The sequence below is a fragment of the Epinephelus fuscoguttatus genome, linkage group LG12 (assembly GCF_011397635.1).
Source record: "Epinephelus fuscoguttatus linkage group LG12, E.fuscoguttatus.final_Chr_v1".
In the NCBI taxonomy this organism is placed as follows: Eukaryota; Metazoa; Chordata; class Actinopteri; order Perciformes; family Serranidae; genus Epinephelus; species Epinephelus fuscoguttatus.
The window spans coordinates 3700903-3818834 of record NC_064763.1 but is presented as its reverse complement, the minus strand read 5'-3'; the positions used below and the strand labels follow the sequence as shown (position 1 = coordinate 3818834).

General features: G+C 42.2%; 2 protein-coding genes across 2 annotated transcripts; both read right to left on the bottom strand.

The window, feature by feature from the left end:
* Nucleotides 1-5981: 5981 nt before the first annotated feature.
* On the bottom strand, nt 5982-43189 carry LOC125897956 (spectrin beta chain, non-erythrocytic 4-like). Its single transcript, XM_049591499.1, has 10 exons — nt 42859-43189; nt 30085-30223; nt 29880-29964; nt 29377-29588; nt 27699-29014; nt 27487-27550; nt 27122-27390; nt 25853-26023; nt 25616-25658; nt 5982-7813 (listed from the first exon to the last, which is right to left on the bottom strand). Exons 1-10 carry the CDS (start codon nt 43056-43058, stop codon nt 7514-7516), a joined length of 2799 nt encoding a protein of 932 aa, XP_049447456.1. The 5' UTR covers nt 43059-43189; the 3' UTR covers nt 5982-7513.
* Nucleotides 43190-44129: 940 nt separating this feature from the next.
* On the bottom strand, nt 44130-107881 carry LOC125897965 (spectrin beta chain, non-erythrocytic 4-like). The gene is made up of 10 exons (XM_049591528.1): nt 107533-107881; nt 81618-81881; nt 49887-50120; nt 49584-49673; nt 49214-49492; nt 49000-49130; nt 48612-48816; nt 44941-45186; nt 44672-44806; nt 44130-44375 (listed from the first exon to the last, which is right to left on the bottom strand). The coding sequence occupies exons 1-10, from the start codon at nt 107653-107655 to the stop codon at nt 44130-44132; spliced, it is 1953 nt and encodes a 650-aa protein (XP_049447485.1). The 5' UTR covers nt 107656-107881.
* Nucleotides 107882-117932: the final 10051 nt, after the last annotated feature.

Below are 117932 nucleotides of genomic sequence, written 5' to 3'. Positions count from 1 at the left end.
GCTCTCTAGCGCCACCTAGACACACTAAAATGGCCACTACAGCCCGTAGGGATGTCGTATCAAGATCAAACCAAAACTGGTGTGTTTGACTTACAAATCACGCATTGACACCCATGACCTGATTCCAACAGGAAGTGAGCTGTTTGACCTTTCAAAGTAAGATTTCGCCTCAAACGTGGTCTCAAGAAAACACATCTCCTCCTACACTGTTTATTTTATCAGTTTTAAAGATGCACACATGCCACCTCAACTGCTACTAAAGAGATCTTCTGTATAACTTTATCTCTCTCATCATCACATTATTTTCATGATTGGACCAACAGTTTGGACCAACATTTACACAGTAGATTTATTTTGTTTTGTGTTGTTTTTGTCATGTCTTCCTCAAAATGAAGGAAGAGGAATCTGATGGGAAGAAATTCGCCCATCTAATTTGCATAATGTGACATCACTTGTACAGACCTACAGCGACAGAAAGCATTCAAACATCAAAACGTTCAGCTCTGTAAGGATTTTCTGATGTTTGTGGCAATATGTTTGATATTTCTAAATAATTCACAGTGACGACATAAGCTGGGGGCGGAAACGGGCGCGAGTGCGAGGTCCCGCCAAACGCTGCTTGCAGCTTTAATTATATTTATTATTTGTGCACAAGGATCAGACTGTCAGTCTGTCAGAGCAGCTCCATAATGTTTATTGCACATAATGTGTAGGTCTAATTCTTTAAATTTTAAAAATCGGTATGAAGCTTTAGACATGCAGTATCAATGACTAATGATCTCTATCACTGATGTCATTGGTCGCACTGATGGAACATAATTCCTATAGCCTAATATTGGGGATTATATGTTCATATTTCTGAGTGAGCAATGGTGCAGCGTTTCACTGTCTTTAAATTTACTACATTTGTAGCTGAAATTAAGTCACTGAATGCTGTTGAGTCAAGATACAAATAGATGTCCAACATTTTAAAATCTACTGTATTTCAACCTCAACGTCTTTTCAAGTGCAAATCACCAAACACATTATTACTGGGTCAGACTGTGAGTTTACAGTCATGTCTTTATGTCTTTGATCTATAGCCTAGCCTATGTTTTAAATCTTCCTATTTTTCAGTTGCTGCCTCCTGTGTTTTTCCCCATCAGATTAAATCTGAACAAATATAGTTATATTATTAATATAATGTAATGTATTGACAGCCTGATACACAGTCAGATTCCACCGCTTTATTTTCATTAAGGAAATGTAAGCCTGATAAATGATGAATAAACAGACAACTCTGAATAAAACTTTTTTATTAACTTTATGGTTAACTTATTTACACTTTCCTCGCTCTGACTCAGGCTCTTCTTTTAAAGATAAACGTGCACCGTCTGCTACACATGCACTGATATTTCTACATCCACTGGATTAAAATGGAGATGCTGTCTTTTATTTACCTGTTGCCATGGTGAATCGTGGAGTCGGAGCTCCATTGATGATAGCTTTTTATTGTCGTCTTAACTCAGAGTGAACATAGGTCTATTCAGAGTTGACTGAACTAACTCAAATCAGCTGTTCTGGAACTGGTAACTCAGAGTTTCCCATCTCAGGGTAAATCAACTCAGAGTTCAAGGTTAGACTCAGAGTTTGTTGAACCTCCTATCTGGAATAGCTACCCCTCTGCTCATGGAGGTATTTTGCATCTGTGTCTCTGCTCCTAGACAATTTCAACTACGGGATCAATAAGGGTAAGGCACGTATAGTTACACACAGGGTATGATAATCTAGCTATATGTTTTCGACTGCATCCTTCTAGTGTAGGCCTATTGCTCAATGTAACAGGCTAGGTTAGTAACAGGTTGTAACGTTAGCTGACAAATGTGTATGGGCATGATTTCAGTTGTCAGGTAACGTTAAGCTAACAGTTTTTTTCCATCATGCTGGACATTGTTACTCATCACAAATTTGTCAGATAATTTTCCCAACATGGTCAATCACCTTGTTAAAAATTATTTAGAATGACATCCAGACTACCCCTTTTCTCTCATCAACAAATCTTGAATCTATCAATATCCAAGTATTTTTCGCTGTCAAAAATTGAAGTGCTGGACACATGATGCCTCCTACTTCACTGTTCAGTCCATTCTCAGTGCATGTGCACTGGAGGCCTCAAGTCTCCACATCACATTTGTGTAAGTTTCAAACTGGACCACAGCTGGCTCCAAAGTAATTGTGATCTCATAAATCCTGCTAGTCCGTCCAGGTGTTAAACTGAGATTTAAGGTGAGTACAGAGAAAATTTGCTTCTTCAGCACACGAATGTTCCAGTGTTGACTCACTTTCTGCATTACAAATAAGAAGAATAGAAATAGAAAATGAAATGTATTGTTTGCAGGAGAAGGAAAACATTGTTCATGAATAGATGGGACCCCTGAAACGAACCATCTTCAGCTCAGCCATGCATCGTTATAGTCTGTAGTGGGCCGGTGACAAAGACTACACTCTTGAACAGACAGCTCCTCAGAATTGCAGTCTCTTGTAATATTAATAATTAATTAAAAGAAATCAATAATTGGCACTGTGTGACAATATGATATTGCCACATGAAAATATCCTCCACCCCTAGAAGCCAAATGCTTCCATACTGAGGAGTACCAGGTGGATTGTATCCATCTGTGGCTACTGACACTAATCCACTGTGTGATATTTATGCCGGCATATTGTCCAGTGTTTGCATACTGTGATATTTTGCCGGAAATAGTATTCAATTCATGTTGAATAATAAATGGTCTGTAGCTTTTTATATTTTAAAAATAAAATGTATGCATTCATTTATTATGGAAGCACCTTACAGTCTCCTGCCTGTATGAACATATCAAAATGAGGGGAAGGCGGAGTGCCCTTCTCTGTTGTTCAAATAGACTTGTCTTCAGCAACGGAGCAGCAAGGCTCTCTCTCTGTGAGTGCTGGGGAAAGCCAATATGCTGAGTGGGCAAAAGATTTTTGAGGTGAAATAGACTGAGCAGAGTTATTTTCTTCACCACAGAGCTGGTTTAAGTTGTTCAGTGCTGCAGCGTGTTGGTCAGCCAGTCTTGTTTGTTAACATTACCGCTCCACTCTGGTAACCTCAGTGTCTGGATGATGGCGAAAGAAGTATTTACAACATACATCACATTTGACCTGCAAATGCAATTATTGCGATATTAAATTAAAACAAGCTTGCAATAGTTGCCTTTTGTAAACATGATTGCAAGTTAACTCTAGCATGTACTGTCCAGGAGCTGCACTGCCCTTCTAGTTGAGGTCTGCCTCTTTCATCCTAGTCTTGCCACCAGACAATCAGAGATCTCCGCCTTCTGATAGTCTGGGGACACTCCTTTCTAAAGTGTGTTTAACACACCGGAGAAAACGGCCGGCAACAAAGCAACCCTTCTTGCATTTTTGAAAAGGACACACCCTCCCAGAAATGTGTGCTCCCCCTTTTCTCGTCCGCAAGGAAACAAACACACAGACAGCTTGAAAATGGATGCCAAGAGATTTAACTCTGTTTTATCAAACGTGTGCTCAGTCCACAAGATTGTGGAAATGAAGGACTTACAGCGACTTTGTTTAAACTTTTAACGCAGTCGGACTATGTTTACGAGCACAAGAGTTAAGTGAGCCACCAAAGGACCGCCCTGCAGATTTACTATTGGTTCTGCAACGTAGGGAGTTTTTTTAAAGTCTGAAATTGTATCCGCCCATCTAAACACAAAATCAGGGAGAAAGACATCAGTCTTTAGTTAAGCAAAGCGTCTAAAGACTGACTTGTGAGTCTACTTTCGTCCCGTCAACATCACGTTATTACATTGAGATAATCGATTATTGGCATTTGTAAATCAATGCCAAATCGTCCACATCCGCCTCACGATTCATCTAAGAACTGATTATATCCCCCACCCCTACTGCCCATGCTACAAACCTACAGAGGGGAAAAAAGACAATGGCAAAATGAAGAGATGAACAGATTTTATGAGACAATACCATCTTTCATTTTCATTTTTCCACAGACAGATATTGGCAGATGTTATTCAATTTAATAAACACATCATATTTAAAATGTACATTCTTAAAACATACATCAAGTTGTGCAGAATTTGTGCAATACTGTATTCATGTATGTATGTTTTGTGTTTTATTACAGAATAGACCTTGCATCACTACCACTGTCATACACTGTGCATGGGGCTTCACTTTCGTGCAGCACAAAAGTTGCATGAACCTTTATTTTACTCTGCTAAATTATTCATGTCCACTCACATTTGATTTCAAACTGCATGTATGTATCTTGGATGAGATTTAGCATTTTCACTGACTGCTATAGGAAAGCCATAAATACAGCATAAAAATGTTAGCGTTGTTGTAGCAGTTACTGTATGTACAGAAGCAAGTGGGATGGATGTGAAGCATTTAGAGAACCCGTTGACATGAGCACAATTTGGAAAACACCAGCCCTTCAGTTGATTTCCAGCAGTCAGTCCTGAAGTGGTGTCAGTATGAAGGCAAGTTCAACTCTTAATCCGGGCGGGGGGGGGGGGCGGGCGTTTCAGTAAACGGTGATTATCAGTTTCAAGAATGTGCATTTGAGTACAGAACCACTCAGCTTGTAGTAGAAACTGTTTCCGTCAGGTGTGTGTGTGTGTGTGTGTGTGTGTGTGTGTGTGTGTGCGTGCGTGCGTGTTTGTGACCAGCATGTGTGTCCACATCAATTGCACGTCAAGTTTGCATCAGCAGGTTTGGAGGTTTATTTAATGTCATAGCAGCAACTTGTTATGTAAAGTAACAACAACATACACACTTGTAAGACCATCAATGAAGGAAACAAAGTTTGCACAATATATTTTTTTCCTCAGTTACAGTTTATGCTGCCTATTTAAGTTCTGTTACTGTTATAACATAGTGGAAAAAAATCCCCCCTGTGTTTCATAAAAGTGATGGGAAGCAAACACTTAAAACGCATATGGTGATGCGGGCTAAATATCTGCCATGAGCGATTAATCAGAACAGTTACAGCCACATGAAAATACTCTAGCTCCTATTTCAATGATAAAAATATGTATTGCAATGACAGGCTCACTGCTGTTATTTATGTTTCAATAACCAGGCGTTTTCTCTTCTGAAGCACTGTGTCATCAAACTGCATGACATGGCACTTATGTAAAAACAAACAGTGACTGACAAATTAAATGAACATTCACACCATAAAATAGCTTATCTATTCTCATTCAACTCATTTGAAGGCTGCAGTGATACAGACAGATACAGCACACCGTCACTACAATCCTCAACTCAGTGAATTCAAATACTGTTGCATCTAAAATATACTTTTGGTGTTTTTATAGAAAGGAAGACTGTTAAGAAGTCATTTTATAACATATCTGAGGTGCAGTCTGAGAGGATCTTTAATGTGAGTATAATGTGGCTACATTTTACTGACATTAGGGAAATTTTGATTGTATATGTAAAAATAATTGACATACATGACAAACAAACAATAAGTGGACTAATATCTGTTCATGTCTGTGATCACAGCATACTGTACTTCAGTTTAGTCACCAATAATTCAATTATGGAGGGGAGCATGTACTGAACTGTCCAGGCTAGTTGATTTTTTCTTGGTGGTAATATATAATTTTACCACACCTCTCACAGACACACTGACTACTGACTAATCAGTTATTAGTACAAGTTGTTACTGGGGCTGCGGGGCAACTCCTGGATCTGATATGAATGAATATAGGCATATAAAAATACAACAAGCATACTTACAGTATGTCCTGCTGCTCTTTCCTGGTAAAAGGTGTTTCATACAACTAGATACTGGTGTACTTATATACCCTATGATATTTTATAGTGGCCCCTAATTTGCATATTTTTCATTTAAATTTAATAAACATTTATATATCTGAGTGATGACTGTTTTTATTTGTGGATTAATACAAATGTTTTAGTTTTACCCATTTCGGTTCAGAGTATTGTTTTATTAGAGCACAGGATTTATTGGTATACATACAAAGATAGGTATATACAATTCATGACTTGGATCATGACAGTTTTACATTTAACTTGCCTTTGATGGAGAGATTCCAATTAATTTCAACTTCAAATTAAAGACACAGGGTACAGAGAGGCTTAACTCTCGCTGAACTGCTTCAGGGTTTTACAGTTTTGGGCACCACAGACTTGGTGGTGATTGAACATTTCACAGTTGAAATCAATACATTCTGTGGAAAATACATTGCAGTAATACAGTACAAACAGCAGAGGGGCCATCTGGCTTCTTAATTCACGTTACAGCTCAAGGACGAGTCACTTCTCTAGGTTTCACCCTCACCCCCCAAAGAAACATCCCTTTTGTCACATGTGTACAGCGGTTAGAAGACAACCCTACATTGCCAGACTTACCTCTTGATTTTCAGATGTGGACCAAGATAGTAAACTACAGTTTTCCCCCTCACATTAAACTATTGCAATTCCAATACTGCCTAACTTATATCATGAACATAAAAAAAAAGGCAACTTTAACAAGTGCACTAATAGACTTTGTCATGCAATGTTTAGATTTTTGTCATGTATACAAAGCATTGTGTCACATAGGCTTAGTATTAATTTGAGCATTGCCACTTTGAACACACCTTGGATTAGAATTTGATGGAAGCTCTTTTCTTGACATGGATCATTGTGGACAAATAATAATAACAATAATAATAATAATAATGATAATGATAATAAAAACAGAAAATAAACTGTATAGAACTGTGTATTCATTGACACCAATGAAGTCAGGTGGGTAACACCAGCATTCCATTATATTAACATGATTCAAAGCTAGCCATGTGATGGGATTAAATGTCACTATGATTAGTATACAGATGTGTCAAGTGTCTAAAGGTGCACAACTGCCTGGAGTAAGCTTACGTGGATGTGACAAATCACAGTTCACATTTGCAATTATTTCATGTTTCCTTTTCCCCTTTTCTCTCTTTAACAAGGAGAAGAAATAAAAAAGTATATTGCTTCAAAAAACTTTTTTTTTCTTTTTTTGATATTGTGAAACATTTCATTCCCCACTTCTCAGGTTTGTCTAGCTAGACAGAGCATTACATTATCAGTCAAAGATACATACAGAAAGATGCTGTGAATCCAAGAGATTAAACGATCAAGGATGGGACGTGACAGTGACTAATTCCTGGGACCACTTGTTGGAGTCTGTCTGTCTGTCTGTCTGTCTGTCGGTCTGTCTGAGCCAACCTCCTATCTACCAGCAGGTGGCACAATGCAAGCACTGATGTATTGCCTGGGTGAAGGGGAGGGGCTGAGAGATTAGTCTGTCACAGTAACAATAGTCAGTCCAAAGACCATGGCCTCAGTGTATTCCAGCTGTGTGACTGAGGATCTGAAAACCTAGCTGCACATGCTCTCCATCCATCCCTCCCACCCACTGCCTCCTATGCCTTTTGTCAGTGAGTAATGTTAAAACACAAAGTGTTCCTCATTTGCTTTTTCCAGACGTGCTGGAGCCCCCTGCCCCGCCCTCCATTTTGTCGGCAATCTCTGATGTGTCTAACTTCTCAGAGCCATCCCCTTTCTCTGACCTCTCCTTCTCAGACCTCTCCTCTCCTTCAGCCAGCTCAGACCTCTCTGACCTGGCATCTGCATCCCCCTCTGACTTCTCCTTCCTCTCCGAGTGGTCGGGGTCCATGGATGATGTGCCTGGCTTGTCCCACTTGGCAATGGCCTCATGCTCAGCTATACAGGTGGTGATATTTGAAGTCCAGGCTTTCAGGTCCTCCTACAGAAACCAGTAAATGACACATCTTATACAAGTAGTCTCTTTCTCATGGAGCTAATAGCTTTCTAGTTTTCATATTACATTGTGTGATGTTAATTTTCAGTCCATGTTGGACTTCCTCAGTGCAGAATCTGCACACCGTCTGAAAAATTTGCACTTTTTGCTCTCTATGCACATTTGCACATTTTTTCACTGTCTGTGATGCCCTGCAACATGTCAAATGGAGATTTTTGAAATACAGGCTTCAGTCTGAATCTTTTTTTGTTCTGTGTGCAAGTCTTCCTTTGCTACATTGTGACATTTCTTTGACTCCCGCACCAGAAAAGTCTAAGTCTAACGTAGGACAGTTTTTAAGGTGCAGCTCATCTCATGTCTACCATAAATCAGCCCCACCCACCAGAGGATTTCTCAACCAAGGGATCAGGAAACACTGGTGACCTCCAAAGGGTCACCAGATAAAACTGAGATATGGTAAGATGTGTAATGGTGCAGGAACAAAGAAAAACAAAGTTCAGCAACACAAATTTGTTATCTTTTTTGACTTTAAACTTTTTTGGGGCAAATACTGGATCTATATGGCACAGTAATGGATTTACTCCACTGACCTCTTAATGTGATATTCCACTGACCCATTTCTTTTGTTATTTACAAATTGGAAATTTCATGCATAGTAGATATTCCCTGTTCCACAATTTACTAGCTGAAACAACCTTTGATAGAAGTTTTGACATAAAAGTGCAAATTCGAGTAATCATAGTGATATATGATGTACTGTAGTGAACTGTACATTCTCATTTTCTTTTCACTGAATAAATGAATAAATACATTTTTATTATTGTCACGTGTGATACATGTGTCATACAAGCAGTTATGTCCAGCCCCCATGGGCTTACAAGACACCATAAATTCAGAGCAAGCCAAGGTCAGAGACCAGCAAACATAAATTCAAATTCATTTTTGGAAGACCAAGTTCATGGATCACTCACAATGGCATTTATTGTGTAAAACTAAAAAAATAAATCAAAATAAATACCAATAAAACAAACTTTCTCGCCCTCTCTTCCAGGTTTTAGCAACGAATTTGCAAACTTAAACACATCAAAACTGAACAACCATTTTAGCTTTTGGTCATCTGAGCACCAGAAAATGTCAGGGTGAAGACAAGCTATTTCATAAAACATTAACTCTTTTAAAGCTACTCTTACCTTTCTTGCATTTCACACAGCGCTTAGAAAAAACTCCCGCCTCCCTCCAAAGTCCCGTCCCCCTCCTCCTGCAACTCCACCTCCCTCCAAAGGCCTACTCCCCCCTCCTCCATTACATGCTCATTACGTCTATGATAGATGTAGGCATTGGCAAGGTAACATTAGATTGACTGAAGAGGAGAGCGAGTGTAACTTTATAACAAGACAGTCAAACGCAATCCTCGAGTTTTAAAACTCAACCCGAGTCAGTGATGACTGATGAGTTTTAGAATAAGGTTACAGTGCTTACATTAGATAGTAGTGTTAACCAGAGGTGGAAAAAGTACTGAAAAATTCTACTCAAGTAAAAGTACCTTTGAAATTCTACTTAAGTACAAGTAAAGCTACCCATCTAACAATCTACTCAAGTAAAAGTAAAAAGTAGTTTGTTTAAAATGTACTTAAAGTAGAAGTTACTTAGTTACTTCCAACAACTTGATGGGGGTCACTCCTATGCAGTGCAAAAATGGCACAGGGGTCATACTGTAAATCCAATCTGAAAACTGGTTAATTTTTCTATGATGAACCATAGAATTCAATTCAATTTAGGGCTGCACAATATCATTAGAGCATCACCATCGCAATGTGTTCTTGTGCAATAGTCACATTGTGAAACTTGCAGTATAAGTTCATCATATCACTATAATATTAGTCAAAGGCAATATGCCATACTTATTTTGCTGGTTAATACTTTAGGTTGTGAAGTTCTCAATTTCCATGACAGGTTGATTGTAAAATGTGTATTTCACGCAAATACAGCCTTTCCAAAGCCCAAATGAAGACTTCTTTCCAAATAGAGTTACTCAAGTTATTGCAATACACTGTATATTGCAGTACATATCGCAGTATACAAAGTCGTTGCATTGTCCGTTTTATCTGAAATTGCACAGCCCTCATTCATTTTGACTCACCAACACAACTGTTGGACTGATGATACAGAGAGCAACTTTTTGAGCAATGTTGTTGGGCATTATTCTCAGGGATTAATATTAAGGAACATATCTGTTGCACGAACATTGAACTGTTTGCTGTTGGACTCAGGCTGTATTATTTGCCCAGGGAGTTTTCACATGCCATTATTGTAACCGTTTACATCCCCCCATCTGCCAACCGAATGTCGGCATGTGACGTCATTCACTCTGCCATAGCCCGCCTGCAGACTAAACACCCGAGTGCCTTCATAGCTATCTCGGGTGACTTCAACCATGTCACCGTGGCAACAACACTGCCCACCTTGACACTTGAAAAAAACGAATTTTTGCCTTAATCCGCCTATAACTGGACAACTGAAGTGCATGTGAACGTGTTACTCCAACTAATATCGGAGTTCTCCAACTCCAATTAAGACACCCAGATAATGCGATTGGAATTTGATTTTCTCCGGCACGTATACACCGTAATCGGAGTTAAACTAGACAATCGGCATGCATTCGAAAATGCCGGTCTGCCGCCTGACTCCAGTTGTTTATTATTAAGTGACGTAATAGGTCAACCGGAAAGGGGGCCGTATTAACCCGCTGAAACAACACCTAGTGTTGAGGTGGAGGACATGTTCCCATCAGTAATTCAATTTTCTCAGTTGCATGAAAATTGGGACAAGGACAGAAGTCTGATTAGACGCCAAAATCGAATTTTGAGCATAGCTCGATTAAGCTGTGCATGTAAATGTACTGAGTATGTGAGCTGTCCTACCAGAGAAGAAAGAACACTGGACTTGCTGTATGCAAACGCCAAGGATGCATACAGCTGCTCCCCCCTACCCCCTCTGGATAGGTCAGACCACAACCTGGTGCACCTCAACCCCTGCTATGTACCACTAGTCAGGAGCCTGTCTGTGACCATGCAGAGCTGTTTTGGTGTGACAGACTGGCAGGCACTCTGTGAGCCAGATGGGGAGGACGTGGACGTGCTGACGTATTGCGGTAAGTGAGTTGTGTCATTTCCGGTGTTTCTGTGACAGCGTCTCTGTACTGCTCTGGTGAATTCTAGTAGCCTGTTTTCTCACTTCAGTTGCTTTAACGCCTACTTACAGTCTTAACCCACACTGGTTCTGTTTGAGCACTTATAGCTCTCCTCCTTCCTACGACTTTCTCGCTAAGCTCTTAGCTGTTGTTTGCACATTACTAGCCTTGGTAGCTACATTAGCTTTACAGCTAGCGATGGCTTCTCCCTCTGCTCTTTGCCCTCTGCCAAATGTTCAGTTATGCCTCTGCCTCCTTTAGCGACAGTGGTAATTGTAATAAGTGTAGCTTATTTGCTGCGTTGGAGGCGAGGCTTAGTGAATTAGAAGCACGGCTCCGCACCATGGAAAACCATTCAGTAGCTGTGGTAGTTAGCCAGCCCCCTGTAGCCCGTGCGGAGCCACATAGCATAGCCTTAGCCTCTGCTAACTGTCCTCCGGTAACTCCCGTTCAGCCGGGAGGTTGGGTTACGGTTCACCAGAAGCACAGCTCCAAGCCGAAGCCCCCGGCTCACCACCAGCCTGTTCATGTTTCCAACCGCTTCTCCCCACTTGGCGACACACCCGTTGAGGATAAAACTCTGGTTATTGGCAGCTCTATTCTGAGGAACGTGAAGTTAGCAACACCAGCGGCCATAGTCAAATGTATCCCTGGGGCCAGAGCGGGCGACATTGAATCTAATTTAAAACTGCTGGCTAAAGCTAAACGTGGATTTGGGTAAGATTGTTATTCATGTCGGCGTCAATGACATCCGGTTACGCCAATTGGAGGTCACTAAAATTAATATTGCCTCGGTGTGTGAATATGCCAAAACGATGTCGGACTCCGTAGTTTTCTCTGGACCCCTCCCAAATCTGACCAGTGATGACATGTTTAGCCGCATGTCATCATTTAATCGCTGGCTGTCCAGGTGGTGTCCAGCAAACAATGTGGGTTTCGTTAATAATTGGCAAACTTTCTGGGGAAAACCTGGTCTTGTTAGGAGAGACGGCATTCATCCCACTTTGGATGGAGCTGCTCTCATTTCTAGGAACCTGGCAAACTTTATTAGTAATTTAAATCCCTGACAACCCAGAGTTGAGACCAGGACTCAGAGTTGCAGTCCTATACACCTCTCTGAGCTTCTAGTTCAGTTACCCAGCCATAGTTTTCATAGTTTTATACGAACGGTGTCTGTCCCCCGACCACCTAAATTATTTAAATCTAAAATTAAACAAAGAGGAGTTGTGCATAACAACCTCATAAAAATTAAAACGTCTTCTGTGACAGAAAGACAAAACAGGAGAATTAAATGCGGACTGTTAAATATCAGGTCTCTATCGTCTAAAGCAGTGTTAGTAAAAGAATTAATATCAGATAATCATATTGATTTACTCAGTCTCACTGAAACCTGGCTGTGTCCAGATGAATATGTTAGTTTAAATGAATCCACTCCTCCCAGTCATAGTAATACCCACATTCCTCGAGGCAGCGGCCGAGGAGGGGGAGTTGCAGCCATTTTTAACTCTAGACTGTTAATCAGCCCATAACCTAAAGTAGATTTTAATTCATTTGAAAGCCTCGTTCTTAGTCTTTTACATCCGACCTGGAAAACCTCGCAGCCACTTTTATTTGTTATAGTGTACCGTGCTCCTGGCCCGTATTCTGAATTTGTATCTGAATTCTCAGAGTTTTTATCCAGTTTAGTTCTTAAATCAGATAAAGTTATTATTGTAGGCGATTTTAACATTCATGTTGACGCGTTGATAATGACTCCCTGGCTACCGCGTTTATCTCATTATTAGACTCCATTGGCTTCAGTCAGGGTGTACATGAACCTACTCATTGTTTTAACCATACCCTCGATCTAGTTCTCACGTATGGAATTGAAATTGATAACCTAAAAGTCTTTCCACAGAATCCCTCGCTATCGGATCATTATCTGATTACTTTTGATTTCTTTTTACTCGATTACATGCCACTCAGCAACAGTTATTATACTAGATGTTTATCAGATAGTGCTGTCGCAAAATTTAAGGAATAGATTACTCCGTCGTTAAATTCAATACCAAGTCCCTTAGTAACAGAGGTTTCCCATACCGACTTTGATCATTTTGTCGATAGCGCCGTAGGCTCGCTGCGAACAACACTTGACTCTGTAGCACCTCTTAAAAAGAAGTTAAAAAAGCAAAGAAAGTTCGCTCCTTGGTATAACTCTCAAACCCGTAAGTTAAAACAAATATCGCGAAAATTTGAAAGGAATTGGCGATTAACCAAACTGGACAAATCTCTTTTAATCTGGACAGACAGTCTCAAAACTTATAAGAGGGGCCTCCGCAATGCCAGAGCAAACTATTACTCAGCATTAATAGAAGACAATAAGAACAACCCCAGGTTTCTTTTCAGCACTGTAGCCAGGCTGACTGAGAGTCAAAACTCTATTGAGCCTTGTATTCTTATAGCCCTTAGCAGTAATGATTTAATGAGCTTTTTTAATGACAAAATTCTAACTATTAGAGGCAAAATTCATGACCTCCTGTCCTCAGATAGTACCTATCTAACCTCAAACACAGCTGTAAAACCTAATATATATTTAGATTGCTTCTCCCCAATTTCTCTTCAAGAATTGACTGCAGTGATTTCTTCATCTAAATCATCAACGTGTCTCTTAGACCCCATCCCAACTAACCTCTACTAAAAAAGCCCACCCTGGATCCAGAGGTATTAGCCAACTATAGACCAATATCTAATCTTCCCTTTATGTCAAAGATCCTTGAGAAAGTAGTCGCAGACCAGCTGTGTGATTTTCTCCATGATAATAATTTATTTGAGGAATTTCAGTCAGGATTTAGAGTGCATCATAGCACTGAGACAGCACTAGTCAAAATTACAAATGACCTTCTCATTGCTTCACACAAAGGACTTGTCACTGTACTTGTTTTATTAGATCTTAGTGCAGCGTTTGACACTATTGACCATCAAATTCTACTGCAGAGACTGGATCACTTAATTGGCCTAAAAGGTTCTGCACTGAGCTGGTTTAAATCTTATTTATCTGATCGTTTTCAGTTTGTTGACGTTCATGAATCATCCTCACGTACCAAAGTTTGTTTTGGAGTTCTGCAAGGTTCTGTGCTCGGACCAATCCTATTTACTCTATATATGCTTCCTTTAGGTAACATCATTAGAAATCACTCTATAAATTTCAATTGTTATGTGGATGATACTCAGTTGTATTTATCGATGAAGCCAGAAGAAAGTAATCAATTAACTAAACTCCATAACTGCCTTAAAGACATAAAAACTTGGATGAGCACCAATTTCCTGATGTTAAATTCAGACAAAACTGAAGTTATTGTTCTTGGCCCCAAACAACTCAGAGACTCTTTATCTGATGACATAGTTTCTCTAGATGGCATTGCTCTGGCCTCTAGCACTACCATAAGAAACCTCAGAGTGATATTTGATCAAGATTTGTCTTTTAATTCTCATTTAAAATAAACCTCATGGACTGCATTTTTTCATCTGTGTAATATTGTGAAAATTAGGCCTATCCTGACCTGAAAAGATGCAGAAAAATTGGTCCACGCTTTTGTTACCTCTAGGCTGGATTACTGTAACTCTCTATTATCAGGTAGCTCTAGTAAGTCCTTAAAAACTCTCCAGCTAATTCAGAATGCAGCAGCACGTGTACTAACAGGAACTAAGAAACGTGATCATATTTCTCCTGTTTTAGCTTCTCTGCACTGGCTCCCTGTAAAATCCAGAATTGAATTTAAAATCCTACTGTTAACTCTAAATGGTCAAGCTCCGTCATATCTTAGAGAGCTCATAGTGCCATATTATCCCACCAGAACACTGCGCTCTGAGAACGCAGGGTTACTCGTGGTCCCTGAAGTCTCCAAAAGTAGATCAGGAGCCAGAGCCTTCAGCTATCAGGCTCCTCTCCTGTGGAATCATCTTCCTGTTACGGTCCGAGAGGCAGACACCGTCTCCACATTTAAGACTAGACTTAAGACTTTCCTCTTTGATAAAGCTTATAGTTAGGGCTGGCTCAGGCTTGCCCTGTACCAGCCCCTAGTTAGGCTGACTTAGGCCTAGTCTGCTGGAGGACCCCCCTATAATACACCGGGCACCTTCTCTCCTTCTCTCTCTCTCTTGTGTATTCTATTACTGCATCTTGCTAACTCGGCCATTCTGGATGTCACTAACTCGGCTTCTTCTCCGGAGCCTTTATGCTCCACTGTCTCTCAGATTAACTCATATCGCAACGGTGCCTGGACAGCGTGACGTGTGTGGTTGTGCTGCTGCCGTGGTCCCGCCAGATGCCTCCTGCTGCTGCTGCCATCATTAGTCATTAGTCATACTTCTACTGTTATTATACACATATGATTATTGTCACACATGTATACTGCCAGATATTAATACATACTTTCAACATATTGTACCACAGTAGCCAGAACTATAACTATAATATTATTACTTTCAACAATGTTGTTGTAAGTTACTGTCATTACCTGCATCTCTCTCTCTCTCTCTCTCTCTCTCTCTCTCTCTCTCTCTGTCTCATTGTGTCATGTGGAATACTGTTAATTCGTTATGCTGATCTGTTCTGTACGACATCTATTGCACGTCTGGAAGAGGGATCCCTCCTCAGTTGCTCTTCCTGAGGTTTCTACCATTTTTTTCCCCATTAAAGGGTTTTTTTGGGGAGTTTTTCCTTATCCGCTGCGAGGGTCATAAGGACAGAGGGATGTCGTATGCTGTAAAGCCCTGTGAGGCAAATTGTGATTTGTGATATTGGGCTTTATAAATAAAATTGATTGATTGACATTGATGGGCTCACAGAATACATCACGGACTACATCAGTTTCTGTGTGGACTCCACTGTCCCAGCCAGGACTGTCCATTGTTATCCAAATAACAAATCATGGGTAACAAAGGACATCAAAGCCATCCTCAATGCAAAGAAGAGGGCCTTCAGAGCTGGTAACAGGGAGGAGGTGAGAACAATACAGGGGGAGCTGAAGATGAAGACCAGGGAGGCTAAGGAGAGGTACAGGAGGAAGCTGGAGTGGAAACTCCAGCAGAACAATATGAGAGAGGTCTGGAGTGGAATGAGGACCATCACTGGCTTCAGGACCAACAACAGAGGAGTTGAAGGCAGCGTTGTCCATGCTGCGTTCAACTCCTCTGTTGTTGGTCCTGAAGCCAGTGATGGTCCTCATTCCACTCCAGACCTCTCTCATATTGTTGGCCAATGAACTGAATCTGTTTTTTAACAGATTTGACACTGCTGGCCCTGCCCATCCCCCCTGACTCTTCTGCTGTCTGTCTGTCAACCATCACCCACTCCACCCTCGTCCCCCACTCCTCCCTCTCACACCCCAACAGCCTCCTGCCTGAGCCCTCCTCACACCTCCTCCCCCCGTGGCCAGACTGACTGCACTCTCCATCATGAGGACTCCCCCACGTGTCATCACCTCCACAGTGTGCTTCACTGCTGACCATGTGAGAAGACAGCTGATGAGACTCCACTCAAATAAGGCTGCAGGCCCTGATGGTGTCAGCCCCAGGGTGCTCAAAGCCTGTGCCCCCCAGCTATGTGGAGTACTTGAGCATGTCTTCAACATGAGACTGAGTCTCCAGAGGGTCCCCATGATGTGGAAGACATCCTGCCTCGTTCCTGTGCCTAAGACGTCGCGTCCCAGTGGCTCCAAGGACTACAGACCTAAGGCACTGACCTCCCACATCATGAAGACCCTGGAGAGACTCGTCTTGGAGCAGCTCCGGCCCACGGTCAAGCCACTTTTGGACCCCTTCCAGTTCGCCTATCAGCCCCGACTTGGAGTTGAGGACGCCATCATCTACCTGCTCAATCGCGTCTACGCCCACCTGGACAAGCCGGCGAGCACTGTGAGGGTCATGTTTTTTTGACTTCTCTAGTGCGTTCAACACCATCAGTCCAGCTCTACTGGGTGACAAGCTGACAGCAATGCAGGTGGATGCCCCCCTGGTGTCCTGGATTGTAGACTACTTGACTGGCAGACCACAGTATGTGCGCTTGCAACGCTGTGTGTCAGACAGAGTGGTCAGCAATACTGGGGCTCTGCAGGGGACTGTCCTCTCTCTCTTTCTCTTCACCCTCTACACCACGGACTTCAGCTATCGCACTGAGACCTGCCATCTTCAGAAGTTTTCTGATGACTCTGCTATAGTTGGATGTATCACCAAGGGTGATGAGGATGAGTACAAGGCTGTTTTGGATAACTTTGTCACACGGTGTGAGCAGAACCATCTGCAGCTCAATGTGGCAAAGACAAAGATACTGGCTGTGGATCTGAGGAGGACCAAGAAACTGGTGACCACTGTTTCCATCCAGGGGGTCAGTGTGGACATTGTGGAGAGCTATAAGTACCTGGGGGTGCATATGGACAATAAATTGGACTGGGCTAAGAACACTGACGCTCTCTACAGGAAGGGCCAGAGCCGTCTTTATTTTCTGAGGCGACTGAGGTCCTTCAACATCTGCCGGACTATGCTCAGGGTTTTCTGAGTCTGTGGTGGCCATTGCTATCCTCTATCCTGTTGTGTGCTGGGGCAGCAGGCTGAGGGTGGCGGACACTAACAGACTCATTCCTGCCTTTGGCCATCAAACTGTACAACTCCTCCCTCTGAGTGGCCCTGAGACTATTTCACCCACTGTCAACATGTGCAGTAATTTAATTTAATTTAATTTAATTTAACTTGTGCAATAACCCCATTTCACGTTGACTGTATATATTCTGTGTATTATCTATTTATACTATATATATATATGTATATATATATATATAGAGAGAGAGAGAGAGAGAGAGAGAGAGAAATAGATATATAATTTATTTTATCTTTTTTTACTTTTATTTTTTGTTAATAATCCTGTTTATTTATATTTGAACTATATATTTGAAATACATATTGTACATTATATACCCTAACACTAATTTGGAAAAATACTGTGTATTCCAAAACAGAACAAATCCATTAAGCAACAGTGTTTCTCCTATATGCAACTAGCAGCGGTGGTGCTCCACTGCTGAAATATGACCGCTGCTGCTGATTTCTTTTTAGTTTTTTTGTCTTAGCTCTTAAGAAACTACTGTTATATTATTTGGCGCTACAGACGCTTCATATCCAGGTCAATTCACAGACTTGTGAGTAAAGCATATAAGAGGAGAGGAGAGGGCTCCGTTTGATCTCTTCATAAACTGAAGTTAGACTATTTTGCGCGACGGACGCTTCATATAATAACATAACAATATACTATTTATCTGTTATACGGTCAATCGTTTCACCTTATAATGTGATGACTTATATTGTTTACATGACAGCATGTCATTTCTGTCTCTTTTTTTTTTAAAGATTTTTTTGGGCATTTTTAGCCTTTATTTGATAGGACAGACAAGCGTGAAAAGGGGGGGAGAGAGAGGGAGTGACATGCAGCAAAGGGCCACAGGCTGGAGTCGAACCCAGGCTGCTGCGGCAACAGCCTTGTACATGGGGCGCCTGCTCTACCACTAAACCACCGACGCCCGGTCATTTCTGTCTCTATGGTTGCCTGTTTACAAGTCTCCTCTGCTCTCTGTATCTCACACGGCGGAGTTCGGCCCCGGTGCGTACACACTCACACACAGACACAGGTGAGCACACACAAGCACGGCTCGGGCCACATTTTTCTGACCGACAATTATAAATGGCACTGTGCGCATGAGGTTTTCTTTCGCTTCGTTCGTTTCTTCATTCATTTCAACTGCTGCGTCTGCTTGTGCTTCTACCGAAGCACTCCCACCCTCCTCCATCTCTCTCTCCAGTAACTCGCCAGCACCCTGCTTGTTCTGGGTCAATTCCACGCGAGATTTCCGAGATTCACCCTTTTGATTTCTATTTAGCCGAGAATTTTTTTTTTTTTTTTTAACTTAGTAACAGATGTGATTTCAAATGTAGCAAAGTACAATACTTCAGTCAAAATTTACTTAAGTAAAAGTAAAAATAGGCCTACAGATTAAAAAAAAACTACTGAAAAAATTACAAATTACACAAAAAAAACCCTACTATATTACAGTCACGTGAGTAAATGTAATTAGTTACTTTCCACCTCTGATGTTAATGTTACTAGTAAGTGGAAACACACAAAGAAGATAGCGTTAATGTTTCAGAGGCTACGCTACAGTAGGCTAATGTTAGCCATTAGCAACTAGATGCTGTGTTGTCATTTAACGTTATATGTTATATTAGAAGCAATCTAAACATAACATTACCTGTCCTGCACAGTCAAACGCAACCCCAGAGTTTTGAAACTTATCCAGGGTCACTGATGACTGATGACTTTTATAATATAACGTAAATGCTAACGTTAGATAGTACTGGTGATTGGCAACAAACAAGGAAGATAATATTGAGACACAGGCTATGTTACGCCAGGGCCACACCGGACACGGAAGTGCTGCTAATAGCCGCGAAGCGCCGAGAAGCTAAGCCAGTTTCCTTTCGGCACCCATGTTAACTGATTGTGTCATCCACACCGGCCGTGCTGTGCAGCTCCGCGGCCGGCGCTGCAGTGATTGTTTCGGCGTCTGGTCTATTTTCTGCGCGAGTCGCGAGTGAATGCGTCAAGCCGGGCAGGAATAGGCTATACATATTAGTCAGTGGTATCTAAACAGAGCGCGAGAGAGATGAACACACACACACACACACACACACAAGAAAGAGAGAGAGAGAGAGAGAGAGAGAGAGAGAGAGTGGGCCGGCTATAGGGGGTGGGGGTTGGGGCACACACACGCAAACAGAGAGAGATACCCATGATGGAAAAACAGCCCCAAATGTGACGGAGACAACAGCTGGGAGCAGAAGCGCTTGTCTACCGGCGTGGAGAAATGCACGTCTGATGTGGGGGCTCACGCAAGAATTACGGGGCACTGCCCTTCGCAGCACTTCGTTGGCAGTATGGCCCTGGCTTTAGGCAACAGTAGGCTAACCGTTAGCAACTGGATGCTGTGTTGATATATATATATAACGTTATAGCCTAAGTTACATTAGAGGCAAACTAAAAATATCTGCAACCATCTCGTCCCTTTTGTGCATCAGTCTTCGCGATCGCTCGAAAGCAGAGCCGATGTTCTGGAGAGCTGGAGTTTTGGTTCTTGCAGCATTGAGTTCTCTCTTAGTGTTAGCTTTTTCTGCAATATTCTTTCTTTTGCCAACTGATTTCCCTGTTGGAGCGGCTGGAGGTGAAAGCAGTGGTCCGCATTTGTCTGCCATTGTTACGGAGAAAAGTTTATATCCACAAGCATATTTGTTGTCTCACAGACTCCATGGATGTTACCTGAGAGGTTACATCAGTCAGAGGCCTCCACGAGGGGAAGACAGACAGGATGCTCGTCCAATGCAATGATTGGTTGGAGTTTTCTTTGAACCATATGAGAAGGTGGTATGGTATAATTATGAGTTTTTATCTCTGGTGGAATTCACTTACATTTTATTGTGCCAGAAAAACATTTCCAGAAAGGTAAGTGTTGCTTTAAGTTATCATAGTTTGTACAGTATAACAGATAATGGGACTCTCCACTTCACCCAAATCACAAAACTCACATACTCCGTTTTCCTCCTGAATATTGTTAAATTGCCAGCTGTGCAACTAAAGATCTTTGGGTTTCGAGATAAATGGGATGTTACAGATGATTCAGGGCCAAACTTCTATTTGACAGTAAAACTTCAAAAGCCTATTCCCAATTACACGCCCATTCATTTTTACTAGTCGGGTATGGCTACACATTTTGACAAATAAAGGCCTGTCTCAATTAGACACCTGGTTTGTTTGCCAGGCAGTTCAGTTTTATAGAGGTTGTTTGGATGTGTAACCAGATTGTTGACTTTAAGCTTGTATTAGTTAGCTGTTTAGATCGCACAAGCAAATATAAATGTTTAAACTTATGTCAATATGGAGATGCTATACACTGTTAGCTTGGTTTTAACTGAAATTACCATTTTTTCTCCAGTTAAAGGGTTTTTCCTTATCCACTGTGAGGGTCCAAAAGACAGAGGGATGTCGTATGCTGTAAAGCCCTCTGAGGCAAATTGTGATATGTGATATTGGGCTTTATAAATAAAATTGGTAACGTGGGTACCGTGAAACAAGTGTCATAACATAACACATTATTGATATGTTATTCAAACCCTAATTTTTACGCAAGTAATATTCACGCTGGTTCAAATAAACAATTTCATAGTATTTCCCATCTTTGCTGAGCAACAGTTTTGTGTGACAGGAATTAAAGGCCTGTCCCTAGTATAAGTCGGTTAAGTTCAGTGATTCAAGCAAATAATAGCCCGGGCTATTAGGTTTTACAGTATATGCACATATGTCCATAATTTTAGGCATTTACAGAACGTTTTCTAACCATCTCCTTTAAATTTCATTAACAGCTTTTTCTTAATAGAGTCCTGTAAATATACACTATATCCACCTCCTCAAAGATTGAACAAAGCTATTTTGCCCATGGAGAACTGTGTAATCTACTCCACATAAACACCTTATTTATTCTGTCCTCTGACAATTTTATAGGGCGGTTCCACAATTGGGTTATTTAAAATTTTCGTTGCAGGGCTCCTGCTACCCAGCCCATGTCTCCCAGAACTGCTGGAATAGGAGCAAATCTATGAAACCCCAGAAAACACTGTATTGCTCTATTCTGTATAGTGTCAGCAATTTAGATTATTTTAAGCCCCATATCCCTGCAGAATAATTCATTATAGGGGAGACACATACATCATAGAGTTAATTATATGTAGAATAACAAAGATCATTACATATTTTCAGTTTGTTCATAATTGAACTTAAGGCTCTCCCAGCAGAATCAACTTGGAGGCCAACTCTGACCCCGTAGGTCATAAATTCATCAAGACCTAAACCTAACCTGAATATTTATATGAGCTGACATATTCTAAAGGGACTGAGTGAAAACTGAATCTCTGTGGACTACTCTTCATACCTTTCTGTCGGAAACACATTATACGTGTTTAATTCTGGTTTATTGCTAATCTCTATTTATAGCACCACACACTAAGTATATTTAACATGTTCAGTATGTCAGACTCAGACTCAGCCAGCAAAATTATATCATTGCGGTGCCTGGATCGTGTGACGTGGTTGTGCTGCTGCCGTGGTCCTGCCTGATGCCTCCTGCTGCTGCTGTTATCATTAGTCATACTTCTACTGTTATTATACACATGATTATTATTGTCACATATATGTACTATCATACATTAACACTTACAACATATGCTACCACAATTACTGTTGTTATTATTTTATTATTATTATTATTACTAAAATTAATGTTATTGTAGCTATTGTCATTACTGCCTGCCGTGCATCTCTCTCTGTCTCTGTCTCTCTTTATATATCATTTTGTCATATGGATTACTGCAAATTTATCATGTTGATGTGTTCTGTATGACATCTATTGCACGTCTGTCCATACTGGAAGAAGGATCCCTCCTCAGTTGCTCTTCCTGAGGTTTCTACCTTTTTTTTTCCTGTTAAAGAGTTTTTTGGGAAGTTTTTCTTTATCTGCTGTGAGAATTCAAAGGACAGGGATGTCCCTCTGAGGCAAATTATGATTGTGATATTGGACCTTATAAATAAAAGTGAATTGAATCGAACTGAATAAATGTTTTTTTGTTTTTTTTGGAACACAAGCCTTATGTTCTTATCTAGACTTCCTAAGGCTATTTTGTTAAATCAATTAATTTTATTTTATGAAAAAAATGCACCCTCAGCTATTTAAGTTCTCGTATCTATTGTTGTTTTAGAATTATGGACAGCATTGTTTACTCTTTGTAGAGGCTGGGGGCACATCTGTAGGTGTGGTGCTGTCCATACTACTGAAATGGAGCAGTACACAGATAGAAAGATAGACAGACTGATAGTTACTTAGCTTGTTTGTTTAGACAGAGGATCATTCATAAATTCAGAATAAATGTAACAGTGGTCTTTTGTACTTAGCTTTTCTGAGGCTATTGCATGGTTACATTAAAGAATCTCTGTCCCCCAGTTTTGAACAGCCCTATCAGTCACTACATTCTGGCACCTGTCTTGAGCTGACTCCCAGTGATAGGTACTTTGGTAGTTGTGAACTGCATCTATGGAGTCCTTAATGCACCTAAAGCTGATCAGTGAGACATGATCATTGAGAAATGGTGCTACCTCCAAAAGGTCAAACTCATTTTTCCTTCTGTACAGCCCCAGTGATTTAAAAATCCTTCTTAGTGTACACATATACCGATCAGCCAAAACATTAAATCACTGGTGATTGGGTCCCTGGTCTGTAACAGTGTTTGGGTGGATGGAGTGTGTCAGGTGGCATCCACATGAATGCCAGGACCCAAGGTTTCTCAATAGAGTAATTACAGAGTAATAAAATGGTCAGTGTTATTCACTTCACCAGCCAGTGGTTTTGTTTTGGCTGATCCGTGACTTATCACACTATCATCCACCATGCTCTGTAACAGCAGGATTTCACCATGTTTCAACCCAAGCATTAGGCAGAACTTAATCAAATTATAATTATAATACAATATAATTATTATATTCAAATAAATATTTGTAAACGAAAATGTATGCTTTGGTGTACTTTTACAGAGTTTTGCAATATGTATATAGGAGGTATTGCTTAACTTAAAGGCTTCAGAAAACATACAAGACACATTTTTAGTAAAAGTCATAGGAAGAGAAGCTTGTAGGTTTTATCTAAACAGAGTTATTTGCATGTCTTGGCGGCTCTAGGACAGGTGCACTTATATTGATCACTTCCATAAAATAAAACTATTAAACTGTTAAAATTAAATTAGGGAAGTGATCACAGATGCATTGTGTCTTTGTGTTTTTACATCTATTGTTGCTTTTAGTTTGCAGCTATACTTTTAATGAAGCTGACATGTCATGACAGTCAAGCACCCCCCCCAGGCTTCTGGGATTACGGCAGCCAATCAGCGTTGAGCTGCAAGCGACAGGACCCAGCGAAATACCGCTCCAGATGAGATTTCTCATCTCAAGCGACGAGCGAAAAATCGCTCTGTCGCTCGGAGCCCGAGCAATTCTTCTCCCAGGCAAATATATGCTCAATCACCCGTTTGCATTGACTTTGTATGTAAACTCGTCGCTAGGGAAAAAAAACAGGTCCGGTGTGAACACACCTTTAGAAATGGAAGACAAACTTAATTGTCGCCGCCTGTGAGCACCCAGAGCTCCACAGCTCAACTTCAGTAGCCTTTTTGTACAGAGAAAAAACAAAAAATAAGAGGGCTCGTAGAAAGTGAGTGAAGCCATAGGATTACATGGTAAGTTCTGAAAATATGTGACTTGTGTAAGCTATTCTGTTAAGTTACTCCTTAGCAAAATGCTCTGACTAATATAAGATGGCCTTTGGAGCCAATGGAGGGAAGTGACAATGTGCTGCAGTTGACAATAAAAAACATAAGAGAGTTCGCAGTGGTTCAGTGCACTGAGCCTCCATGTTCATCGTGTTCAAATCACTTTGCATTTTACCAGCCTTTAAAGGAAGCCCCTTTCTTCATGATACTACCACCTGTTACCAAACAGGTGTTTTGTCAACATGTGGGTTGTAGGCATCAAACTCATGTAGGCCTACGCATGTATATATATTTAAAACAAAAAAAAAAAGTTCATTAGTATGAACATTGAATATTTTCTCTTTGTAATAAATTAAATATAGGTCAAAAACAAGACAACTTTTTTGGAATCACGATTTTATCATTTCACCAGATCACACCAGGTTTATTCTAAATAGACATTCCTTTTCCAACCTCAGACATCTGTTTAATATTATCTAAAACCCCACCACCCTCATCACCGATGAAGCTTTGATATTATCAGATGCAGGAAAAGCTTTTGACAAAGTAAAGTGGGACTCCACTCAAGAGAAATTTCACTTTTTAGAAGACTCTTATTCTATCCATTGCTTCACTTTTCAGCTTGCTATATTTGCTTTTTTTTGTTTGTTTGTTTTTTGATGTGATTTTCATAGCTTTCTGTTAGATGCATGCTGCTTATGGTCTGGCACCTTGGCCCTACCTTTTTGTAAAGTCCAACCTCTCCTACGCGCTGTGGCCAGGAATGTTTCAAACTCAGCAAAACAAAATGAAAATCATTACAGATAAATACACTGCCACACTGTTCTAGTGAGTTGTAAATGAAAATCAAGACAGATTACTTTTAGCTGAGTCAATACATTGTTTTTAAGAAAATTCTGTGTAGTATAACTTTAAGTGAAAGGGAAATACTTCCCATCCATATAGTTGCAATAAACTATTCGTCCTATCCTATCCACTAAGGTTACCCAGCACAGCTTTACATATTTCAGAGTTCAGGTCTTTTAAACGCATGCAGACCTTATAAGTCTAATTTTGCTTCTCTTTTGTCCTGTACCCCAAAAGGCTGTGAATGTTTGTCTGTCTTGATTTTATCTCTAGTTCCATGAGTCAATTCGGTGAAAATTAATACCCCCATCCCATAGTTTTCAATGCATTCACGTAGAAGATCTAAAGGCAGGAAACCTTACCTCATCTTTTGCATGGAATGCAAAGTTGTTTCCATCGGTCATTCTGTTGCAGAAAAGAATCCACAGGAATTGTCAGTTTCTACTGCACTGCTTTGCCTTTTATATGTCTGATAAGTAATAATAATAATGCACTTGTCTAATAAAATCACAATTTCTGCCATTAAAATTTGCCACAATAGAAACCCACTGAGCAAGCAACGTCTGTGGACGTTGCTTGCTCAGTGGGAAAGCTCTTACTGAAGAATGAAGACGTTTTTCTTCTTTTTGTATCCCATTGAGGGATCAAATGAGCAGTTACTGAGATCTACAGGAGCCTCTTCATTGTATGTTGTGGTGTGGTTCCTGGCATCCTTGTAGAAGGTCAACTGTCCCTCTTTCAGCACACAGTATACGTTCACCCAGGACTTACTGTAAAATTCAAATGACACATTAAGCAGATCAGATCAGACTCATGTAGAGGACATGGGAATAAACAAACAGCTTTGCTTTTTGTTGTAGTTGTAGAGGAAGTTAGTCCTAGTATTACAAGTATCAAAAATAACACACATTGCATCCAAAATCATCAACCATCCCACACCCAACCTCACAGAGCTCAACCACTGATCTGTCACATGTCTCGCACGAACAATAACCAATGACTCGGATCACCCTCTCAACCCACACTTCACACTGCTGCTGTCTGGAAACAGATACAGGACCCTGAGATGGAGACGAGCATGCTTCAACAAGAGCTTTGTCCCGTCTGCTATACAGGCAGCGTCTTCCTTGGTCAAGACAAGGCAACAAGAGGCGATGTAGCAGGGGGCTTTTTTAGCTGCTACTTCTCCAACATCGGTTTGGTGTCTGTAGGCCTAAAGCTCAAATACTTTTCCAACAGTTAATTTTTTACTTTTTAATTTAAGAGAAAAAGATTTTAGTATGATGACCAGTCAATGTGTTTGCCTGAGAATGCTGGAGGGTAAACCTCCCAGAATCCAATAAAAATCAGGATAGAGTTACCTAAATTAGCCTTAACTCTCACATCATTCAGGATCAACTTCCACACACAAGAGAAATACAACACAGTGGATGTTCTGGTCATTACTGGGGCTTTTCTGAATGTGACGTAACCTCCCAAATTACTCTAGGTTGTTCATGATGCGCTCCTTGACCTTAGAATTAAGGTCGATAACTACTGTAGGTTGTAAGTGACTTAGCTGTACATGTTAACGTTTGCATCTTAAATACAAGGTTTCATTCTTTCATCACACTTTTACTCCTGTGTTTTTGGCTTTGGAAAGGTTTAAAATGACACCTCCCTCCAAACTCCTTAAATGACGTGTATTACTCTTGTTAGAGCCCCATGGACACTGCTGCAGCATAGAAATCCAAAGTTTGACAGGCGCTTTTGTGCCTGTTTACGGTTTCTAAGCTATGATTAATCAGTCACTGTTAGGATATAGGGTTTAGCATATGATGAATTGTAAACTATGTCTGTTGTATGATTTTTGACAGTAAAGGTTGTACCTATTTGGGCTTCTCTGCTGAGCTTCAAGGTCAGACGTGGTGGCCTTTTTGCGGTACAGGAAGCCTTCATTGTGGGCAGTGTGTGAAGGCGGCTGAGGTGTCGTTGGGGCACCAGTGGCTGGTGCTGAGCGAGAGCGTCGTGTTTCCTCAGGCTCTTTTGGGCGGGGCCTCCTCCTTGGTTTAGGGCGGTCTCTGGCACGAGGACGTCCGTCAAAACGAGTCACGGGTGCTGAGAGGCTGCTTGGAGGTCGATAAGGCTCTCCTCGTGCCTGAGAAAGTAGAAAAAAGAGAATGTGACCCCAAGACACGAAGAAAAATGAACATACACAACACTTTTGTTATAACCTGTATGTAAGCTAACTCACATGTGCTGCCTCTCTCTCCTGGACCTGTTCTACAATCTCTGCCATGGTCTGTTGTCTCTTGTCCCTGCAGTGACAACAGACATGAATCACCCAAACAGTAAACACAATCATCACGCGACTTTTGAAATCATTAGGATCAAGCTGGACAGGGCTGACTGGGCAATCTGTAAAGCCAGATTTTGTAAAGATAATTTGAATTTTCATTCACATACCCTGAGCGTTTGTCAGAGCCCTCCTTGACAGAGCCCTCCAAGTCACTTGAGTCCTGTCTCTGCAGCCTCTGCTTGCTGCTCCCTTCCTGTTCACTGGACGACTGCCTCTCCAGGCGCCTCCGGTAGCGCTCCTGACGCACAATCAATGGCAGCTCGTTCAGTCTAGCCTGGATCTCCTGTTCACTGGAAGTCTGTCTGCCCAGCTTGTACTCCCTCTCTCGCCTCAGATGGTCCATCTGAGGATCAGAGCGGCTGCCACGGGGATCCCTCTGGAGACGGCCGTGGAGAAGCTCCAGTCCTGACTCTGGCCCCACCATGTCTGCCATTGGAATGTCCCCAAACTGTTCCCGCTGCACTCTGCTAGCCTCTAGGAGAGGGTTTACAGCTTTGTGGATGTGGTTGATCCTGGGCTGCATGAAGTCAGCTTTCAGGTGCTGCCATGCATATGCCATTTTAGGGTCCATAATGCCACCACTCTGCGCCAGGTAACCAGAACTGCCCAGACTTCCACTGCTGTAATGATTTTGTGCCAGAAAGCCTGAGCTACCCAACCCCCCACTGCTCTGATAATTCTGTGCTAGGTATCCAGAACTCACCATACTAGGCTGCTGTGCCAAATACCCAGAGCTCCCCATATTAGGCTGTTGTGCCAAATATCCTGTACTACCTAAATTAGGCTGATGACCCAAGTATCCAGAACTTCCCATATTTTGTGGTTGGGCCAAATATCCAGAACTGCCAAAGTTTTGTTGAGGGAGAAAGCCAGGGCTTCCCATACCTCCACTACTTGGCTGCTGAGCTAGGTTACCTGAACTTCCTAGCCTGCTACTGCCTAGATGGTTTTGTGGAACACCCATACACCCAGTAGTCAGTCCAAAGTACCCAGAGCTCTCTGCACTGCCAGCAGTTTGATGGTTTATCCCAAGGTAAGTAGAAGTGTCTGCTCCACCACTCTGGGAGGTCAGCGCTGAGAAACCAGAGTCACTTCCACCTCCGGCCACCTGGTGGTTCATCCCGAGGTATGGGGAGCTCACCAACTTCCCACTGGGTTGCTGTTCCAGTCCATGGTAGCCGGATCCATTTATAACTGGATTGTAGCTGGCGAGAGTTGAGGACAGTCTCTGGGTTGTAGGGGAAGCACCCAGATCCAGACTGGTCTGTAAGGGTTTGGGTTCTATATGTGCCTGTACCGACTGCCTCAAGAAAGATGAGGTAGTACTGGTTGAGGGGACACTGGGAGTCAGACATGATAATGGGAACATCCTTCGGCTGGACAGTGGGGTTGTCTTTTTCTCCTCCTCTTTTTTCTTCTCAGCCTAAAGAGAGAGTTCACCATATAACTAACAGTACTACATCAACCAAATTTAAACCAGAAATCAAAGGCAGGATGGCCCAATAAAATAAAGATATTACAATTGATCTGGAATGATTTGCTCACTTTAAACAGTCTGGTTGACTAAAAAATGTAGCATTAAATGTGGAGGGGGTGCAGTGAGTAAAAGTACATCACATGCAGTAAATGTCATGAGACAATTTTAAGCCCATGACAATGTAAACTCATGGCATGCACCATGCCTGCTAAGCAAATACAACATCCCAAGGTCACATTTTTTCCTGTAGCAGCATTAAATTGTGACTCCACCAAACTGATTAAACATTTATCTATTGTCAAGCTTACTGCAGAAAGCTGGCGGAGAGAGCTGAAGCGTTCTTTCCAGGTTACAGCAGCCTTGCGGAAGGCCTCATGACGAAGGATGAGTTGCTCAACCTCATCTGTTTGGGCTGGGGCCTGTCCTCCTTCTGGCTCCTTGGAGGTGATCAGCGGTTCCTTGGCCTTCAGCCAGGCTTCCGCCTTCACTGTCTCCTGGGCAAACCGGAACCTTTCCTGCTCTGGAGTTGACAGCAGACCAACAACACGATTACCGTCACACCACATTTTAATGCACACTGCAGTAAAAATCAGTTTTTATTTAGACACTAGATCATAGTGGAAGTGTATTTTATCAATTGAGTTAGTTCAGAGTGAGTATGTAATGTTAGCACAAGCAAGAAGAACCATAAGATTGATACATAATCCGTAATAAAAGGACAAAGTGGAAAAAAGCATTCATAGTTTGAGCCTGTTTGACATTTAACATAATGTTGTGTTAGGAGGTGCTTCTGCTCTAGTGAGTTACTCACTGCACTGTAACTTCTCCTGGTGTTTGTCCCATTTGTCAATAAGATCTTTCTGCTTTGCCAGAAGACTGTCAAGCTTCTCTTTTATCTGTGGGGACAAACAAATTGCAGTCGTGACTACAACAACATATTGCTACATCTTAATCAAGTAATTGTATGGGTTTTATGTACTCTTTGTGACAGTCATTTAAATGTGTTGTAGTCTGACCTCCTCTGATGCAGGGTTTCCTGCAGCTATTAAGATCTTGCCCAGATCTGCACACTGCTGTATGGTCTTGCTGCGGCCGTCTACTTTGGCTTTCAGCTCCTGATGTTGTTTAATCATCCCCTCTAGAGCCGTGAGATCTCTGAGGAGGGATAGATCAGATTATTTAGATTAAATTAAACACCAAATACTATTAGAAATTCCTTATACCTGCAGAGTGTAAAATGTTAGCTGTATGCTCGTTTATGTAGTGTAATACAGTATTATTGCTAATACGATGAATAAGGATAAATAATAATGACTTTGGTTCTTCTAGCACCAGCTGCAGAACCAGCTTACACCATCCTCACATGAAGGCTATGTAACACTCCCATGCACACAACATCATAAACCTTTAGATTTTGCTGAGGACACCCACTGACCAGTTTTATGTTTACTTCACCATGACTGACAATGGCTGGGGTGGCAGTAGCTCAGTGCGTGGGGACTTGGCTAAGAAACCAGAGGGTTGCCAGTTCAAGTCTCTGTATGGAACAAGTATGGAGTGTGGATTGACAGCTGGAGCAAGGCACCGACCCCCAAACTGCTTTAGGGCCACTGTTAATGGCTGACCCCGTGCTACCCCCTTTTTGCATGTATGTAGGGTGGATTCACGAAAAGGCACATTTCAACTGCCTATTACCTAAAAAATTGTGTAGACTGACAAATAATCAAAGTTATCTAATTAAATTAATTTTCAAATACACATTTCTGCACAATGAGCATTATAGCCTCACAGAGCTGCTGGTGTGAATATCTCTCTCTCTGACCTGTCAGTGCTTGGGCCCTAATAATAATAATAAGTAATAAGTATTATTGTTACTATTATCATTATTATTATTATTATTATTATAACAACAACAATAATAAGATTAATAAAATTCCTAAATAATAAAAATTCCTTCAGTTTAAATTAGTTCCTAACACTGGTTGGTGCTTGGTCCTTAATAAACAACTACTAAACAACAACAACAACAACAATAATAATAATAATAATAATTATAGGGATGCAGCTCTTTTATTAAGACACAACCACAAACCCGAACCAACCCAATCCAACAAGTGCAAAAAGGACAACAAGATTAATCAACTGTCAATGATGAATAAAATACAAAAGTGAAGGTAAAAAGAACAGAGACCAGTAAAAGTAAAAGTTATTGAATTAATATATTAAAGTAATAAGACTAAAGCCAGAGTAAATAAAAAGGTTTTCAGCTGTTGTTTAAAATGTTAACTGAGCCAGCATCTTTTATGGGTTTTGGAAGATTATTCCATAATTTTGGAGCATAGTTTACAAAAGCTGTGCTGCATTCTTTTTTGTGCATGTAATTGTGTGTATTTAAAAACCCAGCTGTAGAGGATCTGAGAGCTCATGAGGGATTACAGAACAATTGAGCATCTTAAATGTAGGTCGGTCCTGAACCATTTAGAGCTTTAAAAGAAAGCAAAAGAACCTTAAAATCAATTCTAAAGCATACTGGGACCCAGAGGTGTAAAGCTTAGACTGGCGTGATATGCTCTACCTTCCATGATTTGGTGAAAGTCCAGCAGCACAACGCTGACATTTTTTAAACTGACTGTTTCAGAAGGTCACTAAAAAGAGCATTGCAATAATTGAATGGATTTGAAATAAAAGCATGAATAAGTTTTTCAGCATCTTTACAGGGTAGGAGCGGCTGTACCTTGGCAATGTTTCTTAAGTGATGAAAAGCTGTTTTGTTCAACATTCTTATATGTGAATTAAAATCTAAACGTGAATTTAAAACAATGGCCAGACATGTTACTTCAGCTTTAATCTCAGGAGCAAGATGCACAAGTTTGTAAGTAATGCTAATGGTTTTCATTATTGTTTAATCTCTCGAATATTATCTTAATTAGTGTTTATTTAATTGCAGAAAATATCATAAATTCCTGAAGCCCAAGGTGCCGTCCTTAAAGCAACCTCTTACCTTTCTTGCATTTCACACAGCACTTAGAAAAAAATTTGAACATCCACAACTTCCGCCTCCCTCCAAAGTCCTGACCCTCTCCTCCTGCAACTCCCCCTCCCTCCAAAGACCTACTCCCCCCTCCTCCATTACGTCCTCATTACGTCTATGATAGACGTAGGTGTTGGCAAGGTAACGTTAGATACACGGAAAGGAGAGCGAGCATAATGTTACAACCAAGACAGTCAAATGCATCAGTGATCACTGATGAGTTTTAGAATAAGGTTACAGTGCTAACATTAGATAGTAGCGTTAACGTAGGCTGACCAAACGTCCTCTTTTGCCCGGACATGTCCACTTTTCACGTCCCATCCGGGGGGGTTTTATAAATTGATGATTTCCGTGTGTGTGTGTGTGTGTGTGTGTGTGTGTGTGTTTGTGTGTGTTAGAGTGCGGCACGGGCCGTATATTTCTGTCCCGACCCGAGCCCGACATTATTTAATTACCAAAGCACTGAGTTTGTGTCACACAGTTGTTATGGTTACAGGCTATTTAACAGGCTGGGCGTGCTCAGCGGAGAGGGAGACCTTGAGACGGGAGCGGGAGGTCCGACGCTTCTAGCGAGGGATGAGGGAGAAATTAACAAAATAAGATAAAATAGGAAAAACCTGTCTCCCTCTTTTATTTTATTTTCAGCATTTAATCAAGGTGGAGGCGGGCGGCTGGAGGTCCGAGACTTCCAGCGAGGGGAGCGGTAGAAACAAACAGCCAATGTGTGTCTGTGTGTGTTATGTTCAGGTGTTGTCACGTAAATAACAGTACCCAAGCAATAAACAGGACAGACGATAGGATTTTATTTGTTTTTACACTACGTTTTCACTGAAAGCTGACCGAATCCGACCCGAGTCTGAATACAATTTTTATATTTTTGGCCAAACTCGGCCCGACCCGTCGGGACCCGTCGGGCTCGGATCACCATACTCTAGTGTGTGTATGTGTCCCCTATTGGGGCCTATCTGAATTTCTGTCTTTGAGAGATATTATTTTGTAATATAACTGAATTTTCTATCCATACATATAAACTTTAAATAGGCTATAGGCCTATTAAAATTATAAGACATCTTTGAGTAAACTACGAGCATCATTTAAGTAGGTTATGTCGTGGCCGGGCCGAGTGGCCTCTTTTTTGGAAATCAAAATATGGTCACCCTACGTTAACGTTACTAGTAAGTGGAAACACAAAAGGAAGATAACGTTAATGTTTCAGAGGCTATGCTACAGTAGGCTAATGTTAGCCATTAGCAACTGGATGCTGTGTTGTCATGTAACATTATGAACTGAACTGCACTTCTTTATTTGTCATTTTTATGCGCAGCAAAAAACGAAATGACATTTCACACACCCCAAGCAAAAAGAAACAAAACATTTAAAAAACAATTTGTGCAACATACAGTGTTCAACATAACATTTTTCCCCACTGGCCCCCTGGGCCAGTAGTTCAGAGTTGTTTTACGGCCCCTTGTATATTCTTACTGGCCCAAGTAAAAAAAAGTGAGAGAGAGAGAGAGAGAGAGAGAGAGAGAGAGAGAAAATGAATATAAAACTTCATTTAATTTAACTTCATTTCATTTAACTCCATTATACCTCATCGTAGCGTGTGATGGTATATACAGTAGTCCTTGCAGAAGCTGATGTATGATGTCACAGCCTCTATGTACTCATCCACTTCTTAGATGACCTCACAACAGGTTTACAGAGCTTTAATTTCTGCCTGTATGAAGGAATCAGGTGGACGGTGTTGTGGTCAGAGTAGCCCAGTGCAGCGTGGGGGACGGTGTGATAGGTGTTGTTAACAGTTGTGTAACAGTGATCCAGGATATTCTTCTCTCTGGTCAAACATTTTAGAAACTGTTTGGGCTCTAGTGTCCCAGCGCAGCGCAGGGTGGCGCAGGGTGGCGAACCCCGCGCAGAGCTAGTTTCGAGCAGTGCAACCCGAGGTGCGCTCAGTTTGGTAGTTTGGCAGACTGAGGTGCGCTAAGATGGGTGTGGCGGCGCAGCAGGGGGAGGTGTCGACAGATCCAGCTTGGCGCAGTGACAGTTTAGTGCCAAAAGGCTTCGCCGAAGGTGCGCTATAAGATCGCCAGCTGAAACCACGTCTACTGTCAGCGCAGGCGGAGCGCAGCCGGTGTAGCGGAAGTTTGGCTGACTGGCGGACAGTGCGCACACGTCACCAAAACCTCACAGGCAGGTTTCCAGAATATCAGGCACATTAACAATGTGCGCAATAAATACCCGAAAAAACACTATTCAATGCAACTATCTGCAATCAGCACATAAATGTATCTCTATATCGACTGTCCCGTCACATCTGATGTCAGATCAAAGGGGATTGGCACCATTTGGCACGTTTGGCACACGTAATGGAAACCCAACCTGATTTGATTAACACAGCCTGCAAACTAATGAGTTCACATCCCTCTCAGCCAACCACAAACAGCCAGATAGGGAGTATATATTCAGCATCTGTCATCTTAGAAAAGTCAAAAGAAAAGAAACAGAGTGAGACTGCGAGTGGAAGTCTGTTCGCAGTTCCGTATATTTGGACACTGCGAGCTTGGACCTCCCAGACCAAAACATCAGTTTCCTCCTGGGAGAAGTTTGGCCGTCTGACGCTGCTGCTCTTTTCTGCCATGGCGAATTGAGTAAACTCTCATTACGCCTTCACACGGCGCATTTAAGTGCGAGGAGAGGGGCTCATTTGATTGGTGTGATGTGTGTAAAACCCACTCCACGCCTTCTCTCCTCCCTCTTTCCGACTTGCGCAGGTAGGAGGGACGGAGGTGGGAAAGAGGAGTAGCTGCGCCAGGCGCACAGTGTGCCAAACTTGCAAAATCCGCCTGGCCACACCCAGTTGGCGAAGTGCAGATGCGCTGCGCCTCCACCTCGCCCGGTCTGCGAAACTAGAGCCCACTGTATTTGGGGAGTTCATGGGTGAGGTTACCTTTGTTAAAGTCGCCAAGGACAATAACTAAGGAGTCTGCTCCACACACAGTACCCTATCTGGTCGGCGAGCATGCACTGTAGCCTACCTCCTGCACGTTGGCCTGCGGTGGGATGTAAACACCAACCCGAATGAATGAAGCAAACTCACGGGGGGAGTAAAAAGGTTTGCAGTTGATGAAAAAAAGATTCCAGATCAGGAGAGCAGTGCTGCTGGATCACTGTCACGTCATTACACCAGCGACTGTTAGTGTAAAAACAGATACCGCCACCTTTAGTTTTGCCAGAGAGTTCCATGTTACGATCCGCTCTAAAGACTTGGAAGCCTGCCAGCTGGAGCGCAGAGTCGAGTATCGATCCACACAGCCACGTCTCCGTGAAGCACAAAACTGCAGATGTAGAAAAGTATCCGTTTTTCACCATCAGTAGCTGAAGTTCATCCAGTTTACTGGCCAGCAAACGCATGTTGGAGAGAAATATACCTGCATGGCAGCGGTGTGCGGTGTCCGCGTTGGCGGAGCCGCCCAAGCGCACCGGCACATTTCCCCCTCCTCCGGTGTTTCATTGCACAAAGGTGAGGGCACCTTTGGCCAAAAAGCCCAATAAATCCACTAAAGGCTCAAGAAAAGTGAGATAAAAATCCACTGGCATTGTTCCCCTGACAAAAAAGCCTTACAGCGTCACTGGCCCGAGCAGGCCTGTGACCTGTCAGTCAACTTGCCTGACATACTTTTTGATTGGCCTCGGGCCATTGGGCCATCGGGCCATCGGGCCATGGGTTATGTCGAACCCTGATATATAAGAAAGAACATATAGTGCAATAGTAAGATGAAAAGGGTCGACATTTCACAATCAAAAACTCCACTACGCCACTAGGGAGCTTACCAGATGACGCCGCCTCCCTGTCTGCTCTATGTAGTGTTAGCCCCATTAGCTCAACACCGAAGTCTTAAATGTCCCCATTCATCCATGTCTCAGTGAACAAAAGGACGCAGCAGTCCCTCACTCCTCGGTGAGTGGATCTCCACAGTCGGTTGTAATCCATTTTCGCGTCCAGCGAGCGGATGTTCGCCAGAAGGATGCTGGGAACAGCTGGTTTGATGGGGTTAGCTCTAGAGCTCTGGAGCTAGAGCTTCCCGCTTCCCCTTCCTGTCACAGCGCTGCTGGCGTCTCCCCATCGGGACAGCTCCAGGCGAAACCATAGTCATCTCAGGGCTAGTCATCCTGAGCTCTCTCGGTTGTAGCGTTAGATCTCTGCAGCGGTTTCTAATGTCTGTTAGAAACTTGCAACTGTATTGCACTGAAGAATTTACTTCTTGCTGCACCGTGTTTACTTCGCTGGTGTACACAGAGGCTGCCGCAAGCATTGGTCGCGCCGCCATGTTGATTAAAACTTAGAGGCAAACTAAAAATACCTGTCCAGCAGAAACTCTGTGATCATCTCGTCCCTTTTTAGCTCAGGATGAAGCTCCATCAGTCTTCGCCATCGCTTGAAAGCAGAGCTGATGTTGACCCGAGTTTTGGCTCTTGCAGCATCGAGCTCTCTCTTCTCTTAGTGTTAGCTTTTTCTGCTGTATACTTTCTTGTGCCAACTGATTTCCCTGTTGGAGCAGCTGGAGGTGAAAGCGGTGGTCCGCATTTGTCTGCCATTGTTACGGAGAAAAGTTTATGTCCACAAGCGTCCCTGTCACTAGTTTATACCCACAAGCGTCCCTGTTACTAGCGTATTTGTTGTCTCACAGACTCTGGGCCGGGGGTGGGGTGTTATGCAAGTGGTTACGTCAGTCGGAAGCCTCCACGTGGGGAAGACAGAGGCCCTGTTTAGACGACAACGGTTTCTCTAAAAATGGAAAAGTCTGTCCTTTGCGTTTTAAAAAACTTCTGTGTTTATATGACAAGGTTATTGCAACGATCCCCGTTCACACAGAGCCGCAAAATCTACTGGAAACTCTGTAGTATGCACGCCAGGCCAATGGGTGGCACTGTAAATTTGCAATGCAACACCACGGCATGACGCCCTGCACCTGCGCTGAAGCGCCTTCCTCTACAACAAGGTGATTACAAACCAAAACAAAGAAGACACAATGGCGAAAGCATGCACAGATAACTTTGTCTGGATGGACGACGAGGTGGAGTTGCTACAGTAACAGATCTACACTTCACTTCAAATTAACAGGGTGAGCAGCACAAACAGAGCTCAGCATTGTTGTTGTGACGGTCGGCATGCCTAGTGACTGGAACCGTAATGCGCATGTGCGAAAAGTCTCCGTTTTCAGAGGAACTGTGCACAATGCATGCCAGTTAGTTTTGTGTCTGACTTCATCCCGACTTGCTCTGACGTATTACAAAAGTGGACAGCAATAAAACCGCGAGAGCGAGGCGGCCACAGTTTTTAGAGCCAGGTGCTGCAGTTGGTCTCCACCGACTGTACCGCCTGGCCCTCACCTGATCTAACAGCTGATTGGTTTAGATGTCAACTCAACAAGATGACGTTTTAGATAAACTTTTCATTTTCGTTGAATTTTAGAGAATCAGATTGTATTTGTCTCATCTGAAGGTTTATTCTGTGAACAGAAACATGTTGTGTGACTGATGGAGAAGTTTAGTTGTCAGAGACTGAATAAATTCATCATAAACTATACAGAATCTACTGTATATTAACACTGGATTTTTTAAATTATTGAAGTATTAAGCAACACAGAGACTTGTAGTCAATGGGATGTGAGGATTCTCAAAATAACATCTGTACAGATGTGAAGCCCTGACTGTATCTGACTGAGTCTTAATAAAAGCTGTTGTCTTGTATTTTTTTCCCCTGAAAATATGAACCTTATAGTCAAACACAGTTTATGTAGCCTGTGTAGTTGAGGGGACAAGTCAAACTGATATGATGCTGATTTACAGGAGAGTTCATGTCAAATGGAGGATAAACCATGAACATAAACTACAGATCACCTGTAAAGCATTTTAATAAATTAATCTATCATAATTAAAACAACTGGAGACTGAGAACAAACTGATATATGGGTCTGATCACTTTTTTAATGAATTGACATCATTCCAGACAGGATGTTAGTGTGTCTGTGACTTCCTGTACGGGCTGAAGGCTGCTGGAAACTGTCGGGAAACTGTCTGACTTCACCGCGGCTTTTTGTCACCGCCCCCTGCTGTGGCCGCCTGCTCTCATCTACTTTCCAGGCGAGGCGCAAATCATCTCGAACGAGCCTAATGGTATAATTATGAGTTTTTATCTCTGGTGGAATTCACTTACACTTTAGTGTGCCATCAGCTTATTAATAGCATTTTAACCTAAACAAAGAAAAGTGTAAAATTTCCAGAAAGGTAAGTGTTGCTTTAAATGTCTTGTTTTGTTCAACCATCAACCAAAAACACAAAGATTTTCAGTTTGCAGTCACATCAAAGTACAGCTGAATTTTTGGCATTTTCCTGGAAAAAAATGACTGAAATGATTAACCAGTTATCAAAATGTAAGCTTTTTTTCTGTTGATTGATCTATCATTCCATAAACTAAACTATTCAGCTCTAAATGAAAAACTAGAATTATTGCCCTATGGTTGTATGTCTCCATGCACCAGTCAAGTTTGTCTTACAGTTTACATCCATGTCTGTGAAAAAATGAATGCTTCACACACATCTTCCCCGACAGCACAGAAGATCTATATAATCAGTGCACTTTCAAGTTGGATCCAAGATTGGTGTCACCATTTCAGTAGTCTCGCTCACCAGACCTTTCTCAAGAAAAGAAAGGTCTGGCTGGGCCGACTCTCACTTTGAGATTGGAGAAAAAAACGCCCCGGCTGCTTGTACTTCTTTCAACCAATCACAATCGGTGATTGGTTGAAAGGGCGGTGCCACAGCAACGGTGCGCTTACAAAAATATTGCCGGGGGTAAACAGGTTTTGGTGTAACACGCCCACAAAAATATCACCTACAGGACGCGAACCATGGCAGAAAAATGGCGACATCCCCGCAAGGTCAAACACTCCAAAAGTTAGTAAAGGACGTGTTGAAAACAGTTGAAAACTGCTACAGAACCGGAGGTGGTAGGGCGGGACTTCAGCGGGTGGCTCGTTCCGCCCAATGAGAGGCTGATCTCTGCAGCGAACTTCCGCCCACTCAGACTACCATTTCAGTATCTGACCAAATGTCTCCCCTTCTGTTCCTGAGATATGAAGTTGAATAATGGCCAGAAATGTGTTTTTACAGATTATTATGATGTCATGGTGAAGCTGACCTTTGATCTTTTGGATGTAAAATGTCATCACTGTATCAACTTAAAGCAGCTGTGCGGAACTTTTCGTTTTTGTTGATTACAGCGCCCATTTGGTCGAAGCGGTATGACACCCACAGCCTGGTGTCATAAAATTCTGACTGCAGCTGGCAGTTACCACATGCATTTGTTTTGGAGAGTGAGAGATTTAACTAACGTCAGGTCAGTCCAAGTAATTAGTGGAAACAGCAAAATGACTCAGTAAATTCTCCTGTCGTGTTTATGTTCTGATCTAATCCTAACTCAGCAAAGCTGTTACCTGCAGCCTTCGACTGAGGTCAAGCCAGCCCTCACATTGTTTTGCGGTGCACGCATATACTACACATTACGGCAAGAGCGAGAAAGGACTGATTTCAAAGTAAAAGCAAGCTTCCTAAACGACCTCAGGGTGCAGTAAAAGCAAGCTTCCAAAACGACCTCAGGGTGTCACCCAGAAAACATCACATCAATCTCATGTAGCATTTCAAAATACAAGCCCTCTGAACTGTCATATTTCCCTGTGCTCCATCTACAGTAAGATTTATATATTTTTTTTAAAAACAACCTGTTATTACTCAACCATTCCACGTCAGACTGATAGTACTTGACCTCAGGGTGTCACCCAGAAAATATAGGGTCAATCTGATGTAGCATTTCAGAATAAAAGCCCTCTGAACTGTCATATTTTACTGTACTCTTTGTACATTAAGAATAACATAAAAAAAACCCTACCTGTTATTACTCAACCGTTCCACGCCAGACTGATAGTACTCGACCTCAGGGTGTCACCAAGAAAAAAATCAGGTCAATCTAATGTAGCATTTCAGAATAAAAGCCCTCTGAACTGTTATATTTTACTGTGCATCATGTACATAGGATTAATATTTTTTTTTTAAAACTACCCATTATGACTTAACTGTTCCTCGCCAGACTGATAGTACTCGACCTCAGGGTGTCACCCAGAAAATATAGGATCAATCTGATGTAGCATTTCAAAATAAAAGCCCTCTGAACTGTCATATTTTACTGTGCTCCATCTACAATAAGATTAGTATATTTTTTTAAAAAGCTAACCGTTATTACTCAACCGTTCCATGCCAGACTGATAGTACACAACCTCAGAGTGTCACCCAGAAAATATAGGGTCAATCTGATGTAGAATTTCAGAATAAAAGCCCTCTGAACTGTCATATTTCACTGTACTCCTTGTACATTAAGAATAACATTTTTTTTTTAAAAAAACAAAAAAAAAAACTACTTGTTATTACTCAACCGTTCCACTTCAGACTGATAGTACACGACCACATGGTGTCACCCAGAAAATATAGGGTCAATCTGATGTAGCATTTCAAAATAAAAGCCCTCTGAACTGTCATATTTTACTGTACTCCTTGTACATTAAGAATAACATTTTTAAAAACAACTTGCTGTTATTACTCAACCATTCCACTTCAGACTGATAGTACTCGACCTCAGGGTGCCACCCAGAAAATATCAGGTCAATCTAATGTAGCATTTCAGAATAAAAGCCCTCTGAACTTTCATATTTCACTGTGCTCCTTGTACATTAAGATTAACATAAAAAAAAACTACCTGTTATTACTCAACCGTTCCATGCCAAACTGATAGTACTCAACCTCAGGGTGTCACCCAGAAAATATAGGGTCAATCTGATGTAGCATTTCAGAATAAAAGCCCTCTGAACTTTCATATTTCACTGTGCTCCTTGTACATTAAGATTAATATTAAAAAAACCTACCCATTATGACTTAACCGTTCCACTTCAGACTGATAGTACTTGACCTCAGGGTGTCACCCAGAAAATATAGGGTCAATCTGATGTAGCGTTTCAGAATAAAAGCCCTCTGAACTTTCATATTTCACTGTGCTCCATCTATAGTAAGATTAATATATATTTTTTTAAATTTACCAGTTATGACTCAACTGTTCCACTTCAGACTGATAGTACACGACCTCAGGGTGTCACCCAGAAAATATCAGGTCAATCTGATGTGGCATTTCAGAATAAAAGCCCTTGGAACTGTCATATTTTGAGTCTGAAGTGGAACGGTTGAGTAATAACAGGTAGGGTTTTTTTTTTTTTTATGTTATTCTTAATGTACAAAGAGGACAGTAAAATATGACAGTTCAGAGGACTTTTATTCTGAAATGCTACATCAGATTGACCCTATATTTTCTGGGTGACACCCTGAGGTCGAGTACTATCAGTCTGAAGCGAAACCATTGCGTAATAATGGTTAGTTTTTTTCAAAAATATATTAATCTTACTGTAGACGGAGCACAGGGAAATATGACAGTTCAGTGGGCTTTTATTTTGAAATGCTGCGTCAGATTGACGTGATGTTTTCTTGGTGACACCCTGAGGTCGAGTACTATCAGTCTGGCGTGGAACAGTTGAGTAATAACAGGTAGGGTTTTTTTTTTTTTATGTTATTCTTAATGTACAAAGAGGACAGTAAAATATGACAGTTCAGAGGACTTTTATTCTGAAATGCTACATCAGATTGACCCTATATTTTCTGGGTGACACCCTGAGGTCGAGTACTATCAGTCTGAAGCGAAACCATTGCGTAATAATGGTTAGTTTTTTTCAAAAATATATTAATCTTACTGTAGACGGAGCACAGGGAAATATGACAGTTCAGTGGGCTTTTATTTTGAAATGCTGCGTCAGATTGACGTGATGTTTTCTTGGTGACACCCTGAGGTCGAGTACTATCAGTCTGGCGTGGAACAGTTGAGTAATAACAGGTAGGGTTTTTTTTTATGTTATTCTTAATGTACAAAGAGTACAGTAAAATATGACAGTTCAGAGGACTTTTATTCTGAAATGCTACATCAGATTGACCCTATATTTTCTGGGTGACACCCTGAGGTCGAGTACTATCAGTCTGAAGCGAAACCATTGCGTAATAATGGTTAGTTTTTTTCAAAAATATATTAATCTTACTGTAGACGGAGCACAGGGAAATATGACAGTTCAGTGGGCTTTTATTTTGAAATGCTACGTCAGATTGACGTGATGTTTTCTTGGTGACACTCTGAGGTCGTTTTGGAAGCTTGCTTTTACTTTGAAATCAGTCCTTTCTCGCTCTTGCCGTAATGTGTAGTATGTTCGCACACCGCAAAAACGTGAGGGCTGGCTTGACCAAATGTTTCAAAGTGAGGGCTGGCTTGACCTCAGTAGCCTTCGCTTGCAAAGCTAACGCTACTAACGTCAGGTCAGTCCAAGTAATTAGTGGAAACATGCTAACGTTACACACAAGTTAGTAGTAAAGTAAGACCTGTTCATAATGTTCTGGTGTAGCTCTGAATTTCTTATAAACTGAGGACAACTGCCTGCTGTATATTCGTGTTCATGGTCACAGTCACAGAATTTTGTGGTGTTTGTTGTACTAGACAAAAGCGGTTCACATAAGCATTTAGCTTGCTTATAACTTCCATGTTGTCATATATTGAAGTGAAACAACGTCTAACAAGTTGCAGTATATTCTCTAAATAAAAACAAAAATTACATACCTGTTGATTAGGAAAAGGGCCAACTCGGGAGAAGTTTTACAACCTTTCAATTCTCTCAGCTCTCTCCACTTGGTGAATGCCCGACCGAGGTTTACGCAAGCCCTATCACTGTCCCGTTTAGCCTTCTTCTGTGCTTTTCCTTTTAGATGGTGCTCCTTCGTCATCATGACATCAAAAGTACATCTCAGATATAGATACATCTCTGGTAAAACTGTTATGTGTTCAGCAATGCCTGTTGCGTACCGCTTACTTAGAGAACACTGGTCCTCTTTGTAAACACAGCTTCTTCTTCTTCTTCTTCTGTGGTGTAATGGCTGCGGCCTGCTGCGGGCGAGCAGAATCACTTCCGCCTCGGGTGCCGTATTCTGGTTTTCTGACTTCCGCTGTCCGTCTGACCCGCGCGAGGCCATGCTAAATAGCCATATAGAGAAAGGCTTTTTTGTCACTGTTGGGTTCAAATAAGTATGCCGATCTTTAAGGGGGGGGTTGGTATAAAGGTAAAAAGTTCCGCACAGCTGCTTTAATCGTCTCAGACATTTGTGTAAAGTTTTGTCATATTAGCTTAAGAATTCTTGAGTTATGGCCAAAAACATGTTTTGTAAGGTCACTGACCTTTGACCTTCGACATTCGACCACCAAAATGTAATTAGTTAATTGTTGAGTCCAAGGAGCCATTTGAGCCATTTGAAGAAATTCTCTTAGGGCATTCTTGAGATATTGTGTTAAAAAGAATGGGAGGTACATACATATGTATGTACAGAGGGACAGACGGAAAACCCAAAGGCAAAATGCCATAGGCCGTGGCTATCACCGGCATGGAGGCATAAAAACATGAGTTGCAGCCCTGTGCAGATATGTACATATGTTTTGCCATCTTTATGGCTCCCTCACTGTGTGTGTTCCTGCATATGTTGATGAATCACAGCTGCTAAAAGATTTCAAGCCAAGTGGACGTACTGTGGGGTTATTGCACAGTGGAGCTGGTTGGGTAAAAGAACAAATACTGGCAGTAATTACAGTGTAAAATTTATATCCCTACTTTACATCACATAAAAAATGAAATAACAGATGTCATGCTAAATTAGGTCAAGGTGGCACAGTAGCCTAATTTGACACTACTCCATAATGAACTTCTGTCTACAGGGACTGCACAAGACCACAGAGACTCTGAGTTAACTGAACACTGAAATACAAAATGCAGCAACTATACCTGAACCACGCACTGCATAAATGCCAACACAGACTATTGAAGAAAGTGTACAGCAAATGTCTTACCTGGGTTCATCCCATCCTATTTGGCCCATGATGCCTTCCATCCACATTAGGTTTTCACGCACCACCGAGAAGAACTGCACCTTGTCCGTTACTGAGGTGACCTGGACACGACTGGCCTCACAAGCGCTCAGCAGCCCCCTCCAGGCCTCCATCACTTCCTGCTCTTTGACCATGATGGCCTCAGCCTTCTCACCAGCATAGATGGTCCTCAGCTGGGCAGCATTCTCCTGCAGCTGCCTCACCTGCACCAAGACAGGAGGAAGACAGTTCTTGGCTTCATCACAGTAGAATATAGTGTAGAAGAACGGCTGTATTTGTAGATAATAAATTGAACTGATTTAATAAGGGCTTTTGACTGTTGGTAGAATAAAACAAGCACTTATTTAAATATAGATTCTAAGGGCTGGGTTAATCCACTGATGTGACCAGTGATACAGAATAAGGAAAATTAAGTTTGGTGAATTGTATATGCCCTGTGCTCATGAGCAGCTGGTCCACTGTTTAACTGATGGGTTCAGAAAGAAATCATAACACTTGCCTGTGCAACTAGCAGCTGAAGGGCATGTTCAAAAGAATGCATAAGTCTCTGCAGGGTGGCTGGATTGGTGATGTTGGCTTGGCATGCCCTCACCTCTGGCAGCTGCTTCATCTTCCCTGCAATCTGAGCCAAGACCTACAACACAGGACAGCGTCGGTATCACGAGCACTTTAAAAATAGAAGCTGCATGTCATGGCCAGACTGTCTACTTTAGAAATAAAGAATGCGGCACACCTAAATAACAGCTTGATATTTGTTTTGTACTGTACCTCTTTGCAGTCAGTGAAGAACTTGTGCAGCTGGTGCGAAGCTGCCAGCATCTGTCTGCGGGTCTCCATCAACTCCAGGAGGTCGGCCCACGACTCGTTCAGTCCATCCTTCCACTCTGCGATCGTGGCTGCGTCTGAGTGGCCGCAGTCAATCATCTCATTCACCATTTTATTCACCTGCTCCATGCGCTGTTGGCCAATGCTGTTGGTTTCTGAGGCAAACTTGGTGAATCTCTCCTGAAGTACCTGGAACACACAGAAATAATGCAATGTTACAGAAAGTGGACACAAGAAAATAAATATATTGAGTCTGATGCAATGCATTCATTGATGAAATAAATTCTACCTTTGTGAGGCTCATATTGACTATTTTTGAGACAGTGGGTGCTTTCCATTCTGCCCATCCTCACTCTTCTGTCATTTAACCCAGAAATGATCCGAGGCCCGCCATCATCCCTATTCGATTAAAACTTCACCGCCTCCATTAAAATATATATCATCATGATGGGGTCTAATTGCCAAAGATTATTCACTTTTCTCACACTTACTCAGAATGAGTCTCTGCTGATTGAACTATAGCTAGTACAACTGGAACTGCAGTCATCAGACATCAGGTGTTTCAAACTGTTGTTTTTTTATTTCCACACAATAGGACACTTTCAGTGCTGTGTATCATCTTCCCAAAATAACACTGAAATGAGCAAGGATGTTCCGTACGGTAAACTTCCTTTATTCTGGGGCCTCTTCCTTATATCCCCCTCTCACAGGAGCCAACCTCAGAAAAGTCATTGTTGTATCTGTTGTTTGTGTGTTTCAGTTTTCAAGTAATTGTGTGTCCACTGTTTGTCTAATCCCTTTTACACTTTCTGTGCAAAGTGGAGTATCGCACTGTTATGCCGCTTTCCTATTCTGTGTATAAAGTATGATTGAATGGGGGGACAGAGTTGTCTTGCCCCTGTGCAAAGAATGGCAACCCGGTCTCACTCCGAAGTCGTTGAATACAAGCACTTAGTCAGTGACTTCTGGCATCAGATACTGACAAAAAACCCATCCTTTCACGTGGCATGATACAGAGCCAGTCACCATTGTTGTATAATGCCGCCTGGTGGCTTCAGGGGGAAACGTGGCCAGACAACAACTTAAGTTAAGGTGGTAAAGTCTAAATAGGGCGGGTGGGAGGAGTGATGGATGGGTCCAACAACCACCGATTTTCACCTAGGAGGTTTGTGTTCACTTCCTGTAACTTTGTAAAGCCAAACCCTGTTCTTTTTTTCTAAACCCAACCACGTGCTTTTGTTGCCCATGCGTTTGTTGTTCAGGGAGAAAAAAAAAGTCAGTCTGTGGTGTTATACTGACATAGTACATTTATTTTTAAACTGACTGTTTGCAAACTGTACATTTCCTGTGAAAACAGAGGTGTATTTTGAAAACAGACAATGCATGTAATGGGCTGAAGTTGGCATCCCAGAACGTCAACAACCAACACAGCCAGGGTACCTTGCATGTCATGTGTCGACGTGGAGTGGAAAGTCCATGACCAAACATTGATATGTGACGATGTTGGACTGAAAATGTGTGGGGAATGGAGGTAGTAATAGCGCTGAAACAGTGTCTGTATAAACAGGACAGCCAACAGGATGAGATCATGGGCAGTACAGGTGTGACGTTTTGATGACATGTAATGTTTGTGATTCAAAGAGGAAGAACAGCAGCTGAAAATGTCTGCAAACTGGGAAAACAATAAGGTCCAGGAGCTCCTTATCCTTCAAGCAGAGGACGAGATCAGTTGCCATGTAACATAGAATAAATGACTGATTGTCACAATATGTTACATGTCACCTCCATTAGCCCATCATGCCTCTTTTGATTCTGTGATACTGGCATGCTGTCTAAAATTACACACTAGTGTTGCAGCGATACTGTATACCGGTTTCAAGGTGTACCATAAAATTTTTGGGCATATTTGGGCATTTCTGCCATTAACTGATAAGACAGCTAAATGTAAAGGGGGGAGAGAGAGAGAGGGAATGACATGCAGCAAAGGGCCACAGGCTGGAGTCAAACCCGGGCCGCTGTGGCAACAGCCTTGTACATGGGGCACCTGCTCTATCCACTAAGTCACCAATACCCCCATAAAATAAAAGTTGATAGTTATCATACTGTGTACATTTGCTTGTCTGCAATATTAGAAATTAAAAGCAACTGAATGGAGACTCACCCCTGTCTTTTGGTTATTTTCTAAGGGTAGACTTTTTACACAAACTTCCATTAACAAAATGGTTTCGAGTTCCAATTATGGCAATAAAAGGTTTGTTCAACCAAAAATAACCCTTCCAATTTTATTCCTTTAAGGGTCATTCTGAGTGATGATAATATATATTCTGTAATACGGTGATACTATGAAACCATGATATTTTCTGAGACAGTTATCAGACCGTGAAAATCTCATGCCATTGCAACCTATTACACATGGGAGCGGAATGATGCTGCAGCTGTTTGGTTCTGCATAAAAATACAAAGGCTTCATTAAGACGGGACTTCATAGCGGCACTATAGCACAATCTTTGTGTAAAAAGGGCTTAAGATATCTATAAACAGGAAAATGAAGGCCCTGCATTTCATGTTAGGGTTATTTTATTTTTGATTTAATTCTAAGATAAGGTGGTCATAACAGAAATATTATGTACATGCCTAGTTACTTTATCTTCTTGCATTTTTGCCTTCTGGCTTGTGGAATGTTTCCTACAGACATTTATGCTGTGACCATGAGAAAACAATGCTTGGTATCTTTCATTCATTCATTATCTGTAACTGCTTATCCTATTCCAGGTGACATTGGGCGAAAGGCAGGGTACACCCTGGATAGGTCACCAGACTGTCACAGAGCTTGGTATCATTAAAATCAAATGATTATCTAATTAAATCAGATAAGAAGAAAACAGGGCCTTAAACTGGACTGAATATTTTAAAGTTGCTTTCTTTTCTCTCAATTTGGAGGAAACAAAATAAAAATTGAGTATATAAAACAGACTTCTGTGGGGATTTCTAAGCTCATATATAACATGTATTCATGTATACATATTGTAAGGTTGTGTACAGTTCTTAATATTTTTCTATTTATACATTATGCTATTTTAATTTAATTTACATGCCTGTGCGTTCTGTGTTCTGTATTGTGTTTTCATTGTGTTTTACTGTATACTCAGGAAAAAATTCCTAATCTTGTTGTTTTGCACTGCATTACAATGACAATAAATTCTATTCTATTCTATTCTATTCTATTCTATTCTATTCTATTCTATTCAGTTGTTTTATATCAGCCATACAGTGCAGTGAATTCTTAATTTTACAGTGTTAAAATATTTTTTTACATGCTGGCTCATTTATACTGCTGACTATTTTTACTGTTTTCTTTTACTGCTTTACACTAAGCTTTACATCAAGTGTGAAAGCAAGCAACTTCTTTGAGGATATTAAAGTATTTGATACAATTATTAATTAAAAAATGCAAACTGTGTTTCATTGTTCTGGTTTAGGATAAGTCATATGGTTATATGATTGTATTTCATGGAGTTCGCTCATAAATTACTCCTGCTAATCAACAGCTGAATATCTCCTGTGGTTAGAGCAATGTATAGCGGTAGAGCAGTTTTACATGTTGACTGACTGACCGTGACATCCTCGAGGTCTTGGCCCAGCTCAGTGGAACTGGCCACTGTCTCACGCTCAGTGATCCATTTCTCTAACTCCTCCACCTCCTTGTTGAGCTGATAGAGCCAGTACTGCTGCTCCAGCTTGGTCTTCCTGTGCTCCACCATGTCCTTCAGAGACACATACAGCCGGTCTATGTGGGACTGCTGCTTGGTGATCTGCTCACTGTTGAATATTGGGAGAAAACTACATTTTACAGCTACCAACAAGATAAGCATTGAAACCGTTACCCATACATTATCTTACACAAAATTTCGGCAGAAATGCAAAAATCTTCGAAAAATGTGCTGTTTTCTGGCTAAACTGTATATGCTGCTAGTGCACAAGTGACATTGGGTCAGGCCACACCTTTCTGGGTGTCCAAGTTCCAGTAGACGCTGGCATTGTTGGGATAACATGCCTACTGTCTCTGCATATGTTTCCACTGTTTGCTCCAGAGCCAGGTGGGCCTTCAGCAGCTGCAGGGTGCTCACCTCGTCCTGAAAAATATCAGAATGATGTTAGGATTCACTTTCACATTTATCCCAACAAATACCTGCATGACCAACAGGGCTGTACGTACTGTGCCTTTTTCTTCATTGACCAGATGGAGTTTCTGACCTGACAGCCAGGACTCCACTTTAGCTGCCTCACTGTAGTACTGCTGAGCCTGCAGCGTGGCATCCAGCATCACACACCTCCTCTCTGTCTCCAGCTGCAAAACTTCCCACAGCTGGCGCACATGCCCTGCCCCTTCACGTACAAACTCCACCTCAGGAGTCCTCAGCGAAGCAATGATCCCTGCCCGGTCCAGAACTTCCTCAACACGAGCCCGTCGCCCTGTCAGCTCCCTCTGGAGTGTCTGAAGGACCAATCAGAGTTAAGTTCCCAGAATGAGCCGGGTCAGATCACATTTCAGCTGAGCATGGTCAAACATCATCTTTGACACGTACCTGGTTCTTTTTTACGTGCTGCTGTACACTCTGGAGGTTATTCCCGTAATCCTTACAGGAGGCCAAGGGAAGCCTCTCCTGAATCCACAGCTATCAAGTAACCACAGTATGGTCATTACATTTTTCAGAATGTTTATGTAAAGCTCTGTATGAAGTATAATTCCATGAAATTCCTGATTCTGATCATACATCTTAATATACAAACACTGACGGATGAAGAAAAGGGAATTAAAAGCAGTATACATGGAAGAGAAAAGATATGGAAGCAAACAATGGGAACTCAGAGACGAAGTGTGTACTCACTATCTCATCCTCCAGGTCCTGGGCGACTTGATGCATCTCTTTGGAAGCTAACAGGATGCGGCGTCTCTCCTTCAGGGGCTCAATGAGGCGGACAATGCGGGTCTCTACACCGCCTGACTGCTCGCTGCCTTCCCTGTCATCACCCATCAGCCCTCGCTGGGGTAGGCAGACCCCCTGCAAGCTTCCCAGGTCTCCCACATCCTTGTAAAAGTCCCCTATCTGAGACTCCATCGCCTGCACCGGAGGGGAGGAGAAGGTCATACATACAGTCATACGAGGGATGGACAAACACAGCACATTAGCTGTTTCCCTTTCACAGTGTTTTAGGGTTATATAATGGACCGCCTCACTTTAAGTAAGAAAAGCATATGGTGCATTTTTTAATGCCACTGAACCTCATGCTTAGGAGCAGACCACAATAGCGACCTCTGTGGGCACATATCAGAGCTGGGGAAAATTACATAAAAAACAGTGAGCTGAAGTATGCAGTCTGTCAAAAACATTAGCTACACAGTCGCAGATCAGAGAGTTTTCATTTTACAAACATCTAACATTGGCAAAGCTGCGGAGGGAGAAATTCAGCATAGTGTTAGTTTAGGGAGGACACAATGTCAAGCTCAGCTCACATTCTAGCTACATCAGCTGATCTCAAGTAGCCCAATCAACTGATGGATCAGCTGATTGATGGGATGGAGTCAGCTGATAGATCACACGATTCCTTTTGACGCAACCAATTGGCAAATCTCATCGCTTTGCAACCTGCCTCCACCCCAGCTCCTCCTTTTCATGTTGTGTTTAACTTAGGCCTATCAATGTCATTTCTTCTTGTCATTGATGTTCACTCTGTTCTGTTGCCTGGAGGTCTTTGCTGCTGCTCTGCCTGCCTTAGGCTTTAAATGTAAACACATGGAAGGGCAGGGAGGTTTGCACTCTCTGTCTCAGGCTTCCTGCGTAGACCTTAGGAAAGGCAGAGGGGCCCGAGAACAGAGCCATAATGCCAAATATCATACTGCAAATTGATCTTTTTGTTTGAGTGAAATAACACAGGCTGTAGACAAAGCCAAACTGGTAAAAAAAAACCCAAAAAAAACAAAAAAAAAAAACAACTGAAGCCCAGGGGTAGACACTAAACACATTTAATCAACAACTAAGTTCAATTTTGAGACACTTGTACTTTACTTCAGTATTTCCATGTTGTTATACTTTATATTTCTTCTACTCCACTAGAGTTATAGAGCCAATTTATAAGCAGGATGCAGTTCTATGTCACACAGGCTCTGCCCTCGACTGGACTGTATGAGTAATACTCTCCTCCAATCATGAGCACGCATTCGCCCACTGAATTTTGCATAAACGTAGCTGGCCAATCAGGACGTGCCTACTCAATTACATGTGCGCCCACAGTATAGGTCCCTCAGATCCTCTATTGCTAGTATGCTGGTCATCCCAAGGATTTCAACAAAAATCCATGGGGAATCAGCCTCTGTGGCCCAAGGTCTACCTGAGTATCTGAGGAACTCCACCTCAGTGGATGTTCCTCAGAAACCTTAAGACATTAGCTTAGCTTTTATGTTTACCTACTTTACTTTATTTTACTTTTACTCTTTTTAGCTTGACTTTCACTTAATGGTGCCTCGTCATTTATTGCCTCTGTTTTTAAATCTTGTTTTTGGCATTTTCTACGTTTTCTTTCCCCTTGTGTTTATTTGTTCTTTTAAATGTTATTTATTCTAAATATTTTACCGTTTACGATTGTAATGTCTAGCTATTTACTTGGTACTCTTTCTGTGCTGTTTTATTCCTGCTCTGTGAAGCTCTTTGGGCTGCATAATTGTATGAAAGGCACTTTATAAATAAAGTTTGATTTGATTTGATCTTATTTGATTTGATTTGAGTGATTGGTGAGTTGCCCACTGACCAGCTTTCTCCAGGGTGTCACTGCTTCTAGGAGGTTCGTAGTGCATTAAAAAAGTTGGACTCCAAAAAATCAGCTGGTCCTGATAATTTGGATCCACTTTTTCTAAAGCTGGCTGCTGACTTAATTGCTAAGCCTCTAACTTGTATTTTTAATCTAAGCCTCAACACAAACAAACTACCTAAAGTCTGGAAATCTGCTTTTGTCCTCCCACTGCTAAAAGGAGGTGAACCATCAACTGTGAATAATAACAGGCCTATCTCAAAATTCTGTATTTTGGCAAAAGTATTTGAAAAACTGAAGGATTTTTTTAAATCAAACAACATTCTAAACCCACTTCAGTCAGTTTTTAGGAAGCAGCATAGCACTGCTACTGCTGCCCTAAAAGTTTTTAATGATGTGTTTGAGGCATTGGACTCTAAAAAGTTTTGTGCTGCCCTGTTCATTGACTTGTCCAAGGCAATTGACACTGGACCTAGTGTTGTTTTTGGCGGCCTGTTTTAATTTTAGTTTTGGTCTAGTCTTTGTGTCAAACTGTCATTTTAGTTTTTATTAGTTTTAGTCACGTTCATACTCTTTTTTGTCTAGTCAAGTTTCAGTCCACTAAAAGTCTGAGCATTTTAGTCTTATTTTAGTCAGAATAATCCATGACTATTTTCGTCTCGTTTTAGTCGACGAAAACTGATGACATTTTAGTCTAGTTTTATTCAATGAAAATTGTATTTTAGTCTCTTTTTCGTAATGCAATTCTGTTATACCCAGTCAATATAGTATAAGTACCTAGTATAGTATAACCAAACCAAAATTTTCTTTTCTAAATTAGCTCCTAGTTAGAGCTAAATATATATTTATTCATACAACAGTTAGTTCCGACCAAGTAATTTGATTGGATGAGAGGCATTCCGTGAGTGCTGATATAGAGTATAATGGTGCATTCCAGGCAGGATTCTGAAGTCGTAAGTCACGACTTACGAGTCGTGGCTTACGAGGCTCTCCGGAGCCTTTGTGCTCCACTGTCTCTCAGATTAACTCATATCGCAACGGTGCCTGGACAGCGTGACGTGTGTGGTTGTGCTGCTGCCGTGGTCCTGCCAGATGCCTCCTGCTGCTGCTGCCATCATTAGTCATTAGTCATACTTCTAAAGTTATTATACACATATGATTATTGTCACACATGTATACTGCCAGATATTAATCCATACTTTCAACATATTGTACCACACTATAACTATAATATTATTACTTTCAACAATGTTGTTGTAAGCTACTGTCATTACCTGCATCTCTCTCTCTCTCTCTTTCTCTCTCTCTCTCTGTGTCTCATTGTGTCATGTGGATTACTGTTAATTTGTTATGCTGATCTGTTCTGTACGACATCTATTGCACGTCTGTCCGTCCTGGAAGAGGGATCCCTCCTAAGTTGCTCTTCCTGAGGTTTCTACAGTTTTTTTTTCCCTGTTAAAGAGTTTTTTTGGGGGAGTTTTTCCTTATCCGCTGCGAGGGTCATAAGGACAGAGAAATGTTGTATGCTGTAAAGCCCTGTGAGGCAAATTGTGATTTGTGATATTGGGCTTTATAAATAAAATTGACTGATTGATTGATTGACTTCAAGTCACAAGTTATGACTTTGTAGTGTTCCAGGAAATTTACGGCAAACTGCCAGTTACTTCCTGTTTAATGTTGAACATATTATGTTATCATATTATGATTGCAACGTGCAAATTTATTTTACATTGTCCTGAAGTCTATTTCTCACCATGTAGCAGATGCAGCATCACCGAATTCACAGGGGCTGCCACATTTGTTTGTGGGTTATGTGACATCAGAGGTCGGAACTGGGAGTACACCAATTTGGTACGAGTTCATGGGTGGGAAGTTACAGGTTTGACTGCCGTTCCAGTGCACTTTCACGGGTTACAGGTTGTGAAAACACGACGCACCATAACATCACTGGGACTTGTAACAGTAAAATCTCTCCGCTCACAGGTGTTATAAGTAAGGGATAATGTATAATGGGCCAGTGAATACTGGGAAAATAACTCCCGACAGGGAAATAGAACCCCGACGCGCACCCTGCCCTGCCGGCAATGGCTGAATCTCCTTGTCAGGGAAGCGTCCCTAGCAATGCTGGCCTACATAGCAACGGTCATTACACAGTATTATCAGACCTCTGAATGCCGCAAATGACCTATCAGAATACAGCATTTAATAGAGCCATGTAATAAATATAAATACAACCGTTAATTAACCAGCTGTCACACTCGCTACATTGACACAAACGGACACTATAGCGTTACACCAAGAAGATGGATATTTTCCCCAAAATTTCATTTGAATTAAATTATGAGTGGTCGTCAGGAGAGGACGAGGAAAAGGAAAGCCAGGACTCTTCTGTGCAGACCTCCAGGTGTGTTTGTGTAACATCAGCCGACCTCAACAAACTGGAGAGGAACAAAAATGAAGCAAACATGGTCAGGAATTATCAATGATCATCTGATGAGGTACTGATGAGGATGAGGGAGAGTGGAAGCTGAATCCGGCTGGCCAACATCCGGGTTTGCCAACTTTTCATCAGCCAAACTGGATGAAGTTACACAGTTGCAGATCAATGTAAATACAAAGTAGCTTGTGAGTTCCTGGCGTGTGTGCTGCGTTGCCTGGCAACAGACTGGGGGATCACGGAGCTACATAACATACTTCTGTTCCATTACTTTTTGTTAACATTTCCTTACTCAGCATTGCTGTTTAAGCTGTTGTTGAACTGTTGTATAAAAGCATAGACCGTGGAACCGGGGAGGCCAGGGGGGCCATGGCCCGGGTAACTTTTGTACTCTGACATAAAGGGCTGCATTGGGACCTGGCGGGACCCAACGCAAATAGTAATAGTCATTTTGATCCACACTCCACCAGTTGGTGGCTGTTTGCCAACCACCATTAAACAGTAGAAGAAGAAGAAAAATAATAATAAGAAGAAGATGTAGCCTAGCGACGGGATGTCAACACAAGAACTTGGTGCACATGCATGAGCGTTTCCACTCCATATTTATTCATAAATGGACGAATATGCCCTGAACCAGCTTTCATACCAATTTGCTGCTTGCTCCACCTGTCTGTCTGTCTGTCTGTCTGTCAGCTCCATCTGTCATGAGACAAACATGAAAGAAGATGTGTAGTTTATTGTGTTTCACCGGCGACAAGCTCTCATTGCGAGCGACTATTACGCACCTCTGTGCGCTCTTTATAACTCACTGTGTGAACCTATGTTGCATAATAAAGATTTGCCCCCTTGTAATTTTTAACCACCCCCTCAGTAACTTCATTTTGGCGCCAGGCTTGCCTTAACCTCAATCACTGCGTGATTATATAAAGGTAGAAAAATAGCCTAAATAAATACAGAGGAGGAGAATAGAATATGAAACAGCCTTTATTTCATTAAAAACTAAATGAAAACAACGAAATAGGAGCGCTATTCTTGACCAGTGCGTCAAAAGACATGCAGGCCAGAGAAACAAACAACCCCATGAATCTCTTTATTAATAGCCTATAAAATGACGTGTTTTCTCCTGCGGGATCGGAGAAGACACAAAATCAATGCATCTCTATTATTGTGCGGGCATAAATTCTCAGAGTTTTGCGGGAGTGGACATACACATTGCGGGAGCGGGTGGGAGTGTAACACACACGTTGCGGTTGCAGGCGGTAATGGTCAGAAATTCAGCGGAGCAGGCAGGAGCGTGATGAAGAAAACAGTCCCGCGCAGGGCTCTACTCTGACAAACTATTTTATATGAATAAAAGCCTAAGTTGTAGCTTATCTGTGTTTTTACGAGCCAAGTCACCACACACCTTCACTCACTCTCACCAACTGCTGCCGATAAAAAAAAAAACTCCCACTGACTGCTGCATATTGATTTGATATCAGTGTGCCTATCAAGTGCATTGTTTATCAATACGTCATGCATGAGCGTCGCGAGCTAACGGGGGGCACCTGCGCTGGCTGCATCTGGGAAAATGAAGAGACAGAAGTCGATATCTGATTTTCTTCAAGTAAACAGAAAAAACAAAATGATCAAATTACTCCAGCTTCCGCTGTGGCCTCATCTGTGCGTTTATGTATAAATAGGCTTGGCCTGTTGTATGTGAATGTTAGAATGGGATCAGAGGGTTAATCTGAGCAAGCATGTGTTCGTGTTCATGCGTGTACTGTAGATGTGACTGTGTGGCGTTGGAATAAAAAAAGTGCTCCGCAACATCAGTTATATTGTCTGTTTCAATGCATATGCCCCCCACCCCCTCCGCGTGACTTGAAATTATGGCCCCCCTTTGTTCAGATGCGTTCTGCGGTCCATGTATAAAAGCAATATCGCATGAGAGCGAGTGATGTTGTACTGTATATCGTCACGGCTGTAATCCGTCTGTGCAGTGCGACGCGCAGCCTAGGAAACAGAAATACTGCAAAATAATAATAATAACACGACTAAAGATTATTACTATTATATCTATTTCGGCTCGTCTCGTTTTGGTCAACGAAAATGAAGAGACATTTTAGCAGAGGTTTTATTTTGTAAACCACATTTAGTCTCATTTTTATTCGTTAACAATATTGCATTATATATTTAATTATAGTTATCGTCACATGACCACCATTTACGTTGCGTCTTGTCTCGTTTTCGCCACGTGATAAAGGTTCGTTGATGACGATATTTAGTCATACTTTTCATTGACGAAAGCAACACTAACTGGACCACAGTCTTTTGTTGAAAATTCTCCTCAATATTGGCATCTCCAAACAAGCAGCCACTTGGTTTACAGACTATTTGGCAAGTAGAACTGTCACAGTCTCTGTCTCCCATTCCCCTCCTGTCACTCTGCTGCAGTGATTTTCCACTCTCCCTCCCTCTGCTTCACTCTCCTGATCAGCCACACCTGCTTTCACTCTCCTGATCACCCACACCTGCAGCTCATCCCCAGCAATCAAGCCAGCATAAAAGCCTCAGTCCCAAACTCACCAGTTGTCAGACTGTTCTTCAGCATTATGCAAGATTTTCCAGCGTTCTTCTCCTGCCTGATCACCCTTTGCTGACTCTGCCTGTCCCCGACCTGCTCTCCTCGCCTGCCTTTTGGTAAACTCACCTGCCTTCCGTCTCTGACCACGTGTTCTGCCTCTGCGGACTGCTCACCTGGCTTCGACCCCCTCACCTGTCGCTGACTGCTCCTCTGCTATCTCCTCAACCACCTCACTGGCAGAGCACATCTGTGGGGAACGGCAGAGTGAGAGAGAGTCACGCCAGCCTGCGCCTCATTCCAGACCTTCGCAGCAGAACTACGCAAGGTGTTTGGACCCGTTTTGCTGGGTCCTGATGCCACTGGGGGACTCATGAGCCAGAAGCAGGGGGAACGGGCAGTAGCCGACTACGCTATCGACTTCCGAACCCAGGCCCGACTCAGCGAGTGGAATGCTGCGGCCCAGTGCAACGCCTTCCTCAGTGGACTAGCACCTTACATCGAGGACGAGCTGGTCTCATTTGACCTCCCAGCTTCTCTTGATGGACTCATCAAGCTGACTACGAGGCTAGACAGGCATATTCTGGCGAGGAGAAGGGAGCTACGCCGAGAGAGAGCAGACCGTTGGCCATCCGCCCACCAGCATGGGTTGCCAACTGCCCACGTCCCTCTCTCCGAACCCACACATGGGAGGGTGGAGCCCATGCAGGTGGGGTGCACCAGTCTGACGCCTGAGGAGCAGGAGCGGCGACGCCGAAGGAATCTCTGTCTCTACTGTGGCCAGGCCGGTCACTTCATCTCCCGGTGCCCAGTAAAAGGGAGGGCTCAGCAGTGAAGAGGGGCATCCTGCTGAGCCGGTCCCAGGACTCTGCCCCCAACCCGAGACCACTGTTTCACGCCCAGCTCCTGCTGGCAGGGGGTTCCCACACCCTCGCCACCTTCATTGACTCTGGGGCGGATGTTAACCTGATCGACGAGGAACTCGCCCATCAGCTGGATATCGATCAGGTTCCCCTGTCCCATCAAGTGCCGGCCAGCGTTCTGGATGGCCATCTCCTGGGGACCGTCACCCATCAAACCATGCCCATCCCCATGCTCCTGTCCAGCACCCACCATAAGACCATTCATTTCCACTTCCTGAGGTCTCCCAGTCTTCCATTGATCCTTGGTTACCCCTGGCTTCACCGCCATAACCCCCACATTGACTGGTCTACGGGGTCTATTCTGGGGTGGAGCTCCTCCTGTCATCAGCTCTGCCTCAGACAGGCAGTTGCACCCACGCCGCCTGCCAGTCCCGGTTCATCCTCCGACCTTTCCAAAGTACCCCCTGACTACTACGACTTCCGAGAGGTGTTCAGCAGGGCGAGGGCCACCTCTTTGCCCCCCCATCGGCCCTACAACTGCACCATCGATCTCCTGCCTGGCACCACACCTCCCAAGGGTCACCTCTACTCCCTTTCCGCACCTGAAAGGGAGGCCATGGAGGCTTACATCAGCGACGCCTTGGCTGCCGGGATCATCCGTCCTTCCTCATCTCCTGCCGGTGCGGGGTTCTTCTTCGTCGACAAGAAGGACAGCTCCCTGAGACCTTGCATCTACTACAGAGGTCTGAACGACATCACAGTTAAGAACCATTATCCTCTCCCCCTCATCCCCTCAGCTTTCAAGCTGCTCCAAGGGACCACCATCTACACCAAGCTGGACCTCCGCAACGCCTATCATCTGGTTCGGATTTGTGAGGGCGACGAGTGGAAGACGGCCTTTAACACACCCACTGGACACTATGAGTACCTGGTGATGCCATTCGGTCTCACCAATGCCTCGGCCGTTTTCCAGGTCCTCATCAACAACATTTTAAGGGACATGCTCAATAAGTACGTGTTCGTCTACCTAGACGATATTCGGATCTTCTCCCGGTCAAAGCAGGAACACATACACCATGTCCATTCTGTCTTGCAATGCCTGCTAGAGAACTTCCTGTTTGTCAAAGCAGAGAAGTGCGAGTTCCATGTCTCCTCCGTCTCCTTCCTGGGGTACATCATTGGCCAGAACTGCATGGAGATGGACCCCACCAAGGTCTCCGCCGTCGCCTCCTGGCCCGTTCCCAATTCTCGTAAGCAGTTGCAATGGTTCCTGTGGTTCGCCAACTTCTACCGAAGGTTCATCCGGGGATACAGCACTGTGGCTGCACCACTTACCGCTCTCACCTCCTCCAAGGTACCTTTTCAGTGGACCCAGGCCGCCGAGGAGGCGTTTCAGCACCTGAAGTGTCGGGTCAGCTCGGCTCCCATTCTCCTGGTCCCCGACCCCGATAGACAGTTCGTAGTGGAGGTGGACACTTCCGATGTGGGGGTGGGGGCCATCCTCTCCCAACGCTCTGCAGAGGACCAGAAACTGCACCCCTGCGCCTTCTTCTCCAGGCGTCTGTCCCCGGCAGAGAGGAACTACGACATCGGCAACCGAGAACTGTTGGCGGTGAAGCTGCCGTTGAAGGAGTGGCGCCACTGATTGGAAGGAACCAAGTCCCCCTTCCTCATATGGACAGATCATAAGAACCTGGAATATATCTGCTCAGTTAAGAGACTGAACTCAGGCCAGGTGGGCACTGTTCTTCGCCAGGTTCAATTTCTCCCTCTGCTACCGGCCAGGCTCCCGCAACATCAAACCGGACACCCTGTCATGCCAGTTCATGGTCGGAGAGGAGAACACCTCTAGACCGGACACTATCCTTCCCGCTTCCCACCTGATGGCTGCACTTACCTGGGAGGTGGAGGAGCAGGTGAAGGCTGCCTTGGAGGACCAGCCGGGGCCCAGTTCTTGTCCTCAAGACCGGCTGTTTGTCCCTCAGGACTTGAGGTCAGACGTCCTGCAGTGGGCCCACGGTTCCCGGCTCACCTGCCACCCTGGGATTCAGCGAACTAAGGAGGTCCTGCAATGATGGTTCTGGTGGGCCACGCTGGAGGAGGACACCAGGGACTTTGTTAACGCCTGCCCGGTCTGCAACCAGAATAAGGCTCCTCAACGGGCCCCTGCCGGTTACCTGCAACCTCTGCCTGTGCCTCATCGACCCTGGTCCCACATCTCGTTGGACTTTGTTACTGGGCTGTCACTGTCAGTTTACACCGCCGTCTTGACAGTGGTGGACCGTTTCAGTAAGATGGCTCACTTCGTGCCCCTCCCCAAGCTCCTGTCAGCCAAAGAGACTGCAGAACTGGTCTTGCACGTGTTCCGGCTCCACGGCCTCCCATCAGATGTGGTGTTGGATCAAGGCCCCCATTTTACCTCGGTATTCTGGAGAGACTTCTGCCACCTTATTGGAGCCTCCACCAGCCTGTCCTCTGGGTTCCATCCCCAGTCTAACGGCCAGTCCAAGAGGCTGAACCAGGAGATGGAGACGGCGCTCTACTGCATGGCTTCCAAGCACCCCTCGACCTGGTCCAAGTAGCTTTTGTGGGTAGAATACGCCCACAATACCCTTACCAGCTCCGCCACAGGGCTCTCCCCCTTTCAGTGCGCCTACGGCTTCCAGCCTCCCGTTTCCTGCCCAGGCCAGGTCCGCGCTCCTTCGAGCCGCAGACCGGTACTCGACAGCTGCCAACCACCATCGCTCCCAGGCTCCCCCTTACCAGGTGGGCCAGAAAGTGTGGCTGTCGACCCGGGATCTTCCACTGAGGGTGGAATCTAAGAAGCTGGCTCCCAAGTTCTTCGGTCTGTTTCCCATCAAGAAGGTTATCAACCCCGTGGCTGTTCGGCTCAAGCTGCCCCGCACCATGTGGATCGACCCTACTTTCCATGTCTCAAAGGTCAAGCCATTTCGGGAGAGTCCATTACTGCCTGCCTCCCAGCCACCACCACCTCCCTGAATCATTGACAGGGCGCCTGCCTTCACGGTTCACCGCCTGCTGCGCTCTCGTCGTCATGGAAGGGGCCTTCAATACCTCGTTGACTGGGAGGGATGTGGTCCGGAGGAGAGGTCACGGATCACGGCTCGCCAGATCCTGGATGCGCGGCTCATTCGGGAGTTCCATCGCCAGCACCCTGACCAGCCTTCCAACGTTGCCTCTGTGGGAGGGGGCGCCAACGCTGACCCCCAGTCCTCTCCTGCATCCGAGACATCTGGTGTGGAAGAGGAAGACGAGGGGTCATTCTCACTCTCCTGATCACCCACACCTGCAGCTCATCCCCAGCAATCAAGCCAGCATAAAAGCCTCAGTCCCACACTCACCAGTTGCCAGACTGTTCTTCAGCATTATGCAAGACTTTCCAGCGTTCTTCTCCTGCCTGATCACCCATTGCCGACTCTGCCTGTCCCCGACCTGCTCTCCTCGCCTGCCTTCTGGTAAACTCACCTGCCTTCCGTCTCTGACCACATGTTCTGCCTCCGCGGACTGCTCACCTGGCTTCGACCCCCTCACCTGTCTCCAACTGCTCCTCTGCTCTCTCCTCATCGGCACCTCTGTACGATCGGCTGGTTCTTCAGGCTACGGACTCTGAACTGAACTGTTCGGGTCCAGGGGCTTTGGTGCTTCCCCTCAGTTCCGCGGCCGGATGAGCCAAATCCTTCCGCCACGTTTGAGCCTCGGAGACTGTGTGAGGGCACTCTGCCCGAAGAACAAACTGTGCACTGAATTGACTCATTCTGCTCCGCTCCCTGTTTGCTGTGGTGACAATAAAAGTCATTACCAACTGTTCCCATTCTCTGTTGTACTGCTTTGGGTCCAAACCATACCCGTTACAAGAACGCAATGTGTTCAGATGGCTGGAGTTAGTTCCACCTTTCTTGAGGTCATAAAAGGCGTACCTCAAGGCTCAGTCTTAGGACCCATTTTGTTCACGATTTACATTAATGATCTGTGCGCAAACTTGTCAAATGCCTTGTATCATTTTTATGCGGATGATACTGTAATTTATTGCTGTTCACATTCGATTACACAGGCATTTGAATTCTTGCAGTCCCCTTTGAATGTAGTGCAGATTCGTCTTAAACAACTGAAACTGGTTTTAAATGCTGAAAAATCCAAAGTAACGCTCTTTTCTAATTCATCTATTCTCCCGGAGAATATCCCCTTAATTAGAACTGCTCAAGGTAAAGCTTTTGAGATAGTCACAAGTTAACATGGCTTAATTATTGATTGGGGGGGGCTTTCATTTAAAGCTCACATTAGAAATTTGGTCACCAAATTAAGGGTGAAACTTGGTTTCTATTACAGAAATAAGTCATGTTTTTCCCTCAGAGCTAGAAGCTTTAGCCTGGAAATCCAGACCCAAATCTAGAAAGATTTAGTGTCTGGCTATGAGTAATGCAAATGGCCCAACTCGAGGGGTGGCACCAAGCATGCATTTGAAAATATCACTGCACGCAATTGGATAACACTAGGAACAATCAGAACAATACACGGGGTGATGTATCCAGAGCGCTACCAGCGGAGCTAACTGGTAGATTAGACTACTGGCAAAACAGCAAAAACGTCCTTCTTCCCGTCTTCTGTTCCTCTTTTAGAGAAAAAGCCAAGTCTAACTTGTTCATTGTAGTGGCCAAAGCTGTTTCAAACAACTGGTGTTCCTATATCAGATACACCAGTGTGATTGGTGCAGCTCTGCTCCAACGGCATGGGTAATGAGCATCATTACTGATTGCCAGAGTGACTCGCTGAGCAACTTCAAATTGTGATCTTGCGAGAAGTCTGGATTTCCAGGGTACAGAAGCTTCTGATACCGGCTACTTTTCTGCCTGTACTTGTTTATGGCGATGTTGTGTATATGTGTGCTTCAACCAGCTGTCTACAGTCTTTGATTCTGGTCTGTCACTGTGCTCTGAGGTTTATTACTGGTTGCAGCCGCCTCACCCACCACTGTGAACTGTATGCTAAAGCTGGTTTGCCCTCCTTGAATGTACGAAGGTATACACACTGGATGACTCTGATTTATAAAGCTCTTCTTGGCTTGGTTCCTGCCTATTTATGCACTTTTCTTCAGAGAACTAACAGCCATTATGCCTTACAATCTAATAACATTTTGCACCTGTCTGCTCCTTGTGTTCGGACTGAAATTGGAAAAAAAGCATTCAGTTTCTCTGCCCCATCTGCCTGGAATACTCTCCAATCTGAACTAAAATTACCAGAAGTTATTTCACCTGAAGCTTTTTGCGCTATCCTAAAAGACCGAGAACGGGAATCTATCAAACAGTGCTTATGTTCTTAAGCTGTTATTGAAACCATAACTCCTACACTTTATTTGTCAAATTGTTTAGATTTCTATATTTCAGTGTTTGTATCTTTTTATCTGTCTTTACATTTGTAGTATTTATTATGACGTGTGCTGCTGCCTTTCTTGGCCAGGTTACCCTTGTGAAAGAAGTCTTGATCTCAATGGGTCTTTTATCTGGTTAAATAAAGGTTAAATAAATAAATAAAACCCTCTTCAATGCCCATCATGTCCCAGCCTCTCCGACCGGGACAGACCTTAATGGCTGCTGTTTCGAGTGCCTCGGCATGAGCCAGGCAGAGAGCAGTGTTCAGCAGCCACCTCCCTGTGAAGCCTGCCAAGAGCTGAAGACACCAGTAGCAGGATCACTGGTGGGATTATCGCCTGTGATAAGAGTGGGCAGGTGCTCAAGGTTGATGATGCCAAGACCCCTGCTCAAACTGCCGTTGCCACCCCCGGTCATTCCCGCTCTGAGACAATGCCTTCATTTGCAGATGACGACAGCATCTGTTGTGTTAGTCAAACTCATTTCCAAAGACAACATGACAGTACACCTACTCAGAGTATCACTCAGACAATCATAGGACATTCTGTAGTTGAATTTCAAAAATAAAGCCCTCACAATTGTCATAGGAGTTTTCCCACTAAACGGCTTGTTTCCACAGACAAATTTCACTTGGGATTGATGGCAGACCACCTCAGAGTGTCACTCAGAGAATGTCAGGCTATTCTGATGTAAACTTTCAAAATTACAGCCCTATGAAGGGATGATATAGCTCATATATGAGATTATCAAAAATCCACATCACGATGTCCTGATACTGTATGAGTGACAGTTTAGGGTTGTCTTTTGTGTGGATGTACACTTCACATACTCCACCCAGTATTCTCCCTTTCCTTCTCTATTTTTTCCCCCCTCCCTCCCTCTATCCCTCTCACTCAATCCCCCTCCCTCACCTCACACACAAATACACTCCATGCTTGTACATTCTTGTATATATTCTAATGCTCTGCTCCATAACTCTGCGATGCTTCACCATGACACATCGGTTGACTGAAATACATACACTTAACAATTACATATACTCATGCAAAATCCACGCAGATAGAAACTCACATAGAAACACACACAGATTATTCTCCATACCCACACACAGTATGATAAAACCCCCACTTTGTCAATGTCACACCTAAACTTGGTATCCTGGAATGGCATCCGCTCACAGGCGAAAAAAATTAAAGTGATGGACTTTGTCACAAAATTGAAACCAGATATTTTTCTCCTACAAGAAACCCACTTGCTAAAGTCAGAAGAAAAATCTCTTAAAGATCCAAATTTTAATCAAATTGTTTCATCCTGCTATAACAACAGACAAAGAGGTGTCTCTATCATGGTCCACAAGAGACTACCATTTACTTTAAACAGCACGGTAACAGACCCAGAAGGCCGCTACATCATTATTCAGGCAACAATCTTTAACAAATTATATACAATCGTTAATCTGTATGCCCGTAATAATGATGATCCAGCCTTCTTTCACACAATCTTCTCTCTACTATCTAACCTGTCAGACAGCTCGACAACTATAATTGGAGGAGACTTTAACACAATCCTAAATGCTTCATTAGACCGATCTAGTAACTCAGTACACACAAAGCAATCACAATCGGCTAAGGTAATACAGGAATATATAGATGATTTTGGGCTTGACGATGGCTGGAGACTCAAATACCCATCGAAGAGGGAATATACTTTCTTCTCTACTGTGCATCGCTCATTTTCAAGAATTCACTTTTTTCTCTTAAATAACTCCATCTCACAAAAAATTAATCCCAAAAATACACCCGATCATTATCAGTGACCATGCACCAATATCACTCAATCTGCAAATAGAAACCACCCATAAACGGCCCCAACATGGCGCTTTACTATCTCTTTACTTAAAGACCCAGACTTTGACAAAATGGTGAGACGGGAGTGGGCAAACTTTCTTGAAGATAATGACTCTCCAAATTTATCTCCATCTTTAATATGGGAGGCTGGAAAGGCAGTAATCAGAGGAAAAATTATATCATACTCCTCCTACAAGAAGAAACAGGAATTGCAAGCAGAAAAAAACATTGAGGAAAAAATTAAACAACTAACACAGGAATATGCAAACAATCCGAGTGATCAAGTATGGACCCAATTACAGTGTACAAAATCGCAACTGGACAATATTCTATCAAAGAAAACTGAATTTATCATACAGCAACTAAGATATAATAATTTTGAACACAGTAACAAATCAGGAAAATTTTTGGCTAATCAGCTCCAACGCAATAAAGAAAAATCTCTGATACCAACAATCCAGGGACAGTCCGTAAATTACACACAATCTCCTCAGGAGATCAATCAGATTTTCTATTCTTTCTACCATAACTTATATTCAACAGTAAACAATCCAAACCCAGAAGATATTCAGACTTTTCTCGATAACCTAAATTTACCTCAGTTATCCACGGAACACAGAAATATGTTAGACGCCCCCCTGACTATTAATGACCTGCAGAGCGCATTAGACAAAATGCCAACAGGTAAGGCTCCAGGTCCAGACGGCTTTCCTGCCAAATTTATAAAACATTTCTGGACAATATTAGCACCACTTTTCATCAGGACAGTGACAGAGATCAAAAAGAACAGAGGTATAAGACCTCACATGAATACAGCAGCAATCAAATTATTACTAAAGCCAGACAAAGACCCCACACTTCCTTCTAGCTACCGTCCTCTATCACTAATCAACAGTGATATCAAAATTATCTCAAAGGCACTTGCTTCTAGACTGGAGAAAATAATCGCATCAATAATTCATAATGATCAAACGGGCTTCATTAATGGCAGACACTCAAGTAATAATGTCAGAAGAGTTCTTAATCTGATAAGTAAAGTACAACGCGTTAATACAAAAGCAATTATTCTGTCACTTGATGCAGAAAAAGCCTTCAAGGTCAACTGGTCCTTCCTATTTGCCACCCTGAGTGGATTTGGCTTTGGAGAGTCATTTATCCAGTGGGTATCAGCCTTATATAATTCCCCTAAGGCCACAGTCACCACCAACGGGATCACATCTAAAAGCTTCATTTTGCAGAGAGGAACCAGACAAGGGTGCCCACTCTCACCTCTACTGTTTGCAGTATTCATCGAACCTGGCTATGGCAGTCCGTCAGAACATTTTACTTTATCTACAAGAACCGAAATCGTCTTTACATGAAGTATTTAATCTCATAACAGATTTTTCTAAACTTTTGGACTACTCCATCAACTGGTCCAAGTCGACAATACTGCCAATAATGGAGAACTCTTGGAATCCTGCAGACCAAAAATTTTCTCTCCCTGTGGGCAACATAAGATATCTTGGCATAAATATTTCATCCAAACTATCAGACGTGGTCCACCTGAACTTTAGCCCGCTGCTAGATAAGATCTGTGGTGACCTGAAGTGCTGGAATAATCTTCCCATCTCCCTCCTGGGACGAATAGCCACAGTTAAAATGAAAATTCTACCCCAAATTAACTATTTTTTTTTCCATGATTCCATTCACACCCACATCAAAATGGTTCCTGTCATTAGATTCTGCAATTATAAAATTCTACTCAAAGAACAAAACAGCAAAAATTAGCCTAAGCACCCTTCAGAAAAACAAATTGGAAGGGGGATTGGACGCTCCTAACTTTAAACATTACTATTTAGCTAACCAGCTACAATACCTATTGAAATGGTTATATCCTAACGAAGAATACAACTCCTGGCTCGAACTAGAACAGGCGGACTGCAACAATATAAAAGTCTCTGACCTCCCGTTTATCACCATTACGCTCAGACGTCATAACTGTTTTAAGAACCCAATGATTGCTTCCACCTTATCAGCCTGGTGGAAAACACTAGAAATCACAAACTCTCCAATTGAACCTTGCTTGCTCTCTCCAATTTGGCACAACCCGGATTTTGAAATTAACAAAAGACCTCTCCATTTTAGCACATGGGAGATGAAGGGAGTAACTCATCTCCATCACCTTTTCCAAGACAATATACTTATGACATACACAAACTTATTTCAAACTTTTGAAATAAGAAATGGAAATTTTCTACAATATTTACAATTGATAAAAACAATCAAGAGGAGAATTCCAGCGCCTCAGGACACTTTGCAGCCACCAGAATTTGCCAAACATATTACAAAGCTTTCTCCAAGAAATAAGAAGAACCTTTCTAAGATTTATAAATTACTGTCAAAGACCAGTCCTATACATTTACCAATTTTAAAATGGGAAAAAGAGCTGGGTGTATCACCGGACCCTGACTTCTGGACTCAGATATGCAAAAATACATTTAAGATGACAAGACACACTAATATACAACTTATCCAATTTAAAGTACTCCACAGAACACACATCACCCAACAAAAGATGAATAGAATGGGCTTTAGTCAATCTGACACATGCACTCAGTGTACTCAGAACACTGCAGACACCTACTTTCATGCACTCTGGTTATGTTCACCCGTCCAGCACTTCTGGTCAACAGTCACTCAAAAACTCTCCTCCATTTTGGACTGCAGGATCCCATTATCTCAAAACCTGTGCTTAATTGGTGACCTGATGACAATTGACCTCCCAAACAGCCACTGCAACTCTCTTCTTGTAGCTCTCGCCATCGCCAAGAAAACAATCCTAGTCAACTGGAAAGATAAACAGACTCTCAACATCAACCACTGGCAGACTCTCCTTGTAGAACATATTTCGCTGGAGAAAATATCTGCTGGCCATAGAAACCAATTAACATTCTTTACAGAAAAATGGTCACCATTTATTCACTCACTAAACGTGTCTGTATAGTGCCACTCAGCCTGTGAGCATATGTCACCTGTACATATAAATACTACAACTAACCCTAACCCTAACCCTAGACTGTTGTGTAATATGTAACGTGTTTCTGTTAATGATGTAACCCCTAATCCCTCTATCTCTCTCACCACAATATACCACAGCAGTTCATCAGAACTCAAGGTCTTAAGCATGTGTTAGGTGCACCTTCTCCCCCTTGAATCTTCTCCCCCTTGAATCTGCTCCCTGGCTCTGTGGGGGATCGCGGGGCCGGGCGGTTTCCCCTGGGGGCAGGTGCGTCTGGACTGCTCGCCCTGTGTGCCTGGGGGGGGCGGGGTCTCCTCGTGCTCCCTGGGCTTGGGGCGACGTGGCCGGTCCCCCCTGGGGGGCTGTTTCCGCCCCTGGTGGTGCGGGGTGGGTGGGCTCCTCCCTCCCCCTCTCCCCGTCCCTCCCTGCTCCTCCTCCTGGGGGGCTTGGTGTGGGGGCTGGGTGCTGCCCCCGGGGGGTGTTCTGGTGCTGCGCAGTGTGGGCCTGCCCGTTGGTGTGCGGCCAGCGGTGGGGGGCGGGTCGGATGGGCTCGGGGTCCGGCTTTGGGTCTGTGGCGGTCTGGGGGGGTACTGGCGGGGTTGCGGGTTGGCCTGTGCTCCTGCGCGTCGGGGTTCGGGAGGGCTGGGTGGGGCCCGTCGTCCGTGCACCCTGGCGGCGTGCCTCGTCCTTCTGCTGGGGGTCGATTTGCTGTGGGCGGTGTGGCCCAGGTCGGGACCATTGCGGGGGCCTGATGCTGCAGTTGCTTGGGGGGCGGGGTTGGGTGGGGGCCCGTTGGGTTTCCTTGGGGTCCGCCTGGCCCGCTGTCCATGGGTGCTAGGGGCCTCGCGGCACCGGGGTCTGGTTGGCGCCACCTTCTAGCCCCTCTCATCCATCCCTCCAGCCTTCGGGCTGGGCCTACACTGGCCTGGCCTCCTAAACCACATTTAGTTCACTCACCACACATTCCACAGTTTTAATGCACCACATACACTCAGTCTTCGAGGTGCAGACCACTGATGGATTGGGGGGCTTCATGATGGGCAGGCTATGGGACAGTGGTGTCCGGTAGCCCTCCATGCTGTCCCCCGGCCCATCCTTATCTGTTCTCCAATTTTAAAGCACCACATACACCTACATCTTGTGGGACAGATGGGAACAGGTTCCAGGTGCCTTATGGCTGCACGGGCTGCAGGACAGCAGTGCGCTGTAGCCATCAGCCCTGCCCCCACCTGTCTCCTATGTCCCTCAATTTTAATGCACCACATCACACTTATGGGCACTCACATTCACATTCACGGTGTAGGGTTAATGTTTCTCCATCAGGGATCGGAGAATCATAGTAAGAGGGGGGGTGGTGGGTTTACACACACTGTAGATACGCATGGCGTGGGTCGTGGGGCCCGGCCCTCCTGGGCTGAGGGCTGGAGCCAGGGAGCCCATGGGTGGTCGGGGGTGGGTGGTGGTTGGGGGGGGGTGTGTGGGCGGTCCGCGTCGGGCGGTGGGTGGGCGGGCCCTCCTGCCCTGCCTGTCTGGGGTGTGTCTCTGGCTCTCTGGGGGTGCCAGCCATTGCCGCCCCGGGTCCTTGGGCCTGTGTGGTGTCCTGCGGCCTCTGCGGCTCCCTGGTCTTGGGGTCTGGGCGCTCCTGCGGTCTTGGGGTGCCATACCACCCCCCTTCCCCCGCAGGGCTGGCCCTGGACTCTGGTGATGGTTTTCATAAACACACTGGGAGGGTTCAAATACACGCATGCATGTTCAATACTTCAGCTCCGTGACGCATCGCAAAGAACCGATGGGATCACTCCAAAGGGGCCCACTTGCTTCTCAAACCTACCACACTGCGCTGGCAGGTCTTCTCTACAATTGGGCTTTCCCCCTCCACCAAGACTCTCACATTTTTGGTGTTCAGTATAGACTTCTCTTTTGTTTTTGTTTTTCAGTATAGTAGACATGTATATGTTTATTTTTGATAATCTGCATGGAGCACAACCACCTCAAGGCCACAATACATCAGCTACACTGCCTGTTTCTCCCCTGTCTTTTTTGTATGTTTGTTTATTTGTTTGTTTGTTTTTTCCTCCTTCTTCTCCGCGTGCACCGTCGCTATATAACTCAGGACTTAAGCACCTGCCCCCTCCCCCTTGCTTGTTTCCTTACTTTCCCCTTGACACACGATGGTGTATCACGGCCCTCTCTGACTCATATTAGGAAGTTTTTCCAATAAAGGCTGTTAGGCTAGTCTCCAGGGAGGGTGGGTGACGGTCACAACCACGCATTACGGGTATAAAATACTTGACTGCAAGATTAACAGTGCATCAATCTTCACAAGAAGCTTACACCCTTTTGTGGCGCTAAGCTATGAAGACCAATGCAGACAAGTAGGAAAAAAAAAAAAAAAAAGTTTAAGGTTGTCTGCTATCATTCTGCAGTAAAATTACACCGTGGCAATGGGGCGTTTCCTTTCAATTTCAATCTGAATTTCAAGGTAGCACATAAGCAAGTTTTAAACGGCTTTAATCTTTGAAATCCACATCAGAATGTCCTGATATATCTAAGGGACAACAAAAGGTGGTCTGCTATCTGCTAATCCCACGTGAAAGTCTGTCTAGTCTGTCTGTCTAAATGGGCCATTTCTTTTAAAATTAAGTTTGAATTTGGAAGACAATAGCTCATATGTCAGTTTTTAAAGGGCTTTAATTTTGAAAATGTACTGCAGAATAGCCTGATATATGAATATATGAGAAACCGGGGACACTATCGACAGACAGCCTGTTACTCAAAGTGGCCCATCCTTAATCATGTGTAACCTTAACCGGTGGGTTTTAAAAAATTCACCCTCCTGTACAGTTGTCATGAATGTTGAAATGAACTATAGAGACCAAAACAGTTTTTTTGTATCAGGCTGTAAACATGTTTATTTCTGCTGTCAAGTTAGGCATTTTAATATTTGTTGCTATAGGGACTGACAGGCTTCATGTTTAAGAGATGATGCTATATGAATGGGCAAGGCATAGACCGACACTGCCATACACATGTCCCCGACACTCACCTCACCGAACAAGGCCACCAACACTGCTACACCACGTGTGGTGGTACACAGATCTAGCAAAGCATTTCTTGGATAGGGCCTTACCAGTTACACTATCACCAAAACACACAACAGTTGTGCGGTGTGTCTGATGGGGGCTGTGCGTTCAACATAACATGCCAATGCATGAACTGGGCAGAGCAGATGCAAATTTGCCTCCCTGTCCCCCTTGTGGGGTAGAAGACAAAAAGCATCTATCTGTATAACTCTTGACCATAGTCATACTTCTACTGTTATTAAATACATATGATTATTGTCACACATGTATCAGATATTAATATATACTTTCAACATATTGTACCACAGTAGCCAGAACTATAATTATAATATTATTATTTGCATTAATGTTGTTGTAAGCTACTGTCATTACTGTCATTACTGTCTGTCCTGCATCTCTCTCTCTCTCTCTCTCTCTCTCTCTCTCTCTCTCTCTTTCTTTCGGTCTCATTGTGACATACGGATTACTGTTAATTTATCATGTTGATCTGTTCTGTACGACATCTATTGCACGTCTGTCCGTCCTGGAAGAGGGATCGCTCCTCAGTTGCTCTTCCTGAGGTTTCTACCGTTGTTTCCCCCCGTTAAAGCATTTTTCTGGGGAGTTTTTCCTTATCTGCTGTGAGGGTCCTAAGGACAGAGGGCTGTCGTATGCTGTAAAGCCCTCTGAGGCAAACTGTGATTTGTGATATTGTGCTTTATAAATAAAATTGATTGATTGATTGATTGATAATTATGATTCTGGCTATTGTAGTACAATATGTTGAAAGTAAATATTAATATCTGACAGTATATGTATGTGACAATAATCATATATGTATAGTAACAGTAGAAGTATGACTAGTGATAACAGCAGCAGCAGGAGGCATCTGGCAGGACCACGGCAGCAGCACAACCACACATGTCACACTATCCAGGCACCGCTGTGATATAAGTTAACCTGCAAGACAGTGGAGCACAAAGTCTCCGGAGAAGAAGTCAAGTTTGACATGCAGTACGGCCGAGTTAGCAAGATGCAGTAACAGGAGATGAGAGAGAGAGAGAAGGAGAGAAGGTGCCTGGTGTATTATAGGAGGTCCCCCTGGCAGACTAGGCCTAAGCCAGCCTAACTAGGGGCTGGTACAAGGCAAGCCTGAGCCAGCCCTAACTATAAGCTTTATCAAAGAGGAAAGTCTTAAGTCTAGTCTTAAATGTGGAGATGGTGTCTGCCTCCCGGACTGTAACAGGAAGATGATTCCACAAGAGAGGAGCCTGATAGCTGAAGGCTCTGGCTCCTGATCTACTTTTGGAGACTTCAGGGACCACGAGTAACCCTGCATTCTCAGAGCGCAGTGTTCTGGTGGGATAATATGGCACTATGAGCTCTCTAAGATATGACGGAGCCTGACCATTTAGAGCTTTATAAGTTAACAGTAGGATTTTAAATTCAGATTTGGATTTTACAGGGAGCCAGTGCAGAGAAGCTAAAACAGGAGAAATATGAGCTTGTTTCTTAGTTCCTGTTAGTACACGTGCTGCTGCATTCTGAATTAGCTGGAGAGTTTTTAAATACTTATTAGAGCTACCTGATAATAGGGAGTTACAGTAATCCAGTCTAGTGGTAACAAAAGCGTGGACCAATTTTTCTGCATCTTTTCAGGTCAGGATAGACCTAATTTTCACAATATTATGCAGATGAAATAATGCAGTCCGTGAGGTTTGTTTTAAATGAGAATTAAAAGACAAATCTTGATCGAATATTACTCCGAGGTTTCCTATGGTAGTGCTAGAGGCCAGAGCAATGCCATCTAGAAAAACTATGTCATCAGATAAAGAGTCTCTGAGTTGTTTGGGGCTCAAGGCTTATGTTACATATAATTAAGGGCGGGCCGCTTTGAGTGACAGACTGTTTGCTGATAGTGTCCTCTGCTTGTCAGTCAGAGCCATCCCTTGCTCACATATGTTAAGTTAAAAAACAAGATGGCGGTAGTCAAAGTGCCAAAGTCGAGGCTTCAGAAAGGGAGTCTACAAACCAATGGATTACATCACAGTAGCTATGTCCAATATTTTCATAGTTTATGTGTAAAATTCATACAGCAAATGCATGCTTGTGGTTGGAGGAGAGTACTACCCATAGAGTCCAGTAGAAGGCTCCACCTGAGCTAATAGAACTAGGGTTACAACATTGCAACATTGTTAAAATTAGCTCCACTTTTACATCAATAAAATGTTGATTATATGTTAATGCATCACAAATAATAATTCAGTAACATATAAGACCAAAATAACACACTAAATGGTGCCATTTTACATAATGAGTATGATATTTTAAATTCATTTTGCTGCCAATACTTGACTTACTACTTACTTACTACTCGGTTTGAGAGCTGCATTCCTCTGTAACACGTGGTCTTTGTTGTAGTGTGTTATTTCTTGTTTTGTCTTAATCTGACTGTAAAGCACTTTGGTCAACTGCTGTTGTTTTTAAATGTGCTCTATAAATAAATTTGGATTGATTGATTGATTGATTGATTGATTGATTGAAGATTTTCTTAAAAAAACAATGTATGGACTCATAATGAAGTAAGTAACCCCTTTTCACTTATCACTTATTACAGAGCCCAAACGGCATCTGCAGAGAGATAATGTTCACATTATTTGACTAAAAAATATATGCATTTTAACATCAGTTTGGACCACTCTAGCTAGTGGCTACTTTGTAGTAGACTGCACATAAACCTATACAGTGAGGTGATAGTTTTTCTATGGCAGGCTACTTTGTGCTACTGGTAGGTTTAGTACAACAAAAATGGTCTTTTGAGAGAGAGAGAAGGGAGAGGGATTTGTATTTGTATCTATTGTAAGGACTCTAGAAACCCATTTTCACTGAGACATATTGAGGTGAGAGGTAAAGAGACCCCTTTAACCAGTTTTAGCAAAATTCATACAAAAATGACACCTACAAACACAAGTATACTACCTAAGCTGTAAATTACACACAAAGTCATCATCTACAATAACAAAACAAAAAAAACATAAAAAACAGAGGACTGGCTTAGGTTTTTTTTTTTTTAACAAATTAATCTAATGTATTCTGGAGAAAACCTTTTCTTTTTGACATCTTTCTTTCCCTCTTCTGTCACTTTTTTTTCTTTTTCTTTTGCTTGAATTTAATTTGGAATGAAGGCTTTGAATTATTGCATGTGAGGGGCCTCCGCAATGCCAGAGCAAACTATTACTCAGCATTAATAGAAGACAATAAGAACAACCCCAGGTTTCTTTTCAGCACTGTAGCCAGGCTGACTGAGAGTCAAAGCTCTATTGAGCCTCGTATTCCCTTAGCCCTTAGCAGTAATGATTTTATGAGCTTTTTTAATGACAAAATTCTAACTATTAGAGGCAAAATTCATGACCTCTTGCCCTCAGATAGTACCTATCTAACCTCAAACACAGCTGTAAAATCTAATATATATTTAGATTGCTTCTCTCCAATTTCTCTTCAAGAATTGACTGCAGTGATTTCTTCATCCAAATCATCAACGTGTCTCTTAGACCCCATCCCAACTAGGCTACTTAAGGAGGTCTTTCCTTTAGTTAACACTCATATATTAGATATGATCAATATATCCGTATTAACAGGCTATGTACCACAGTCTTTTAAGGTAGCTGTAATTAAACCTCTACTAAAAAAGCCCACCCTGGATCCAGAGGTGTTAGCCAATTATAGACCAATATCTAATCTTCCCTTTATGTCAAAGATCCTTGAGAAAGTAGTCGCAGACCAGCTGTGTGATTTTCTCCAGGATAATAATTTATTTGAGGAATTTCAGTCAGGATTTAGAGTGCATCATAGCACTGAGACAGCTCTAGTTAAAATTACAAATGACCTTCTGATTGCTTCAGACAAAGGACTCGTCTCTGTACTTGTTTTATTAGATCTTAGTGCGGCGTTTGACACAATTGACCATCAAATTCTACTGCAGAGACTGGATCACTTAATTGGCTTAAAAGGTTCAGCACTAAGCTGGTTTAAATCTTATTTATCTGATCGTTTTCAATTTGTTGACGCGTTACGCAATGAACCATCCTTACGTACTAAAGTTTGTTTTGGAGTTCCATGAGTTCTGTGCTCGGACCAATCCTGTTTACTCTATATATGCTTCCTTTAGGTAACATCATTAGAAATCACTCTATAAATTTCCATTGTTATGCGGATGATACTCAGTTGTATTTATCAATGAAGCCAGAAGAAAGCAATCAATTAACTAAACTCCATAATTGCCTTAAAGACATAAAAACTTGGATGAGCACCAATTTCCTGATGTTAAATTCAGACAAAACTGAAGTTATTGTTCTTGGCCCCAAACAACTCAGAGACTCTTTATCTGATGACATAGTTTCTCTAGATGGCATTGCTCTGGCCCCTGCCACTACCGTAAGAAACCTCGGAGTAATATTTGATCAAGATTTGTCTTTTAATTCTCATTTAAAGCAAACCTCACGGACTGCATTTTTTCATCTGCGTAATATTGCGAAAATTAGGCCTATCCTGACCCGAAAAGATGCAGAAAAATTGGTCCACGCTTTTGTTACCTCAAGGCTGGATTACTGTAACTCTCTATTATCAGGTAGCTCTAGTAAGTCCTTAAAAACTCTCCAGCTAATTCAGAATGCAGCAGCACGTGTACTAACAGAAACTAAGAAACGCGATCATATCTCTCCTGTTTTAGCTTCTCTGCACTGGCTCCCTGTAAAATCCAGAATTTAATTTAAAATCCTACTGTTAACTTATAAAGCTCTAAATGGTCAAGCTCCATCATATCTTAGAGAGCTCATAGTGCCATATTATCCCACCAGAACACTGCGCTCTGAGAACGCAGGGTTACTCGTGGTCCCTAAAGTCTCCAAAAGTAGATCAGGAGCCAGAGCCTTTAGCTATCAGGCTCCTCTCCTGTGGAATCATCTTCCTGTTACGGTCCGGGAGGCAGACACCGTCTCCACATTTAAGACTAGACTTAAGACTTTCCTCTTTGATAAAGCTTATAGTTAGGGCTGGCTCAGGCTTGCCCTGTACCAGCCCCTAGTTAGGCTGACTTAGGCCTAGTCTGCCAGAGGACCCCCCTATAATACACCGGGCCCCTTCTCTCCTTCTCTCTCTCTCTCTCTCTCTCTCTCTCTCTCTGTCTCTCTCACTCTCTCTCTCGTATTCTATTACTGCATCTTGCTAACTCGGCCATTCTGGATGTCACTAACTCGGCTTCTTCTCCGGAGCCTTTGTGCTCCACTGTCTCTCAGATTAACTCATATCACAGCGGTGCCTGGACAGCGTGACGTGTGTGGTTGTGCTGCTGCCGTGGTCCTGCCAGATGCCTCCTGCTGCTGCTGCCATCATTAGTCATTAGTCATACTTCTTCTGTTATTATACACATATGATTATTGTCACACATGTATACTGCCAGGTATTAATACATACTTTCAACATATTGTACCGCAGTAACCAGAACCATAACTATAATATTATTACTTTCATTAATGTTGTTGTAAGCTACTGTCATTACCTGCATCTCTCTCTCTCTCTCTCTCTCTCTCTCTCTCTCTCTCTCTCTCTCTGTGTCATATGGATTACTGTTAATTTATTATGCTGATCTGTTCTGTACGACATCTATTGCACGTCTGTCCGTCCTGGAAGAGGGATCCCTCCTCAGTTGCTCTTCCTGAGGTTTCTACCGTTTTTTTTCCCCGTCAAAGGGTTTTTTTTGGGGAGTTTTTCCTTATCCGCTGTGAGGGTCTTAAGGACAGAGGGATGTCGTATGCTGTAAAGCCCTGTGAGGCAAATTGTGATTTGTGATATTGGGCTTTATAAATAAAATTGATTGATTGATTGATTATTATCAGATTCTAGGCTAGCAAGAGTAATGCAGCAACAACAAATAAATAGTAGATGACACAAACGTGAGGTCATGTACTCTTCAAATGAGTGAATAAAGCGTTGCATAATGTAACAACATTATTTGATGTGGTTTAAGGCTTCAAGCCACTAAATAGCGTTCAGATAGAAGGATACTCTTATTGCCCAGTGCATTATATATCAAATACCACCTCAATCAAATCTAGTGTACAACATACAGGTTCATCACCATAATTTAGAATATCATAATAAGTTCAATATGTTTTGTCATATACATATAGATAGATATATATAGATAGATATAGATAGATAGATAGATAGATAGATATAGATATATATATATATGTACATCAGATTTCCTGTGTGTCATTTCAAAATAAAAGCTGTCTGGTGTGTTGATATGTTTACCATGCTGTTTGGTGTTCTTCTAATTTTTCTCTTTGAAATTTTTACCTCGGTGACTCATAGCTGGCTATGGCCATGCACACAATACATTAAAACCTGAAATGACCTCAAGCAGGCAAAAAGAACTACTTAGTAGATTTTAGTAGAAAATTTGAATCAGAAATTTATTTAATCATGAATACTTAAAAAAATGTAAACTGTTGGAAAAGTCAATTAACAAAATGTGGGACACATGCACATTAAAATGGAAGGTTCAATATGGAGCAGAGAGAACAAAAATTAATTTGCCAGTCTATTAACAGTAAATCTTATTTTGACATTTCTTCTCACTACACCACTTACTTTGATTTTAATGCTAACTGGATACAACACACAATTGTCACACACATGCACATGGAGGCAGAGGACACAGTGACAACATTCTGAGTTTTACAACAGAGAATTTATAATGCTAAAATCTGGTGAAATTCTGCAGAGTTCTGCTGGCGCAGATTCCGTATGGGCCTGATTATGACCCACTAGAAGTGTGTGTATTTCATTGCAGAGACTCTGCTCTTTGCCTGTACTTTTTAATTTCTTCTTATTTTCTGTGTTTATTCTATCTATTTATATTTATTTATTTATTTATTTATTTATTTATTTATTTATTTATTTATTATTTTTGGGATGTTTATGGGTGTGGACACCCACAGTGCTTGGGTGAGGGTGGAGCTTTATAAAAAGGTGGCGACCAGGTGCCAGACCATAAGCAGCACCAGGCAGCCAAAAGACTGAAAAATCACAAATGTAGCGAGGGTAAATGCCAAACAACAGTGAATCTGGGGTAGGCTTTTACTTTCACTTTCACTGGTGAGTGTTTGCAGACAGTACTTGACAATCCTGCATCGTATACCTTTAAACAAAAGAGCTCAATACTTCTTTCACCACTGCTGTAGCTCAGTGACATCCCACCATATTCATATCCATTTCAATCAACTGGGTAATAAATACTTAAAGAGGCAACAGACAGCATTTTTTCCTAAATATATCATTATGAAAATAATGCAGAGGGTAGTGGCCACAGTAGAATCAGACTATCAGCGTTTACATAGGTTACTGATTGGCTTTGCAATCTTTGTAATAAGCTTCTGCCATCAGGGGCGAAATTTCATGGAAAAAATCTGCTTTATGGCAGGAAAGGCATCATGTATTGCGAAACAGCCAATCAGGGACTGGAGCTGGTCCTTATGAGGAGCTGGGCATGAGATAGTTGAGTCACAAGCACAATGGCAGACAGACAAAGTTTGGAAACAAGTGAAAAACGGCCTAGCGAAAGAAAACGAGCTCCTCTGTCTGAGGAGGCAAAGAAGAGCAAAAAGGAGAGTGATAAATGAAGAGGAAAAACAAGAGTAAACCTCAGTCAGGCGTTCAAGAGATGGAATGAGCTCCGTGACCAAAGAGGCTTCAAAACCGATGTCCAGCTAGCTTTCTTTCTAATGGATCAGTAAGTAACACGACTAAATGTTAGCTAGACGAGAGAGGACTGTACCGTACTGGCTGCTAGTTAACTCCTAGCTGGCCAGCATCGAAAATCGCTGTAACCAGGGACCGGGTAGCGAGTGTTGGTTGGCTGACATCCCCGTTGCCATTCTACGGCAGCCCTCGGACAGTGATACGCCCCTCCCTTCCTTCTGTTTCTTCTCACAGAGGCAACTATCGACGGACATCACCCAGCTAAGTTACGTCCAGCTGTGAACACTGGACTTTTCACTGCAACGGCCTCAGAGTGAGGAGCATCAAAATCAGTTAACGTTAGTCCACACAGCTCTCCCAAGCTGTCCTGGAGAGCAGGGAGATCATGTCAGTCACTGGCCACAAATGTGAGGGCAGCCTTCGCAGCTACTGGGCACCCAGCATCTCCGACCCAGAGAAGTGGAGTAAAATCCTCTCCTCCGCTCCCGTTTGTCTGGTGAACGCCTCTCCTCTGTCAATACACTCTGCCAGCAGTTTAGTAATATTAATGCCAGTTGTAACATTTGAATGTTTTAGTAGTAAGCCATGTTCTAAGCAGGATAATGTATAGTGAGCCGGTGACTGTTGAAAAATAACTCTGCGCATCGGGGTTCCATTCCCCTGTCGGGAGTTATTTTTCAACAGTCACCGGCTCACTATACATTATCCCTTACGTGTCTACTGTTGTTTGAACTGATACTGTACATTGGTATAATTTGGTATAATTTACTGTAAGTTGTTTGTACTGGTACTGTGCATTCTGGTATAATTATTTGCATTACTATTTGTTTTTTTCTTCAGATAAATCTGATAACTGTTGCTCGGTCTCTTTACTCATTTATTTGGTATAGTGTCCACACACCTTCTCATTCTACATACACATAGAGGTATACTGGTGGCTTTTAGGCTGACCAAACGTCCTCTTTTGCCCGGACATGTCCACTTTTCACGTCCCGTCCAGGGCGTCTGGGTTTTTTTTTATAAATTGATGATAATGTCTGGTTTTCTGTGTGTGTGTATGTGTGTGTGTGTGTGTGTGTGTTAGAGTGCGGCACGAGCCACATTTTTCTGTCAAAACCCGACCCGAGCCCGACATTATTTAATTACTAAAGCACTGAGTTTGTGCCACACAGTGGTTACAGGCTATTTAACAGGCCAGGCGTGCGCCGTGGATGTTCAGCTGCAGAGAGGGAGACCTCCGTGTTTGAGACGGGAGCGGGAGGTCCGACGCTTCCAGCAAGGGATGAGGGAGAAATTAAACAAAATAAGACAAAATAGGGGCGGCACGGTGGTGTGGTGGTTAGCACTCTCGCCTCACAGCAAGAGGGTTGCCGGTTCGATCCCGGGCGTGGGAGCCCTTCTGTGTGGAGTTTGCATGTTCTCCCCGTGTCAGCGTGGGTTCTCTCCGGGCGCTCCGGCTTCCTCCCACAGTCCAAAGACATGCAGATTGGGGCAATCTAAATTGTCCGTAGGCGTGAATGGTTGTCTGTCTCTATGTGTCAGCCCTGCGATAGTCTGGCGACCTGTCCAGGGTGTACCCTGCCTCTCGCCCGATGTCAGCTGGGATAGGCTCCAGCCCCCCCGCGACCCTCAAGAGGATGAAGCGGTTAGAAGATGAAAGAATGAATGAATGAATGAAGATAAAATAGGAAAAACCTGTCTCCCTCTTTTATTTTATTTTCAGCATTTAATCAAGGTGGAGGCAGGCGGCTGGAGGCCCGAGACTTCCAGAGAGGGGAGCGGTAGAAACAAACAGCCAATATGTGTCTGTGTGTGTTATGTTCAGGTGTTGTCACGTAAATAACAGTGCCCAAGCAATAAACAGGACAGACAATAGGATTTTATTTATTTTTACACTACATTTTCACTGAAAGCTGACCGAATCCGACCCGAGTCTGAATACAATTTATACATTTTTGACCAAACCCTGCCCGACCCGTCGGGACCCGTCGGGCTCGGATCGCCACACTCTAGTGTGTGTATGTGTCCCCTATAGGGGCCTATCTGAATTTCTGTCTTTGAGAGATATTATTTTGTAATATAACTGAATTTTCTAACCATACATATAAACTTTAAATAGGCTATAGGCCTATTAAAATTATAAGACATCTTTGAGTAAACTGCGAGTATCATTTATGTAGGCTATGTCGTGGTTAGGCCGAGTTTTCTCTTTTTTGGAAATCAAAATATGGTCACCCTATTACAGCCTACATTTTATTGATTATCTCTGATCCCCCACGGTCAATTTGGTTGTTGCAACAGTGCAAGCAACACCACTGATGCTAGGTGGCGCCAAGCTAAAAAAAAAAAAAAAAAAAACGAATCCTATCTGTTGCCTCTTTAACTATGCTTATTAGCTTGACAATTTTAAACTGTTCTTTATGATTAAAGAACCCTTTCCCATTGGTTTAATGTCAATAAATAAAGGTTTTATTTGTCACACAAGAATGTTAATAAGAATACAAGTAAAATATATGTAATATTATAATTGCAATGCTAAATGTTTAGTAAAGTGTTTAGTATTGGCCTGGTGTGTAAATGGGCTGTGCAGTTCTTACACAAGATAAAATGTCAGACATACATATGTCACAGTTTATGGCAAAACTATAGAATAAAAGTTTATAGTTATCTGAGTGTAAATATGGAGGCCGGGCAGTGCACTAAACATGTGTTAGAGAGCTGAGGATATACAGAGGTCAGAGGATGGACAATAGATGGTACTTACCGTAAAATTAATCATTTGTGGCACATATGACAGAATTATTTGGATTTCACTGACACTAGTTTACAACAACAGACGGTGCCAACACCTTCTCAGAGAGACCATGAGCCTTGAGAATTGAGACTTGCCTGGAATTTCTGGAGCTGCTCATTGAAGGTGGGCAGATGGTGTGCCTGTTCCAGCTGAGGGGGCTGCTGTTCCAGGTGGGAGAGCTGGTTGTCGAGGTCAGAGTAGCTCTTCACTGCTGGTTCAGGCTTGTTGTTTTCAAAGAGCTGGCGGGCCTTGGCCTTGGTTGTGCTCTCCAGGTCAGACCAGCACTCTCGGATCTCCTCCAGCTTCTGCTGAACAACTGAACGCAGCTCCGGCTTCTCCTGGATCAGCTCCTGACCTTCCTGGAGACAGAAAGGGATAATTGTTAAGGATTGTTAAACTGAGTGTAAAAGCAATTTGATTCATCAAAATAATCCCATTACTTTAAGTCACGCTGTATTTTCCCAGGCTATCCTAGTTATCCTGTCCTGTAAAAAAAAAAAAACATTATATGTTGGACTGTAATTTACTGGCTGAGTGGCTGTTTGCTTCTCACTCGTATACTCCTTTAATGTCAGCTTTTGCTTCAAGGACTGGATCGTATGGGCTGAAATGACTGTTGCTTCATTTGGTACCAGAAATCTGTGAACTGCACTGTTGCAGCATAGAACGGCTCACCATTTGAGATTTCATGCACAAATAAAGTCTGTTTCTAAATAAAATATATTCATTCTGAATTAATTTCCTTTTATATGACAGTGATTTTAGGTGATTGGTAACCTTTTATCAATTGTCTCTATCAAAGGGAATTGGCTAAATTGGGTAAAGAAAAAAAATCTATGCTGTACATACTTAACAACCCTATTACAAATCTCCACAAAACAAAATGTCATAGTGCTGAAAGTGAGTGGCTAAATTCAGTAATGTCCCCAAAATAGCTCAGGACAACACAGCTCCATGCCAAGGATGAAGCCCCCCTGCTTGCAGAGAAGCAGGTGTAAGGAGCAAAGTTTGCCCTCGGGCTGACCTAAAAATCATGCATGGTAAGTCTAATACACCCTCTGTTCTGCCCTTCGCCTGTGCTCGTCTGCTCCTCTTCCTTCCCCTAAATCTTCGGCTTTGTTCATGATGTCATCTGGATGAGGAGATGCAGGGAGATCAAAGCATGTGGCATTTTCCTTTGTGTCAATGAAGCTCTCCCCTGACAAAGATAATTACCAGTCTCCTCCCACACCTATAGACATTGGGGAGTAGAAGGTGTTTTACTCCTATATGACAAGATTTTGGAAATTTTTGTATCCAGCTCACAAAGCTCATTAGTGTATAGATCTTTATGACTGAAAATCGGCCCAATGTTAGAAACAAGCATTTATGTTCCACATTTCTCTGTTATATAGGATAGAGGGTGATGTATTCATTATTTGCTTAGTTTGTACTGTAATAAAAGCCAAGCATATGATGCTTCCCTCCTTTAACTTTCAAAGAGAGCTGGACCTATATCCTATGGCTTTCATAATGCAGTGCTGCATTCCTCCTCTTGGCACAAGCTCTCTGCTTAACTGCTGCTAGCGCTCATTCTCTCACAACCCTCTCTCGCGCTCCTATCTCTCCTCTGCCTCGCTCTCCCTCTCATAATGCAGAGCCAGCAGAAAGCAGGTCTCTCTCTCCTCTCTTGGCGTTACTGACACACAGAGTGAGGCAGAGGAAGAAGAAATCAGAGAGGGGGTGGAGAGAGGAGAGGAGAATGGCAGAGTAAAGGAAGAAGGGAAGAATCAAAGGTTTATGGAACAGGAATGAGGCTGCGGGTGTGCTGGGCTGTGCTACAGCCTGGGAACAGTTGGATCCAAAGGGCATGTGTGAAGTGAATTTTCAAGGCAGTCGTGGCTGCCACAGTATTATAAATACAAAATAATACAATATTTCAATGGCTACAACATATGAACCATGCAGCATGGCGTTGCCAAATTCTGCGGGCTTTCTTCTATTGCTGATACAGCATTACAAATAGTAGTGGGTGGGATTAAAGGGCTTGTTTTATACTATTGGCACAAACAACAATGCATTCACACCTACTGTATGCACAAAAGTAACACCATACTTGTGCTATTTCCTGCAAAACACTTACACCAGTCTTGAATAAAAAAAAATTGAGCAGACATCCAAGTTCAAATGTAGCTAATCAAAAAGTCATAATGCTGCAGATATCGCTAAATGAAGATGGTAACTTCCTTCTTTGATGTCATGTTGTCAGCCCAACCCACAATGTAACGCTATGTATTACAGCCATGTCAAACCGGCAAACTGTCAACTCTGAGTGGATGTGCCACATTTACAATTCTGGATTGTTCCCGTTTTTTCCAGCTGTGACATACATTAAACATACTTCAACATTATGTACTCACAAGCTTTAACCACTTAAGTGTATTTTCATGTGTCTTGAATTAGTGAGTATATCTAAATGAATGGATTCCACTATCTCTAAAAGGCACAAGCTCAATAGGGTGAATGTCATCACTTTTTAAGACAACATCATAATCTTCTCTGTTCACATGTAGTTTTTGAGGAGGCTCTGAATGTGATCATTTTTAAACCTTTGAACTCTATAATAGAAATGGTCCCCAAATGCCTACATTGATGTTTTTGCTGATTGTGATGTCATTTCTTGTACTATCTTCAAATGCTTCATGTCCCTAAAATATTAACATTTTAGTAAAAAAAAAACCAAACATAATAATTGATAAAAAAATATGTAAATCAGATGTTTTTCACCAGATTTTACAAATTAAAAACACAAAACATATTGAGCCAAAGGATTTCTAAATGTAGACGCATAAATAAACTATGTACATTATTTAGTTTTTAAAAATCTGCTGTGTGTGGTGCAAAACTGCATGAAAATTTGTGGTTTTGCACCACATGCAATGTGGTGCAATGATGTCATTACATGCATACAACATGATGACATGGAAGACAGAATGAATATTCTAGCTACCATGGTTTATATTTTAGATCAATACATATGCAGGATTATGTAAACAGAGATTTCCAATGGCCATTTCAGGAAATACTGGCATAATTATGGCAAAATACAACATTTGCACAACGCATGAGGTACGGACACGAGAGAATGGCATGATGATGAGGAAGCCAGAAGCCTTGGCTTTGAGCTGCAAAAAAAAAATACTCTAGATATTATGGCACACATTTTTAGATCTATTTAAACCGAATCATGCAAGCAATGATCGTCTGTGGCCGTCCGTGGGATGTTCATTTTGTTACTTATGCTAGTTTTTTATTTTCTATTTTTAGTTTATAAAGATATTTTTTGGGCATTTTTCCTTTAATGGACAGGACAGCCAAGTGTGAAAGGGGGAGAGAGAGAAAGGGGATGACATGCAGCAAAGGGCCACAGACTGGACTCGAACCCGGGCCGCTGCGGCAATGGCCTCGTACATGGGGCGCCTGCTCTCCACTAAGGCACCGATGCCCCTTACTTATGCTACTTTTGTTTTTTTGTGATCAATTTTTGATTGGCCATTTTTTCCTTTTTTTTTTAAACAAAAAACACAAGAAAACAAACATTAATACAAGACACAAAAACAATAAGGATACACCAATGACAAAAAAACACAAGAACCACAAAAACTTATATAAGCATACACATACTAGCCAAGTCCACTACTGAGGATACCCATTTTTGAAAGAACAAGATGTGAGGAGCTTTCCATCTTTGAGCTATCATTCTTTTTGCAGCAGTAAGGCCGATCAATAACCAGCGCCGCTGCCTCATGGTCAAATTCAACCCAGAAAAATCATTTAATAACAAAATAACTGGAGAAAAAGAAATAGCAACATCCAACATCACTGACAACCTCCTAGCAACCCTTTCCCAAAATAATGAAACTCCAGAGCATTCCCAGACCATATGAATAAAAGTACCAGGGGTTCCCAAGGAACATAAATCACAGTTGGGGTTTTGAGATAATTTCATAAGAAATCGCTTCCGGGGAGTGCAGTATAATCCGTGTGCATAATTATAATGAATCATTTGATGATTGGGGTTCCTGGAAGACAAAGAGATATTAAACCAGACCATATTCCAATTGATTGCACCGGATGAAATAGAAAGATCTTGACGCCAGCAATGATGAACTTGCAGGGATTTTTCTGCGGCCTTATTAATAAGTGAGTAAAAACTAGAAATCAAGCCCTTAGTGGCTTTAACTGTACAAATTTTGTGGATGGGATGGGTCTTAAACTCCTCTCCCCAGGGGACCCCGTATGCACGTAAAGCACTACGAAGTTGCAAATAAAAAAAGAAAGAGTTGCCAGGTAGGTTATAATGAGATTGGAGATCCTGGAATGCCCGAAGCCTATTATCCTCCAAAATGTCAGAAAGAGTGTGAATGCCTTTAACACTCCATTGACAGAAAGAAATAGGACGATTTTCTATACGGAGAGAAAAATTATGAAATAATGGTATATGAGGATGAAGCTTCAGGTGTGTATTAGTGTGTGATTCTACAATTCTCTGTGTAACAACAAGATGAGAAATTATAGGTCCGAATTTAGATTTACAAGGGATGTTAGAATAAATCACATCTTGAAGCCTGTGAGGACTTATTAACTCCTCTTCTACTGAACGCCAAGACACCTGGGCCTCTGGGTTAAGCCAGGTATGAAGAGCCCTAAGTGTGAAGGACCAGAAATAAAATTTAAAATTAGGAATGCCTAGGCCACCAGAACTTTTTTGTCTCTGTAAAATAGACATTTTGAGGCGTGGGCGTTTCCCTTTCCAAACATATTTTGTAATTAATTTTTGTAATTTTTTCAAGTAACCAGCAGGGGGTAATATAGGAAGCATGGAACTACAAAAGTTGATACGAGGTAATATATTCATCTTAATAATCGAGACCCGAGCTTGAAATGAATTGGAGATAGGTAACCAACGCACAAGATCCGACTCCACCTGCTTAAGGACTGAATTATAATTATTTGTGATGGTGAGATGAAGAGAAGGAAATGTATTTAAACCAAGATATTTAAAAGTATGGACCACTGGTATTTTTGTAGGAGGCGCAGCCTTTCTCATGGCATCATTCAAGGGGAGAAGAGCGGATTTGGCCCAGTTGATTTTGTATCCAGATATATTGCCAAAGTCATCAAAAATAGACAAAATATGTGAAGTTGACTGTGCTGCATCTTCTAAAAAAAGCAATATATCATCTGCATAAAGAGAAATATAGTGATCAGTGTTATGTGCTGTAATGGGAGTAAGAGTAGACTGACGCACTGCCTGGGCCAGGGGTTCAGGAGAAAGTGCAAATAACAAAACACAGCCTTGTCTAGAGCTTCTAGAAACTGAGAATAAGGAAGAACATAAGTTACCGGTCATCACCATTGCCGTGGGAGAGGAATATAAAGTTTGAACCATTCTAATAAACTGAGCTCCAAACCCCATGTGTCGCAGGACTGATCATAAGTAATGCCATTCCAGGTGATCAAAAGCTTTCTCCGCATCAAGGGAGAGTACAGCACATGGGGTTTGGCTACCAGAGGCAATGTCAATAATATGTAAGAGTCTACGAATGTTGTCTGATGATAAGCGGGATTTTATAAAACCAGTTTGATCAGGGTTTATGAGCTTATGCATAAACGGCTCCAGTCGAAGGGCTAACACTTTAGCAAATAATTTCACATCCACATTCAAAAGAGAAAGCGGGGGCATCGGTAGCGTAGTGGATAGTGCCGGTGCCCCATATACAGAGGCATTGCCTCGCTGCAGCGGTCGCGGGTTCTACTCCGGCTCATGACCATTTGCTGCATGTCATCCCCCCACTCTCTCTCACTCCCCCATTTCACTCTCTCCTGTCAATTAAAGGCAAAAGCCCAAAAAATATTTTTTTAAAAAAAGAGAGAGAAAGCGGACAATAATTGGCACAATCATTTGGGTCTTTATGCTACTTTTTTATTAAACAATTTACAGACCAGTGATGCATAAGAGGTATGTAATTGTAGTAGCATGTTCTTTCCATAAGTACCATTACCATCAAGACCATCCATTAAAGTAGTTGTCTTAATACTGTGTTATGCTGTTATTAGTCATGTTAGTGTAATTTTTATAAATATAAAATAATTGAATGGACATCCATTAATGCTACAGTAGGACTGTGACAGGCTATTAAAAAAATCTTGTGATAAAGTTATTGTTCTGATTTAGATTCTGACAATTTAATTATTTGGAGAAAATTGTTTAGAAAGTACAAATCTACTACTGGTAATAACACCCAGAATACAAAAGCGCAGATGATGTAAACAATAAAAGCAATTCGGAGGAAATGATCAGGACAATGAATGCAACACAATAAGTTAATAAAGTAAGTCCATGTCATATGAAAAAACAACAATGTCAGTGACTTGGGTTATGTGTGTGTGTACTGCAAGAGAAAACAGCAGGGATAATGCTAAATTACTCATATACTATATTAAAGACATGAGAAACGTATTGAGGCTGATTGTACTGCTGTTTGGTTGTTTGTTTGTTTTTCAAAAACTAGTAAGACAAGATGAAACCACTGATTCTGACGGACTCATTCACTTACCCTTCTTGAGAAGAAATTTCTTTTTAAACCAACTTACGCAGTTTTCACGAAGATTCTGACATTCACCGATGTTTTCTTATCAGGGACTTGTTCTTAGGTGAGAACAGAATCTGCACACACTCAAGAGAACTCTTACACACATTTGGTTTCACATGTTTTTGAAAAAGTATTGATTATTGTGTTTTCCTCAATTCTACAGTTACATAATATTATAGGATTTGAATTGTAATATATTTTACAATGTGATAATAAGTGATTAAGATTTTTTTTAATAATTATTTTAATTATTTTACAATGCTTTGTGGTCTGAACTAGGCCAAACTAACACTTCAGTTAAAGGGAGCCAGCCATCTAATAATTAGTCATTGATCATGCAAGATAATATCATGGCCAGTTTTAAAAACACAGACAGAGGCTACATGGCTCTGATCTACTAGAAATTGGAAAAGAGTCTGTCACCTATTTTTAGCAGATTTTTCCATATGTAAAAATCCAACATAAATGTCTGTTTTTCTGTAGGCCAGCACAAAAGTTAACATGGCCCTGGTTCCTTCATACAAAAGTCTATGGTATTTTTCCATTGGATTGTGGATTATTGCAGGCAATAGGTGGCAAACAAACATTTATGATACCTACATGTTTAGTTCAGCAAGATAATCTTCACAGCTGAACACCACTTTTATGATTTTTGACGCATAAATACAATTGGCAGAAGTAAAAAGCTAACATTAGCCTATATACAAACTACACTTCAGTTACATGACTTAATGTCACCATCATAACCAGACTGTAAAGCCTGTGGGCGTGAAGACATTCTGTAGTGACATTTAGCCACCCTTTTTAAGACAAGTAAATACTTCGAAATGAACAGTGGAGTATTTATTAATGTATTTCATGTCATAGAACAAAACGTGAAAGTCTCTTAAGCTTGTGTTAACCACAGACCTTTTTTGGGGTATCTAACCAAAAACCCATTCACAAAACCAACTGAGTTTGAGATGAGTGCTAAAATACTTTTGGTTTCATTTTAGGACTCATTCTTGCACCACTCTATTTTGGTAGGAAAAGGGCATCTGTCTCACAAACATACCAGCACACCCTGGAGAGCTCTGCAGTGCTTGTCTCTGTCTTCAGTTCTTAAAGTTGTGCTACTATAATGCATCGCATATCCCATGCATCTTTATTTGCGTTATTTTATATCTACTCGTTACTAAATATGACAGCTCATTTGGCATTAACTTTCTGTCTGCTGAAGTACTTTCACTTCCAAACAGAGTCTTTTTTGTGTGTGTGTTTGGAGTCCAGTGTTCCATGCACCTCTGACTTTTGGTTGGGTATTCTTGACTTGATCCTCTCACCTTTTACTCCTCTACATTTTGTGTGTGTGTGTGTGTGTGTGCACACGACCCTGCAGTCTCATGCCCTTTGGGCGACCATGGCTCAGAGGAAGAGCAGGTTGTCCACCAATCGGCAGATCAGCAGTTTAATCCCCAGCTCCTCCCGTCTGCGTGCTGAAGCATCCTTGAGCAAGATACTGAATCCCAACCAGTGTGAGTGTGTTTGGAAAAAAAAAAAAGAGTAGCAGGCAGCACCCTGTATGGTAGCCTCAGCCACCACTGTGTGAATGAAGGGGTGAATGGGACTCGAAGTGTAAAAAGCACTTTGAGTGGTCAGATGACTAGATAGGCACTATACAAGTGCAGGCCTATTTACCTTTGATGGGGATTTGTGGGATGTTTACCTATGCTAATAGACCTTTTCCACAGCAGACATTTTGACATGTCATGGTAGAAAAAGCAAAGCTGTATTCAAAAACATTAATTATGGCTACATTCCACTTAGGGCAGGCTGTGATATTGTGCATGTTTACTCACTGGATTAGCTAACTGGTACACTTAATGAAACTGAGTCATTGTTAGTCACAAGCCCGGTTCTAGGCAGGCATATATGAGGGGGCAGTCATAAATGTGAAGGGGGCATCATGCTCTAGCACATTTTTGCCATAGGTAGAGCTGACAAATAAAGGTCACTCACTCACTCACTCACTCACTCACTCACTCGCAGGATGTCGGGATGCTGTGTGAGTGCCCTATAGAGGTTGTCAAAGCACCGTGGTCTCAAATGTGCTCGCTGCTTGTTTTGTTGTTGATAACAATGTTTTCTACATGGAATTGGGTTGTTGTTAGCTGTGTGTCCAACCCCCAACCTAAAGAAATGGATTGCACTTTGTCAGGCCTCTACCCTAGGACATGTCCAACTTGCGTGTCCCACCTGAAGACTAAGCTCCTGCTGGTATATCTCTTAGGGTCACTGAGGCATGCAAACCCCCTGACCACAATAAAGTGGCAATCCATCAGGGAGGAAAACTGAAAAATAAAAAAAAATATAAAAAATAAATAAAATAAAAATTAAGAAAAAATAAAATACAAATATCTTTCATCCAGGCACAACCAACATCTTAACATTTATCTTATTGGATGGCCATTAGGCATCTAGACATATGAAATAAATTTGAACCTAATGATTACGATAACCTCACTATAGCCAGTATTTACCAAAGCTAGTCTTATAAAAAAACTTTTCAAACTAACAGAACTAACAAACACAACAGACATAGGCTAGAGCAGAACATTTTATTTTATTTTATTTTATTTTATTTTTTTTTTTTTGTCTTTTTTGTTGTTTTTTATGGTTTTTGTTAGCAATTTAACAGATTCTCTACACTCTACTCTCCTTTGAGCTGCTGAAAGCTGCAGGAGTGAAAAGTTAATAAAAGCTTTGTAAAAATCACTGTGATTATCAAAAAACAGCGTGCAGAACTAGAGGCTGGGCGGGGCTTTATGTAGGGGTCTGGCACACACAGGACATTTGTCCTCAGTATGTGACATGCAGCAGGCACTCAACTCTTGCTGTGCTTGTGTGATTGAAAAAACGTTCGCACTGACAGGCTCACACTCTATGCTCACACTGCTATTTTTACTTTTGTTTTTTGTTGTTAACTATATATTAAGTATCTCACGACACGAGACGCTACAATGAGTTTAATCAAGCTTCACCTTACTGCTGCATTCTGCCTCACTGAGACTGAGAAACCTGACACCGATGCATCTTGGCTCATTTGCATACTAAACAGTGATTGGGTGTTTACTGGGGGGAGGGTCTCTGCCGACTACAGACAGTAGATCATGCACAGCCGGCACACAGCATGGAGTGGAGACAGATGAGAAAACGTTTCTATTTTGTGCGGATTTGATTTGAGGGGGCAAGACATTTGTTTAAGGGGGCATTGCCCCCTTTTGCCCCTGCGTAGAACCGGCCTCAGTTAGTCAGGTATGTGACCAGTTTCACCTGTGCTTTTCTTACTGTGACAAGTTAAAATGTCTGCTGTGAAAAAGGTCAACTAGGATCAACTGGCACATGCTTTCAACTTGTGAGGACAATAGAATGGTGCCCAAATGAGTCCTAAAACCCTGAAAAACCCTAAATCCCTAGATGTCTGAATTAAAGCCACAGTGTGTAGGAATTTCTCCCATCTAACGCTGAAATCGTATATTCCATTCAAACAGATAGTGCACTCTAGCGCCTCACTGTTTCAAACGCGTATTGCAATAACGGTAGCCACTGTGTACCAAAAAGCTATGATAACATTGATGAAACCATGTCATCCAATACTTCATGGAGTATTCATTCAGGCCCTGTTTAGATGACAATGGTTTCTCTTAAAACGGAAAAGTCTGTCCTTTGCATTTTAAAAAACTTCTGCGTTTATATGACAACGTTACTGAAACGATCCCCGTTCACACGGAGCCACTAAATCTACACCATGGCATGGCGCCATGCGCCTGCGCTGAAGCGCGTTCCTCTACAACACGGTGATTACAAACCAAAACAAAGAAGACACAACGGCGAAAGCATGCACATATAACTTTGTCTGGATGGACGACAAGTTGCTACAGTAACAGATCTACACTTCACTTTAAATAAACAGGGTGAGCAGCACAAACAGAGGTCGACGAGGCCGGTTCTACACAGGGGCAAAAGGGGGCAATGCCCCCTTAAACAAATGTCTTGCTCCCTCAAATCAAATCCGCCGAAAAAGGCACAAAAGAGAAAAGTTTTCTCATCTGTCTCCACTCCACTCCATGCTGTGTGCCGGCTGTGTGTGATCTACTAGCTGCAGTCGGTAGAGACCCTCCCCCAAGTAAACACCCAATCACTGTTTAGTATGCAAATGAGCCAAGATGCATCAGTGTCAGGTTTCTCAGTCTCAGTGAGGCAGAATGCAGCAGTAACGTGAAGCTCCGTTAAATTCGTAGCATCTCGTGTCGTGAGATAGGCCTACTTAATTAGGCTGACCAAACGTCCTCTTTTGCCCGGACATGTCCACTTTTCACGTCCCGTCCGGGGCGTCCGGGGCGTCCGGGGGTTTTTATAAATTGATGATAATGTCCAGTTTTCCGTGTGTGTCTGTGTGTGTGTGTGTGCGTGTGTGTGTGTGTGTGTGTGTGTGTAAGAGTGCAGCACGGGCCACATATTTCTGTCAAAACCCAACCTGAACCTGACATTGTTTAATTACTAAAGCACTGAGTTTGTGTCACACAGTTGTTATGGTTACTGATAAGGTGACCATATTTTGATTTCCAAAAAAGAGGACACTCGGCCCAGCCAAACATAGCCTACTTAAATGATACTCGCAGTTTACTCAAAGATGCCTTATAATTTTAATAGGCCTATAGCCTATTTAAAGTTTATATGTATGGATAGAAAATTCAGTTATATTACAAAATAATATCTTTCAAAGGCAGAAATTCAGATAGGCCCCCAATAGGGGACAAATACACACACTAGAGTGTGGCGATCCGAGCCCGACGGGTCCCGACGGGTCGGGCCGGGTTTGGTCAAAAATGTATAAATTGTATTCAGACTCGGGTCGGATTCGGTCAGCTTTCAGTGAAAATGTAGTGTAAAAATAAATAAAATCCTATTGTCTGTCCTGTTTATTGCTTGGGCACTGTTATTTACGTGACAACACCTGAACATAACACACACAGACACACATTGGCTGTTTGTTTCTACCTCTCTCCTCTCTGGAAGTCTCGGGCCTCCAGCCGCCCGCCTCTGCCTTGATTAAACGCTGAAAATAAAATAAAAGAGGGAGATGGGTGTCTCCTATTTTATCTTATTTTGTTTAATTTCTCCCTCATCCCCCGCTGGAAGCGTCGGACCTCCTGCCTCCCGCTCCCGTCTCAAACACGGAGGTCTCCCTCTCTGCTGAGCACCTACAGCGTACGCCCGGCCTGTTAAATAGCCTGTAACCATAACAACTGTGTGACACAAACTCAGTGCTTTAGTAATTAAAGAATATCGGGCATCAGAAATATGCGGCCCGTGCCGCACTCTAACACATACACACACACACACACACACAGAAAACCGGACATTATCATCAATTTATAAAAACTCCCCGGACGCCCCAGACGGGACATGAAAAGTGGTCATGTCCGGGCAAAAGAGGACGTACAGGCTATTTAACAGGCCGGGCGTGCGCTGTGGGCACTCAGCGGAGATCTTATCCAATAAGATAAATGTTAAGATGTTAGGTGTGCCTGGAAGAAGGATATTTGTATTTTATTTTTTCTTAATTTTTTTTTTTTATTTTTCAGTTTTCCTCTCTGAGGGATTGCCACCTTATTGTGGTCAGGGGGTTTGTGTGCCTCAGTGACCCTAAGAGATATACCAGCAGGAGCTTAGTCTTCAGGTGGGACACTCAAGTTGGACATGTCCTAGGGTAGAGGCCTGACAAAGTGCAATCCAGTTCTTTAGGTTGGGGGTTGGACACACAGCTAACAACAACCCAATTCCATGTAGAAAACATTGTTATCAACAACAAAACAAGCAGCAAGCACATTTGAGACCACGGTGCTTTGACAACCTCTATAGGGTACTCACACAGCATCCCAACATCCTGCAAGTGAGTGAGTGAGTAACCTTTATTTGTCAGCTCTACCTATGGCAAAAATGTGCTAGAGCATGATGCCCCCTTCACATTTATGACTGCCCCCTCATATATGCCTGCCTAGAACCGGGCTTGGAGCTCAACATTGTTGTTGTGACGGTCGACTTTCTCACATATGCCCAGTGACTGGAACCGTAATGCGCATGTGCGTAAAGTCTCCGCTTTCAGAGGAACTGCATATTGCAAGTTAACATGACAACAGAGATGCTGCCATTTCCAAAAAGCTGCACTCTGGAACCCGTTTTCAAAACATTGCGTTTTCAGGCACCCAAAACACCGCCGTCGTGTAAACGATTTTCAGTTGAAATCGTTGTCATATAAATGGGGCCTCAGGCTCCTACACAGACTGTTGGGGCGGGTGTAAATTGAAACCAAATCCAAACCAATCATGTCTTGTGTTTTCACAACTGACAAGTGGCTCAACCTCACACACCTCATCCCTCGCCTTACATCACTGCACCACTGACAGCGGCGCTGGCCTGTGATTGCATTGGCCTGGCCTGCCTGTCTGGAAAAAACTGTCAGGCAGGCCAGCAGGCCAATCACAGCGTCCCTTTTAAAACCTTTCTCCTTCAGCAGCTCCTTCCACCTGTGAAAGGCTACCCCGATGTTGCCCCTCGTTTTTTGAATGCGCCAACCATGTTACCTGTTTGATTCCCTTTGGGCTTTCTTGACAACGAGGATTCCGTCTCCCATGATGCTGCATATGCATGATCCTGCATTATGCTCAAAGAGTGGGACTTTGTTATGCTGCAGTAGTGCAGGCTTTCAAATTTGCTGGGGTAGTAGCGAAGCGCTTCTTGCTCCTCTCCTTCGGCTTCTTAGTCACGCAGCGCTGGCATGGCTCTCAACGAAAATGCCGAAGGTAGGTCCCTGGTAGTGCTATATGTCCCTTGCTGGCAGATGTATTTTCAAGATGGCGGAACGTCATGGAACTGCCCAAACAACTTACCTACCCAATGTACAAACAAATCCAAAATTCTCCTTATATGAGAATAAATCAGATTATTGATGGAGGTAATACACCAATGATGACATATTTATGAATGCAGACATTGATTTTTGCCAACAACTGAAAACGCTACACAATGTCCCTTTAAGGTCTGTCAACCCTGTCTCACCCTGAAGTCATGATGCTTGGTCAGTGACTTCTGGCATCAGACACCAACGAAAAAAGACGTCCTTTCACGTTAGCATATTACTCCACCAGTCACCGTTATTGTTTAATAGCACCAGGGAAATGTAGTGGGACAACAATGAAAGGTAAGGGTGTCGAAGTCCAAGTAGGGCATGAGGGAAGGGTGGTGCATGGGTCCAACAACCACCAACTTTCACCCAGGAGGCTGGTGTTTGCTTCCTGTAACTTTGTAAAGCTAAACCCTGTTATTTTTCCTAAACCCAACCATGTGCTTTTGTTGCCTAAATGTAACCACGTGTGTGTGTTAGCAAAATGTAACCACGTGTGTGCGTTAGCAAAATGTAACCAAGTGCATTGTTGCCGAAAAAAAAAAAAAAATCAGTTCATGATGTTTTATCAATGTGGTGCATTTATTTTGAAACTGTAATACTAACTGTACATTTCCTGTGAAATCAGAGGTGTATTTTGAAAACAAACATTGCATGTAACAGGCTGAAGTTGACACAGTGTTCCAGAATGTCAACAACCAATGATGATAACTTGAATGTCATATCTCGACATGGAAAGTCCATGACCAAATATGAACTGAGATCACTCCAAGATCGGAGTGAGAATGTGTTGGGTCTGTGGTTAACACAAGCAGAAGAGACTTTCACATTTTGTTCTACGATATAAAATATGTCAGTAAATACTCCATTGTGAATTTTGAAGCTTTTATGTGTCTTGATTCAAGAATGCAGTTGCTAACAAGCTGCTTAATGAGACTACAGAATGTTATCACGCTGACAACAGTTTTACAGCTTCAGTGTGGTAGGGATGTTAAATCATGCGACTGTAGTATAGTTTGTTTAGAGCCAAACATTACCTTTTTCCTTCTAGCGATTGCATTTAAACTTCAAAAATCATTAAAGAGTTGTTCATTTGAAAGGACAATTTTGCTGAACAAAAGGTGTAAGTATCATAAATGTTTGTTTGCCACAGAGTTTATATTCTGCACTAATCCAAATGGGAAAATCCCATTGGATTCTGAAGAGGGAACCAAGGTGAAGCTAACTTCCATATCTGCGTACATAAAGAAGTCATCCCTGCAGCACTCTATGAGATTCATCATTACAGGTGCAAACAATTCTTGGGTTTAAGAACACGTCATTAATCTGACATAAACTTTTATTTGGACCTTTCTTAAATGTTAGTAAATGAGGCCCAATGCTGGATGCGAAAAATGTATAATAAAACCAAACATTTTTGAATTAATACATAAAAGGGATTTTGGAGATACAAGACTTTTTAAGAGCATCCAGACAAAATAATGTTTCCTAACGTAATGCATAGGAATGCTAGATGGCAAAGTCAATTATTAAATTTCAATGCCACGTCAAATGTATGAACACATTTGGAGAGAAGATGGTTAGGGGAGAATTTGGTCGGTTGTCACAAGCATTAGATCTCACTTATGAAGTTTGAGAAAATGACATGACAATGTCATGAAATTTTCAGCACTGGGGTCATGGGTCACCTACAGGGTTATTTTAGTGATAAGACACTTTATATTGAGGTGGGATGACATATTAATACCCAGCTCTTCTGTATTTCTCTTCATGGCCTTTACACATTGGGTTTATAATAAAACAATTATTACCATTAAAAAGTACGAAGGGAGAGCTTGTCACTTTCTTTTTGGGGTCAGTTGTTACATGTATGAAGAACATGTTGTCATAAGAATTTTTTTTTTTTAAAAAATGCAATTCTAAGTGCTTGCTTGAGCAAGTCCAGTTGCCTATGATATAGCACTTAGAATTACCATGACCTGGATGACTGAGAACCTTCAGTCATCAGACACTTCTAAGAATGATTTTTTTCTGTTTATGCTTTACTCAATATAGGAAATGTGTTGGAACTGGAACTGGGTGTTCCATTTAAATGAAACATTTTAATAACATTAAAGTAACATAGGGACAACCAATCCCATAGTGTGTGACTACCAACTTCATGATAGGGAAGGTTGTTCTAAGTGCAAGATATATTTGACAGTCTATATCTTTTGAACAGACTAAGCTTAAGCTGAGTAATGTCACTTCATTCTTACCTGATACTTAAAGTGATAGTTCAGGTTTTTGGACATGAAGTTGTGTGAAACACTGACCATCTGTAGCTCTGATGTGACGGTGTCACTACTCTCAATGAGCCTCCTGCTCTGAGAAATCGCCCGTAGAAAAAGTAATTCTGAAGATGTACGGGGGACACCGTACGTCAGACTTTGCTATCAACTGGGACTATTTGGAACTATTTTCTGGCCAGTATCACTCCGCCGTGCAGGCCCGCAAGACAGCACAGCAACAGAAATCAATAAGACAGTTCATCACCATGCCGTGCAGGTGCGCAGGATAGCAACGGCTAACAAAAACTTCATCGGCTGTTTCCAACAGAGAACCAGTAGGCTATTATTAGTGAGGAAAAAGATGTACTAGCCCTATATATAGGCTACCTAATACTACAGTGCAAACACCGGCTCAGGCTCACGACACACCCTCGTCAGCTGCTGTACGTAAACAGAGGAATACCAAAATGGTGCGAACAGCTGTGGGAATAAAAACATCGCCGGCTCCCAATTCCATCGGTTTCCTGTTACAGATGTAACCCGCAGGCAACTTTGGCTAACCCACCACCAGAGCAAAGCAGAGACCGGTCGTAATCACATATGAATTCACATTTCTATGTGATTGATTACTCATGTCACGGATTTAGCAGTTAGCCTAATATAATAAACTAAATGCCGACGGTAAAACGAGGGCGCGTATAATGTACTCTCCACAACACAACAGGCTATTAGTTCAGTCAAACATTTTGTTTTACAGACAATCAGTTACAGACATCGTTATATAGACTGGTATTAGGTAATATATTTGGGCACAGCAGTGCGGAAATTGCGTTTTCTCTGTCTGTCGGGATCTGTGGGCAGCTGAAGTGAGCCTGACATACGCGCAGTTGCTTCACCCTTGCCGGCTTGGTAGCGAGGTTCATCCCAATTGACACAAGCCAAAGTTGCCAAAGTGATGAACTGTCTTATTGATTTCTGTTACCGTGCTGTCTTGCGGGCCTGCACGGTGGAGTGATACTAGCCAGAAAATAGTCCCAATTGATAGCAAGGTCTGACTTAATGCGGGGATGTTTTAAAATTATTGAAATAGTCTAACAAAACACATGCATACTTTCTTGTAGCTTAAAACCTTTTGGTTTTAAGCTTAAGCTTGGTTTGGTTATCATTTAAAAACAAAAATTAAAATGACTGGTAAAAATAGATTATGACCAGATTTTTATGACCCTGTCGGTCAAAATGACTGGCGACGAAAAGTCTAGCACAACGTCTGTGTGGCACATTTCTTAACTTCTACCACTCAATACCAACACATTATTATCATTACCAGTCCTCATTTTTGCTACATTTAATCGTAGGTCCAAGGTAAGTCCAAGGTCCATTTTTGGTATTTTTGGTACTCACTATAGGGGGCTGGTTTACTCCAGAAACATACACACTGTTTATGTGTATGTTGAGGAGCTGCTGTATCAAAATGAGTTATCTTCCCCCAGAAATTAGGGTTACGATATGTTTCTTTTATGATTCCAATCCATTCCTCTTTTGCTGTGGCTCAGCATTTAAATAACCTTTATCAGATTTGATGGTTTAGTCACAGATTTTCCCAAAAAGTCTTGTGCTTTTCTTTCATAAATGTGGGAATGAAATCGAGTTAAAATCTACAAAACAGTGAAATTTATCTGGCCGGGCAGCTCTCTGGGTGTTCAGCACCCCTAAACCTCTGATCCTAGAATCGTCCCTGACACTAACATATGCGCTCATCATGTCCCAGAGCGCTGTTTCCTTGCACTAATGGTTTTGTAGAAATCCAGTAAAAAGCGCACACAACAAAAGCATTATAATCCAGACCACAGGTATTCACAGCACTTCGTATGGTAGAATAAGTGTCATCACGCTGTGAGCATGAACTAACTTTCTTGCGTGTATTTAGAAAAATATGTGTTAAAAAAAAAGATTTTCTTTTTTGTAGTTTATTGCACTTTTTAACAATTTATTTCAGTAGTATAGACATAAGTCCATACATGCATGTAAAAATGTAAAGATATGCTCTACCAGTCACATATAAAGGAGGAAATTAAGCAAACCGGTCTCACTTCTGGCTTTAGACACAAAGTCGTACTTCCATGTCAGTATGATGTGCAGCCAGTTGCTGTTATAGTTTAATGGCACCCCAGAGGGATCGAGGGAAACACAACAACAACAACAACATCAACAGCAAAAGTTAAGGCGGCGAAAGTCCAAGTAGGATGGGTGGGAGTGGTGGTGGATGGGTCCATTAACTACCAACTTTCACCCAGGAGGCTAGCTTTCATTTCCCGTAAGATTGTAAAGCCAAACCCTGTTCTTTATTCCCTAAACACAACCATGTGTGCGTGTTGGCTAAATGTAACTACGTGTGTTTGTTGTTGAAGGAAAAAATGTCAATTTGGTGACGTACTGTGTTGACTGTATGCAAAGTGTATTTTGAATACAGACAATGCATGCACAGGCTGAAGTTGTAACGGCATCCCAGAACATCAACAATCAATGCACCCAGGGAACCTTGCACGTCCTATCTGGACGTGGAAAGTCCATGACCAAACGTTGGTAAGTGGTGAGGTCGGAGTGAGAATGTGTTGGATGAAGATAAAAAATGAAAGATGTTTAAATTTTTTTTTTTTTTTTTCTAATTTTGACCTTTTAAAAAGCGGCAGCAACTATATATAAAGATGCCACTAATACTGAAGATATTTTGCGTAGGTGGATATAGAATATGAACAAATAGCCTGATCTTTCTTTGTCATAAAAAATCATTACTGTTGATACTAAATCACTATAAAAATGGATGAGGTATCAGCCCCAAGAAAGACAGAGGCAACCATATCTATGTAAGTGGTGTGTGTTCATTTGTCTGGCATTGATCTGTGCTCCAGCTAGACAGGAAGATGGTTTGACTGTGTTTTGCCTCCTGAACCCATTGTAAGGCCTGGCACAATGTCAGCTCTGAGTCCTCTCACTGTAACAGAGGAGTACCGACAGATCCTCCAAACATGCTGTACACCTTCATGTGCTGAGTAAGTACTGACAGAACAGAGGTGAGGAGCTGAAGTGGGAACGCTTCCAAAAGGACGTAGAGTTCTCTAATCATGGCAGGACGCAGCGTTGTTTTCTCTCTGTCTCTCAGGTAACGAACAAGAGAGATGGGGGTAGATTAAGTGATGTTTGCAGAGCTCTGGAGTCATGAGGGTCTCTGTAACTGCCTGTATGGGGCTACATACACACAAACTTTAGGAAATTGTGCCAGTCAGCACAGGAGAGACAATCTCTATGGAGCAGCCATCTTCTGCACTCCTTTCAGATGATTTCTCTGGTATTTGGCATGAAAGGTTATACAAATATGCTGATGATTCCGAACTAAAGCAGTATCCTGTTTCAGTCCGCTTTCATTTCAAGCTGAGATGTCATTCTAGTTGGAGGGCCTCTTCATGTCTCTCTGATCAGTGTCTTGTGATAGGGAGAGCATTAACTGCTTTTTTTTATTTTGGAAAAAAATGCACATATACTGTATATCAAAGGTGACTGGTGATGGGTTTGATGTTATGGTGGCCTTGTGGTAGAAGATGCAAACCACATGACTGCAAGTCAATGGTTGCATTCTTGCCCAGGACCTTTGTTGCTTGTAGTAACCTCCCCTTTTCCTCATGCTTCTTGTCTGTATCTCTGTTGTAAACTATCCCATAAAGGCCATGGATATATTAGGAGACCTGGATACAGCGATGAACACAGGGCCCTGTTCATTCCTATAAACGTTGCTCAGTGGCGCATGAAGCCCAAATGGTTCAACTGCCGCATATACAATTTCTTGGATGATCTGGGGATTACTGGCACTACTTACACATTGTGCAGCCCATAAAGCAGGTGCACTTGAGACATGCGGTGGCCAAGCACGACCAAGTGTGGCTGAGCATCTAATTTCCGCTAACCACACGGCTAACTTCCGGTTTAGCGCTCTGCTAACTTGAAAGATGTGAATCAAAATGTACTGACCCATACCAGGCTACTTGGTGGAAACAAGGGTTTTGTTACCCTACTGTTGGGGTACCTAGCAAACTGATCTGATACTTAAAGGCAGAGCTAGAAACACTGCAGTCCAATGATTGGTCAAAGATACAATTATTTTGCTGACACCAGTGCAGCACTGTAGCATTTTACAAACTCTCTTGGTGTTTTTGGCAGTATTTTTACTTACTGCCTGCACCCTTTTCTCAAAGAAAGCTTGTCTCCTTCCTGTAATAAAACAGCTACGTACTGAGAAGAAAAAATACAAAATATTTAATATCTTCTATTGTGCCTGTTGTGCAGCTATTACAATTGGGCAGTAATGCCACCTGCAGTTAAGAATACTGTCTGCAGAGGAAATGCAAACAGATCTAGGGTTTAGGTATATGTCCTAACAGGTTAGCATGTGTTGGGTATTATACAGAAAGTGTTTGATGGAAATGTAGCTTCCATTTTCTTTTACTGTAACACCTACAGTGTAGCTGCCAAATGAGATGACTTTAACACTGAATATAGTTGTTTATTTAATTCAATAAATAAATATACTCAGTCACATACACTATATAGTGCATATCTTAATAACTGTGATTATCTGTGTGCTGAGCAGACACTTCACATGTACCAAGTATCCTCAACTAAGACATACTGCTTTTCACTCTATGTCTCCAGCTTCTGTTCATTTATTTTACTGGTGTTGCAGATAATAACACACATATGATCAGGATGTTGACAACAGGCTTTTCAAGTTTGCTTTTAATAATAATAAAATATCATTGTTCTACCATCTGATTTGATTTTTTTGGCTGTAGAGCAGTATGATTTTCTGCTAAAATCAACTCTTCCATTTAACCTATAATGTTAAATTGCCCTACTTTTGCAACATCAAACTTAACACACAGCAGTCATAAAGTGTGATGTACAAACCTAACTAATCACTGGAGAAGTTTTGGGATGCCCAACAGTAAGTTCATAAAACTGTAACTAACACATAGTAACAACAGACACATAACGTCAGAGCTGCAGCAAATAATTTTTGTTACTGATTATTATTTTTATGACTATTTTAATTGATTGGTACTCTAAAAAATGTTAGATATCAAGGATAAGTGCCCATTACAATCCACTAAAGCCCAAAGATTACAACTTTAAATGACTTGTTCTTTTCTGACCAAGAGTCAGAGTCAAGCTCTTCAGTTTACAATGATATGAAAGAGAAAACCAGCAAATCAATGCATCTGAAAAGCTGAAACCAGAGAATGGGTGAATTGATTGCTTGAAAATGACTTAGGCCTTAAAGATTTAGCAATTATCGTAAGAGCTGCAAATTAATTTTCTGTTAATTGCGAAATCTAAAATCGACAAATAGTTTCAACTCTACTTTATAAACCAAAACCATAAGTGTGAAAACAGATCTGGCAAACTATACTAGGCTCAGGTAATGAACCACATATTGGATTTTTTTTTGATTGGATCTTTAATTTAGTTATCATCCAGTATCTTACTCTAATCTTGAATTTACAGTGCATACTAAAAGGGGCATTATTGTTTAATTTCAAACGAATCTAAGATTAATGCCACAAAATAAAGTCCAAATCTGTATCAATTTGACAAAATCTAATCTTTCAGAGTTTCATTTGGGCTATATGTTGCTACATTTGATTGAACTTTTCCCAATACAAGCCTTTGTGCTATTGGCAATGTAAAAATACCATTTCAGGTGTTCCTACCATGAATAAACAGACTGTAGCATACTGTCTGACTGGAAGTATTTGAACAAACATAATATTGTAAATTACTAAGTCACAGGATGTAACACTGCTGAGAACACAAATGAATATGACTACTAATGTATTCAATAAAAATTAATAATTAAAACACTTGGAAATGTCAACAAAACCTCTCCGGCTATTATCAGAGATGTAAATACATTTTAGCAAGGTCAAAGTCTGATAAACCTTACTGACACTGCAATCACATTATTTAGCATTCTCTTTTAAGTGTGTGCCTGTAAGATACGTGTAATTTTTTTGTCACACTGTTTCACCAGTACAGGTACAGCACTAATAGGAGCCTATTTACTTACTTACTTTACTTATTTACTTCTAGATTTCAAGTTCAGAGGTTAATTTTGGTATTTTTCAACATGGACAATGTTCTCCCACATGTTTGTGTCTAAGTGACCAGTGGGGACAACAATTTTTGAAACTGGTCCAATATTGAGTGAGAAAGCAGCGGCAAAACAGGCTGCAATGTAAACAATGGGACAATTGCACACACTCAATGTATGTCCAATTAAAGTGTTTGTTTTTGTCACTGACAGACTGTATTATTATACATGTCTAACAACATTACAGAAAGGATCCTAACAAAGATAGACTTTTGTGTTAAAGAGTATGATCCTTTTTGTTTGATGCGAATCAGCCCTGAAATTGCCATTGCCAAACCCTCCAGACTCCATTTAAACAAACAGTGGTTTTAGCATGTATAGAGCCAGCATATTTTCACACTTTAACTGGGTAAGTTAAAGGTTTATTTCAACCAAGCCAAAGTTGGTGATTGTAGGAACAGTGGAAAGACAAACCAAGATGGCTTTTGTGAGTTTTGTTTTGTTGTTGTGGACTTTGAATTAAGTGTTTTTACCAATGATAAAATTTGTTTGTTTAAATGGAGTCCGGTGACTTTTGACAATGGCAATTTTGCAACCCAGTCTCATTCCAAAGTTGTCAAATGCCAGTGCTTGGGCAGTGACTTCCGGCGTCAGACAACAATGAAAAAGCTATCGTTTGCTGTTACTGTTTAATGGCACCCGGCAGCATTGAGGGAAACATGGCGGGATGATGACGTAAGTTACGGAGGTGAAAGTCCAAGAAGGGAGGGCGGGAATAGTGGTGGATGGGTCCAACACCTACCGACTTTCACCCAGGAGGCTGGTGTTCACTCCCCGTAAGACTGTTACGCCATACCCTGTTCTTTTTTCCTAAACCCAACCATGTGCGTGTGTTGGCTTAACACAACCAAGTGCGTTTGTTGTTGAAGGAAACAAACGTCTATTTGCAGTGTTGTACCAATGTAGTGTGTACAGATTGAAACTTGCTGTATGCAAACTGTACAGTTCCTGTGAAAACAGAGGTGTATTAACTTGGCTTCTTCTCCAGAGCCTTTGTGCTCCACTGTCTCTCAGATTAACTCATATCACAGCGGTGCCTAGATAGTGTGACGTATGTGGTTGTGCTGCTGCCGTGGTCCTGCCAGATGCCTCCTGCTGCTGCTGTTATCATTAGTCATACTTCTACTGTTATTATACACATATGATTATTGTCACACATGTATACTATCAGATATTAATACATACTTTCAACATATTGTACCGCAGTAACCAGAACTATAATTATAATATTATTACTTTCATTAATGTTGTTGTAAGCTACTGTCATTACCGTTTGTCCTGCATCTCTCTCTGTCTCTGTCTCTCTCTCTTTCTGTCTCATTGTGTCATATGGATTACCGTTAATTTATCATGTTGATCTGTTCTGTACGACATCTATTGCACGTCTGTCCGTCCTGAAAGAGGAATCCCTGAGGAGGGTCCAAAGGACAGAGGGATGTCGTATGCTGTAAAGCCCTGTGAGGTAAATTCTTATTTGTGATATTGGGCTTTATAAATAAAATTGATTGATTGATTTATTGATTGATTGATTGATTGATTGATTGATTGTATTTTGAAAACAGACAATGCATGTAACAGGCTGAAGTTGACACAGTGTACCAGAACATCAACAACCAACATACCCAGGGTACCTTGCACCACATATGTCGACATACAAAGTCCATGACCATATGATATGTGGCAAGGTAGGAGTACAAATGCGTTGGATTTTGAGGCTGCTACTGGTTAGCAAAAAGGATCTCACTCTATAACAAAAGTTGTCTGTCTTTGGAGGGATCCTTTCTATTATGTCATTTGACACTTAGAATTAGGGCCGTAACGGTACATGTATTTGTGTCAAACCGTTCGGTACGCGACTTTCGGTTCGGCACGACCCTGTACTGAATTATTGGGCGCAGGATATTATTTTATTTTATTTTATTTTATTTTAATTCTATTTTTGCGAGCCGAGCCATTTAAAATATCTAGTTCCTCGACGGACATAATTGAGTGACGGACCGAGTCCCGTACATCTCCGCTTTCACTTTGTGCAGCGCATTCTCGCATTTTGACAACATGGCAAGTGAGCCTGACGAACCTGAAGACCCACCCGCAAACCTTAAGTCCTCCATTTGGGAACGCTTTGGTTTCAGGGTAAAATACGAAGATGGAAATAAACAAGTGGACAAGACAAAAGCAGTGTGCCGACACTGCAGAACAGCGGTCGTGTATGTACTTGGAAACACGTCTAACATGCTAACGCATCTAAAGCGACACCACCCGAGTTTGAACGTTAACCGGCACGACTAGAAAAAGCAATCTGGTGCAAACTACTTTATTGTTGTCGTTTAAAAAGAAAGAGCGTTTCCCTGACCATCGCGCTAAAGAAATAATCAACGCCATTGGAGTTGAGTAAAATTGTTTAAGCGGCACTTTAGATATAAGCATGTTTTGTTTACTGCACTTTAAGAAAGTGGGAAAGCTAAGTAAGTTCCTAGTAAAACTGAATCTGAGCAGGCTTTAAAGCTGACCAGCTGCACTATACTTTTTATTTTAACTGAGTAAAACTGTTTAAGCAGAAATGTATATTTATATTTTTCATTCAAAAAATGTGATAAAAAAAACAGCAGGATTTTATTTTTCACTTTTATATTTCTGTTTTCATTCAAACAATGTGAAAAAGCAGGATTTTATATATATTTGTTTCATTCAAAAATTGTGTAAAAAGAGTTAACTGCTGTGGTGGTATGTTTTAATAAGGTTACCAATAAGTAAAAGATATTTAATAATTGTCTATTTTTTTCATTACTGTACCGAAAAAAAACGAACCATGACTTGTCTACCGAGGTACGTACAGAACCGAAATTTTTGTGTACCGTTACCCCTACTTAGAATAATAATCTCAGCCTATCAGTGGACATAAAATGACCATGCACCATTGCCCCATGTGGTAACATTGCAGCCTGTTTTGTTGCAAAATACCAAAGCTACCCTTTAAGTAAGAAAGCTGAGTGTCAAATAATCAAACACATAATTGACTGAACACACTTCAATTATTATACAGCACACACCTAACGTCAATAATTCTGTTACAGCAGAGCATCAAAAGATGATACAGTTTGCTGAACAAAACAGATAACCTACAAATTTTTCAACATTGCACATTTCTACAATAATGTTATGGGTTTCTGCAAACTTCGCTGAACTAAGTGCCGAATACACTTAAATCTCATATTCTCTGTATGTCCTTGTCATCAGCAGCTTGACATCTGACTGAGCTGATAATCATGTTTTTCTTAATAATAGCATCAATATATTTGTGACTTAAACCTCCCAAATGCAAAGTTCCATTAGCAGAAATGGAGTCTCATTGATTCATTAAAACTCAGGAGCCCACCTGAGCTTTACTGAGGCACAGGACAAAATTCTGTGTGGATGGGACCTGCAGTCTGTCAGGGGAGCAAAGCATGATAGGACAAAAACAGCAAACCTGAGAATGCTTTCCTGATGTGAACTGACCTTCTATGTGTTTCTAACAGACACCTTTTGTAAATAGATGGAAATATAAGGAATCTGCATTCTTTGTATGTTTGGCCTTCACAGCTGCAAAGGTTCAAGTGTCCTCTAGATTCACTGTAACCTCCACAACTGAGCAAGTCAATTCAGGTGGTCTAATTTCTGTGCAGAGAGACCAAAGAACGACAGGGATCATACCACCTGTGAACCGTAAGATTACAGACACCATAGCAATAACCTTGAGAATGTAATTCAGGATGTCCCCATGCAAAGTGATGAAATGAAAGCTGAGCGATGACATCTCTCCCACTTTCACCTATTCAATTTTACTGACACCACACCCACTGTTACCCAGTCATGTTCTCTCCTTGTACCTTCCTCCCCGACTCACCTGCTCTGCCTTTCTGACCTCCCCATCCATCCCTCCCTTCCTCCCTTCCTCCATCATCATGCTCCACTCACCTGTTCTATCTTGGCCAGCCATTCTTTATTGCGGGCCAGTTCCGCCATAAAGGCCTGATGCTTCAGCCACTTCCTGTGTAGCTTTTGAGCCTCGTCCCGCGCCGTGTCTCGGGCCATAAGCATCTTCTCTTCCACCCGCTGTCCCAATCACTCAGCTAGGGGAGACAAAAATAGCCACCATCAGGAGCTCAACACACGAGCCAGCCCTTCTTCCCCCCTTTCCCACAGGACGTCCTGCCTGCCTCCTCTACGCAAGAGCCAACCGCTCTGCTCTGCTCTGCAGGGGCCTAGGTACCTGTACTGTCACCACCCACCCCAACCCCCACCAGACTCCCTTTTCTGGAGAAAAAAAAAACAAGATAAGCACCTCAGCAGCGGTGGTAGCAATGGAAGTACTCAAGCCCTTCCTTTGAGTCGCCCCTGGGTCCTCATGCCCTACTGCCTCGTGGGTCTTGCGGTCCTGATGCTGCAGTGCCTGCTAGCCAGTCTCAGAGAAGGCAAAAACAACCAGCCAAATAGAGGAAATGCGCCAATGACAACACTGGTAGAGAATGACACACACACATTCAAGATTCCTTTTGGGTTGTGGGTTATCTTCAAGCTCCAAATGTCGATTACAATCCAGCTATCAGTGAAGATGTAGATGTAGCATAGCCACAGAGGAATCTTTCAGCCGGGGCAAACCTGACCATCCACCACTCGCTAGTCCCAGTCAATCTGTAGTCCAGTCTAATGATGCTGTATACAGGAGGAGGAGGAAGAGTTGAAGTGGGAGGAGCAGGGTGAATGGGATGCAGAGGCAGTGCAGAGGAGGCCGGATAACATAAGCTATCCGCTCTTTAAATGCATCGTTCCCACCACTGCAAAGATGCATACATAGTCTGGTGTGAGATAGCACACTATATTCTCTCCTCAGTTCCCCTTCCTCATGTCCCCGAACAGCTCAGCCGCGGTTGGTGCATGCTGCTGCAGTCCTTGCCTCTCAGCTACGCTCCCGTGTGTGTGTGTGTGTGTGTGTGCGTGTGTGTGCTTGCTGGAGTGTATGTGTGTGTGTGTGTGTGTGTGTGTGCAATCACAATCAGCACTGCAGTGCCGGAGCAGAGAGAGGGAGGGAGGGAGAGAGAGAGAGAGAGAGAGAGAGCGCAAGAGAGCAAGAAGGAGGGGAGAGAGGAGGAGGAGGAGGGAGAAAGCAAAAGGAGATGGGGAGAGGGAGACAGGGAGAGGAATCGGAGAAAGGGGGAGCACACAGCAAAAAAAGAAGGGGAGAGCAAGTCAAAAGAGGGAAAAGATGGTGTTGTTAAGGGGTAGTGAAACAGAGAAAGGAAGAGAGAGCCTGCGTCATCCCTCAGTGTCACCAGGGACATTTCTCTGCACTAGAAATGACTGCACTCAGAGCAGGAGCAGGATTTGGGAAGGGGGGGGGAGGTTTTGTTTTAAAACAGCTGAATGAGAGTGAAGAGGGATGTGTGCACACATGGTCCACAGTGCAGCTGACTGATTCAGATCACTGTTAACACTCCCTCTGTAAAGGGACCTGCATGTGCTTCTCCTGCTGCAAATATGTCATTTGCGTTGAAAGCATGCACATATTTCACTGTGTGAATTGGCTGACACCGCTCCCCAAGCTCTGAATTATAGATAAACAAGACAATTTTGTTTTCAAAAAATGGTTCTGTTTAGCTCTAATTTTTAGTCTGTGATTTTTATTCATATACTGTTCTTTAAAAATACCAGTTCTCATCGTAGCATCCAGAGGTGACTACCAATGGAAGATTGGTCATTGGGACGTGCGGGATGAATCCCGATGGGCCGGTCACCAAGTGGGCTGGTGTGGGCCGGTGGGGCTGGCCTGGTGATCAAAGAAAGAAAGAAAAAAAAAGACTACTGAATGAATGTCAAGCTAGTTACTAGCTGTCAGTACTGCAAAGTGCATCCCTCCCATGTTGTTTGCTTGCTGTGAGATGTTCAGAGGGAACGTAGGTGGCAATCTTAAGTTTTGATGCTTGAAGGAGGATAGAGGAGTGGCCTCTTCCAATACAAAAGAGGCCCTCGTTTTTCTTGAAATCTGACTGTTAGTTAGTGCTAGCTACTGAGAAGGGAGAAAGACAGAAAACATGGATAAAGCCCACCAGTAAAAAAAAAAGGTGGTGTGCAAAAAACTTTAATAAAAAAACTTAAATCTTTACAAGAAGTGTAGCAAAGGGCTCCAAAATAACTGACCTGTTTGGCCGCAGCATTGGTCGATGGGTTGAGGCTGCTGGTGTTGCTAACGACAGAGATGGAGCTGGAGCCGACATTGCCATAGCAGGTGCATTAACCATAGGCATTTCTAGCCCATTTTTGGGGGTGCCGAAACACCCTAAATTGAATCCCAGCACACCTAAAATTTGAGAGATTTTTTTTAATTTTGTTTTTTACTGTATGTCCTTTAGAAAAGTGTCAAAACCATACAGTACTTGGTTGAAACGTAATATTTTAACAACAAAAATACAGCAGCAGCACCCCCCAGGTGGTCAGTACCACTGTCCTCTGTTTGAATTGGAATGAGAGAAGCTAGCTGTTGTGTCATGTGCATGTGTTAATATCATACAGTCTATGGTTAATATTAAAGCCAAGGTGCTACTGACTAGCTAACTGACTGGATGCCCATTAACATTATAACTGCTATTGTGTGTATTTATTATGATTTTTTTTTTTTTGTAGATTTCAAGCACTTTTATTTTTTTGAAGTGTATTTTTATTTATGTATTTGTATTATATAATACAGACAAGAAGGAAAAAGGCAGAGACAAACATTGAAAAAGTCAATTACTGTTAATGTGTTAATGTTACATGTTGTGCATTGCATTTCAAATAAAAGTCCAAAAAATAAGTCCAAGGTCCATTTTTGGTATTTTTGGTACTCACTATAGGGGGCTGGTTTACTCCAGAAACATACACACTGTTTATGTGTATGTTGAGGAGCTGCTGTATCAAAATGAGTTATCTTCCCCCAGAAATTAGGGTTACGATATGTTTCTTTTATGATTCCAATCCATTCCTCTTTTGCTGTGGCTCAGCATTTAAATAACCTTTATCAGATTTGATGGTTTAGTCACAGACTTTCCCAAAAAGTGTTGTGCTTTTCTTTCACAAACGTGGGAATGAAATTGAGTTAAAATGTACAAAACAATGAAATTTATCTTGCCTGGCCGGGCAGCTCTCTGGGTGCTCAGCACCCCTAAACCTCTGATCCTAGAATCGTCCCTGGCATTAACATTAGCTAACGTTCGTGTTTGAGTGTGTAATGTGCAAGGTTGACTTTGGCAAATTGAGTATTTCTTGTAGTTATCCGGTTCAAGAGGCCAACTACCCTACTAGGTATTACATTAAGTAATTATAATTTAAACCTGTACTAAAAGAAATATGTGCTTGCTTTTTTCCTGTGGGTGCATGCAATTAACGTTAGGTGGTGCTCCCAGTCCCAAGGACAACGAAGCTGAGGGACAGACTAACCCCAGTCGTGATGAGGAGGAGCATGAGACCAGAAATATGACAGGTGCAATGTGAATGCATAGCCTACTATGTATTACATTTTAGCCAGAGGAAACCCTTTTAGTAGTATTAACTGGGATTTTTTTGTTGTAGTAATAAGTTGACTAAAAGTTGACTATAGGGCCTATTGCCCAATTTATACCTCCTTAGTTCATGGCTGTGAGCCATGGAGATATAAATTGGGCTTATGTAATACAAGAGCATGGCTGGGCAGGGCAGGGCAGACAATTATACTGTGCATAAAATTAGATGCATTAGGAAAGAGTCATATGCTCTTATTTTAAGTTAAATAATAAGCACATAGACATTTGTGGCCAATTCATTATTGCATTTATTTTATAGTCTGGAATTAAACAATAACTTCTGATTTTACTGTTACTGATGTCTTTGTATAATAATTAGTCAGTGCATTTGTGTAGTGTGTACAAGCATATAGAGGATTATAGGTAGAAACATTGTGTGTAGGCCAGTGTGTGGGCTGGTGCGCCTAAATGTCCTGGGCTGAATTTGTGTCCCAGTCCGCCCCTGGTGACTACAATTTCATGAGCACAGAGTGAAGTGGAGAACTACCTTAAACCAAGTTTTATTGATCAAGCTGGTTGTGTAGTTTCTATTAGTGTGGTTCCGAATACAATAGATTGTCTGCAGATTGTCTATATCTTTGATTTCTAGCAGGAGAAATAAATCAGACCTCATCAGACCCAATACATTGTAAATATTCACTAATAATAATGATAATACTATTACTACTACTACTACTACTACTAATAATGATGATGATGATAATCATTTTTGGCTAAAGCGCAAAAAGTTAGCATTATGGAGAAATCCAATATTCCTCTTAATACCTCCCCAATTTCTGATTAGGTGGACAAGATAACCCTTAATACACATAACGTTATTCGTCCCTACAACAGTAAATACTTTTCCCCCAACCTGATATGAAGTGTGCGCTGCACATGAGAGCATTTTTTATGATCGCCTCCATCCAGTCCTTTTGTCTTATGGCATTTAACCATAGTTGTCTTCATTTTTGTTGACAGGTGGTGGCGGCTGGTATATGAAGTTTTTAGTCATGACTCCTTAAATTCTGGCTCCCAATAATACAACAAGATGACATTTTAAGACTCCTATGTAACCTACAGCCCTTTGGTGGCGAGTCTTGTTTTGCCTCCAAATATGATATCATTGTGACATCTGCCTATATGATAATCAGACAAACACTCGTACATTTCAGTACAAACCTCTGCCTGGCTGTGCTCTGCTTTGCGACACTTTGCACGAGACCAATGCACTTGCTTGAAAGTGATGGCGCCCCCTATTGATTTAAATCAAAATAATTTTACACACATGGTTCAACAATGTTATGACACCTATCCTATCCTTTTTGCATTTTCCTGCCTGAGTGGTTGATTTGAATGAAACTTTAAGGGTATGTTTTAGTAGCCTGGTAATACCGTCAGAGGAAGATGTCAAAAATGTGTTTTTAAAAGAATTTTAAGTGGCGGAAAATTTACCCAGACCAACTTTCTTCTTCTTCTTGAGGCTTTTTTGTTGTGCATATTAATATTCAAGATATCAACAAGCTTTTTGTAACTTTTGATAAGCTTGATGTCAAAAATGTGCTTTTTTTTAAAAATGATTCTTAGTGGATTGGTGGCACCCACTGTTAGGTGATATCAAAATACACACGTTTCAACATTGTTATGAAACACACCCTGCGAGTTTTGCAATGATTGGAGAAACAACTTCTGTTTCATAGTGTGGTTTGTATTATGTCACGGCCCTTTTTCCATTTGTAGCAGTGGTTGATTTGAATAAAACTTTCTGTGTATGTTTCAGGTACTGGTGTACACATATCCCTTAAGTTTTGTGATGATTGGCCCAATGGTTATGCAGAAAGGTCCATTTATGTGCTGAGCCAGAGCCCCTTATAAAGTTCACGTCAATATCCTTAGAACGCAGTAAGATATCAACAAGCTTTTGATAACTTTTGATAAGGTTGGTCTGGTAAAGGTACACAGAAAATTTTGGACAAATCGGACCTATGGTTTAAGAGGAGATGTCAAAAAGGTAGTTTGCAAAAAATTTAAATCCAGTCAGGTGGTCCTTTATGGTCCCTGAGGCTTTTTTGTAGAGCACATTGAGCTGGACTTGTATCTCAAATTTCAAGTAAATCAGTCTAAAGGTGTGAGAGGTGTGGCCTTACCGATATTTAAAGCCTCAGTGTGTAAAAATGGTGAGTAACAGTGACATCAGTGGTCAAATTCTAGATTGCAGCGCTCACTCGCGCTCGCTCACTCACCCCTCCCGTTGGGTAAGTGACGGTGGCCTCGTAGGACAAAAAGCCTTGCGCAGACAGCAAAGTTTTTTGAGTTTTTCAGGAGTATCTAGCAACAAGGTGAATATTTATTTAGGAATCTGAACCATGTTACGATATGTTATAGCTTACCAGTGAGATATAGGTTATCTGTGAGATATATGTTAGGAGTGTTTTATTTCTAATTGTTTTGGTAACATGAGCAAACGTTAGCACAGTAATGCTAAAATAACACGTTTTATGTGATAGTCACGGCAGAGTGCGGCAAATATAGGTTGGTACGATTATAATACATGCGTCTTCAGAGTGTTCTTCCACAGGACACAGGGAGATGAGGGAGAGGGAGAGGGAGAGGAGGAAGCCCAGGGAGAGGAGGGGGGCGTGAGGGTAGAAGTGGTGCAGGAACGGCCAGGCGAAGAGGTGTGTCTCGGCTACCCAGAGGGAAGAGGAGGAGGAGAGGGTGGCAGCCTTCACAGCAGTGCGAGAGGAATCAACAGATTAGGCTGTAGGCTAGGCTAACCATTTAGCTGTAGCTCTGGGATAACGTTAGCCAAGGCTAGGATAACGTTACCACGTAAACGTAGCCGTCACTCGAACTTAGACGAGAGGGAAAAGTAGTTGCAAACATGAAGCCAAAATGATTTTAAAATATCAGATTGAATTACCTGTCTAGCAGAAAGCAGGCAACCTCCACATCCCTTGTGAAATCCTTCTCCTTCAGGAGTTTTTTCCACCTGGAATAAGCAACGCCGATATTCACTCACGTTCTGTCCCATCCTCGCTTATCTGATCTTTTTCTTTTATTTGGTGGCGTGGTTTCCCTCTTACGGGGTAAAACATATGTGTGCTCCTCCATTTAAAGTGCGACAGAGTCATAAAAGTACAAAGCAGGTTCACGCAGAAGCGCCCCGGAACTGTCTCCAGTGATGGCAAGTTCTAGGTAAACACGAAAGGCGAAGCGCGTATATCCCTTTCGGCCACTGTATTCAAATATGGCGACGCAAGAGGGCAGCCTCCAGCAGACCGCACCCTGCCTGTGTATACATAGAGAAATCATTTGAAGCCTCGAAATATGGAGTGATAAATTTGTTTTTTGCAGTAGGATCAGAAAACAAGAAATTAAGCTGAATTTCGTTTTTTCGTTTTTGGGCAAAAAACAAAAAAACGAAAAAACAGTTCGTTTTTTTGTTTTTGGCAAAAAAATGAAAAAACAGAATTCAGCTCAATTTCTTGTTTTCTGATCCTACTGCAAAAAACAAATTTATAACTCCATATTTTGTTTCATTAGTGGGCGGGCTCTCAGCGCTCCCTTGCTTCTGATTGGCTAATGTGCTCTGACACTTACATTTGGGCTGTACCCTTCAAAATAAGGTTACCTCTTGGCCTTTATGCCAGCAGGATGTCTCTGCAGACCTGGAGGCTGCAGACGCACAGACAGGCAATGAAGTAATGCAACAGCGTTTTATTGTATTGCCTGTTAATATGCAGCTGATAGACCATGAAAATGAAAGCTCTATAGTAAGTTTTCTTCAGGATGTACCATGAACAGTGAAGTCTGCTCTCAGTAAAACTATCAACATGACAGCAAGCACGCCAAAAGTAGTTATTAAAAATGACCAGCAGGTGTCGCACTGCATCAAAGTTGTCATCAAAAATACAAATATGAATGAATAGGCCTATGTTGACAGCCAGATGGGAAAAAAACACATGTACATCTATGGAAAGGCATTTACTATAGGCTACTATCAGTTAGAGTTAAGCTGTCACTGGACTTTCCCCTCATTTGTGGTCACATGGAGATACTTGATAATAATTGTGCAGACACTACCTGCTATGGTGGAGTAAAAACTCTATCAACACCAAACTTTGTAGACACCATTGTGGGACTGAGATACACAACTCTCTTATAAATAAGCAAGACTGGTATTAAAAAAAAAAAAAAGAAAAGAAAAAAAAAGAAAAGAAAAGAATGGAGCTTACACCAGCTTTTACCAGCTGAAAACAGCAGCAGTCCTCAGAAAATGCCCAGCTGGGAACATTTGAGAGCGCTTTGGAAGCACTGTGTTTTTTTCAGCTGAGGTTGTGACTGGTTGGTATAATACAAAATATCTGCGGAAGTAAACATGTCTGCACAAGGTAAAGTACTTGCTTTGGATGAGGGGAAGGCTGAAGCATGCAGGGAGAGGAAACAGACCTGCCAGTCTGTGTGAGTTCATGAGAGTAGACAAAATATATATACTGTATGTTGACATATTTCTCCTCCACTGTTGTTGTTCATCACTTGTACATGTAAGATGTAGTGAAGTGTCAAATTGATTGGTGCATGTGGGTGTGGGCTATCTAGCATTATATGCTATATCATGCCTTAGGTCAATTTGCTGTAAGCTGGAACAAGACAGGAAACTTGGTAACATAACAGGAAATAATGCCCTAATGCTTTGCTTCAAATTTGATCCCAAACAGCGTGATGGTGGCGCTACAATTAACGGCCAAAAAATTGAAAAGTTTGGCAGACCACGCCCCTCACAACATCTGACTGATTTCAAATTTGAAACACATCTACAACTCAATGCGCTCTACAGAAAAGTGTCTTTGACAAAAAAAAAGGCTACCCCAATAGATTTTTTGATAATTTTCATGATGTGAAAAACAGTAGCATGACATCTACATTCTGGATTTTGATTGCATCAGGGAAAAGGCCATAACGTCAGTTGTGTTAGAGCAATCCTGAATATAAGTTTAAAAAAATCCTGTGCTAAGTCCTCAAAGTACACACCCAGTTTTGTTCACATCCATTAAGGTGAAGGCAAAATGGCAGGACTTTGTGTAGTCATTGAAACAGTGCATACATTGTAATGATCACTCCTTCTTCAGACAAATAAAACCGGCTGAGGTGGCTTGACTCAGCTTTGTGAAGCCTGAAATCTGCTTGCTGCTGATTGTGGCTTTGATTTTTGGCAATTAAAGTACTTCCCACTGTTGGATGAGAAAGGGCTTGAACCCTACTGAGTTTCAGCCGGTATATTAAGATTATTCAAGCTCCAACGGGACAGAACACTTTTGAGCATGTGCAGGTTTATTAACGTAAGTTTGTGCCAGTTTACTATTATTAAAGTAAAGTAAAGGTAAAGTTCCACTGATTGTCACACACCTGAGTGTGTGAAATTTGTTCTCTGCATTTGACCCATCCCCTGAGGGAGCGGTGAGCACCAGCGGTGCCGCGCTTGGGAATCATGTGGTGATCTAACCCCCCAATTCCAACCCCTGATGCTGAGTGCCAAGCAGGGAGGCAGTGGGTCCCATTTTTATAGTCTTTGGTATTACCCGGCCGGGGATCAAATCCACGACCTCCCAGTCTTAGGCCGGACACTCTACCACTATGCCACTGAGCTGGTCATTATCATCATCATCATCTTCATCATCATTATTATTATTGTTATTTTTTTTTTTTTTCCAGATTTTTGACATTTCAGCCTAAACTGTACATCCAATAATTACTGGACAAAAATATTCAAAGTTATCAAAAGCGTGCTCATTGCGTTTTGAAGATACTGACGAATGAAATTCAGAGGGGGATAATGACTGTTGAAAAATAACTCGTGACAGAGGAGAGGCACTCACCAGACAAACTGCAGCCGTTTTCTGGAGCAGAGGAGGGGATTTTACTTCACTTCTCCTGGTCGGAGGTGCTGGGTGCCCAGTAGCTGCGAAGGCTGCCCTCTCATATGGCCAATGATCGACATGATCTCCCTGCTCTCCAGGCCAGCTTGGGAGAGCAACTGCACAGCCGTGCAAAAACGTTAAAAGTTATGTCCTGAAAATGCTGCATTTTGCCACTGTGATGATATTTGGCCTGTGTAGACTAACGTTAACTGATTTTGATGCTCCTCAGTCTAAGGCCATTGCTATGGCATTCCTAGCATCGGAGCAGCAGAGCAGCGGTGATACCTCAAGAAATAAACACCGCAGAATTTTGTTGATTGACCAATCAGAATCAAGCATTTAAAAGTGCCATGTTCTAAGCCAATTTACTCTTCTGTGCTTTGGAGGCTTGTATCTCTGCAACGGATTGGTCGATTTGAGTGATTGACACTTCATTCGATTTGTTAGAGCCAATAGAATGACGCTATACCCACCAACAAGAGATTGACAGCACTGTAAGCCAATCAGAGTCAGCAGAATGCCATTGTGGGGGAGGTGCCAGCTGCTGAATGGGGTCATTGTTATGCTCCCCCCTCCCACATACTGAAGCCCATCATGTTCTCCCAGATTCATTTGAATGCAGTACATGCCGGTCTACCGGAACGTACCGTGTGGCCGAATTAACATCTCACGGCAAAACAACAACGGTAAGAGCAATTTTACAACTATGGCTCGGGAAAATGATTTCCGTTGTTGTTGTTCTTTGGCCTCTATTGCTCTGATGTTTTGGTGTAGAGTGCTTTGGCACATATGTGTGGAAAGAGAAGTGTCTCTGCATTCATTTGAGATGAATGGTGTGTGTTTTGCATTACGTGGCATTGCGGTAGAGCCCGAAATATGACGA

What these genes read in the sequence shown, in the direction of transcription:
- LOC125897956 (XM_049591499.1), bottom strand. Translation starts at nt 43,058, where the DNA reads ATGTATCTATATCTGAGATGTACTTTTGATGTCATGATGACGAAGGAG. An exon ending in CCAGGAGAAGTTACAGTGCA is followed by an intron (nt 29,589 to 29,879) that starts GTGAGTAACTCA and finishes TGTCAACTCCAG; the next exon opens with AGCAGGAAAGGTTCCGGTTT. An exon ending in CAGCAGAGAAGCCCAAATAG is followed by an intron (nt 26,024 to 27,121) that starts GTACAACCTTTA and finishes TGAATTTTACAG; the next exon opens with TAAGTCCTGGGTGAACGTAT.
- LOC125897965 (XM_049591528.1), bottom strand. Translation starts at nt 107,655, where the DNA reads ATGCTTATGGCCCGAGACACGGCGCGGGACGAGGCTCAAAAGCTACAC. An exon ending in AGCAGCTCCAGAAATTCCAG is followed by an intron (nt 50,121 to 81,617) that starts GCAAGTCTCAAT and finishes CCTCCGGTGCAG; the next exon opens with GCGATGGAGTCTCAGATAGG. An exon ending in AGCACGTAAAAAAGAACCAG is followed by an intron (nt 49,493 to 49,583) that starts GTACGTGTCAAA and finishes TTGGTCCTTCAG; the next exon opens with ACACTCCAGAGGGAGCTGAC.